This window comes from Lonchura striata, chromosome 3, assembly GCF_050655825.1.
Source record: "Lonchura striata isolate lonStrDom1 chromosome 3, ASM5065582v1, whole genome shotgun sequence".
Taxonomy (NCBI): domain Eukaryota; kingdom Metazoa; phylum Chordata; class Aves; order Passeriformes; family Estrildidae; genus Lonchura; species Lonchura striata.
The window spans coordinates 110205092-110325921 of record NC_140705.1 but is presented as its reverse complement, the minus strand read 5'-3'; the positions used below and the strand labels follow the sequence as shown (position 1 = coordinate 110325921).

The 120830-nt window shown below is 39.6% G+C and overlaps 1 protein-coding gene across 2 annotated transcripts; it reads right to left on the bottom strand.

Moving 5' to 3' along the window:
* Positions 1 to 23922: 23922 nt before the first annotated feature.
* SPTLC3 (serine palmitoyltransferase long chain base subunit 3) lies at positions 23923 to 109530 on the bottom strand. Of its 2 annotated transcripts, none has more exons than XM_085576107.1 (12): positions 109053 to 109530; positions 79175 to 79363; positions 77566 to 77720; positions 76530 to 76678; positions 66142 to 66266; positions 63889 to 63982; positions 55210 to 55315; positions 47729 to 47948; positions 45479 to 45605; positions 34158 to 34293; positions 33059 to 33188; positions 23923 to 30747 (listed from the first exon to the last, which is right to left on the bottom strand). In XM_085576107.1, exons 1-12 carry the CDS (start codon positions 109167 to 109169, stop codon positions 30634 to 30636), a joined length of 1662 nt encoding a protein of 553 aa, XP_085432233.1. In that variant the 5' UTR covers positions 109170 to 109530; the 3' UTR covers positions 23923 to 30633. The 2 variants fall into 2 exon arrangements, with proteins under 2 accessions (XP_085432233.1, XP_021383499.3); XM_021527824.4 differs by having other exon boundaries at positions 79175 to 79366; positions 109053 to 109529.
* Between the last annotated feature and the right edge of the window lie 11300 nt (positions 109531 to 120830).

Below are 120830 nucleotides of genomic sequence, written 5' to 3'. Positions count from 1 at the left end.
ATGGCACTGCTGCCTGTGTGCCTGTGTGGGGCAGCGAGGCAGGAGTGGGCACGCACACGCTCTGGAGATGTCCCTTTAAATTCACAAACACTCTTCAGTCAGCAGATGACTTCATCGATGAGTCCAGATGGCTGAATCAAGACCTGTAGGGGAGATGGATTTAAAAGCAAAGGGGAAAGTTCTGTTTTCCCAGCTGGGTGGACACTTGCTCAAGCAGTGAGCACCATTTAGTCCCTGGAAGATGAAGTCAGGGTTCATCAGGAGGAGGAGATCCAGAGCTATCCTAAGGGGGATACTGCTCCTGGGATGTGGCTGTGGGCGCTCAGCAGGGAGCTGGATCAACAAGTGGGTCTGGTGGTGCTGGGATAAGAGAGCTGTATTCCTGTGATAGCTCCCTGTGCAGGTTCACAGCTCACACTTCACCCCTTCACCTCCAGCTTTTACCTTCCATTTCTCTTCCCTCCAGTGACAATGGCAGACTCAGCTCCTGTGCACTCCCAACTTCTTGCCAGTGCCAGGGGAAATAGCAAGAGCCATTGGGAAAAGAGCCCAGGCTCTATGATGACCACCACAGTGCCCAGTCAGGTGCTGTAGCTCAGCTCATGTGCTGGCAGTCAGTAAGCTATGGGAGTCACACTGCTGCTGTCACACTGCGACACGAAATAACTCACAGAAGCAGGCTAGATGTAAAAGGAAAGAAAAAGGACTTTAAAAAGCAAACTTTATTTTCTGACTCCACTATATATATATATACAATAGCAAATATGACAGTGGATTGGAGGGTGAAACTGCACCTCTCCAACCACAGTGGTCAAACCAACAGTCCATCAATTCCTCCATTGACAAAGAATGCAAAACGATTATTATATACATCAATATGCATGAGAAAACTCAGTTGAAATATGTAAATATCAGAAGGCATAAGAACTTTTAGAAGAACTTTAAAACTCTCAAAGGAACAGGGTGACACCCTGCCTGTTGCACACCTCACAGATCCCATGTTCCTCATTGCACAGCTTCAAGAGCGAGTAGTGGCTGTCCATGTTGCAGCCTCTGCCACGGGGTGAGGACTCTCTCCTGGGAGGTGTTTCAGGAACCTGGTGGCTACAGCTCTGAAACTGCCAGAAGGGCCCAGGGCATTCCTTACACCAGCCTGCCAACAAAAATACCACTGTAGCACCTTCAGTGCTCCAGGCCAACAAACTTTGTCCAGGGCTGAGTTTGTCATGTCCTTGCTGACATGTTCTGATGGTGATGCTCCTGTCTCCTGCCGTAGCCATCACAGCTTATCACCCCACGTACTGCCCACCACACTGCGGGGGCCAGCCCATCTTCATCACTGTGCAGGCACCTGCGGTTGGTGCTGAGTCCTGAAAACCAAAGTATTGCCTGACACGCAGCACATTGCAGAGGTTGGGTGGTCCTAGTGATTGAAATGAACATTTCTGTTCGTTTCATTGATTGTACCTGGTCAAATGTGAAAAATCCTCACTTTGGATGAGTGCCACCAGGTGATAACCTTCAAGGCCAACATGAAAATCCTGGATAAGAGGAAGAGAGAAAAAAAATCAGTATGATATAATATAAACCAACATAACTTGTTTCAAATGCTTTATCTCAGAAGTGAGAAGGACCACTGGGTTTTATGTCACAGTATCAAGACTCACTGGGTCCTATACTGAAGCTGTCCCAGCAATTAAAAATTATTGGTGTTTACCTGATTGTCCACTTTACTGTCCATCTTGGTATAGCTCCAGTACCCTGAAGGCATCCTGTCTGTAAGATCTGACAGCTTTTCAGAGAAGCATTGCTGGTCCTCAGCTTGCACCCACTCCCAGGACGCCGTTGTTTCATGTTTAAGCCTGGTGGTTGCTTTAAATTTATCAGGGATGAAAACCTGGCTCCACTGAAGTCGTTGGCAAAGCTCCCATCGACTTCAGAGGAGCCAGGATTTCATCCTAAGATGCTTTGTAGATTATTGGTGAATGGAAAGCATACGTCTGGCTTCTCCAGGGTTATTATTGTTGGTGGTGACCTCTGCTCTGGCAAGCACTGAGCAAGGCTAGGTTGAGATAGATGGTTAAAGCTTTCCCTACCTCTTCCCCTGCTTCCTCACAGGGGCTTTGCTTTATGGCTCATCATCTTGGATGCTGCTTATAAAGGAATACCTTCCCATCACCCGCCATGCAGTGGAATTTAATGCCTGTTTGCCCACATTCCCCTTCCCCCAACGCCAGCAGATCAGCAGATAGGAGACAGAATGGCTGATTAGCTTTCTAGCTCCAACCTCTTAGCTATAAGCTGCAAATGTACACACAAGGGTCTTCTCTCTCTCTCAAAAAAAAAAAAAAAAAAGAATAACATTCCCTTGCAGGCAACCTAAGTCTTTCTGTGACTCATGGTTCCTTTATCTCAATAAATTACTACTTGAATAGTAACCACCCTCTTTTTAAAAGAACTGATTAGCTTAGAGTTCTTAATTTTCCTGCTTCTTCTAGACTGGTGCTTTTTTTTCCCATCTACATATTTTGCCACCAGCTGGGGTCAAGATTTCTGAATTCTGCAGTGTCTGTGTGACAGGCTGGAAATTCAGCAGCCACTTTATTAAAAACTGAAGCCAAACCGGAAATGTATAACAAGTCTGGATTATGGAATATGGAAATGGAGAAAACAGAAAAACAGTCCACTCCAGTTTCCCTACTGCTAGGTTGGGTTTTTTAATACCAAATTCCCTTTATTTTACAGTCTGCCACATTTTCACTTTTCAATATGCTGCACATTTTTGTACTGATGATGTGCAACTGCACTGGAGCATTTGCCAAGCTGTGGCAGTATGGGACTGTGGGAACCAGCACGTCAGGCAAGGTTTTTCAGAAGTGCCCAAAGACTCTGAATTCTGCTAACTTTCATGAGAGCTTGCCACAAGGCAAATTTGCCTCTTTGGAGTACAGTGAAACCAGCAAACGCCTTTCTTCTGATGAGAGTTTTAGCACTGCAAAAGTGCCTGGGTTGGGTGCAGTGAAGCTGATTGCTTCAAACAGAGTAAAGGCTCTGACTCTAGATTGATTTACCTTTGTTCCTGGTGGTTTTCTGGCAGCAATGACCCCTGTGACAGAGATGGCTTCTGATAGGTCTTATCCTGTGTCCAGCAGTGTGGCAGCCAGTGTTTTTGAGAGTTAAAAAAAATACAGAAATAAACAGAACAATTCATGCCTTCTGCACCTATGGTTTTAAATTCTTCACTTCCACAGGGAAAATATCACATTATTGGCTTGCAATTTGCTTTTTTCAAGGCTGCTTTTTTGACTCTGGAGAAACATAATAATAATAGAAATATAAGGCAAATTCAGGCTGAAGGACAACTCTGCAGCAAGAAAGGGAAAAGAGGATTTCATAATGAATCCTGTGATGGTGGGTGAGATGAAGGCCTGTTTCCTAAAATAAATGTTCACCTCTGTCCATTGCAGTAGAGCCTTCATTCCCAGAGGTGAAGAAAATAGACTTAATTTCTGAATGACCTCAGGTTTTAAGTGTCACCTTGCTTCATCTTTGTGATTGAACACACCTGCAGCACAGCCTGTGCAAAGGGTCTTGAACTCCTGCTAGTGAGCTGCTGCACTGGCACAGGTGAGGATCTGCCTGGCCTAGTTATACCTCCTGCAAAGGGGATCAAGGGGCTTTATTTTATTGATTTTGCTCAATCGTTTCCTCTGCTTGGTAGCCAACACTTGTGTTTCCTAATATCTTTGTGCAGTGCTTTGTCAAGTCAAAATTATGCCACATCAGTGAAACGTTTGGTTTTGAAACCTGCCTATTCTAATACTCCAGTAATTCAATCCTGAAGTGCTGAATTTACACTAAAATTTCTCAGCCCAATTTTGAGCCAGTGCTTTAGGAACCAAACAGTACTAATGATAAACACTCTCTTATAGAAAGCAAAGGTTTCCAGATAAGCACTGCACATCACAAGCTTATGTAGGAGGAAAAATTCCACAGTCCTGTCATTAGAGAAGAACTTTTTTCAGCCAAGGTGGCAGAAACATGTTGAGTGAGGGCAGGTTCTTTCCCTGCCATTTGCCTCTTTCTCTGAGGGCCATTGGTACACCAAATCAGAGTCTGATGACAAATGCTGTATTCCCTGCAGAGACATCTGAATGATCTGTGACTAGTCTTTTAAAACACACATTTTTCTGAAATGCAGGAAAAAACCTTTTCTGGAAAGTCAGTCTTTGTTCTGCAGGAATTGTGACAAGGTGCCCAGTAAAGGTGTTTGGCTTTAAACACCTTTGGCAGTAAAGCCATAGAATAGGCTCAGAGTTACTACAGCAGGTAAAGAGATACTTTAAAATAAAAATATTTAATCCCTTTCATCCAGGAATTGTGCAATTGTCTATTATGGACTACAGCATCTGCTTTAAATGCTTTTAATGCTTTTTATTAAGTTGCTGAGGTGTCAAATGAATTCCTTCTGGACTAAGGATGGGCAGTTGAATTAGATTCTCCTTCCAGCAGGGTTGAAGTACAGGCTGTTTCTGTGTCCTTCCTTGGTGCAGTGTTTCTCACAGCAGTGCCCATGTCTGCGATACCTCAGTACCTAAATTAATAATCACAAAATTAAATAGTGAGGGACTCCCTGGGAAATGTCCCAGCTAGGAGAGGACAGGAATAACTGGGGAATGTGGAGGATGACTTTATGTCAAATAAGGCAACAGAGAAAGAAAACACAATCTGGGACCTCTCATGTAAAGTATTTAATTCTAAGAAAACCATTCTCTGCTATCCGACTTCCAGTGTGCTGTCTGGCAAACAAATGTGCACATTGCTGGTGCTCTCAGACACAGTCTGGATAGCAACAGCTTCACCTGCTGTCCACAGTGGAACGGTGGAAGTCTGAGTGGGTCTGAATGAGATGGTCAGAGCCCAGAGAGAAGCTGCAGAAAGCTCCAGAGAGCCTTTGCAAAAAGCTGATTGCTGCATGCCAGTAACTAGCAGGCAGGGAGCACAGACGCTCACCAGGCGCTGGGGAAATCACACAAACATCTCTCCTGGTCCTGCCAGAGCAGATGTTCTTGGCAAAGGATGCTCTGCTTGGATGGAGACACTGGTCTGGGTTGGCTGGAGCTCTCCTCCACACAGCTGTAAAGGTGGCTTTGCAGCCATGCTCAGAGATGAGAGAGGTGGAGAATGGTTTGAATGTGCAGCACTTTGGTACCTGCAGCTGAGGAAATCACTGCAGATCAAAGAACGTGTTTATTCAAGGCAGCTGGCCTGTCTGTAGAAGATTTTAACCCCTCTGGTACCCTGAAGACAAGAGCAAGTGTGAAACACAAGCATGGAAAAAGCAATACCTGGAGCTCCACCGTGCTGACAGAGCCAGTTACTTGCTGCTAATGAGCAACTGAGATTTTTCTTCTCTGTTCATTGGTAACATCCTTGTGCAGCTGGAATTGGCTTCAGGAGGGGATGCAATGCTGCACAAATCCCCAGGGGAGGGTTTGAAAGACATCACTGTAAACAGCACAGCCCCCTCTGATCAAGCCTTTATAAAGCTGCTCATTTGATGCAGTTGTATCATGTAACAGGTTATACATTCCAAGTGCATTTTCTTATACATAATGCCATTCCTTCAAAATGTGACATGTGTGGGCTTATTGTTGCTGTTGAAGCTGCTGGTGTTTTTTTTTCTGGATAGCCAACCAGTCTGTCCAGCTGGCAGAGCAGTTGGGCCAGCTTCTTGCAGTTTTAGTTCCAGAGTCACCTTTCCACAAGATTAAAAACTCTGAGGCAGTTTCTAGCCCTAGATCCACAAAGCAAGTTGTTGATAAGATTGTTGGCTCAAGAAAATAGGAAAATTGTGGCTGGGCCCACTATAAAAGGAAATTATTTTCCATGATTTACAAATAAATGAACTTCAGTGCAGGCAGGGTCAGACCCTGTTTATGAAGAATCTTTTTACTGTCTATGGAGATATATACAGTATGAGACATATAAGTAGAGAGATCTTTTTTAAACATGAAAAAACTTAAAACATAATGAGAAAGGGAGAGAAGGAGGCCTGGAAAGCAAATGAACCCTTTTTTGACTTCTGGTTCTTAAACTCAAATAGCTTTTTAGTAGATCCCCGGGGGAGTTCTTCTGTAAAATGCTACAATTTACAAGTGGGTTTAACTATAACATGTTGCTTTTCAACCACAGACAGACAGGAAAAGATCCAATTGACACCTGCATCAGAGAACAAATGGGACACAAAAGATGAAACTCATTTCAAAGGGTCTATTTGTTTGTCTCTTGTCATGAATTAAACCAGTGGGGCTACTATTTCAGGATGGATTCTGCTCCCCTTCCAGTCAATGGGGAAGAAAAAAGCCTATTTGAGTGAATAATGCAGAACCAACCCCTTGGCAAAGAAAAGAGTTGGACTTTGCTGAAGTTTTACTGACAATTCTGCAGTAAGGGGGATATAGTACTTCTGAAATGCTCGACTTTGAAGCCAGATGTTTGAAATTTGAATATTCACACTTGCAGAACTTTAAACAGCCCGATGAAAGTTTACTGAAAAACAATTGGGAATACAAGAATTTTTTTTTAAGAATGCAAAGTACCACAGTACTTTTTAAAAATAGGTTTTCATTTATTTGATTCAAGTCTAACTCAATTTAGAAAATTCTTCCTGTCTAAAGCAATTTCTTCCTGTCTAAAACAATTTGTGTGTGTGTAAGAACAGAGAAAAATTGCTGAAATTATGCTTTTTAGAAATTCAAACCAAAGGAAAAAAATTATTACCTCATTGCCAATAGTTTCATTAAAGGACATAAGGAGATGCCAAAGCAAGAACTCCAAATCCTGAATATGCTTAACAGTTTGTGTGCAGGGGTTGTGTTTACAGAGCTCCCATAAACACGTGCCCATTTTTGCATTTTCTGTTTTGGTCCTTGGGTGTGACTGAGGTCCTGAGCTGCTTGGCTGCAACCCAGCCCTGCCTCCCAAAGCAAGAGAAAAAAAAAAAAATATCCCTGACACGAACATTCTGGCAGCTCTTTGTTTCAAAGAGAACAGAATTTTGTCTCCTATTTGCTGTCCTTTGATTTTTGTGGATGTGGTGGTGGCCTGGGTTTCCAAATCCCTGTCCCTGCCAAGCAGCAAGCCAGGGTTCTCATCCTCACCTACCTCTAAACCCCTGGAGCTGTGCAAAAACTTAAGTTTTTGGCTGTGTATTTAATTCCTGGAGCTGTGCCCAGTTTGGTCCCCACTTAAGTTTTTGGCTGTGTATTTAATCGCTGGGGGGGCTGTGGGACATAGAGCCTGGACTGTAATCTGCTCTCATCATGAATCTCACAATTGCTTTATTTTATTTTTTTTCCCCTTAAAACCTTCCAACTTTGAGCTACTTAAGTGCACTGAATTAGTGGGATGTTTTTTAAACTGGCATTGCTAGTGATGACAAGTATAGAGGAAATGGTGAAGTCAAAGGGGCTCCAAAGCAGAAGGAAAACACTGGTAGCTGCAGATTTTAACTCCCAGCTCTTCAGCTCTGGGCACTCCAGCTTCAACAGAGGCCTGAAAACTGCATTTGGGAATGTCACTCCTGGTGGCATATAGAATTTGGACTGTGTAGACAACAAAGAAGCAGCTAAACCCCAAAAGTGTCACAGAGCAGCAGCTCCAGCACACAGAAGATGATGGTGCACAGGTGCTAACTCTGAATTTCCTGCCTTTTGTAGCCAGTATTGTGCCCCTTCCAACCACATTAAAATACCCTGAAGAAATAATTTAATGTTAAATGCTAGGTTTTGGCATGCATTAACTCACGTGCTTGAAATCTGATTTCTGTCTTTTTAACTCCCAATTGCTCCTCGAGGCTAAAGGACTCAGGGGTTTTACATCAGTTTTACTCTTCTAGTTTGAAACTGGGGTGTAGCTGCCCCCTCCCTGCAGGTAGGGATTATGCAAACAAAATGCTCTCCAATTTGCAGGAATAATCAATACAGTATAAAGCACCTTTTGCTGTTAACCTCCCTTTCGTTAGAGATTTCACCAACTTAACAGTTTAAACTAAAAACAACCCCATACCCTCCAAATGAAATAGATAGAGAATGTATGTGTAAACCAGATACAGGATAGAAAAGGACTGGAGAGCATGGTCATTCCTGCTTAAAAATGCGATTAGAGACATTAGGTGTGAAGAGATCAATTGGGTGTGTGTGAAATTCAAGCTGCTGATTGTAGACTCATAAACAAAAATAGCCATGGTTAAAGGTGCTTGAGCCTGCAACCTGCCCCAAGAATCCCAAGCAAATTCACTTATGTTATATGACTCCCTGAAAAACTGATGATAACTGGACACCATCTTGGGGGGAAATGATTTGTAAGTTTTTAAATTGCTCTGCTTTGTCTCCTTCTTGTGGTTATCAAACCTACAGTATCTTTGCAAATTAGTGAAGTACAGCTGCTTTAATTCTGTCTCTAGTAAGCACATGGCAATCCTCTCAGAAGCAGCAGGACTACAAACAGTTCTGGTTTGAGAAGAGCAGTGGTTATATCTGTGATGGCATCTACTTATTGTAGAAACCAGTATCAAATCAAATAGTTGATACAATCCTTAAAAGAAATAGAGGACTTGCAAGAAAAACATAAAAAGATATCTGATACTTCTCCGGCCCACTGACATTCTTTGATTGTTTCAGCAAAATAGCAGATAATGGTTACCTGGGCTTGCACAGAGACTCCTGCTAGAGCTGATGACATGAACTGAACAATCAGGGCTGAAATGGCAAAATTCTGCCACTGACTGAAATTTATTTAAACAGTAAATTTTTAAAAAGTAGACTAATCAGAAAAAATTCACACACACATATGTGTATATATAAGCCTAAGAAGTGATTGCTAAATTTAGCAGGCAACCCAAAACTGATAAAGCTAAACAAAGCTGAAGGAAAGTAGGAACTTTCCCATGTGAGGAGTGACCTAGACGAAAAGGAAGGAAAGGGGCAGACATACCAGTGGATTGAAAAGTAAAACAGCAACTGGTTTGCACAAAGGGAAATTACTTCTTCCATCCTATTGGACAAAGAGAATGCAGCATCATTAATTGACATGAATTCTGGAAGCAAAAAGGACCATACTTTTAAATAAATAATGCCTAACACTGTAGAAATGAGTACTGGGATTCAGACAGAAGTGTTGAAACTAGAAGAACAAAAAATTTCTCAGCAAATCTAAGCACTCCTGTGTGACAAAAATCTCTCCCTTGTATAGCATAATATTAGGAAAATCAGTGGTGTTCCGTCTGTTTTTTAATGTGGAATGCTGCATTTGTTTCACATGGATCTCTGTGCAGTTCCTGAGCCTACTGACATTACTTTTGTTTTCTTCAGCTGCCTGTTGCCGCCCCACAGATTAATAAACTACAGGCAGAAAATCTCTTTCCTAAAGGATCTCAACCCTTGAAGCTCAGGATACAGTCATCTCAAGACCAATTAAAAAAAAAAAATAAACTACTGATGGGAATGGAAGATTCTGCATTGGACTTAATTGTCTAGGGCAAGGAGAAAACATCCCTTTCATCCAGGAATTGTGCAATTGTCTATTATGGGCTACAGCATCTGCTTTAAAGTGAGTGGCAAAACTCATATTGAAATAAACATAAGAAAGATTTGACCCATGAGGGTTCAGATATTTTAAAGCATCTGATTTGCTGATCACTGACAAAAAAAGGACATGGGAGAAACAATTCAGTACTTAGACAATATACTTGCAATGTCTGATAAGCCTCTCTCTCCTTCAAAAAACCCAAACCAAGCAAAAAACCTGAGCTGATGTCTCCACAGTACACATGTGTATTTATGAGAGTAAGTTTGCTTGTTGCCCAGGTGGAAGTCCAGGCCATGGACAGAGAAAATAAATTTTGTATGTAATTTGGGGGTTTCCCCAAATTATTTAATAGAGGAACAGTATAGGAAATAATCAGCACTTGAAACACTGGTCAAGGCTATCATTACAAATAAAGAAACAAAGCTGAAAGACCAGTGTGTTAGGCTGACAAATTGGATTTTGAATTAAGTTTTAGCTGGAATGAATTTCTAATGCTATTTTTAGCCTCAACCATGTGAGAAGCACATGGCTCCATAAATACATTCCCCTCAAGAATAAGTTAATGGGGGTGGGGTGTGTGGAAGGAAACAACCTAAACAATTAATTTAAAGTTAATAACCGAGTCAAGGATTTTATAGCTTTGTTTTTGAAGCGTTTGTCATTAAAGTGTGATTCACTTTTGCAATTACATCTGCTCACAGACCGACAGTGCATGGGACAGTGGTGATGGAAGGTTCGAGTGGGCCCCTCTCATCAAGAGGGGAATTGCTCAGCATTTTGGTGCAGCTGTGGTGAGCTCTGCCTCTGGAACACCCCACAAAGGAACCTGCCTTTTCCTTTACTCTTGCAGAGAGGGCTCTGGGAGAATCAGCCTACACGAAACCCTCCAGGCATCGTGTTGGAAAACCTCATGTAAGCATAACGGCAGAGAAAAGAACAGTCACAAAATAATGCCCAGACATTTTCACCAAATATGCAGGGAGGGACCCACTGCATGCCCTAAACACATTTGGTCTTCCAGCACTCCCAAGAGGAAGGGTTTGTGCAACAGAATTTGTAGCTTTTTTCCCAGTGACATCAGCAGACCTCACATAAAGGCCATAGCTCCCCTACAAACCTCCTCTCCTCTGGGTAGAGATAAAGATGACAAAGGACTCGTGCAATTAAAGAATATCATTATGTCCTCAGTCTTCAAGCATTTCACTCAGGAGATGCTCCTTAGCTTTAGAAAACAAATTAAAGAGGCAAAAAAGAGATAACTGGGACTATAGGGCTTGTTTATTCTGGTTTATCCCCTGACCTGTGAGGTCACAGGCCAGTTGCTTTGGTGCTGCAGCTCCCTGGGTCTGTTGATGAGTAAATCCAGTCCTGGTATGAGAGCAGACATGGAGGACTTGGCTGCTTCTTCATTTTACTTTTTTTTTAAGTCATTATAGGCATCAAATTGCTGTTGTCATGGTGAATTTGGCTCCCAGTCTGGAGGTGACCCTCTGAGGGATCTCCAAGACCATCTGTGGCCAACAGGGTCATGGAGCAAGAGCAGCTGGACCTCTGTGCTGATGAAGGATCTGGAGGAGTTAGCTGTCTGTTCCGGTTTTGCAGATTTATTATTAATTTTTGTCATGTTGGATGGGAGATGTAAAGGTTTCTCCCTCAGTTTTCATGATGGCTTTGTTATGTGGGATTTTCTCTGGTACATGATCCACATAAAGGTTAAAGGAAATGCAGAAATCCAGAAAAGAGACTCCATTAGCTGAAATGGCAATGAACTATAGTTTTTGGCGTGCTGAAGCCTGGGTTTCACCTCCCTGTCGTATATGTTCATGTATGTATCTCTGACTATAGACTTCATTTTCTTAAAATGTACAGAGAAGTTTATCTTTGGTTACTTCTACTGTGGATTAATGGCTTGCCTCCTTTCAACCTACAGATCAAAGACAATATGTAAAAACAGTGAAATTATGACTAAAATGAACACTTTAAACTCTGATACTGTTATTTCATCCAGATTTTTTTTCCTCCCTAGGTTTATATTAACACTCATGTGACTCAATCAGCATTGGTAGCAATCCCCTGCTGATCCATCGTTTGTACCCGGAAGACTTAACTGGTACAACTTGTATTTTATTTCCTTTTTCCAGCCTGTCAAAAGTACATGTCCTTATGAAATGTATGTGATACTTAGGAATCAAAAGAACAGCTAATTAATTACATCCCACCTCCTCATATGGAAAATGGATCTAAACTAGCATCTAAAACACAATGTGTTTGCTTTAAATAGCCAAATACTGAGGGACCAGAGAGATCTGTGGGGAATTTTTGGCACCATATGAAGATTCTTTCAGCCCTCGAATCCCCCACCCTTGAATTCTGTGGTGGGTTAGTAGGGAAAGGATATAAAAATGTGGAATTTTTTTAAAAGGCTTTTCTCTTTGTTTTCTATTCTCTTTGGCTGCACTCTTATATTTTAATACCGTATAATAGTAAGGAACGAGGAGGGTTGTTCAAAAATATTTTTTAATCTTTATTAGAAACAGAACTGCCTTTTGATGCTGCTGGACCACATTTACCTACAAAGCCCTAAAATGGCTGAAAGAACTGCAACCATAGCTTTTACTTAGGGGTTTTGAGGAGTACCCACACAGTCTGAATGACTGCTGGCAGTGGGGAATACCAGGCTCTCACTAAGTTTGTACATGGTGCTGACCACTTCAGTGTTGAGGCATTTCCCTGGGGTCCAAAATTAGATACCAGCATTGCTCTTTTGCTTCAGAAACAAAAAAAGATGCTTTGCTTAGGCCTGACTTTTTTCCACTTAACCCCCCTGTCATTAAGGCATATTTGACTTTAATTTACCATAATGGGACAGTGTGATGAATTTAAGGGTTTTGGTGAATGAGATGGGGATTGCTTATGTATTAATAGTGGAACAACAGCAAGAAATGGAGTGAACTTCAGTCTTGGCTGTGATGGGAGTTAGTTTTCTTTCCTCCAAGAGCACATGTACATTTGGGCTTCTTTATGCCCTTACAGACTTCGTTCTATGGCCTGCAGCAGAAAAGGAAATCTGAAAGTTTGAAAAAAGCTTCTGGAAGGAATAAGAAAGGTACATGGAATATGAGGGTTTATGATAGAAGGTTTCATAATTCAACAGTATGAAGGCTGCCTTATCCTATTCCAGTAGTGGAGGTGGATGCCTGTTTGCTTTTCCTTACTCCCACATGCTGTACAATTCCAGCATCTATTGCCATTTGCACAAATTAACAACAGAGCTTCCTATCACTGGAATTTACAGATTTCTTCCACCTGCAGTAATTTCTATTTCTTTCCCAGTTTGTAAAGCATAATCCAACCTCCAATTTCCACGCCATGGACAAGATCTCACATTTCCATAAAAAAAGAAGTAAAACTTGCTGCTAATGCTTATTCAAACTGATCAGAGGTCCCAGTGCCTCACTTAGGCACACAGGCACAGCTCCTGCAAGCTGAATTGCTGGCATAATCTCATATCCCATATGGAATGTAGCATCAGATTATTAGGAACATTAATGTAAACTAGTAGTCATATTTAAAAACAAGTAACCAAGAATTAAGGGAAACTATAAAAATTAGAAATGTGCAATTTATGCAAGGAGGAGAATGTGAATGTTTGCATGAAAAAAAAAAGAGCAGCATGAGAAGAACGGCAATTTACCTTGTATAATGCATGAAAATGTTTGGGCTTCTCTGTTCTTATTATTGATCTTGAAAAAACATTCTCAGATGACTAGAGAGGAAAAAAAATCCCTAATATAGAGTAAAAATGCCATTTTAAAATCCCATAAACATTGTTATTAGACCATGTGCATGCTACCTCACGCTCTTTGATGAAGTTACAATAGAATTTTTTTTCTCCTATCAAACAGGGAAAACACAATTCCAGTAAATACTATGTTCCTAACAAAATAAATGGATTTACAGCATGTCACCCTGAATTATCTTGAGAAAAATATCCTGCAGAAGTTACAGTATCATTACAGATATGCAGACCAAGTATCTTAAACTGGTCAAAGTATCTATTATTGCTTGTTTTTATCTTTCTCTAAAGGGAAGCTATTTTTGACCTCTAAGGAAGGTCAACAACTTAATTATTGTACTTAAGACAAAGCTGCTCTGTGCACAGGAAATGAAAGCTAAAGAGAAGCACTTTGAGAAGAAAGACGTTTTACTCTCAAATAAATGAGACCTCAAAAATTCAATATTGTTTTCATCCTGATCAAGCCTTCTGGATGGATACTAAGTGATGTTCATTGGGTAAAGACAGGAAATCCAGGAGCCTTCCTGCCTTTGCAAGACAAGAGTTGTAGCAGGGCAAATGTGCTTGGAAGATGGTAAAAGAAAAAAGTCCGTACAGGGAGGGCTCTCACAATCACAATCTTTTGTTAGAGAGGCAAATCCACTTGCTTGAGAAATTAAGACATGTAGGCATTTTGATTAAAAAAAACCCTTCACTTCCAATTCTTAGACACCGCTTAGAAGTGGAGTGTGGCAGCACATTTCTCTCCCTCTCAGGATTTTTCATAGAGGTGCACAGAGAGAAATGAAAGAGAAAACAATTTCTATTTCTGCTCCTTGTTTTTCCTATGTGGAATGTGTTTGGAGAATTGTTTACCTGGGGTGAGTGCTTGACTGGATTCTGGTGAGGATTGTTTGAGCCTGATGGACAATCCAACCCACCTTGGGCTGGACTCTCGAGAGAGGGTCATGAGTTGTGTTAGAGTTAGATAAAGTAGGATGTAGTTTGAGTATCCCCCTTTTATATAGTATATTAATGTATTTTAGCACAGTTATAATAAAGACCTAATTCAGCCTTCTGAATTGAGTCAGACGTTGTCATTCCTTCCCATTGGGTTTGCCTGCATTTACAATAGTGGGGAGCTTGGCTCTCCTGGAAGGTTGCAACTGGAAGAACAAGGAATAGGCAGGAGCAGTCAGGCTCTGTGACTTGCCCCTTTCTGACAGAGCTCCTAACATTAATCTAAACACACCAAACAGAAAGAAATACAAACTAGGCAAAAAGTGATGTGTCACACGATAAGCACTGCGCTCTGGTGCTGAGCTCTCTAACCAGTACTGCTCTGTCAGTCTGTGCCTCTGTCCTCACCTTTGCTGTCACACAGAGGAGCTGTGAGAGGTTTAGTTGATCTTGGAGGTCCCTTCAGTAAAAACACTGTGCTTTTATTCAGGTCTGAGCTGATTTGTGCTCATCAGGCCAGAAGGAAGGACAGAGTGCTGCTCACAGAAAGCGTGGAAAGGTACAGCAGGTATGTGCAGCATTAGGACTACAGAGGGAATCCAGCTTCACCAAAAAGCTCAGAAAAGGGATGCTATTCACCAGTGCTGGAAAGACATGAATCTTTTAACAAGGAAGGGCTGACAAATGCTGTAAATTATCAGCCACAAGCCTTTTGCAGAGAGGAAAATATGGCATTTGATCAATGCCAAGACTGCAGCTCTGCCCTGGGTATGGCGCTGGGTGTCTGCTTTACCACCAATAACATGAACATTCAGATAAAAACCATCTTGGAGTGCGAGGAACATGGGCATGTGTGTAAGTGTGCACTACATCTTTCTAGAGCTTGACAACACATCTTTCCAGTATTTGTACCAACAAGCAAGAACCTCCATATAGAAATGGCTGGATTGTTACCAGTGCAGTGGTGCAGCTTCTCCTGTGGTTGATGTGCTTCTGGAGAAGTCCAAGAGGGTAAGGAAATCCCTCTGACTCTCTCCTGTCATATATCCCCAACTGTGGGGCTGGCTGATGTTCATTTTTGTCAGTTTACCTGCTCAGTGATGACTTGATGGGATGTTTTCCGAAAGCATCCATGTGACTTACAGATTGCATTGCATTTTCAGATGTCACATAGAGTGGCAAATAATTAAGGTAGAGGACCTGTGGAAAAATTGAGCAGTCATGTGATGAGAAGCTATCCTAATCCCCATTCACAAGGGAAATTACTTTAGTTTGCACAGATAATTGAATCCTGGCATTTTTTACCATTTGACTACCTGAGAAAGACTTTCTTACCTAAAAGGAAGAACCATATTAACTGCTCAGTCTTGCAGGGTTTATGAGCTTCAAGAATGCAAGAGTGACCCTTTCCAATCAAACATCACCATCTATCCATTGGATCTTTGGTGATAGTTTGACTTTGATTTCCACAGGGCCTTGTTTCTTCTCCTAAAATTGGCAGAGCTGCCCTAAAACTTAGTCTCTTGTCAGATAATTGGTGTGATAACTAGCAACCTTCACTACAGAGGATAAGGCATTTCAGAGGGTGAAGAAACATTCAAGTTTCAAGTTCAAAATCAGCTACTTCTGCTTTTTTCCAACTTGTGGGGAAATGTGGAAAAATTGTCCTAAGCAGGCAAATTTTCACTCAAGTCTACACAGTGGTTGAGAACAGAGTGATCTGGCTAATGAGAACTGATTACAGGGATTTAACACTAACAGATTTTAGGAGGTCTGAGATTGAATTTAATCTGTTCTTGTGCATGCACTGATGAAGTCCACAGCCTGTTTTTGGCCAAGGCTGTCACAGTCACTTCTTCCAGGATGTAAACTGTCATCTGCACTCTGGTCTCAGATATATGACCTTGCATTTTGCTGGTTTAAAACACATGTTCAGAGGAGTCCACTTTGCCAAGTGTTGCAGTTTGCCTCACAGACTTGACCTGTCTTGTTTATTTATCACTGTGGCATATCTGCAACTTTTCCAGCAGCTGATTTATTTATTGTTTTTCTTCCAAATCCTTGATAAGAATAATGAACAGCTTGGGGGCAAGAACAAATCATTGCAGGATCTTGATAAAAATACCCTCCTGATACCTTTTATATATATATATATATATATATACCTGTTATATCAATTTACTCACTTACTATGTGCTGCATCTTTGGTAGAGACATGTAAAAATTATTTTATACCACTATTTTTATGATCAAAACTATAATGGCTGGTATCATTTATGTCATGGTCTCTTGAACTTAATGCTAGCTCCTTTGTGCACCTGATTTTCTTGCAGTTGTCAGAACTGACATCAGGTTCACTGGCCTGTTTTTCCTTGGGGAGACTGGGAGAATGAGGTCACCTCCTTCATCCTTCTAAAATAGTGAAGCATTTGCTCAGTTCTAGTTCTCTGGAATTGCCCATATACCTTATAAGGTAAGAAGGTCCCCAAGAAATGTTGATAAAAAATAGAGCATGCTATAAACAAGAGACAAAAATCTCATCCTTGAGGCTTGGACACAATGTTGTAACACTTGGCTACAGCCAGATCAGCATGGAAAAGGATAATATTTGTTTTTGTGGATTAATAATCTGTCCTAGTTTTGAATCTGATGTACTCAGCTTCCTTAAAGGTACACTCAATTTCTGCAATTTAAGTCCATTTAAAATCTCAAATGGCAAATTGCTAAGTGGTGCTGACTTCAGCAGAAACACGATGTGGCTGGATTGCCAAGCACTGCCTGGTTACAGTAAATTTCCTGCATTTCCACTAAACTGTGCATCAGCTTGCAAACAGCAGCACAACTGACCTGAATTGCAGGATTTTATGAAACCTCCTGTCTGTTACACCTGGTTTTGAATTTCATTAAGAAAGCTTTGCTCCAGCTTCAACAATTTTTAAGGATACCAGGGCATTGCCTGTTAAAACTAGAGGCAATGATCCATCCTTTAGGAGAACATCACTGCAAGGAGACATCACTAGGAGAAAGTCTTTGACAGCAGGCATGTTTCTTTAACTTTCTGTCAACCAAATTTTAAAGGCTAACCCATAGAATTATTTTACCTAATTTTACCACAGAAAAGGAATTGTATCCTGTTTTGCACTTCTGTATTTTAAGGCTGTGCATACATGGAACCGTTTTAATGGGACAGGAGAGTGGCACTGAAGTCACAGAGTGTCTCTGAAGGCATATAAACAGACAGCAAAAAAGTGAGTTCCTAGGCAGCGAGGAGTAGCAGTCAGTAGATAGAGCTCTGAAAAACAGCACAGAGCATGCCCTGCAGTACATGCAGCTATGTCCAGTTGACATTTCTCCCATAAACACCAGAGAGAAATTTATGCTACTGAAAATTGAGCCTGTCTTTGATGTTAAGATTATCTGAAATAAAATCCTAAATTGTGAAGGAAAAAGGGTACTTAAACATTTGTATTGAATTAGGACAAATCCAGCAAGAGAGAGCTTTTTGGCTAATGATCCGTATTTAAGAAACTCCCCATAGATTTTCAGAAAACACATAGATTCAGTTGCTTTAGCTCATTCTTCTGTTGAGGAGGAAGAAAAGAAAAAAATACTTTGCTAGAAGTTAGAGATCCCACTTGTCTTTTTGTGTTTTCTTTTTGTTAGGGTGCCTCCTATCCATTCGCTCAGAATATTATTTTATTTTCATCAAGAAGCATGGTTTTCACACATACTCTGTTTACATGGGCACGGGGTCAATCTCTGCATTTTCTACCACCACTACTCACAACAGAAAGAAAATAAAATTGCAAAATCAGGGAAGAGCTTTCATCACTACTTTTAGGGTGTCCCAGATTGCAAGGCAAGATGTATTCCATTTGCCATCTGCATGGCAGTTATCTTCTGTTAATTGGGCAGTTTTCCTTATCTCTTCCACAATCAATTCTCCCTCCTGGGAGGCATCTGCTGATAATGGGCTATTGAATGTCACTGCATGGCTGATAAAAGTTACAGCATCCCATTGTGAGATGCTCCACCCAGAGGGAGGAGCCAAGCATCCTAACTGGATATAATCTGAGATTTTGGGACACCAGATTCAGGTTTTTCTGCTGGATTTTCAAGAGGACTGCAGCCATTCCAGTTTGGACTGCTACCAACACCTGACCTAAAGGGTGTCAGGTTGTATTCTGACTTTGTCAGTGATTTTATTTTTTTCTTTTGCATTATCGCATGCATTTAGTTTTCTTTTTCCCCTTTCCTAATAAATTGTATTTCTGACTTGGAATCTCTCACTGGTTTTACTTTCAACCCAGAACATAGGGCTAATCCAATATCATCAATCCTCTTTCAAGTATAACTCCCCGTATCAAGATCACTGATGTAGAACTGGTCATGATTTTTCATTAAACATCCAGAGGGCCAGATATGCTGCAGGAGTGTGTTAGGGTAGAGGAAGCAGAGCTCAGAGAGAAAGAGCTCTATTTGATCCTTAGGTCCTTGCAGTTTTCTTGTGGACTCTGAAGGTTGGTTGCCCCAGATGAATAATCAACTGCACCTACAGAGACAAATTCCTAAGCTGGAGAGGCAGTTCCAGGTCCACATCTTAATTTTCACACCTTTTTCTTTAAAGATTTATTCAGGAGGTCAAGGTCTTTGATGTCTTTATGTAAATAAGGGGTACTCCTCTTCAGTGATTATCTATTGCAATATCAAATTGACCAAAAGGTTTGGTGAACAAGACTTTGTGAGGCATCCCAGTGGTTCAGAGAGGGATGGAGAGCTCCAGCTGTTATGATTTACTATAAATAAATTTATGATTTAAAAGGTTCCTTCTAATCCTTATATGGCATTTCAGGACATACCATATATCCACTTAAACTTTTCCATTTATGTTGCTCAGAACTGGACTGAAGAGTGATGCAGTAATTCAACCAGACTGTCGCTATAGGACACGAGAAAGCACAACACGAGCCACTGCGATGGCAAGGTAAAAAAGAAAGAAGGTTTATTTTCTGACTCCAACTTTTATACTTTTCCAAAGGTGACAGTGGATTGGAGAGTGAATGGGCCACCTCTCCAAAGACATTGGACAAACCACCAGTACATCAACTTCCTCCACCCCCATGAAGGAATGCAAAACAATATGTTGTTTATAGAAAATGTGTGGGAAAGTTTTCTAACAGAATGTAAACTCAGAAGGCTTTAGAAAATCTTAAGAATCAGGGCGACACCAGACCACTCTGATTCTTGGCATTTCATACAACACAAATTTGGGAGCAGAAATGACACACAGCAAATGCCATCCAGCAGTGCCCAGGCAGGGACAGCCAGCTTCTCTCTCAAAAATGACAGCAGTGGTGTCCCGACTGCATTTTCCCTCAGGCATGTTATTAGGTCAGGAGTAGGAACCCCCTGTATCAACTGCCTGGTTCAGCTAATTTTACTGTAATCACACCCCACATCATCTCTGACCTAACTGGGTGCAAGCTGTCAGAAAAAATATGCGGGCTTTCTCCAGCAGTATTAATTCTGTAAGTCATACAGATATTATTTCAAAAAGATGGAAACCAGTAAAAACAACATGTCTTTTGTCTCCATTAATAACAAAGGGTGGATTTTAATGTTATCTTGATGCATTTGCTGCCAGAAGAGCTTCTTCTAAAGTACAAAAAGCCACTGAAAATCAATGTATTTCATTGACATAGGCCAGAGAACTTTGAGAGGCTCTGCCATGTCCGTAGAAACATGGGCAAATGCATAAATTTCTGTCCTTAGCCCATACCTTGGGCTGCAACAAACAAGCACTGCAATTTATACCAGACATTGGAGAATATTTTCTCTACTATTCAACTCTGGGAAAGGATAATTATTATAAGCAAAACCAGATGAAAATCTGAGAATATTTTATGATCCACTTTCATTACCCACCCCCACCCCCCCCAAGAAAAAAAAAAACAAAAACAAAAATAAAACCCAACAAAAAAAAAATCTCTATTAGCCTTAGAACAATGAGACCAAATTCACACTTGGGGTAACATGACTGACATCAGTAGAGCAGTACAATTAATTTGGCCCATGGGATCTACTTGAAAATATAACATACTGTCACAAGGATGACAGCCAAATTCTGTGGAGAAAATCTTTCTATACCGACTAATTTGGCTTTAAAAAGACAGCGCAGCTGTACAAGCAGCAATGGAGTGGGCTGGATCTTCAAGTGCAACTCTGCTCACATCTGTACAATAAAGCTCAGTTATAACCACATGAGAATTTGGCCAAGTGTCTTTTCCACACCAAATGGGAGATCAGAATATAAGTATTATTAGGCACCAAAATTATATTTGCATGACATTCATAAAAACAAAGCAAAAGATGCTGGGAGGTAGAATTCAAGAACGACCAGGTAGCTAAAGATCTAAGTGAAATGCTGATATGACTTGCTAATCCTTTCTTATCCTGTCTCCTCTCTCCCACCAACTAGTCTCCTGAAGCATGTTAAGCTGCAGAGAGGATCAGAAAAAAACGCAGAAGGCTCTTTGGCTGTTTCTGTCGTCATTTATTTATTTTTAAACAAAAAATTCTTGTCCCTTGCAGTGATGACGTTTTAATGAATCCATCAATCACTGCAAACTCCAAACTAGAATCCTACATAAAAGAGACCTATTTGTAATACGTGACCTAAGCCCATACCTAGAGAAATTAGTTCTCAGGGAGACAATGGAGGTCTTTCATTGCTGTCTCCATGGAATCGTAGATGATTAAGCTGGACAGGGCCTTGTGGGTCCTCAAATCCAACCCCATACACCTAGCATCACTTTATCCCTGCCTTGTTCCCCTGAGTGCGTTATCTAATCCTTTGCTGACTGATTGCGACCCACCCTACAACTTCTCTTCCATGGGAAAATTTCCATTGTTTGTTGCCTAAGCAAGCTCTTGATCCTAGAGGATTGATACTTCTCTAGGTCTTCAGTTCCCCTGTATCAATTATTTTTAGTGTATTTGGATCCAGGCTATTCCCCCTTCCCTCAATTATTTTAAATCTTTCCAAAATTGCCTCTTATTTTTCCTGGTTTCTCACCCATATGCTGTGTACATCTCAGTGTTGCAGGCTGTGTTCCATCACACCTCTGCCACCATATTGGGCTCTTCAGGACACATTCATTGGCAAATCTTCAACTTTATTTTGCTGCTGCCATAGGCAGTAAACTTCACTAAGTCATGACTCAATGTTTTGCTTCTCTTTTTACAGCTAGCAGACCCATTACAATTTGCTTTCATTTTATTTGCACTGTTTCTCTCAGGTAGATGTTTCAAAGCTCTCACTTGATGCTTTCTTACCACAGCATTGTTTTTCCTTGCTGCTTGTCCTGTGCCTGCAAGATCTGAGCTTACTTCTTATCACGGATTGAGAGGACTACATAAGTTGTGAGGTGAAGAAGATTCTCCCTGCCCACTCTTCTTCCCTAGGACTGTCCCCAGTGGTATCACTGAGATGCAAATCTATAACATGATCATGAAATTAAAATCTGACTTAGAGAAGACTCTGAATCCACATTCAGAACTTCTGAGCTCTCCACTCTCCAGTGACTTGTTTTGGCTGCTGGTGATTTAACCATAGGTAGATGAGAAACATACTCAGCATGCTGCATCCATGGGCAACTCCATGGACAAATATTCCTGCTGGCTTCAGAAGTATCAAAGAAAGCAGTTGCTGCTCTCTCGTGGTCAGCAGCATCATCTCTGCTTTGAAAGTTACCATCACCTAAACTTTGCAGTAATTTATGATCTTGTATCTCTTATCTGCCTACTGAGGTGCTTTTATCCAAAGCTTGGTTAAGTCAAAGCAAACCAAGGTAATGGAGATTAATTATTGAAATGGCTTAAGCCAAGACATGTCTGCTGCCTCATGGGGTATCTCAACAAGACTCAGACTAGGAGATTGTTACAAACAGTAGTTTCTAAAGCAATTGGGCAATTCTGAACTCAGCGATTCCCCTTCATCCTTTTACGCTTTCTTTTTTACTACTTGGTAAAGTGTTTTCACTGACTACATTTCCTGTCAGTACTGTCTAGCATGACTGTGCAGTCATTTCAAAAATTAGGTGGCCTCTTAATTTTTAAAGAACAGATAGAGACCAGAGCACTTACACAGTATAAAAAGCTTAGATGTCATCACACAGCTGAACTCCTTCTGTGTTCACCATGGATGGCATCACACAGCAAATCTGCAGTTACAAAGTGAATGGCAATTCCAAAACCTTTAGGGAAAAAGAATCCCATCTTCATGTATTGGGACCAGCACAGAATGAATATTTTGTTGCCAGTATTCCTTTCTTCCTTCGGGGTCCATTGCCACTTGCTATATTCACCACCAGAATATTCCTTTACCCATCTGATAAAACCCAGCATAAAAATCAGACAGGTCTCTTGTGCCCTTATCTCACTGTTTTACACTTGAAAGCTGGCTTTACTCACTGCAATTTTCCATTCTGGAAGGCAAGTATCACAAGTAGCCAATGGAGCCTGCCCTCAGAGGAATCAGCTTTAGCTGCTTGCCTCTCAGCAGTTGTCTTCACACAGCTAGTTCTGAGGAAATATAGCTTTTTTATTAGTTTATAATTTTCCATTGGGACTGGAAGAGTTTTGTGGAAGAAAATCCCAGAGCATCTGTAACTTAAAGCACTGTCTTCTCTCTGTTTGGGTTGTTCTTCACCTGTTTCCACAGTATCATTTGTTCTGAATAGAAGACAATCCTTTATTCCACCAGTTTCCTTATTTTCTTTGCCCTTGGTTCACATCTAACATTCCTACTCATGGAAGAACAAGGCATCTTCTCTGCTTTTTGGCTCCACATTGTTCCTCCCATGTTCCAAACCACCAAGGAACCTGTCTGTGTCCATGGACACCAATGGTGTGATGGAATCTTTTCTCCCTCTTGTGTGAAAATGTCTGGCTTTTATTTCCCCCTTCATTCTTCACTGTCTCAGTCCTGGCTGTCTCCACTGCCATGTCATTTGGTCTTTGGGGGGTAGTTTCCCTTTTTTTCTTCTTTGCCTCTGAATTGTCTTCCTTCTCTAGCTGAATAAATTTGTTACTCAGCTTCATCCTCTCTCCTACCCTTGCTAGAGTTGTCCCATGGACAACTTTTTTCTTTTTCCATCTTTTTGTTCTCAAGGCCACCTTCTTACTGAGGAGTTGAGTGCTAGTGTTGCTTTTGCTCTCTTCTCAGGGTATTCCTCAATCACGCCTTTGAATTTCTGCCTGAATTTCAAGTTATGTCCACTTGTCTTTTTTGCACCGGCATAATTTCCATGGGTGTGGTCAAATTATGTTCTATATTTATGTATCTTCCATCTTGTATATATCTTGTATATATCTTCACACCACCCAGATGTGAAACTGGGAGATGCTGCAACCATCTGTCATCCTGTGAACCCTTTCCTCTTTTGTCCCTTTCAAATTATTCTTCAGAAGAGCATAACTGAATTAGGTACCAAAATTCCATGAATTCTTGCTAGGTGCACTGGATTATAATATATGTTAGAGAAACAGAAGACTATCACAAACTGTTAGACAATAAAAATCCCTGCAACATAATCTGTTGCGGTTGGACATTTTATTGAAATCCTGGATAGTCATTTACAAAAAAAGCTGACATGCAGGGTTTGGATTTAATCTTCACATTTCCACTGAAACTGTGGCATTGTTTGAACACAACAGCTTTGGGATCCTGGCAAAAAAAAAGTAAAACTGTCCAAGCTGTTCCACTCTGGTTTGAATTATCCCCCTTTTTATTTATTTGTTTCTAGCTTTGAAGTCTGTGTACTTTAAAAATCAATGAACATTATATTAACAAACAGACACTAATTACATTTTAACAAACTGGAAAGGCTTGGCTACAAATCTTTGAAAAGATAAATTCACATTTTAAAAAGCTTTCTAATCCAACTGGCATCATTGCTGTAAGACACTGACAAAGCCTGCACAGAATGGAAATGTTAAAAGAATCTGTTTACCAGAATTTTTTTTCTATGATTTATAATTAGTCTTCATCATTGTACTGTTTCATACACTAGGTCTCGTAAACAGAGTACTTGTGACTTTCACAAGATTAATGGAGACATTCTGAGATGTAGAAATTAAAAGATCACTCAGATAATAGCAACATTTCACTATTGTAGCTCTTCTCATCAGTTCAACTTATTGTTTTACAAACAAATTAGGGTTGCTATCAGAATTCTATAGAGGAATAGAAATGAGTCAAGGAACACTAACGCTTCTCATCTGCAATGGCTTGGCAGAACAGAGGCAGATCAGAACTGGGTCTCTTGTATGCAGTTTACAGCTCTAATTCTTAGGTTACAATGGTTCATGGAGCAGATTTTAAACTGTGAATATTGGAGTATGCAGTGGGAGTCAGAGAATTTGTACCAGGATGTTCAGCACATCAGGAAATGCCAAAACTGTAACTAGATGGCCCTGGAACAATAAAAAATATCATGTCTCTTCTGGCCACTCTGAGGGTAGCTGTGTCCTTGGTGTGAGGGCTGCTGGAAAAGCAGCTCCCAGATGAAAGTAGGAACCCCAGCACTGCATGGAACAGTTTCTGCACAATGTCCTGAGGTGACTTTGTGATGCTTGTATCCCCAGTTGTCTGTTCTGTTTATGCTGGATAATAAGCTTTGCATCATTAAGACTTGTTCTGAGAGCGAAGGGGGGAGAGAAGAAGTGCACAGTTTGTTATCAGAAGTGGCACTTGCTCCTCCACATTCCTGCTGCTGGACTGTGTTGCCTGCAGAATGGACAGTGGGAGAGAGCTCTCTGCTTTTAGTTAGTTTTAGCTAGCTGAGGCAAAGAAATGACCTGGACTGTGTATTTTTTCCTTTTCTTTGGACCTGTTTAAACCTGCTCTGGACTGAACACCAGAAGAGCAGCAGCAGCTCACACCTGTGGCCACTGATCCCAGCCTGGGCCATGGCATTTCCAGTGCTGGAGGGACTGATCAGAGATGAGTGAGCTGAGCTGCAGCCCAGGGAGGGGACTTTCTGAGTTTGTCACCTTTTGGAGCTGCAATATTGTTTAATATTGTTCATTTTTTTTGTCCTAGTAAATGCTTTGCTTGTTAAATAAACAGGTTTTTCCACTTTTCTCCAAGGAAATCTTTTTCCTGAACCAGTTGGAGGAGGGGCCACTTGACTTTGCTTTTCTAGAGGAAACGCCTTTAGAGGTTTTAATCCCAAAATTGCCCTAAACCAGGACAAATACAATTTTTGGCACCCAACATGTGCCTCGAGAAAGTGGAAAAAACCTGTTTTGATTGCAGTTTAGTTGTGCTTACTCTGTATTGGGATAAAGTAGTCAGTAGCCATGTTGCTTGACTTCATAATGTCTCTCGGGGTGGAGGCTTTCAAGTGCTTCTGGTCTCTAGGCTTTTTTGAGGTTTTAATACCTTTCTGGTCCCTAGGATTATTTTCTTATCCAGAAATAGCTCCGGTATTGTCCCTAACATGTAGTTTTTGCAGTAGAGGAGCACAGATTAGAATTGAGCTGGGCTCAGTGAGAATGATTTATAGGGAGTTCACAAAGGTACTGGAGTCTGTTCAAGATAAGCATGGTTTATGGCTTCTTTGTCCTACCCTGCGTCCTAGTTCCAGTAGCATGTTTTGGGAGTTTATTAGTAATTGCACCCAGTTTGTTAGAGGAGGAGCAGGGGATAAGGCCTTTCCCTTTCCCTTTCCCTTTCCCTTTCCCTTTCCCTTTCCCTTTCCCTTTCCCTTTCCCTTTCCCTTTCCCTTTCCCTTTCCCTTTCCGACACCAGCTAAAATAAAGTCTTCAAATGCTGATCAACTGTCAGGGTCACCTGCTATGGCAGCCTATCTACCCTTCCTTCTCTTCATAAACAAACTGGAGCAACACAGGTGGTGGGATGTCTCTGTTTGCCTCCTTCAAAGTCACTATTTTGATATTAAAGAGCATATTTTCCACTATTCCACCTAGCTGCTTAAAAAGATTTAATAACTCCTGTAATGCTTGCACAGCTGGATCAAAAAGTCTCTGTACACAACAGGATCTAGTCCAAGTCTCCAGGTCTACCAGATGCTGTGCCACTACACTTACACTTTTCATTTGGTTAGCACGTGATATAAGTGGATTTATCTTTGCTTCCCTATGCCACTTATCAATGAAATGCTACATCTGTGGAAACACACTCCACTCTTCAGTAAGTGCTGAGCAACCAGTCTGACTCAGACCCTGTTCCGATGGTGCTGAACTATTATTTTGTGTGGTCAGGTGGATGATGACTTTGGGACCATCTTGACAAGTCTCTGAAATGGATAAAGTGAGTTTTTCATCATCTTGTGACTGATCTGTAGGGAGCACAAACCACCCTGGATGTGGGAGCAAATGAGGGAAACACCTTGATGCTGTTTTTGAAGGCATCTGGAGGCTCAAATGTTCAGCTGCCAATCATGGCATGACATATGCCATTTCTCAGCTGGTGGTTTGGTTTCTTTAAAATTTGGTCCTGATCTATGTTTTAAATGGAAGAGCAGTTAAACTTCATGCACAAATAAAAAGCAGATAATATATTAAAGAATCTCTATTGGATTTCGAAGTAGGCTGGGAAGTACATAAACACCTTTAGTACAGACTGCTTTTCTTACATCACTTCTTTGTTCCTTGTCTCAGCAGGACAGGGAAATATGCAACACACCTTCAACCAAACATTTTGAAAAAAAAACAAAACAAGAAAATAAAACCCAGCTGAAATCCTACCTTAAATAGATCAATTCCATATCTTGGTTCCCTGTGAAGAGCAGCGGCTGTGAAACAGTCCAGAGACACCAGTGTTCAAACCTTCTGAAACAATTGCAGGCAGCTCACCTCACACTGACAGGTTCCTCTCACAATTGTACTATTTTTAAACAGTACTAGTTGTAAATTGTATTAGTAATGAATTGCACTTTTAAACCAACATTATCAACTTCAAAGCAAGACTGAACCTGATCTCTACTTGCATAAATGACAGAACAAGCCCATTCTTGGTTCAACAGCTTGGGCAGTTCAGATTTGGTTCATCATAGGAATTTATCACCATCTGCAGAAAACTTTTTTTTGCTTGAAAAGGAAAGATTAAAGTCTGCAAGAGCTGATGAGAATACCAGGAAAAGCTGGCAGTGAGGCTATGCCCAGAAAGCCAAACTTTGCACTCAGGTCCTCTGCAGCTGCCTGTGTTTCCCTCAACAGAGAACAGCAGAACAGAGAAAATAATAGAAAATACAGAAGTGGAGGGGGGAACCACCTTGACAAGTTTGATAAGCTCAGGAGATGAAGACTTTTAAAAAGATGAGGTGGGATAAAGGTGCAGGAAAGGGCAAAGAATTCTGTTTCTCTGTCAAGCAAAAACTCTAAAGTTTTTCCACATCATAAAGGTCAATCAAGATTTTACATAAGATAACAGGATGCAGCTTGCCCACAAAAAGTTAGTGTAGTTACACTTAATGTATCCACTGGATTAAAATAGGACAACTTGAGCATTTTTTTTATGGAAATCAGCTCTTCAAAACCTTCTAAAGCAATTGGAGAGAACTATGTTTTCCAAGAACATGCAAGCCTGAAGAGGGAGCACATTCTAGCAAGTACATGATCCTGTGCTAGAGGTGCAAATTCCCTAATGAGTACTCTAGCTGATTTTTTCAGACACCAGCTTCAAATGCTGATCAACTCTAAATCTTATAAAAATTGAGGTAAGACAGGAAAAACTCCACACTGTTAGAAAAGCAAGTGTCAGACTATAAACCTCATGGGGAAAATCTAGAAGACTGAAGTTCCTGGGAGTTGTACTATTGCACGAGTGGAGCAGAGATTTCTCCCTAACTGTTCCCTGAGCCCAGGGGTAGTCTGTACTTTCTCTAGTGTGTAAGGGATGGAAGAAATCAGAAGAGAGCACATAATAAATCAACTGACAGTCTCTAAAAATATAGCTGTCCTGTCTCCTTAATATGAGTGAGAGTAATGTTCTGAGGGCAGGAAGAATTTGGCTTTAGACTGAAAACATTCCCCTATTGGGGTAAAGAAAGTGATCACTCTGTAGTTTAATCAATCTCAGGCCTCTCTTTGTGGGGAATAGCGTGTTGCCTGCAACAGTACATGTAATAATGTTTGCTGAAATATAAACTATGGCTGTATACCCCAAAATGGAAGGTCAGAAGTCAACTGAGGATCTGGCCGCAGAAGTTCAACAACAGAGATCAAAAAGCAATATATCAAATCCAGTACTTTTCCTCGAGGAACAGGTTGCAGAAATTTTTCAACCCATCTCCTTTCACAGTAAGTGCACTCACCCTGCATGTAACACAGCTGTGCACCACAAACTGCCAGGTTACTCAGAGATGAAGTTCATGTTTCCTAATTTCTCCTTGTCCTGTGCTCAAGTATTTAAATATTTGTACAGTGAGTTTGCTCTTATCCACAAACGCAGCTCCCCTGAACCTCTGCAGTGCTTTTCAAGTCCATTACCACAGTGAAGAATCACATGAAACACCATGTAGTCCTCCCCCAGCCCTTGAAAAATATTTCCTAAAGCCGACGTTTGGTATTACGGAATGTGTTGTAATCCATTCTTAAAGTTATAGCACCACTGGATTTTTATTAACTTGCACAACAACAACAACAACAAAAATCCAACAAAAAATGGGCCCTCATAATCAGTCAGCCTTGTTATATCCTGAAAGCTGCTTTAACAAGCAGGGAGTAATATAGTGTAATTTAATTGTTCTGTTCTTAAATCTAATATTGCAGCTGTGGGTTAAATTTACACCACAGCTTTCAAGAGAACATGAAAGTGTGGTACATCTGTGCAACAGAAAGCTAAACATCTCTCATCTGATGTGTTTACAATGACATTTGATAGCGTGGAATTGTTTGGAGTTCATTCTTAAAGCTGCAGAACTGCTTTTCGATGCTGGGAAAAAAAAAAAAAAAAGGAAAAAAACCTCCAAACTCCTTCCAGCAACTCAGCCCACACAACCCTGATGCTTGTATCTTCTGGCATTGCAGGCAAACTGCTGGCTGGAACAATTCCTTCAGGTATCCTTGAGCATTTGTCACTCGGGCAGTGGACAAGGGGACAAGGGGACAAGGGGACAAGGGCATCTTCTTCTTCAGAAGATAATTATTTGAAAAACAAATGACTCAAAAAAAAACCCTGGGCAGAACAACCCCTGACATGCATAAAACAGATGAAAATATTTCAAGAAATGTTATTTCATGAATGACTGCATCATGTATAGAAATGGTGAAGTTTTCTGTTTAGCAGGTGGCACAACTGCTTATGGTATCTTGAACTTCACATTCTGCATAAGTAACAGCTTCAGCATTATGTACTTGTTAGTGAATTTATGAGGCCCATAAGTCGTTCAAGAAACTTAGGAATGAGCTCACAAATGTCATCTGCAGTTTGTGAACTGTAAGTATCTGACTGTTTTGATCAAGGTTTTTATGGGAAAGTTAAATGTTTATTAAAATTATTTAATACTGCCCCACAAAAAGGGAGCAAGCCTGCGGAAGAACTTAAGTTGTGATAAGATGTGATAGGTTGTAGGTCAAATGATTTGGCAGAAAAGCATTTCTGTTTATGTTTAAGCCCAAATTTTTGTACAATTCAAAGTTTAGACTGCATTTAGTTGACCGAGAAAAGGTCTGTGCAGAGAAGGAATTCTTCCTTTCCCATAACCTGCTGTCAGAAATATATGATCTCACCAGGCCACTTTTCTTGTTCTCAGCATTAGCCTTTTTCTAACACTTTCTGTCCTTGGAGAAATGCATGATAGTGAAACTTAGTTAAAGAAGTCACTTTCTGCTCATTCCTTTGTAGCAGTCCACACTGGCATCTTGATTTATGCTCTTTAACAGATCAGTCTCACTGATGAAGCTCAGCTATATTACACTGGAATCTCTAAACTTTTTAAACTTTATTATTTCAGTCACAATTAAGACTATCTGAAGCCTCTTCATAAAAAAGGGCCATATCAAAAGCTGTACGTTAGCAACTGGATCAATGGATGCATTCATTCTGCATCAAAAATACCTTAAGAAGGACAGATCTCCTGGGGAGGCAAATCTGTATCAACATTTCAGTCTCTTGAATGCAGAAGTTTGATACAAAGTGATGCAACACCTGAGCTCCCCTCCTTTCAATTAACTGAGAAAAATTGTCCTTAGAAGGGAAGAAATGCATTTGTATTGTTTAGTTTTCAGGTTTTCCGCCCTTTCATAGCATCATAATGTTCTTTTCATGGGTGGAAAACTTAATCTTCAAGTTCAAGTCTAGATTCTTCATACAGTTCAGGATGAGATGACTTGGAATACCGGGAATATTTCAGATGTAGAAAATCACCCAATTCATCCAGAGCATTCAAAACCTGTAAGACCATGATACTTTGTCAATTCTATTGGAAAAGAAATTAACTTCTACTAACTTCTAATTTACTGAAGAACAAGAAGATTATAAAAAACATCAATTAAAATTTAAAGGACAAATGGGCAAATTTTGCATTCAGTCTATAACAGTGACTATCAGTGTTGTTGTAGATGTACAACAGCATCTATGAGAAAGGAATTTACTCCTTCAGTAGGTAATGGTTTATTAGTAAGTACATTAATTGAACACAGATGAAAAAATTATTTTTTCCAAAAGCACAGAGAGGTAATAACCAAGATAAAAAGTTATCTTTGCATGTACAAAAAAAATGTGTGAGACTATACTTCAGTATTCCTCCATAGCTCCCAAAGACTGGAGTTGCCAATGCATTTTCTTAGGTAGTACTGAGCTCACAGTGCTGAGCAGAGTCAGCATGAATAGTCTGAATAGTTTAAGATAATTTTAGTGATTGACCTTATTTTCTATATAATGGGGACAAATTTTTGTTCATTAATACTGTAATGCAATTTGCTGAGCTGTGTCCCCAGCTCTCAGTGGATTCAAAAAGTAGCTGAGGAACTCTGTACCATAGGGAAGCAGCTCGATGTTTTGCAGCATCTGACCCCCATTCAAGAGCAGCCAACTTTTTGGCATCAAAGAAGGAAACAGCAACTTTGATTTTAATCCTGGTTCTGTTAAGCCACTAAAACAAGCTCATAAACAAAAAGTAATTTAGAACAAAGAGAAGTAATTTAGTAATGGTTTACGCAAAAAGATAGCTTCCAGGTCATTAAGGAAGTTATTCTTGGGAGCTTGCCCTTTCATGGATCTTCTCTCTTTCGTTCTAGGCTGAGACATAAAAGGGAAATGTTTTCATTGTGCTGTTACCTGTTGTTACCCTGGGTTTAGGCACAGTCACAAAGTGTTTTGTCCAAAAAGCTTTCTTTCTGCTAGTAATTAAACTCAGGGCATTTCCATTCCCCCATGCTGTAAGAGCACCACAAGTACTGTGGCAAAATCAAGCATGTTCAGTGATGACTGGGGAGTGTCAGACCTTCCATGGAAGCAGCAAGGTGCAGGTAGGAGGAAGTGAATGCAGAATGATGGCCCAAAAATGTCAGGTGGGCTTGACATTTGAGGGTGGGGAGAAAGGAAGAAAATCAAAGCATCAACCTCAAGAAATAAATCTTCAGATCAACTTCATTGCCTGTTACCAGTTACATAAGCCAAAATCCTCACAGTCAAACAGCAAAAGCTGGTAATTACCAACACAAGAAGCTATGCTCTGTTCTACAAAATACTACCTTTATGGTGTTGTACCTTGTTAATAACTACTGAACCTTTAAAAGCAGCAGGAATTTTACAGTGCACACATGCAAAGCAGGTTTTTGATGTTGTTTTAAAGCTACCTACACTGGTATGGAAAGTGCTCAGCAGGGCAGGGCTCCAGCCCCCACATCCACAGATATCTCAGGATGAAAAAGGAGATTCAGGAGCTCTCTGCAGTGCTTGTCTGCATGAACCAGTGGCACATTTAACATTTCCATGTTCAAGAATTTTTCGCTTTGACCATCAACACTCGTGCAAAGAGAGGAAAAGCAAAGCCTGAAATTTATTGTTAAGCCTCTTTGTTTCATGCTTATTCTGAGAATGAAAGAACATATCTCAAGCCAGGCCAAAAACACCTTCGGCAAAAAAAGGAAATGAAAAATTTCAAAGTGTTTATTTTAAACACATTTCCATGTTGGAACGGAGGTTTATGATGGGAGTCTCAACACACTCATAATGGTATTTTTGATACTGGAGAAAGATACAGAACTGAGACTTTCCAGGCAGCACCAATTAAACTTGATTAGGTTCAAACAGTTCCAAAATTTTTTGCAATTTCCACCTGTACCCCCAAGGCTGTCCCATATACTTCTGCAGTTTAAAAAACACATGGAAATATGGAATGGAACTATGGGTATGGAAAACTTGATTTTCAGTTATTTCCATATAGTTTCAGGTTTCCTACTCTGATAGTTTTGACATAGCATTTAACTTTTGTCTTGCTGTGCTCTTCATGTAGGTTTTTATTACTGATGACAGATTTGGTCACTATTAGAAATAGAAGAACATAAGAAGTTAACTGTCTCATCATTTATTTTAGAAAATAAAATGTATAAGGCTCAAATGCCTTTAAAGATCAACTGGCAAGGTCACAAAAACGAATGTAAAAATGAATTATTGAGATTCGAAGTAACAGAGGCACAGCTTCTCCCAGCCTCCTTTGCACCTGAAGTCAATTTGGGCAGGACATCTGCTGCACTTACCGTGTCCAACATCTCCCGTGTATGTGCAGCTGACACGCAAAACCGAGCCCTGGATTCTGTGATAGGAGTAGCTGGAAACCCAACCACGACTACCCCAATATTCTTTTCTAACATGCGTCTTGCAAAAGCCCTAAGGAGAGAAAAGGTAGAAGGAGAAAAATCAGAAATGAAAAAAACATTCACATATAATGCAACAATAGGTAAAATCCTGTTTTCAGTTGATTGAATATTCCCATTGAATTTTACCAGCAGGATGGAGATTCTTTGCTGTTTAGTGGCTCATAAAGTCAAGTGGGTGTCAAATGCTAGAAATGTGATGGCACAGAGGGCTTTGCAGGTAGACATGATGAATTTATGTCAATGAAAGTCTCTGAGTACAAATCAAACCATGTGGGCATTCACAGTCCCTAAGCATGGAAGAGGTTGGGCTTGTGGAAGGTATAAATTGTCAGTTCCTGAACACCAGTAGGAATAAACCAATCTGTGTGATGGTTGTTTGCTCTCACAATTGATCTGCTAGTTATGAAGGTTTTTGTGTGGCATGTATGAGAACTAAGCCACCCTAAGCTACCTGCAAATACTCCTTACAGCTCAACACTTACATTATGCTACTACTGACTTCTGGTCCTGTGTCCAAATCAGTGCACAAATGCTCCTTGAGATGAACTAAATGGTAAAACATGCCAAGACATGATCAGATGGGGGAAAAAAATTCCTTGTAAACCAGTTCATACATTAAAGGCAATGTGTCTCCTTTAAAAATTAATTACCAAAATTAAATTTTGGTAATTCAAAACCAAAATTCATAACCAAAATTCAAAACAAATAAAAAATTAAAATTCAAAATGTCATCAAAAGTGTTATTCCAGACCATGTTAAAAAAGGAAAAGAGAAAAATTTTAAAATTCTGACATCTGGAACAACTCAAAATTAAACCTAGGGGCAAAAAGAAAACAGAACTAAATGATGAATTCAAACTACAGTGTATGTTTCTCCTGGGAAGCACCTACCACAAAGAACATAATTTTCTGCAGTGTGTACCAAATAACCCACAAACTTGAATACTGCTTGTTTTGCCAGCAAGTTTTTCAGTACTTACCCTATCTTACCAGGCATATAAAGCAGCAAGGGAACAACAGGAGAATCATCATTGCCATAAATGATGAAGCCCATTTCATGCAGTTTTCGTCTGAAGTACCTTGTGTTTTTCTCCAGCTGACGCACTCTTTGGAGCCCTGAAACAAGCCAGCCAGGAGAAAAGTCAGTGCAAAGATCATAACTGGAGTCTAGTCACAGGCAAGAATCAGGGCTGGGGGTAGCAGTTTGGATGAAATGTAAATGTTGCTATTTGACTGAGAAGAAAAACATGGAATGAGCTAAATGCAACTACATTGATTGTTATGGCATTGTAGGATGGATGGCTCATACTCCTGTACTTGTAAGGTGCCTTCCCAGAAGGATAGACATGTGGACAATTCCCTGGACTTCACTGTGCTAAATAAAGCCTGCCAGATGACACACACCTACAGAGAAGTAGTGCAGACAGGACATGGAAATCAAGATTGTTCTTTCTCAATGTAACTGACTATTATCTCTGCATTGTTCCTGGCCTCATTTAATGATGGATCCACAGATGGGACCCCAGCAAAACTGACAGGAGAGTTGAAAATTATTTTTAATAAAGGAAAAATACAAAAAACAGCAGAGAAAAATGTGCTTGAAAAAACGTTTCAGCCATTTCTTTTGCAGTGCCACAAAGGAGGTGCTTTCTGACAAGTGCAATTGCTTCCCAACCCATTGCATAAAGAGGCAAGAAACACGCTCTACATTACTGTAGTAGGAGATCTAATATGTCCTCTCACCATTCCACCTGCATTATCTCTAATCAGTGAGCTGATCTACGTGCTGCTTTTGCACTGCTGTGAGGTGCTGACGGGCATGGTGCCACCTCCTCCATAGCCACATGCTTGCCCAGTGCCAGCTCAAGTTCACACAGCCAAACTGAGCCAGGTCGGTCATCTGCTTGACCTTGCCAGAACCAAAACTGCCAAGCCACCACTAAGCAGATCGAGTCTCTAAACTTGGGAACCTCACAAGTTCAGTAGCTTGTGTCTGCCCAGCAGAGGTGGTGAGAATGCGTGGTAATACTGGGATTTAGCAGGACACAGTTTCACTCTTAACTTTCATTTTCCTGCTGTTCATCAGCCCATACTTTCAATATCACTCACATTATGGCACCAGACACGACCATTGAAACCTCCAGTGCAGCTCATTTCCTCTTTTCCCTGTGCCTTTGCACAGATACTGTGTTTTCATTCTCCATTTATGTTTTCATTTTACATTTCGTTATTCTTCATTTACCACTTTCACATTCTTCATTCTTCATTTACCTCTTTCTGCTGTCACCATTCTCTGACTGGATGCACACTTCCTAATTCCCCATCCTGCTCTGTGTAATCACAGTGGCCAGCAAGGCATTTGTAGCAGCTACGTGCTACCTTTGTCCTCAGATTTGTCCTCAGACCACATTCTGCCCCCATCATCTGCTCTGGCTTTTCTTCCTTTTCCCTCTTGGCTTAAGTGGGGATCAGCACACCTACATGAACCTCTTCTACATTAATATTTCTGAACGTGTATAGGTTTGAACAAGATCTACTACTTCATTTGTTCTGTATTTCCCAGAGTCAAGGTTCTGTCAGTGTTCTGGCTGGGAAATTTATAGGGAAACTGGGATTTGCTTCATAGTGTTCGGTGCTTTGCTTGAACAAATTAGAAGATCTCATAAAAACAGTGCATTTGTAACTTCATGCACAAAACTGCCCACGCAGACAACCTGTTACTTAAAGTCTCAGTCATTCAGTTTAAAGCACTCAGTGGAAGAGATCTGCTGGGTTAGAAAAGGCCACAAATAGTTTAACTATCTCTCTAATGCTGCTAAAGCAAAAACAGCTGTGCCAGAGCAAGGAAAACAAATGAAACACAAAAACATCCTACTACAAAGCTTTCCAGTCACTAATAAAAACAATAGCCTGTGGTATTTCCAAAAATATTTTTGGTGTAGTAGATCTCAAAGAAACGGGGAAGTACTGAGGAGGAGAAGGGAAAGGGAGATGATGGTAAGGACAGGGAGTTAGAGAATTACAGAATAATGTGGTTGAGAGAATTTTTCTCTTGTTAGAAATTGTAAAACTGTTATTAGCACCTCCTTAATGTCCAAGTTATGAGGAGGAGGGTGGGGGAGTAACCTGAACTCAGGGCTCAAAGCCACTGCTGTTTCTTGCTATCTTAGCAGCTCCTGAGCTTGTTTCCAAACTCTCAGTTGGAAAGCATTTGAAATTACTAGATTTTCAATTAGGGAAACCTCTCCTAAATGCAGATGTTCTTGACGAGTGCAGTTTAGGACTTGCTGCCTTCTCCTTTCCCACTGTGTTTCCATTTCTGCAGTAAACATTCACGTGTTTACTACAGAGCTGGAAACACAGTGTGAGCCATGCAGGATTCCAGGCTGTGCTGTTTGCTATTTATCAAACCATATGTGCAGGACCCAGCGTTGAACAGTTTTGTCTCCACTTATTTTTGGTGCTGAAAATTTAGACTCCAGCTAAGGAAACTTTGGAGTTGAAAGAGGAGGTTCAGACAAGCCTCCAAAAGTCAAACACCTCTTCCTTTTCTAATCTTCCTTTCCTGATTCTACATCCTCAAACAGTTTGTGATGTGAGATCCCCCCTTTCAAGGCTCCCTATGGAGCTCATTTCAAGCCAGCCAGGGCTGGTGCAAAAGAGCCACTTGGATGTTTTAGCAATATCCCAGAATACTAATTTCATTTGCAGGGATGCATTAAAGAGCCAAATGAAAGATCAGAGCACTCACATATATCTGGAGGGAAAAAAAGCACATTAGGAGATGATTGCTACACACACTGTATCTGTGGGTGGGTGGGTGGCTGGGAGGAACCTATTTCTTTGCAAAATGTCAACACCTTCCTTTCTCATGTTAAGTTTCGTGGTCAAAGACCACAGACACACACCATATACGCAGACTTCTTATATGCTGTCCCAATAATAGCAATAAAACCAATAAAATTTGTAGCTGTATTTCAACACTCTTTTTCATTCTTTTATGGGATCTTCCAACATCAGATAAGGATGCAGATCTGAGCAAAATGTTTATTTTTGTCTCACTGGCCTGATTTTTCCCCCACACTGCAGATTAAGAGTGATGAATTCAGTTTAGAATCAGGTCTTAATCCAAATTCACTGTGAGAGGTTTAACTAAAAGCACCACATTTTAGAAATAATTTTCTTTGATTCCTGAGGCTGGGATCTTTAATATTTATTGAGTGAAAATCTGCTAAGCAGACCCCTGAGCTAAAAGAATATGGCTGCATCTATGTAAGTGTAAGAATTTACCTGTATGGGACTAATTAGAGGATCAGGTCCCTAGATAGTAAATATGTGTTACAAAATTCTTACTTTGAAAAATCCTTGAGGATTTACAGTCTATGTAAAGAGCTTCTAGCACAGCATGCAGTATATCCAGAGAGTTATAGTCCATTAAATATGTGAACCAAAACACAGCATATGTTTGGAAAAAACCAGCCTGGACAGGGAATACCAACACTCCTTTATTTAAAACTAAGCACACGAATGCTCCAGAGTATTTAGCTAAGGCTGAGAACAGTTTTATTAAGTGCTCTATATTTTCTTATTGGCTAATTTAAGAAGGGACAGAAGGAGAGAAAAGTGAACAATAAACAATTCCCAAATTTCAGTTATCTTCACGCTGCTGGGAACACACACAGGTGGTTTGAGGAGATTTTTCTGAAATAAAGGATTAATTGCCTGGATAGTACAAGAAAAGCAGATTTACTGCATCAGCAATCCACCTTCTGCTGGCAAATTTAGAGTTTTCATTTGGTTGCACCACTTTAAAAATATTTGGTTTACTGCAAAGTTCTAAGGTGTCAGCAATTCTGGGGAAAATGCTGATTATATTTTTATGTGACATTCATCATTGCATACTGCTGGCTTTAGCTCATTAATTTATGCAGGCTTTTAGAAAGCTTTATACCTCAAAATTAATATGGTTTAGTTGAAAGAAAAAATGCAAAAAGAAGGAAAGAGAGAGATATAAATAATAAAATGCAGCAGGTTATAATTTCTTTGAAGCAACAAAATTTTTAAGAGAGCCACTTGGAGTAACAGACTTGGCAGAAGCTTTGTCACACATTGTCAGGAAAGCATTCTGACTACATATCTGAGGGCCTGATCTTAGGCTGGCTTTACCTGGCACAGCTCTGTGCACTTCAATAGAACTTTGCTGTTCATGCCAGCTGAGGACCTTATCCTGGCAGCAAAAGAGGCAGTAAAACTATCAGCTCTCTAAAACAAAACTTGGTTTTCCTCTTCCAGAGATGTCTGCTTCTGCCTCCTGCAAAATGCTCCTAAGCAGAGAAGTTGCCTGCATCCAATTCCTGCACAAACATTCCACCTTTGAACTCTTTCTGTCGGCTCCTACCCTTGGAAGTTGTGACTGAATCTATTGAAAAGAGGAATAAGCAACCTACAGCCTTTCATATCAAGATCTCAGGTGTAGGACATGAAGGAGAGATATTTTTCCTGAACCCATGCCAGGAAAGATAACGCCACACCACACTGGTTTTTGGCATGCAGAGGACTCTTCAAGATACAAATTCACCTGCTTTAATCTTCTCCAGCTGTTGTTTCATAGGTCCTTTCTAGACAATTAGTTACACAATTGAGCTTGTACATACTAGTGTCAGTGTTCCTTGGATGGAGCACTCAACTCCCTGCCTTCCTCTAATAACAACTAGATAGGAAAAAGCAATCTTCCAGAGGCTGAAAAAAACCTGGGAAACAATAGCTATTTCCCACTAAACTATTGCAGATGGACAGAGTTCCTTTTTTAATTCTGGTTCCCTTATAAGAGTAACACACATGTACCTCCATGTGCATTAAATCAGAAATAGAATTCTATAGAACCAGAGCGCCTAAAGGAAATATATTCTCAGATCAAACAATCTTTTTAAAAAATAACATTGCTACAAACTGGGGAGAAATGAAGACATTTACTTCTACTATCTAATGCTAACTAGAAATCTAGTAATTGCAACTTAATTCAGCTGCTAAATAATCCCTGGAGGACTTTTTTTTACTGTGAACTGCTGCAGTGCTCTTTTCAGAGAAGATCAAGGGAAGAAAAATAGCAATTTCAATTGAAGCAGAAAGGAGAAAAACTGTAAAGATTTGGTCATTTTTACTTTATTTTTCTAATGAGTCAGATCTGCCTACCCAGCACCTTATCTATATTCAAATATACAGTGCAGGGACAGAGCAGCCAGCCTTGGCTGAGCCCTATTTACTCCCAGAACAGGTGATTAATCATGGAGTGGGTCCATCCCACTGCTGAAAACCAGCCAGTGCACAACTCACTCCATCTGCATCCCACCAGGTGTTTCTGAGGTGCCAGGGATCCAAACTAGGATCGACACCTTCTGGTTTTGTGCTCGGGAGGCTGAGAACAGCACCAGCAGCATCTGCAGCAGAGGGATCCTCACTCCCTTCTGGCAAGAAAGGCACCTGGAAAGGTGGAAAGGGGATTGAGTCCTGGAGCTGCCAGCTGCTGTCCCTGGGGAAAGCACAGCTTTCACAGCTGGGGGACTGGCTGCAGGTGACAGCCAAGCCTGACATTCCTCCTCTGCCTGTTGCTGCTTCTGTCAGGATACAAGGGAACATCTATCCATGGTCAGGGTCTACGAGAGGATTACAGCACTGGTTTAACTTTGAATATTAAATAACTTTGAATATGAAAAAAGTGACTGCAAATGAGATAGAATTTGATTAATCCTCAGAGATGTTGCAAATCACTGCAAACACTCTTAGTCCAAAGCCCCTGCTTGCTCAGATCAATTGACCCTCCATGGATACATCTGATGTCCTGTGGCAGGTGGATCACATGGCAGGTGTCTGCACTAGAACAGCATGTCTCCCTCATTTTGTGCAAAGATATCAGAATTTAGCTCTGTTTCATCATTTGATGCTGGGAGAACATCTGTGATGTTCACCTTAGACAAACAATAATTGTGGCAGCATATTATCATCACTAATATCTTCACTGTTGTCACGACTGGGAGCCCTAGTCATGGAGCCAATGCTGTGCAAACAGGGAATTAATTTGCTTAAGGGCTGGAAAGGTAACCACATACTTATTAGGAATATTAACTTTAAATTAAGCCAGGGTCCCAGCATTCTGCTTGCTAAGGACCTAAGATAAGCAATCCCCTCCGAATGAAGCAGCAAAATGAGAATTTGAAAAAGACAGGCTTTGTTTAGTATGACTGATTCTGCAAGCTGTTTTGAACAGGTCCAAGGGGTCCATCACTAAGTCACTTGAAGATTTAAAGCTTACAGCAATAGTTTCATGATCAGTCCAGTCTGGCACAGATTTATTTTGCTGCAAAATGGATTGTTCCTCTCGGCTCCAGTTGCTCAGGACTCATGGAGCCATATGGCAGATTGGCTCTGGGAACCAGTTTGGGTGCAGGCTAACCATTTTGTGGGAGGGTTGATTATTTTTCAGATACATCAGTGCTCTGATTCAGTTCATTGCATGGCTGCATGAACACGCCTGCTGGCATGGGGAGAAGGAGCATGAGAAAGGGGATAGGCAGTGGGAGGAGAAACTGAAGACAAGGCTGCACTTCCTTGCACCACTGCTGGTTAATGTCAGGTCACAGTGATGCAGAACTAAGGTTTCTGAATTTACAGAGGATCCTGACAGAGCAAAACTAATGTTTTCAAAAGACTGTTGAAGACAGCAGAGGAAGATGGAAACTGATTTTAAGGAGCTGGTCCTACAGTTATACAAAAAAATCTGAGACTGATAGAAATACCTTTAAAAGGAACCTTTCAAAAACAATTTCTTTAATGCCAGAAAGCAGCATTCTGTCATTTCTCACAGTCTGAATGAACTCAAATGCAAGAACACAAGAGTTTGCTAAAAACACAAATGAAAATAAGTAGTTTCAAAAAGATAAACCAATCAGCACAAATGGCAAAGTAAATTAACATTTTAAAGAAACGCAATCTAAACAACTTCAGGAATTATCTTTTAACAAAATGTCTTTTACTAATAGATTCCAGAGGACAAGTTTTAAATGTTTCAGCATCCCATAAAAACATAAAAAAATGCCTACTTCTGTTAGTGAATTATTGTTTGCCATGCATTAGACAGAAAAAAAGTGTTTCCTTTACAAATGATGTAATTTGCTTTTTACACCAGTATAATCTATTATTAGTCATCAAAAAAAAAATGCTTTGGACTTCCAAAACCAGCCGTTTTGACTCCATCTGCCTAGTGGTTCTATTTTATACCTATCAAATATAAGTGTAAAAATATGCTTTCATTATTCTCATGCAGAAAGAGAGGAGGAAGAAAAGGTCTGAGGTCACAGCTGGAGGGGCTGTGTGGCATGCAAGTAAAGTGTACTTGCAAATTTGTGTGGGGTCCAAACACTCTGAGTCAACTCCAGTGTCATCATGGGATAAAACCACTAAGGCAGCTGCTGAGTTTCCTGAGGTATCTCTAGTGGTGTAAGGAGAAAGCCACGAGGAAAACACATAAAGAATGTCTACATTATGAATTATAAAGAGTAAATGCCATGGGAACTTCTGCTTCCCATATTTCCTAATAAATGAGCAGAGACACATTTGAGATGAAAAAGCCACAAAGGCTTAAGAGGGATAAAATGATTTTTTTAAAAATAGACTACATGAGCTGAACTGTGGAACTTGCTGCCTTACAAGAGGAAATACAGCTGCCAGAAGTTCATACACTTTTGAACAACTCTATTATAGGAACTATGAAAGTGTCTATGATGTTATGGTGCTAAGAACAAATGTGTTTTGTTCTACAAGACATCAATTTTCAGAGTTCTGTAAAACATGGCACTGAAAAAAACAGGACTTTTACTCCATTAAAATTTTATGTCACATTTGCATATTTTGTAGTCAGTTTCTGATTCTTTGGATATAGTTGCTCAAAAAATAATAGTAATGACCTCAAGCTTTTCCTCTTTCCTGGGCAGGAACAATGCAGTGTATCAGTTTTGAGGGAGCTATTACCTTCTCCTAATTTAGCATTTCTCACCCTTCATTTTCTCGAGTCACCACAGAAAACATGGCATAATAAATGAAACTGTAATAGCTGGCTGTGGGTTCTGTAATATCCTCCCAGTGACATTTTCATGACATTGATGCCTCACAACTATCCCAAATATTGATGTGGGATATACCCACATGTTTATGCTTTTCAGCATGGAACAGACACTGGCTGTGGGGAATTTCCAGCTGAAGAGTTTAGGTTTCACAGAATTACTCTGAAGGTAATAACTTGTTCCTTCCTTGTGATGAAGCAGTACTCCCTGGGCCCATAAACATCTATTCACATCCTGCAGTCATGCATCCCCTAAACTGATCCTATCCTGGAAATGCCTATCTTGATTCCTTTTCCAAACAACCATATTCTTGCTAATTGAAAATAAAAGAAGAAAATGTGGAATCAATTGCATACACATCAGTATCTGCACTTCTGGGGTCTGCATTACCTACTATATAATTGCATCTGTGCTACTCTTTTCGAAATCAAATTAGACTCTTTTCTTAACAAATTAGTTAGATGTTCCCTGTATGATGACAACAAGAAATTCAAGGGATTTTAATAGTCTTATATCTGGGAAAATAAAGAAGACTAAAAAAAACAATGGATTTTTCTGTGTGGCAACTTAAATGACCAAGTCAGTCTTCCTTCTCTTAGTTGTCTATTAACATGCCAAGGAGTCACAAATTTGAGATTTAAGAACATGCTGGGTTAACACATTTTTTGTCCCCTTATTTCATCCTCTTTCCAACAAGCACCCTCTAATTCACTTGGAACGTTTTAGCAAACTCTAATTTTTCTTTTCTAAAACATTCCCAGTGATTTTTGCCAGGCTCACTCTCCTAGAGAAATGACCTCTGAAAGATAAGCCCTTGGTGGACATCTCCTTATAAAGAATTCCCCAAATTGTCTGGTGGGAAGAGAATGCTATTTTAAATAAATTGCAAAATAAACTCCTTCTATGGATCTGAGAGGCTTCCATGGTCGACACTGCCCTGCAGTAACTTCAGTTTACTTGAAGCTTCTCTGCTCCACAGCTCATGCTCTCACAAGAATGATTCACATGCAGGATTTGCCACCTTCCATAACAGTGGACCAAAAGAACTCTGCCAAGGTCATTGTCCTTGGAATGACAAGTATCTAAGGAGAGACAGTGCTTTCTTCTGTTCCTTGCTCCTTTCTAAGCCACCACTTTCCCCTCTCCAAAGCCAAAGCAATGCATTGTATGTAGTGTGGTCCAGCATAGCATTTTTATTTTCTTCCCGTATTTTGGCTCGTGGGGTTTTTTTGTAGTCCACAAGACTGCCTAAGGAAGGGAGGCCCACATGAAAGAAAACCCAAAGCCTAAAATAATGAGTCTGGCTCAGAAGAACAAGAAACATTTTTACACATCACAGCCAACTTGCTAGCCTTTGTGCAATGGTCTAAGTTGTGATATATGATTTATTAATTTGTTTTTCTACTCATTTACATTTCATATTGCAAGACAATTTTTTTTAAAAATTGACAGAGCACTAATTTACTTCATGACGGATTTGCAGAAGACTTAATAACCTCTTATTTTGTACAGAAATCCAAACACTGCCTCATTAAATGACACTGCTTGTTGAAGAGAAAGTGCTTCAAACTCAGACCCAAGACAGACACGCACATCCTAAAAGACTCCATCTTGAGCCCAGTTTTCCTTTTATCCTGCACTGAACTGCATGCAGAGTCACGCTAGCTGAGGAGCATTTTTTAAGCGGTTTTGAAGGCCTGGAAATGCTCTGCATGTTTGCTGTTTCACACGCAGCATCTGAGACAGTGAGCCGCGGGCAGGCTCAGAGTCAGACCGCCCTCTCACGGCGAGCACCAGGGCAGGAGCCTAGGAGAAAGATGTCAGAGAGGGTCTCTTATCCCTAACATAAGTAGGCATCAGCACATGCAGCCAGGACCTTCCAAATTTCAAGCTGGAAGCAGTTTTTGTGCTCTGGCTTCTCTGCCAAAACGACACAAGTGTCGCTTTCTCGTTGTCGGCGCGTCGCGCTGGAGTTTTGCTGCCTTGTGCTCAGCAGAATTTGGGGCAGGGACTGGATTTGCCATCCCTCCTTCTGTACTCTAGGTCTTGTAAATTCTGGCCTCATCAAAGCACCGTGATGAATGTCTTAATAGCTTTGTATCTATCATGGCTTGAAACAATCATACAGGGCACTGCAACAGAACAGTGCACTTACCTGCTCTCATTCACCCTTTATCTCTTCCATTCCCACCTTATCCCTCATATCTATCAGGGAGGACTAATACAGAATCAATTCTGTTAGTCTCAGACAAAGTAAGAGAAAATAGCACTGCTGGACCAGTATAAATGAGATTGCAATCCAGAGCAGAATCTGTATCTTCAGCTGCACGTTAAAGAATATCACGACTCTCTGGCATTTCTGAAAGAAAACTACACCAATTCAATAATTTTTTCTCCATATTGGGATTTAAGTCCTAGACTATCGAACACATATCAGCATTGCTTTGAAACAATAACAGATAGGTATGTCACAGTTGTTTTGTTACTTGTTGTATAGAAAACATATTACACAGAGGATAAAACATCACACAGAGTATGATAAAGCATGTCACAGAGTGGATTGGACAGTAGCTGCAACTTCAAGAGATGAATAGAAATACACCTAATTTTTCATAAGGACATCAAGTAGTCAATTCTTTTGGGACAAAATGTAGTACAAAACTAGGTTCAGGAAACCATAATTGATGCCTGAGTGAGGTAGGAATTATTATAATCATCTTCTCACACTATTATTTAACATACAATACCTGTTCTGAAATGTTGCACCATGCTTGAGTTGCTTGCCAGTTTGAAGGTTTACACTTACAAAGAAGCTAAACTGACAGCACCTAGCCCATAAATGAAGTTATATCCTTATGAAACCCACTACAGAGTTAGACAATATACTCAAGGGAAATCTATATATTTCAATTTGTTGCTGCAAAGCAGGATGGGCTGGCAACTATACAGCCAGAACTCCAAAATATTTCCATCCCTCCTGCACGTCGGTAAGTATGGAAAAAATCCTCAGGACTGACAGCACTTACAAGTATGATGATGCGGATATTAATTTTACAATAAGAAGGATTTCTTTTGCACTGCTATTGCAATACTTCTTTGCTGCTGGATGATGTTTTGCTTGTACATGTACCCAGAGAGACACTCTGGCAGCAGCTGAAGGAAGTGAAGGAAGGAAAGAGGCTTACCTTGTGTTGTCCCGTCCAGTCCCATGAGACATCTCATTGCCCTGATGATTTGCTCTGCTACGGGGGGACACATAGATGTGGCGTACACAGCACTATGAGAATGAGTTCGTAAAAAGTCCACAAGGTCCTTACACAAGCAAAACAAAGCATGAATGAGCTTTGAGCTGGCCAAACAGCAGATCTCCCTCTTAACTACTGCAAGAGTGGGAATGTGCAAAAGGAAGAGGCTGTTTCACCAGCTACTGGATTGCATTCTTGGCTGCCACTGTTAATACATGGCCTGAAGAAACATCAGGCAGGTCCAAATGCTTTACTATATAAGTGGGACAATTACAGCTGAAACAAAAGTCTGGAATAGAATAATGTTTACTTCTGTGCTCAGACTTATTATAAAGGAGCCAAAATAATTTCAAGACCAATGAACAGCCTCACTTAAAATAATGCTGCTCAGTTCGCCTCTGGTAATGGAACAAAGGCTATGTGACATCAGTATAGGTACTCTGCAATGTGACCTAGCCCAGGAAAAGCAACCTCACTGTGATCTATCTTTGTCTACAAGCACATAAATTTTCAATCAAAACTTTCAATCAGTGTGGCAGGTGCAGTGATGTCAGAGTTGGTATAATTAATTTTAACATTTCCTAAGAACACAATCTGTCCTCATAGAAAACCATTGATATGCTGTAGGCATGTCTAAAACACCAGTAACTGTCCTGAATTCAGGCATGCAGTAGGAATTCAGATCTTACTAAGATCATCATTGTTGTACCAACTTATATCTCCTAGTGCAAGATATCAGAGTTACAGTTACCACACCAAAAGTTGAGTGCATGTTAGTGAGAAAGGGATGAAGCCTGCTTGAAAATTGACTTTGATAAAAAAATATAATCAGAAAAGAAAATAAAGTGAGAGTAACACACATTACTACCAAAATACTTTATGATTCTATGCAGTAACTCCATTGCTGAGGATGAAGATTTATCTAACCTTACACAGGTTGTGCATGGCCATATTGCAATTGTATTCCTAAGGGTTTGGCTAAAAGCTAAGAAAGCTTCTGGGCTCCAGCTGATGCAGAATAAACAGCATCACTGTGAGTTTTTTGCTACAGAAAGGAATGTAAGTGGGAGAATGAGTGACCAGCTTTCCAAGGCTGAGAAGCCTGAGGCAACGCTTAGTGATACACACAGGTGTGAAGAGAGTGACCTGTTTTCACTAAAAATAAAACTACCAAAGATTAGAGGATAAATTACTACTTTTAACACGTCTAATCTTTCTATACTTTCTAGTTACATTACACACGTTATTTTTGGTAAGAAATAAATGTACAGTTACAAATTCAAGAAGCCAAGGAAACAAAGAAAATTGATTCTTGATATATTATGACACTTGGTTTTAAGATCTCCAGAGGCAAACCCAAAGAAGACAGTAATAAATACACAGTTTATACTTTCTTATAGCTCTTTTATTCTACTGTAGGGCTACCCTTATTAATGTTATCCTGAGAACAACCATATGGGCTGAATAAACAGGCTTTCCACTCATTCAGCAGACTGCTTAAAAACTGCATTCAGCTGGGTATGAAGAGAAAATAATCAGCAACCATTTGATCTCTCTGTCTAGCAACAAAACCAATAACATTTCACAATGGTGCTGATTATGCTTTCTTTTCTACACCCCCAGTTAAAGCAAGCCTAGCTCTACTTTTTGTTGACATCTGTTGTTGGCAAGAGATTGTTAATGTATGCAGAGCAAGTGAGGACACAGAATTTACCATTGCAAAAGGCCCCCAGTAACCTTTCTCCATTCTCCTAAAAAATGCAACTATGTCAATTCACAACTCTTCAGGAATTTTATTATCAGTGGATGAAACTGTGGTTTTAATCTCTCAATATTGCTTCAAATACTGTTTACAAATGTGAAACAAAGTAATGAGCAATCCACATGCAAATGAGTGTAGTGAAGTATATTAGCCAACCACAACATGTCCAAACATTTCCAAGACAAACAACAATCATCAGAGTGGCACAGAATAATCCAACTCAAGCAAATTACATAATATGAACATGAGACAAAAATAAGAAAGTCTGACTGCTTGATGTACATTTAGGATCCAAGCAAAAATGATGCTAACTTTAGAACAGTGCTGGTGTTAAGCAGTCTGTTCAAAAAGATACTGAAATATATCATACATCATACAAAAGCAGTTCCCACATCCTTGATGTGAAATTGTTTATGATTTCCTCTTACCTTTTTGCCAGCTATGTATCCTCCAGCTGCACCAAAGCTCTTTGTGAACGTTCCCATTAATACGTCCACGTCATTGGGACTCATTCCGAAGTATTCCACAACTCCTCGGCCCGTTGCTCCCACTGCACCAATGCTGTGAGCCTCGTCCAAGTAGAGGTATGCTTTGTATTTGTTCTTCAAGGAGACGATCTCTGGCAGACGCACGATGGACCCTTCCATGCTGCACATGGAGAGAATCGGGGGTGAACGACAAACCCTGTACCCTTTACTTCCCCATACTGGCAGAAAATACAGTCATTAATTGCCTTAGTCCACCAAAGTTCTCCTGAAATCTTGATTTTTACTTACAAGTCAAAAAAACCCTCTCAACCCATTCCCACTTGCAGGTGAGTACAAAACAGTTAAACAGTTTTAGAATTCAAACATTGAAAACAAGTCAAAAAGTCTTTGAATGTTTGTAAACTGTCAACATGTCAGAGGAGAGAAGGAAAGGTGTAAAGCAAGGCAGAGATGCTTACCCTAAAAAGCACACTACATTTCATTTCTACAAAACAAATATTATAAAGAACAGCTATAATTCAGTCTGGGACTTGCTTACTTAATCGTCAGCTACTGTGGCAAAATTTGGGCATAACAGCTCTAGAGCAAATTCATCTGGTGCATTGGAGTTGGGTCCAACATACACTGGAGATGGGCCATGTGAAACCCACAGCTGGTGCCATAAACTCTAAGCATGCCCAGTCATCACAGAATCAGGGCTTAAAACAGGCAGCTGAAATCCAGCCTTGCCAATTTTTTGCTTTGATATGAACTTTTTAGGAAATGTAGCCTGCTACACAGTAATCAAAAGTAAAAAAAAAAAAAAAAAAAAAGTTTACAATACTTTTTTTTTTTTTACTTTCATACAGCCATGCAGATAAAACTAAATATTCAGAACTGGCACAGGTTGTCCAGAGAAGCTGTGGGTGCCCCATACCTGGCAGTGTTCTAGGCCAGGTTGGCTGCAGCTCTGAGCAACCTGGTTTAGTGGAAGATGTCCCTGTCCATGACAGTGGGGTTGGAACAAGATGAGCTTTCAGGTCCCTTCCAACCCAGACCATTCCATGATTCTGGATTAATGATGTACTGAGATTCATAGAAATGAGAAGAGATGCTCTTTTGCACTGTTGGTGGTCATGTCAGTAAATGGGAAGGCACAGAGGATGTGTCCAGCAAAATGAAAGCGCAGGGAGATAAATAAGAAATGCTCTCTGACACCATAAAGATGACATATGCAGAGTATTGCTGTGAAGACTTGTGTCTTGAAAACCTTTGTGAGATGACTACAGCTATGCTTTCATACGCTCAGATGCACTCAGTATACATTTCATAATGAGCTGATTGTGTTCTCTTCCACTAGCTCCAGTAAGCAGGTCTTTAAAAGCTAAAAACTTCTTATCAAACACAAAATCAGTGTGCCATGGGCCAGGGAAACCAGAGCTCTGTAGCTAAGGCCCACAGCTAAGGTATATCCACTTGCAAATGCAACAAGTTTCAGATGACCAGAAACACAGACTTTGGTCCCAAATAGCAAGTACGAAAGAGAAGTGCAATCAAAAGCATCTTGGAAATTTTTGGACCCGTGACCAATGGCTTTCACAGGCTGCTTTGTTGCCACTTTACTTGTACTGTGCAGCTGGAAGTTTGACACCACAAAATGAGCACAATGTGTTTTTAGCACTGGGGAAATTTCTTACAATTTTAGTCCTTCTTCATCTTTTGGTCTCCTGAGTAAACTTGGAAACTGGTCTCCAGTTTTGAAGGAGATCTGCGCAAAGACAAGTCTCCATTAGTGTAACAGCATGAGGGAGTAGCCATGGACAAGGGTTGCCTGTGCTGTTCACACTAGGAGAGAGTCTGGCTGTGTGTGCCTGGAGGCATATTTTTGGCTGTTGGTGACTGCTGGCAAATCATGTCCTTCTGTCTGCCCAGCCATAAAAGAGGCAGCTGTAGGACTGTGTGTTGGCACCACGGCCCCTTGCAGCAAAGAAGGGTGGGCTTGTACTGCAAGCTCCTGAGGACAGGGCTTTCTCACTCTTCCCAAACAGCACTTGGCAGCTGGGGGAGAAGCAACTTAAACCACCCCAGCTATTTTCCTAGTGAATACAAGGGCAGGGCCCACAGTCCTCACATAGCCCAGAGTCAAAGCATTAGTCAGCTAAAATGACACTGAGCCACTGGATGTGCTTGGACGTGCACCATCGTATGTACTGGGCTTGGCAGCTTTCAGCTGTGTCTGGTTGAGAGCCCAGGAGCATCTCTGAAACTGCAATCCCACCCTCCACCTTCCTGCAATGCTTGGGCACAACAGCCGGGCAGAGAAGGAAAATAATCATTTTTCCACATTTATATGGTCATCATTAGGCTTAGTGGCTAATGGAGATTCGGGCAGGAGAGACTGCATTTAACTTCAAAAAGAGTAAAACCCGGTAAATTAAAAATGCTGGGTATTTGTGTAATGGAAGGAAAGTTGTGCTGAATCCCAGAATACATGAAGCTGGTACATGGCTGATGCAAGATTTAACCATTTAGAAGATTTAATGAAAACCTTTCTCATATGGGTAGATTTCTCTCGGAACTCTAAGCTGCTTAGCAAACCAAGGCACTTGTATTCAGTTTCAGTTTTGATCTACTGCTCTTGAAAGATGCTGGCTGACATAAATGCAAAAGTTGACAGAGGTCCTGATGTGGCCTTGAAGCATCCATGGAGCAGATAAAGTGCTGCTGGGCTCCTGTTTGCATTCTGTGCTGCCATTCCAGCAGGTCTCAGCCATCCTGATGACAGAGATGAGAACTGTTTTGCTGCCAGCTCTGGTCTTGGTCTCTCTTTTGACCCTGGGACATGGTTAGTGATATGCATATCACTCTCTCTAGAATTGCTTCAAGATAAAAGCTCACTTCACATAACGCCTTGAGTAGCCCAAATGGAAAGTTTACTGAATCCCCCAGTAAATGTTTATGTCAAGTGAGCTTGAATTAAAGAAGCAGAAGTGAACTGTACTGGTTCTGTCTCACTCTGGGCCTCTTAGCTTTGTGTACAAAGTGTGCTGATCTGTCTCCAGATCTGCTGAAGCCCACAGGGCATATAAAAACCCCCCAGATGCAGATGAACTAAAGCTGGCTCTGCCCAGGCCAGGTATGCTCATTAAGTGGAATGACGTCCTGTCTGGCAGCACAAATTCCTAGCTTGGTGGCAGGGATGGAAAGCTTCTAGATTGCAGCTGACCCTCATCTCCCTTGTGTGGTGGACAGGCACAAAAACCTGGGCCAGTACACACTCATTCTGAACGTACTTCCAGATGTCAGGAGATAATCCTAAATTGTTAGAACACTCCAGTTTGAAACTTGATTCAATCTCCACCAAGGCACTGATGTTCTCCCTGATGCAGCTGTTGAAGTGTGGATCCAGGTGCTTTGAGAGACAGGAGGTGTGTGCTTGCAATGGTCACTTCACTTGGAATACAGGCTCACCCTTGATACGATATTGGTGGGTTTTTTGCCCAGTTTATCTGGAAATTTCTTGGGAAAAGGGGTTTCTACATTCTATTATGGTACCACATCTTTTTTTATATTCCACCTCTTATCTACTTCATCTCTAAACATGCCCTAGAGTACCACTATCTTTTCAACATTTGAAGAGTTTATCTGTTCCTCTTTCAGGCTAGTTTGTAATTGGGAAAAATCCCTCCTTTCCTGGCCTGCTACTCACAAGACGTATACATTCCACTTTAACAGTTACTTTAGGCACCGTTTTCTTACATAAACTTTGTACATTCATACAACAATCTCTGTTTTGTAGTTTAGGGTAATAATTTTAAGGAAATCTTTCAACTCTGCCCTCAAATACAACTCTGTTTCAACACTGAAATTATAGAAATTTTAGCCTTTAATGCTGGTCCTTGGCCAAAGACATTAAATGTTACCTCATTTTTTTTTTCTGGAAGTCCAGTCACCTAATCCCAGGAAATAAAAAATAACCCTGCTAAATTTCCTACACTATTGGCATTGAATCCCAAGGAACTTCTAATGCACATGAAAAGGCATTGGACAATATCTAACTGATCAGAGCCATTTTCTTAGCTGGAAGGGAAAATACACAAATTAAATTAAAAGTAAGGAAAAAACAAATGAAAACCAATCTGTTTCGATCAATTTCTGGTGCTCCATAACTTCTGCCCTGAGCCTTGGCCTATCTGACTCCTAAGTAAACATGCATGGAAGAGAGCAGAAGCCTACCACAACCCATGTAAGAACATAGTAACTGATTAATCCTAAACTGGAAATGGTAGAAGCCAAGGAAAACATTAGCTGGAATTCAAATAATAAAAATAATATTTAGTAAGCCAGTTTAACTTGTACCCTGGTTACTGCCAAAACTTGTTCATGCTTTTTGGAGTCAAGATTGATGGCTAGATGGTCTCCCTCAGTTTGGAACACAAATGGAATATATTTGCTTCTAGGTTGGTCCAAGTTAAAAACCAGCTTTCACTAGGAGTTATATTTATTTTGATGATTTTTTTTTTCTTTTTAAGATAATAGAGACATTAAAAAGCAAACACAAATATACTTAATGCTATTTATTTGACATGTAGCTTGAGTGCTTCTCAAGTCGAGGGGCCAATTTTGCATTCAGTTGTAACCAAGCAAAATCTGTGGTTTATGGTTCCAAACACAAGTCTGATTTCCAGAAATGCTCATGTTGGCTAACAATGAACCTTTTCAAATTTTGCCAGCTGGTAAGTGTAAACATTTTAAGATACTTCTAAATGGAAACAGAAGTCAAATTTCTTTCCATACCATAAACCTCATCATACTAAGACTATAGTGTCCCATGTAACAGTATTTTTTTAAAGAAGGAAAGCTTAGTGTTTTCTTTTACATCTCTGGAAAAAGCATTTCTGCAAAAATTTGCCAGGGCAAACTTGCAAATCAAGATATTTTAACTTGGAGAATGGCTCTGACCAAGTTATTTAAATTCAATATTTGTTGTCCCTGAAGTATAACTTAAGGAAAATAATAAAAAGCGGTATTAAGTATTGTAAGAAGAATACATTAACTGCACTCTAACTCCTCTTAAACCCTCCTGATGAATGTTAATTTGACATTTGGCAAACCTTCAAGAAAAATATCATTAGCCAATATGGGGCTGGAAAAATTTAGTCTTTCAAAAACCTGGGCCAAGAAAGGAAAGAACATACATACAGAAAGAGTAAGAGTATTTCTACTCTGTACGTCTCAATTTTTTTTTTTTTTTTTTTTTTTTTTTTTTTTTTTTTTTTGGCATATGAAATATTCTTTGCTACCAACTGGCTCAGACTGCCCAGGCTGTAAGCCTGTTCCTGACAGTGCAGCAGCAGGGACACAGCAAGATGGCACATGGTGGCATCTGCCCTCAAGACACAGCAAATTTTCTTTACAACTAAACCACACTCTCCAATTTCTAATCTGCTTAGACTGTGAAAACAACTAAATAACCAGTCTATCTATTGCTAGGGATAGTTTCCAACTAGAGACTATTGGAGTCTTGAGCTTTGCTTTTCAGAACCGTACACCTTTCAGAAGTGAAGACACTCGGGCATGAGTGGTCTTAACATTATTTAACCTTTACACAGCAGAAGGAACTTTATGGTTCTTCTAAGTAGGTACTCTGAGGTTTAAGGTGCTTTTATTTTGCATTCCAACAGAAGGTTTGTGAATTCTGGCAAATTAAATTTCATTTGAGAATCAACTGTAAAACTACAGGAAAAGAAAACTCTACACTGAACATAAATCTGGAAATATAGTTATAACTTAGTACAGTTAAATAGCTGACAATGGGTTTGTTCCACTTCTTGGACTGACCTACACTTTTGTGTTACCAGTCTTCTCGTTCCCTAGTGGTCAATATTCAGGGCAAAAGATTTAAAAGTGAACAAAGCTCAGCAGCTGGAGCCTTTTCTGCCAGCCATGTGACCCCTGGGAACATTTGTCAGTAAAATGTTGGTGGTCCACTTAATTTCTGCATGATCAAAGTCTTTAAATCCAAGCTTTCTTTTAGTAGCGCCAAGCGATGTTTATTTGTAGTTTTGCTGTGTTTATTCTGGTTGAAGGGACATGTTCAGCCTGCTTTGGATCAGCTGATGTGCTGATCCTGTTTCACCTCTGAGTGACAGGTGTTTAGATAAGGACCGATTTTGCAGATGGAAAATGTTAGGCAAAAAGAAAGCACTGACAACTATGAAGTTGTGATGACATGAGCTCCTAGAAGATTTCTTACAAAAAAAAAGCTAACTGGCTAAGCTATGCCAGCATTTTGCAGTAAAATGGCATAAGTGACTGCCCATCAAGACTGGCTGTATTTCAGCAACACGATACAATCCCCACATATAAAGTTTTAATGTCACTTTTATAAACCCTGTCATGTCCAGTGAATGAGTGGTTCTGGTTTCCTTCTCTATGGGGCACCAAACCACCCTTGTCCTGCTCCCCCATCTCCTGTCATCACTGCAGTGGCTTTGCCTACATCTTTGCAAACGCTCTTTCTGTTCACACCCCTGCTTCTCCAGCCCTTCCTGAGTGGCTCCTCCTCCATGAGCTCCCTGGATGCCTTCCCTGCATCCTTCTCCAGCCTGGAGCAGTTGTCAGGATGAAGCCCAGGATGATGAGCCTGGCTGGTGCCACTGCTTTGCTGCTCAACTCCAGTGACTGTTTGCCTTTCTGGCTGGCTGTAAGCTGCACCACAGTGAAGTGTAATACAGTGGGTGTGCACAGTGGGTGTAAGTGTAAGGGTGCACTACACCGTGTAGCTATCTGACTTAGGTGCTCTACAATTACACTGTATTATTGAAGCTGCTATCAGATGGATTCTCAAAGGTGTTTCTCTCATTTGAATTCCTCCAGAGACTAGGACTGTGTTAAATATCACTCTATAATTTTTTGGAAGCCAGTCTTTCAATTTTCCTGTTAAATTGTGAGTTTATTAGATCCAGCACTAGTTACAAAAAAGGTGCTGATATCACATAACCTAAGTTTAGCTTAAGATTTCAAGAACTGAGCATGCAGAACTTAACTCTATGTATTTGTCTTTTGATCTGCCCACGTGTAACAAACAACTCTAGAAAGCTTGGCTTACTCAGCAGAACTCATCACCAACTATAGTTCCACAAACTTTATCACATCTATCACAACATACATCACTTTACCTGTCTTGCTGTCAGTATATCTCCCACTTAACTGTGATGTGCTAAATCAACATTCAATGAACAATGTACAGGATCTAATTGGAGCTACAGGATACAAGGTTCAGGCTGTCATAAGGAAATCAACATATTCATGGGATCACAGAAATTTCCACTCTCATTAAGATTTCCCTCAGATACCCAGAGTCAGAGTTTACCTCATTCAATTAATAATTTTGTCCTCAGAAATAATAGAATACTCATCTTTCTACAGCACAAACATACCTGTAAATGCCCTCCACGAGGATGATAATTTTTCTCCATGCTCTGTGAGTGCGAGGCTGCCCATATATTATTGCATCTCTCAGCAACTTCTCGAGGCTCTGCATATCTTTATTTAAAAATAAGAAAAAGGAGGAAGGAAAAACATTAACAGTTTTTTGTCAAGAACTTTCAATTTTATCTTGGGTGCTATTTTTCCTATTCAGAAAAAGATGACATTAAAAGACAACATTAAAAAAAAAGAGTGTCCTAAAGATAAACTTCTTTTATTAGTAGGCAAGACCCAACATTGGTCTGTGGTGTGAATGCAATTTAGTGACAAGAAGAGTTATAAAAAGGTTCCAGTTATGCACCTGATCTGGACAACTTCAAGAAATACTCAGCATTCATCTGTATTTAAAGGCAAAAGGGAATCACTTTGCTTCAGTTCTGAGGCTCACTGCCATCAGTTCTGTGTAGAGGCTGCTGACACTCGTAATTTATCAAGGCTTCGGTTGTGAGTTTTGGTTGCTTTCCAACCACAAGCTCACAAACAATAACCATTTTTTCAGCAAAGGTTTTGACAAGGTTGCACAAAGCATGTAAGGATGGCAGCAAGAGAAGACTTGTTCTCCTCAAGAAGGAAAGCAAGTGGAAGGTTGCTGATGAGAGAGGAAGAGGCAGGTGGATACGAACACCTGGCATGGATAGACTAATCTGGTGCCTAAATGCTTGGCACTGCTGGGACTTCAATATAAGGAGGTCTGAAACAAGGTTATGATCCTTAGCTGCTTCCTTAAGGGCTGAGTGTGGGTCATCAAAAATATCGTGAAGGAAAACCATTGACATTTTGAAAAATATGGAAGAAGCAAGGAAAAAATACCACAGAAATCAGGATCAGGCCAAATGTGACTCTAAGTGCACCAGCATTCTGGTGTCTCCAATGAACGCACACTCTTCAAAAGGAACTATTCAGGTACTTTTCAGGAATCTGGATTAGCATTTCAAAATGTTTTCCAAGAACATCCAAGAGAGTCTCATAATAGCCAAATAACACTACAGATGAACTCAAACTGTGGGCTGAGAAAATCAATGGCATTTTTCCACAATATAACCCCATTTGCTTCAGCAATACATCTTAACACAATGATACAACCTTCTACAATACCACAAAGTTAATGTGTAAAATGAATTTTCCTGAGGGGAAAAAAAAAAAATACACCTTAGAAATTTTAATATTGATCCATAGTTTGGTTTCTGCCCTAGGGGAATGGAGCCATCTGCACATTAATTGCCCATTGTTAGTAACCTGTGCCCTGAGAGATGGCCAGGTTATGACATGAACCCTTCCCCATCCTGACGCCTCACCCATTCCTAGGAACATTCAGTGATGTTGGTGGAAGGTAAAGTTCTCAGTAAGGAAACTGCCACTCTGCACCTGACTTAGCAAGTCCCTGCTGTACCCTACAAAGCACAAAATAGGCATGGACAATATCAGTTGCCCCTTCTATCCATGGTGCAATGGCCTGCACACCTCAGTGAGCTCTGAGATGGAAAATGCTGCTAGGAATAATGCAATGCACAGCACACTTTCCACTAGATGGCAATCAAGGAAATGAAAGTTCTTTAGTGCTTCATATGGGGAAGTTATAACCAAACTGAGAATTTGCAGCTGCTCACGTTCTCTTTTGTTTCAAATAGATAATATTTAGAATTCTCTTAAAGGGCTCCCTCAGGATGACAGAGAGCTCACAGTAAAATTTGGACACTCCCTTTTCTCCACCAAATTATTCTCTAGTGATGTCACTGTCTTCTAAATTCTTTTGGGACCTTTGAACCCCTTTTCTGAATCACACAGAGTTTTCCAATTCAGTGTTCTATATGTCAGTCCAGATTGGCTCTTAACTTCAGAAAATTCATTTTTCTTCTGAGCTAAAAGCATGGCTTGAAGATTTAGTTGTTTTAGCACATACACATGAAAATAAAAAAAAAAAGGAGAGAGGAAATGAAGTGACATGTGTATAATTCTGTTTTGAAAAACACATGCATGTGAATAGGTCCTCTGTCCAAACTACTGTGGGACATGAGACCTCAGACTGGGGAGAACCTCTCCAAGAGACAAGGTTGCCTGATTTTACACATAATATAGTCCTGCTGGAGTACAGGCTAAGAACATGTCTGTTTGCAGGATCAGGGCTATCTCACTTTCTTTCTGACATCTCATTTGGAAAAACATATATGTTTGACCCTTTCTGAAACCTGTAATAGTCAACACATAATTTGTTCATGTGCAAATGAATTTTACTGATCTATTAACTGCCTCATTTGGAAAGGGGAAATAGGCATAAAGAAAAAAATCTTTAGTATTCCCCACAAAGGCTGTTTCTGTTCTTCAAGGTGAAAACAGTGCTCTATGTGCTTGTGCTTAAGCTTTTCAGACAGTGGGATATACTGAATGCCAGGGAAAACAACAGCACAACCCAGATGACTTTCAGATATCAATTTACTCATTAAATATAGTGAGATTGAGAGATGTTAGGATATTAAGATGATGAGCTGCACGAGTCCATCTTGAATAACCAGTAATAGAGAAAATAACAGTCCTTCCTTGTTTGACTATCACCAGCCCAGGGTCTTCAGCAGCAATGGCCAACAACTGCTCACCAGCTCAGGAAGTGGTGTTAAGAATTTGACTTGATTAATCAGTCAAAGCACAACACAATCTATCCACGTTTCACTTTCCACCTTCTCCTTACAGCATATTCCCCAGATATGGAGGATAAAGTTTCCTAAGAGGGGACAGCGGATCTATCAGTGGGTTGGTGGACTTGCATAATCCTTGTTTGGGATGCCTCATAGTTAAATGCAGAGCAATACCAAGAACACAAACTGCCAGTGGGCTGAAGCAAGTCTGGACCTGGGCAGGCAGCGTGTCATACTGCCTGCAGTGCAGGTGGGACAGAGGCTTCTGGAGGGAGCACGGCATGCTCAGGGAGACACGACGTCTCCACCCCTCATCCTTACACTGCAATGCTGGGAGTGTCATCATCGTGCCTCTATGTGGGCTGGAAACCTCCTGTATGATGGCAGTTGAATCCTGTTTAATTAAAATAAAGAGGCTGCTGCTACTCTTGGCACATTCTCCTTTTTGCTTTGCGCTTGTAACTCTGATTTTCAGCTTCTCCCCTTTTGCGCTCTCATGCACGGTGGCACAGAGCCCGTGGCTACACACGAATATCTGTGTTTGGAACGTGGGAGTGCTGATCACTGCAGCCACAGCAACAGTCTGAGACTCCCCTCCCTGCCTCTCAATAAATACCAATCTCTCTGAAAGTAAAGGGCAATGGCTCAAGAGCGGAAATGGCCAGTCAGATGTCGCTTTCTCAAAGCAGAGAGGGCAGACACGGCGTGCAGGGAGCAGGACAGACCAGTCTCCTTGCCGTGGCAGCGTCTGGATGTGTCACAGGGAATTGGGAATTACACACCCAACTGGATTGGGCTGCAGTCCACCTATCTGGGCAGCAATCTTGTCTCTGATAGTGGCCAGAGGCTTCCAGGAGCCCAAAACTTTAGTGGGTAATGTGCCTTTCATCCTGCTCTGTAATAGTTGTTAACACTGCCCTCCCTTCTGAAATTCAAGGGCTACCTACACAGTTGGAAAAAAATTTAAAAATTAACTGTCTTGTACTAAGCCACCACAAACTCCTGGTGCTTTGCAACCGAAGAGATCTCTTTCTAATTTTACCTGTTTATGTATCGCTTTCAATTTTCTATTTTATTTACTTCCTTAATTAGTTGCACTTAGTTTTCTACTTTCTTCTTTTTTTTTTTTTTCCATTTTATTTCCTTATTTTTAGCTAGAGAATATATTTGCTATGAAAGGTGAAGGCCTTCTGCGACCTAGAAGTTCCTTCATTATTAACCACAGCTCCTCCAGGTAGCTGTGCATTCTCAAGGTGTCCTCATGGCACTTGTATCTAAACTGCAAAGCAGTAATTTGACTGAGTAGACTGAGAAATGCCAGAGTTGGATTAACATAAATTCACAACTGTTGTCCAAGCTGGAAACTGTGTTTTGCATGGCAACCTGGACAGCTCACACCTGCATCACAAACTTGTCATCAACTACTTGATCTGTGAGAAAATAAAGAGTCCCTTACTACTTTCACAACATTGAAAAGGTGCATGAGGAGGAGCTAGGAGTGTATTGCCCTGATTGCCACTTCAGATGCAGATCCAAGCACCAGATTACAGGCTGGATTTTCACCTAACCAATGTGCTTGGTTATGCTTTGCAATTCCCTGCCTTCCTCATAGGATCACTTGTTCTGACTGCTCAGTGAATGCAATGCATTGCAATCCCTGGCAATGAAGAGATCTGCAAATATTTTTTCCCCCATGGCCTGAGTTCTGCACCTTGTCACAACAATCCCACGGACTTTTCATGCAATTGCAAATCTAAACCTGAAAACAGGACTGCAATTGAGTTGCTTGATGCTACATGGGGAAAATGTAGTAGAATTAGAAAGATTGAATTAGAATTAGAAAGAATTAGAAAGATCCTGAACCTTGTATAGTGCCTTCTTTTACAGGCTGGTAAGAATAGAACTCACTTGGATATAATTAGTCCACAACACCCTCATCTGTTCACTGAAGGAACACCTGATACCAGCATAAGACCCAGAACTGCTGTGAGAGAAGCACCTTGATAAAATCACAGGCTGATTAATGGTTAAATATTTGGTTTTGCTTTTCAGGTTTTATTGGAAGGGTCAAGGATTTTGGCTAATACTTAAGGAGATAAAGGTCAGAGGTCCTGAAAAAGGGTTTTTAAATGTATGGTGTTAGTAAAAGATTGCCTTAGAAATTAAAAAAAAAAAAGACCTAAAACCTACAGTCAGTCTCTCCCTGAGCCAGAAAGTAAAAACATCTGAGTTTAGCCCCCATTTAACTGAGGGACCCCCAAGGCTGTCACTTAGGGAAGGTGGGAGTGACTCCCTGGAGACCAAGGCTGGTGAGGGTAACATCAGACACCTTCTGGCAAAAAAACCTAACCAAGGCCAGGCCACTACTGCCCCAGTGGTGGAGAGATGTTTTAGCATCCCACCTTCTCCCACTGCACTCTGGCTGTTGGACTGCTGCTGCCTGAGTTCCAGTGCAGCAATGCAACTCTGTCCTGTCTTCACAAAAAAATCACTGCCCAGGAAATGGCAACCTGAGTGATGTCCCCATCACAGCAAGGGAGATGAAAGGCAGATGCTTTATGGGCAGGTCAGAATGATTTTAGTCCATTAAAACACTACTGCATACACTTAGGACTGCTTAGACCCTAAAATAAAATTGAAAAAAAAAAAAAAATCCCCTAAACCTGTGATTCAGAGCAGGGGCTCTAGGGAGCTGAACTTTGCTGCTTGCATCCACAAAATCTCACAAATGCCTGACACAGAAAAAGTCCCTTAAAGGCCAAAACCTGTGTGCCAATACTGCTGTGCCCTTAGCAGGGTGAAGACTAGAGACAGTGCTGAGAGCACACAGGAAGGGAAGGTCCTGTTCAGTAGAGTTTAGTTGTGGGGCTAAGATGGAATATTCTCTTACATTTCTCTCACACACATCATCTGTAAGTGTGTGTGCCTGTGCATTTCTCTCAGCCCAGGCCTGTAAATTCTTGTCTGTTTACAAGGAAGGGATTGTTCACTGCCAGTCAGGATGCAGAGCACATTCCTATGTCCAAATAAAAACAGACTTATAGGTGCACAGCACATTTTTTTTCCTATTATTCGCTTTAAGGCATGAAAATCTTCTCGTACACCCATGCAATGTTTTTGTCAAAAAGGAAAGATATCCAGATACCTTTTATTTCACCTAGGAAAAGCATAGATGTGTAAGGATTTTGTCTGTTCTAGAAAAGCTATACAGAATTTTATGGAAAGTGTAATGTCTAAGAGAGCTACCCACTTATTGAAATAGAACTTCATTAACTTTTGTAAGAATAAGAATTACATTATACATAATTAAGGTAATAGGTAGAGATTCTTTCCTGTCTTACAAATGAAATAATTCTCTATTAATAATAAAATAATAATTAGTTACTTTTGAAAGATGACAAATCAGTCCTCTATTACAGATTTCATGCTTTGAAATAAAGTAATAGTTTTACAGAATTAGCTACAGTACAGCCTTTGAAAGATGAAGGTACTTCATAGCAAGTTTAAAATGGTAGATTTTATTCTCTTTTCTGTGAAATATTTTTGACATAGAATAAAGTTTTATATCATTTTTCTTTAGACAAAGAGTTTTTCCATAACAGAGCAGGGAAAGTAAAGAGGAGAGAGATTTATGCAGGTGTTAGAACTTGATGGTGAAATCAATGCTTGTTAAAGATCATAAAACGGTATCTTAAAGTGCAGAGTTTTCTATTCATGCACAGGGAACCTTGCATTCACACCAAGCAGTGTGTCATGGAGCATGGCTCAGTTCTGCTATTCCTAGGCATGACAACAACAGCACGAGCACAGGCTGACAATTTGGGCATGCCTGTATATGTCACATACCCACACATTAGCAAAAATTACTCTGGGAACATAAGAACACAGCTCTGGTCTAACTAAATAAACATCTGTCTAACTGAAAAGAACTTTCCCAACCCAAGATGGAATTTTTGGCTACTTAATTAATACAGTTTTGGTCCTTAATTTTTTTGCTGCACTAACTTGTGTTACACTGCTCCCTGACAGACTCAAAGGGCACAAGGTTGTCTGCTCCACTTAAAAAAAAATGCATCCACAAAGGCAGTCCTGCTGGGTTGTGCTTTCCACTGCTATCTACCCCAAACACATCCTATTTCCCCCAAAGCAAGAGGCACTTACATACATCTCTGCATGTGTGGTTTCAGTTGTTAGTGATGTGTAATTCATGGTATGATTAAGGAAATATTAAAACCCACAACTTTCAAACAATAGAAATAACAAGCTGAGGGACTCAGAGTGGGCTGAGTGGAAGCATGGGCACATGAAGCTTCTTCTTGAAGTGCTCCCTAAATGCAGCTTAGGCTCAAGACTACGAAACTGTGACAAGAAAAGCTGTCACTCAACTCCACACAGCACTTGCAGAAGTTTCTGAAGTTTCATTTTGGAAGAAAGCTAAGGTGATATCCCACCAATGGCATATAAGACTGTCTTTGGTAATTAAGATCTTTAATCTTGAAAGCAATGAGTTTTTCCAAAGCAACTTGGATAGACTTCCACTGAGGTTTGCCAAGGTCCTTAAAGGAACTGTCTGCATTTTCCAGTGCTAGATTAGTGCTGTTTGGACAGCTCACTATTATTTTTAGGTTCACCCATTACTCAGAAAAGCATCAGCTTTAATTTACTGTCAGTGCAACAGAAGCTGGTTAGGTATCAGGTTCTGGGGAGGAGAATGAGATATTGAGGAATTGTTAGAGACTGAATTCCTTAAAGCAAGCATGACAGCTCCAGGTGATATCCTCACAGCTGAGAGCAATATACTCCTCAAACTGAAATGTTTTCTGAAATGATGCTGGAAGTGACACAAGCCAGCTGACTGCACACAGCATAGGTGGGTGGAGAGGCTGAGAGTGTTTGGATTTGGGTATTAAAAGGTCAGCCTTCAGGATGTGATGTAACCTGATTGAATGGGATAAGGCTTTGAACAACCAAGGAAAAGTTGAGAAAAAACTGGTGTGGCAACCATACTTGGCATATCCAAATTTGTGGAAGTGGACCAAGTTGGGGTATGCTACAGTTATTCCATGAATAATTAATTCTGTAAAAATATTCATGGTCAGATGGTCTTTAAGCCTTGAATGATCTTCAGAAATTGCTTCTTGCCCAAATTATGAATTGATATTAATGATAACAACATCTTATAGTATAATTATAGTGTGCTTTTCATTCCAACTCATCCTTAGGCCTTTTACAGCATATGTATAATTCATTTTTTGCTTCCCTTAAGCAACACTTAGTAAAGACAAGGGACTGTATTAGCCATTAAGAAAGGTAATCAGACCACTCTTCTGAATTCTCACCAATACACTAGCTTCTAAACCTTTTATACAATCACTGCCTGGTGGCAGCAGTGAGGATGGAAAAGGAAATTGGAAAAAGGAATTGGAAAAGAACATCTCTTGTCATCAAAGGCAGTCCCAATGTCTGACAGTAACCACAGCAGCACTAACTAAATAAAAGTTAGAGAGCATGAGCATTTTAGAAGATAACTATAAAATTGCAAAGCTAATGTGTGATTTCTATACTAAAATTCTATTTCAAAGAATATTTGGGATGATGCTGTTGATATAAGCATCTGCATCTTCACTCTTAGATCCCTGGGAATTCAGAGTAACTGCTTTAAAGAATGCCATGTTAAGGTAATTCTGGTTTCACTGAACCTTCAGGAAACAGGCATGTTTTTGTATGTTTCTACTGTTTGGGCTACAATGACAATAACAATAAAAGTTTTGTGGCATCACACAGTCATTCACCAAGTCAAAAAGACACAACAGCAATTATAGTATTGCCCTATTAATTTTTCCCATCAGAAACCACTCATAATATTAAATAGTTGATCCTCTTTCCTGGACAAAAGTATCATCTGGCAACTGACAGCAAAGTAAGCATTAAAAGGAATCATTCTTGCCTTTTGAGGTGTGAATAACTCTATCTCTAAAGTTTTCCAACTTCAATACTCACTATTATGCTTGAAGATTCTAATAGTGGCACCTGAAAGCCTCGCACCGAGAACAAGAGAAGTGTGGTTCAACTCATCACTTAAAATGAGGCAGCCCTGTGGAGAAGGAGTACAGTGAGCATCTGCATGAGCTGGGAGGCTGCTGCCTCGTGTGCATGTGTGTGCCAGCAAACACACGTGTCTATCACAGAGCATTGCACCAATTAAGCTGTAAGGGTTAAACATTAAATGAATTTTCTGCCACTTTCCTGAAGGTGCACTGGAAAGGCATGGAAATAGTGGGATAAAATTCTCGGGCATCCCCAAGTGATGCATAGGGGTCCAATATTTCCTATAACTGGAAAGCAGCAAATAACCCTATTAAAGAGTGAGTGCTTTATAGTAAAATCAGGTGGTGTAGCTTCCTCTATCACCTGTTCACAGCCCATTTTGAGTTGCAAGGAAAATGCAGCCACCACCCCACATACAAAGACTGCAGGACAGTAGTGTAAGGAGAAGCAATACTGAGGCTGGCCTGACATCAGCTCTTCAGACTGCAGCAATGAGATAAGAAGAGACTGATGCCTTGTAAGTTCCACCTCCATTAAGATGTGAATGAAGTTTAGGAACCAGAGTCTTTCTCTGGTAAATGCATGTACAGTTGACCTGCAGTATCCTTTTTATTAATTAACTTAGTTAAAAACTCATTTTGCTTTTAGAAATAAAAATAGAAATGTCTGAGAAGTAAATTTGTCTATTATATTAACAAGGGGCAGAACTCACAGTTGAAATTCAAGCTTGAACCCTTGTTTGGCTCTGCTTTCCACTGAACATGTTTTGCTGTGTTTCATTATCCAAAGGGTAAAACATAATTAAGCAAAAACTTATTCTGGAATCATAGATTAGGCCTAGGTTTAGAGATACTCACACAATCTCCACAGAGACTGGTTTGCAGAACTAACAGTAAGTGTAGATGCAGCTTGACAAGAAAATGTAGCTGCTAGTCTTAATTGTAGAGGGAAACATAGGAGTAAAACTATCAAACATAGGGTAGTTGAATAATATTTGTAATATATATAATAATAGATACCAAATTTTTACCAAATTTTGTAACACATACCAAATATACATATACACACATATATTTATTTCTTAAAAATACATACAGTAATATATTTATTTGTGCCACTTATATCTATCTCACCTCTGACAGAGGCTTGAATCTCTACATGAAGCCAGGTAAGGGAGGGAAAATTATCATACAGCTAAGAAAAGTGTCACACACTGCATATCTCCAATTTCACAATTTACCTTCATTAATTCTCTGTATCTGTTCCCCTTGAGACTGACTGGACAAGTTCTCCAGCACTGCTGCAGACTGAAGTTCAAGCTCTGGATAACTGAATTAAGTCTCACATGTACAACTGTGTACATGTATTTTAGAGATCTTGCAAAAGCTGCAGTCATCTTCAACAGAGAGTGAAGAAGTAACTGCACCCCTATGCTGGTGTTTCAGAAGTCTTGGTCATACACCACAAGCTGAATTCATTCTACCTTCACCAAGAGGGAGGTGATGTTTTGTGCTTGCATGGCACACTTCAAGCTGCTCCACACCTGGACAAGCCAAGGAGGAGTTGCCCACTTTGCAGCTGGCACAGTGCACCCATTTGTGATGTCTGCAGCTACCAGGGGCAGGGTGATGGATATCCATGCCTGTGAGTTAGGCACTCCAAACTGGAGAGGAGGACCCTTCAGCACCAAGTAAGAATCCAACATTTGTAACATGATCACAGCTTTAGAGTTGCATTTGCTGCCAGATTTCTTTGCAGGGCTGGCTGGAACCTCTGTTCACCAGGAATGCTAAGCACTATGCTTTTCCTTTTCTCATAGTGTTGTAAAAACTATCCTGATCATCATCTTTCATCACAGGCAGCTGGGCAAAATCTCAGCAAGTAGCCTAAATACTTCCTCCCACAACAACTGGACATGGATTCAACATTTGGTTACTTCTTAAGGAGAAGCAACTTCATTAAGAGGAGCTAGAGAGCTGTATCACTGATCCTTAAGCAGATGTTAGGCATGTGTGATAGCAACACAGTGATAAAGGAGCATATTTAAAGTCACAAGGTTATCAGCTTTATGACTCACACATTCCTGATACCAAGCTCTGTTCCTTGATCAAGCCTTTCCATTCACTGAAAGCCCAGAGTACTGCAACAGTAGTTAAAACAATTAATAAACAATTGTTCTAGGTGTTCCTTGAAGGAAGTACTCACCTTTCCAACAAGGGCTGGAATATTCATTGAGTTAGTTGCAAAGCCCATGCCAAACACCATAGCATCTTCCACACCAAGGAACGTGGCCACAAGTTTCTCTAGTTCTACATGTTTGTCTAGGGTGCCTGCAGAAATAAGCACAGGGAATATTAAATCTGATTTAACTGTGAAAGTTATTATGACACAAAACATACAAAAGAACAGGCTAGAAGTGTGTCATTAAGCTATGTGAAATTAAGTTCTAATGAGGGTTTTCCATTTGTATCCTGTGCATGTGGGCTAATGCAAGAGGTGCAAACCAGCTGTGACTAATGCTAACAAATACTGCTGTTAGGGCAGCAAAGCAGTTGCTATGGGAAAAAAGGTTCCTTTTCCCACAATGACTTTTGACACAGTTTATTCTGAAGACTATGTTTTTGTCTTTTTCTCTCCTCTACAATGAGGACAAAAATATATTCTTTCTGTAGGAAATATGGGACTAACATTTTAGGCATTCTTGAGTTCTCACCAGATGTGAAAAAAAAAGAGCGACAACAAAATTCTTCCTTTTCTATTGTCTGTCAATATACGTGTACAAAATTCTTAATTAGGATTTTATATGGATAGAAAAACAAAAGCATTCTCCATATTTTTCTGCTTTGGGAGGTAAAAGCTGTTTCACTCCCCATAACTGATGATAACTTTGCTCTTTCTTTCCTCTCAACAGCAAACATAAATGATAATGCAACAACAGAGATTCTTCTTTATTACATATTAATTGTCTAATACTAGTGCTTGAAGTCTCCAAACAAGTAAGGTTCTCCAACTATCCAACAAAAGCAGTATCCTTCCTGCCCAACTCACAGTGAAGGATGACAAAATACAGAAGGCAAACAAAGCAAAGAGTGGTGTTAAGAGACTGAGATAACAGATAGCTTTGAACAGTAAGGAAGCATCTCAACTTGCCAGCTCTCTAGTCTTTGGTTGCCTGGCTGTGCATTGCAGGACCAAGGCAGAAGGAACTCTTACAGGATGATCTGTGGGGAAGAAAAGAGAGTAACCTGTCGATTCTGAGAGAGCACTTCCCCTATGAATAAGGCTGTAATCAGAGAACAGAAGAAAAAAAATAGGCAAATGAATATGTTACCTCTCTTGCACTGCACAAGCTGATGGCACTTTAATAATATAAAGTGAATTACAATGGATGGAACAAGAAAGCTCTGTTCACTGTGGTGGACAAAAGGCAGATGAGTGGAGGAACCCAGAGGCTTGGCTAGAGTGTCTCAACAAGAATGATGAGTCAGGATCTTATCTTCATCATGGAGCAGAGCTCATTAACAAAAATCAAATATAAATGGCAGGAGAACAGTTTCAGCAATAGCAATAAGTCAGCTGGTTACAGTGAAGGAGTGTTTTCATTATTTTTCCTCATTAAATATCTAAAGTAAGAATGACATCCATTTGGAAATAGAATGTGGAAAATATCTATCAGGCAGGCAGGTAACTCTCCAACTATCAGGGAGATAAGGGACAAGGATCATGTGGCTTCTTGAAAAACCTGGATTATTACATGGACAGTAAAGAACAGCAGTACTGCTGAGATTTTTCCAGAGCTTTCCTGGTAGTTCTAGACCTGAGCCTACTGCAGCAGAGCTTCAAGAGTGTCTCTGCACTCCTTGTATCACATTGCATGTACCTGGAGCTGGGAATTAGGTAATGTGACACAGAAAATGTGGCTCTGCAGAAACTCCTCTACGTGGGAGCTGAGTCTGTGTGAAGCTCTTTGAGGACGGCTATTTTTTGAATTTGCACATCCCAAGACACACGAGGATATGAGCTGGCTCTGCACACAGCCACTGTTTAGGACCCAGGTTCTGTGAAATACAAACCAGTGTTTGAGAGCTGGAAATGTGGGTAAGAATCTGTCTTAAGGTGTAAGCCCAGCAGGACTCAGCATGTATTTCAGTGGTTCTGTATTTTTCGTGAATTGGGCCCAGCTAGTCTTCAACCTACAGCACTCATGAACAACTAAGAGTTCCAGCAGGATCAGCTGCCTGATAACATCTTCCCTGCAGATGTTATTTTGTCACTCAAGGGCTATCAGCACACCAAAAGAAGATGAAGTCTGAAATGGAAGCGTGAAGCCAAGCACACTATGGTCACAGCTTGAATTAGAAGGTTTGTGAAAGCATGAGAAACAAGCAATGTGTGATTTGCAAGACAGGCATTTTAAGGCATGACACAATTGTCCCTGACTCTTCTAGGGATAAGTCTGACACTAGGGTGGAGTTAAATTGCTTTTTGGGGTTGCATCACATGTTTTCTGTTTTTATAAACAGGAAAGGCCTGACTCAATACAGACTGTTCTGTTAAAGCTCCAATTACATGACCAACAAAAAACCAGCACAATTTGCATCTATTTTTATTGATTTTGTCATGGTGAAGAATGACTCATTTTGATAGTGACTAATTCCTACTTATTATTTACTAACCCTAAGTGCTAATGCAGATGATACTGTACATAACTACTGCCTACAAATCCTGGAATACAAATTGAAATTGGTTAGCAAAACAAAATTCTGAATGGCAAAGATTTGCAAAATGAGCCCTGGTTTTGAATCATGTTAATTATCGTGGCAATATTGTTGGTGGTAAGGAAGGTGCTGCAGAAGCAATACAACACCATCAGTGGGAGGTTCATGAAAGCTGAATACATTGAACAGAGTAGAAAAAGCATATAATCATGCAATGATTTAATCATATCAGGAGATATCTCTACACCAGATAACCCTGGACACTGTACATCAATTCTATCACCTCTCTCCACTGGAAGAAACAAGTGGTCAGAAATGCACTGCTGGGATGAGGTTTGTCCACTAGCATTCCCAGTTAGTCACATCCACCACCATGACACACATAAACAGCACTAGCAGACAGATGCAAATTTGATCCAAAGGAACTGGCACAAGCTGAACCATCTCAGCATTTCAAGCTACATAACAAAGGCAGTAATTACACAGCTCTTCATTAAATACAACCTTAGAGATGTCAAGTAAGGTTATCTTGGCCCTTAAAATGTTTTGTATTGTGCTAGATTCAAGACTGGTATAATGATCTGATGAATGAAAAGTGATATATTAGATCTATCTTTTTAATATACTGCACACACAGATACTTTCTAAACTTGCTCTATAAACAGATATTAGAATTTCCCCACTGACTGACTACACCTTGTCTTGACCCAGCAAATGAGGATACAGCTAAATAATGTACACCAAATCACCAGAAAAGACTTAAGACAAAAAAAAAAAAAAAAAGAAAAAGGTACCTGCATCTTTAAGAGACAAAATCCTTTTGAAAGTTACTCTTCCCTGCTGAACAGCTTTATCTAACACAATACAGCAGGAGTTACTGCGATCCAAGACTATATAGGTATTAAGATCACAGATCATATCAAAAGTGCACTTTCACAATGAGAACCACCTCCACAGATTCCCACACTTCTCACAGCAAATCCCCTCCTTTTCAAAATCTGATGACCCAGTTCCCTCCATTAACTTGCCACTGCACTCTGGTGACAGGGGACATGAAGTACACTGTGTTTTTGACAGGATTTTTCATATAGTTACCCATGCTGTTGAGCTGACAGTCGCTGCCAGATTACTAGAGAGATAAAGCTGGGAAATGGACTTCCCATGAGCCATAGAGTCATTAATTAATTTGACACTTTCAGCTTGGACAAGGTGGTTTATGCCACTGGTTGGTCTGCCCAATACAGTCTTTCAGTTTCTTATACACAGGCTAGTTGAGCTGCCAACACTGGCAGCAGTATCCTGTAATAGAATTTTATGTTTGGAATTCTAAGACCCAAAGAAGAGAGGGAAATACCTGCTTGCCTCAGGTTAAACAAAAGCTGGAAGAGTAAACTGATACAAGCAACAAGCCCTTGAAAGAAAACAGAACAGCTGGGAACCCTGTGCATCCCTGACGTGACTCCCCAAGGGGACTGAGAAGCATTACACTATGAAAATGAGGGTTTGTCAGCAGCATCCTTGGGAGGGTGAGGAGCAGAACAAAACATCTGAACTTCCTTGTCACATTTGAAACTTAAGGTCACAAACTCACTCTGGTAAGATGCCTGTCACAGATAAAAAAAATCTGTATTATTGAAAGACATGCACGCTTTTACAAAAAGCAAGATTGGATGAGTTATTAATAGCAACATGAAGAAACAGAAGCTGTGGAAATTATATTATTTCCTTACACGGTGTTACCAGAGCAGGTGATGCAGATGGTATCACTGTCCTACAGACCCACTAGTAAAGGAAAGCCTCAACTTGTAGAATGAGTCTTGTTGGAAAGAGAGGGAGAAAAGCACACATTTAATGCTGTGCAGAAAAGAATCTCCAAATAAAGGGGTTTTGATGAATCATTTGATAGAAAGGAAATGCTCAAGTTTTCTTAACAATGCTACCAACTGACAGGGCTTTCATACCACAGAGATGCCGTGGGTGTCATCAATCTAATAATGTACCTGTGTAATTTAGTGATTCTCAGGAAAGAAGTAGATTAGTTTTAACAGAACTTGCAGCTGAATTTAGATTTTGTGGTTTTGTTTCTCTTTTTTTTTTTTGCCTTTAGGAAAACACAAAGTTAAAATTTCTAGTGTAAATCCAGCATCTTCATGCTAAAATCTGTATGGCAGCATCTTAAATATCTAAATATTTGCATGCAGATAACATCATATATCAGAGATACTTTAGGTATTAAACAAGTCACACAACCCTTAATTCCTATAGATGCCTTCAATTCCACCTGCTAGAAGATGGGCTATCCAGACTATTAATCTTGCATTCCAAAGCATACTTTTGCAATGGTAGAATACAAGGAACAAACCTGACCCAATGATTATAAATTAAATAAATGGATTAGTTATTTATGAGTTATTTATAACCCATATAAATGTCTTAGTTATTTATAATAAGGTAGGCACAAAAAGGAAAAGGATGTTAGTGGACATGACAAAAGAGAATTCTTCACATAAATTGTTTCCTAACTGATACCATACTCTATCAGAAAATAGCTAAGATTATGAAGTATGTGTGTATATACACATATACATACATGCACACAAGTTCTCATTTTTTGTGGCTTTATTTCTTCTTAAAATCTCACTTGGAAAGTGTAAATTATGGGACATTCGGTTCTTTATCTCTTTCTCCAAACTGAAAAATGACACATTTATTCATGTTTGTACAGTATTATGTTTAAAATGAGCCTTGGAGCTAATTAAAGCTTTGAAGTAGTGTAAAGGAAAGAATGGCCAAATAACTATTTTAATCTTCTTGAAATGCTGCTAGAAATTCACATTAATCTTTAAAACCCAGTGGAAGGAGGTAAATGAGTTCGAGCTACTTTTGTATATTAAATGTTGGCACAGAATTTCAGATCTGCTTTTTAGAAATGAGATCACAATCAAGTGTAAAAAAAAATCCTCAAACAAAGAAAAAGCCCCAAAACCGAGTGCAAGTTAGGTGTTAAAGGGTAATCTGCTAATATGCCCTCCAGAGTGAATCACCCTGCAAGTGTTCTGTGCAGGCTCCAACTTGTTTTTTGGTCTAAGGTATAATCACAGGAGAAGTATTACAAAAGGCAGGAATCCTGCCTGGCTGCTTGAGCAGCACTAATCACACGTTTGCTCTGGTTACTCACATATGTCATCTCCATGAGGAATACTGGAGAGTTGGATAAACAGAGCATTGGAAGTGCTGGCTGTCCATGTGACAGTCCTGTCACCATCCCAGCCCTAGGAGCCCTAGGAGTGCTCAGAGCATGATAATCTGCCTTATCTTAAAAAAAAGTGTAACTTTGCTGATTTTGTTATCATCTGCAAGCAGCAAGCAGGAAACTAATTTGCATGTTTCTCCATAATTCTCAGTCACATTGCTTAGAAAAGGCTGGCTATAAACACTGAACAACAGGATGGGCTCAGACAAAAGGCTCTTGAATCTGCCTTTAGCAGTAGCCAACTCCCACTCCAGCCATTAAAATACATTGATTTGCATGGGAAAAAGGAATTTACATTCAAGTTGTCATTCTTTCATATTTTTATTATATGGAGGGAATGCTTGCTATTTCATATTTATTTAGGTTCCTATGTGCTGGCAGTTTTATTAAGCTAAAAAAATAACACTTTTGAGAGAAAAATTAAAATACATATAACAGTAGGGATAGTTTTGTGGGACAGTTTATATGGAATGCCCTAACATTCCCAACACTCCAGTTAATTGAACAGTTGGTGTCCAGTTACTTAGATAATCATAGAATAATCACAGAATATTTTGTGATGGAAGGAACCTTAAAGATAATCTAATTCCAGTACTCCCACCTTGGACAGAGACATGGATACCTTTCACTGGATCAGGTTGCTCCAAGCCCCACCTAGCCTGTCCTTGAACACTTCTAGTAATGGGCATCCACTGGACAACCCCTGCAGGAAGAATCTCTTCCTGATACCTAACCTGACCCTGCCCTCTGTCAGCTTGAAGCCATTCCCTCTTATCCTGTCACTCCACATTCTTGTAAAAAATCCCTCTCAAGCTCTCTTGTAGCCACCTTGAAGTACTGGATGGCTACTTAAATCCTTCAACATTCAAGAATAATTTTCTCAGACCCAATATTTATTCCTAAAAAACAAAACTTTTTGTGTCACAATTGGTTTCTTGATGTATAATGAACAAAGCAAAGAAATTAAAAATTACCTTTTCCTGAACCTACAGGAGAGACTGCTGCTGACAAAAACTGTTTTAATTTGAATAATACCCATGGTCAATTTTCTCAGAGATAATAGGTGCAGATCTCTCTGTAGCCTCTCTTGGCATCTCTCAGAGTTAAAAAGGACATCCTGAATCAGGTACAGTTTGGGTATCTCTGTCAACTATCAGTGAGCACTCCTCTGCACACATGTAAAATAGTCCCTGGAATATGTAAACTAGTTTATGGATATATATAAGCGTCTATGACTATGCAACAGGCTGATGTAAGGGAAAAGGTATTTAAGGGGTATCCCCGAAGGTAACAGGGTGCTCTGGGCTGAGTGCCAAGATACACCCAGCCATAATAACCTTTGCTCTATGGTCCTTGTCTCCTGTTGTCCTTTATTAAACTTCTTAAATTTTCACAGGAGAATGAAGGTGTTTTTCACAGCAGCAATGAGCTCCTCGGGTCTGGCAGCATTTAGATGAAAACCTTCTACCAGCTTCATACATTGCCCCATATATCTGGTAGTGGGAAAGGACAGTGAACCCTGACCACTCTTCCACATCACACATTATGTTGAAAATGTCTATAATTTCTCCCCTTAGGCTCTTTTTTTTGAGACAGACGACAGACATTTGTACCAGCTGGAGACAGCAAGCTCAATAGTTCTTCACCCAGAAGCTTTCTGAGGCCTCTGATGATCCCTGTGGCTCTTCTTGTATACTTCCCAGTTTTGCTAAATATTTTTGATCAGACCTGCACAGAGTACTCAAGACAACAACAAACAGCAGCTTTATGAAGTAGTATACTGAGGCTCTATGGTTGGCTTTCTGTGTACATTCTAGTAATTTCTAGTGTTTGTTTTGCTTTCTGAGCGTGGAACAGCAAGTTAATTCTTTCATGGATGTACCACTTATAACTTCAAAATTTTGCTCCTAAGGGCTAATAACTATCTTGGTGTTAAAAACAAGAAAGTATTTTTACTTCACATTGAAAGTTCCACAAAACCCTCAGAATCGTGTCTGAAATGACACTGTTATAGTAAGAAAGTAATTTATTATTATTAAGAGGAGCATGGAATTCGAAATGGATTGGAAAGCCTTAAATCTTTTTATGGGGGATAAGTCTAGGAAGGTCAGCCACTGTTTTCATCAATTTTAACCCTGTTCTAAGAGGAAACTACCTGCAACATCATTCTGATATGATAGCATTGTATACCCTCTCCACAACCTCCATAGTTTTAAGAAGAGAAGTGTAGGCGGAAGACCATAAAGGACAGTTTTACCATCATGTAATTTTTCAAACATCACTCACATTACTTTTATTTGTGTCCTCTTTGTTTTACTCTCTATCTGAATTCCTCTGAAAGCAGTGGAATGATCCTTCTCAGAAAGAGAGCTACCACTGCTTAGAGAGAGATCTTGCTAAAACTCAGACATGCCAGACACTCAAATGCACACAAGCAGAACAGTACTTTCAAAGTGAATTAGCTTGAAAATACAAATACATTCAAGTGCTCTCTTGGACTAGAACCCTACAGGCAATTTACAGCCTTGGCTCTTGCATCTCACTGCACTTTTACTTCAAAACACTTCATCTCCACACACAATAACAACAGAAGTTTTGAAATGTGATCTGCCCAGAAACAAACTCATCCTGTTCCTTTTATCTAAGATGAAGATGAGAAACGATAATTTTAAAAGGTAAGGTGTTTCATTCAGACCCTTCCCCGTCTCTCTCTTTGATATATATATATGTAACTCAGAATTTTTCTGTTGGACTGTGATGAGAATGGAGCAAACAACATAAAGGAACAAGCAAAGAGGGTATGCACTATGAATAAGAGGCTGTTTTCCTTAGATTGTTTATACAAATCTTATTGACAGACAAGCTCCAAAGAGCCAGCACCAACAAAGAGCCACTGCTCAGCCCTGCCCTGTGGAGCCACTCTCTCCATGGAGCACACAAACACAGGCTCTCTGTACCTGCCCAGGATAAACTGCTGTGACTGCTCATTTACACCAGCTAAGCCTGGCCCTAGCACCCTGCTTTCCTTTCAGCACGTCGATGTCCAAGCTGCTCTCCCATATCCACTTCCAAAAGACTGAGACTCACAAGGCTTTTGGGATGCTCTTCATCCTTGCATTGTGAATAGTCTTGATGCAGTTCATGGGACTGTTTGTTGTGAAGGCAATTAGAATGAATCTAAATCCTTGCTCAGTCAGTCAAGACAATTTTGAGTACAGTACTGGAGTTCAGATGAAGAGAATATCCTAGAAATCACTATACACTTGCTCTCAAATAGGATGAAGTTACTCTGTATGATTTTTAATATTTGAACACAGAATCAATCTTTTAATAAGTTGGGTTGGTGTTTATATTTTCTTTTCTCTTTTTAAAGAATAAATCTTCCAGTAAAAAAATTCGGCAAAAGCTACAGAATGAGGAACACCAGCCATATTCTTAGATGTCCTGAAAACAACTTGAAATGTTCTTAGACAAAATGGAACCTGGGAGAAAAACAGAGAAAGCTTCCTTCAATACCTTAAAGGACTAGCAATGGTGACCACTTTCAAGCATGCAATTCAGGTTAAATAATATATTGCAGTCACCAGATGGGTCACCTACAAAAGGAAAGTAGGGTCAATCTGTAAACCCTCTCTGACTGGTGTCACTGACATAATTATTATTGGCAAGTCAAATCACAATGACAAGATAAGAAGCAGATCACAAAGTTTGAATTACTTTTTCTTCTGAAATGGAGATTTTACATTAAAAAAACTAAATTAAACACAGTATTTTTTCCTGTAAGATTTTTGGAAGTAAATAATTTATATTGAAGACAAAAATGTAATTTTTTTAGGTTGCTGGACTATAAAAAGAAATCTTTTACAGACTTCTCCATTCTGGGAAGCTGCCTTTTTTCTTTTCTTTTTTTTTTTTTTTTTTTTTTTAATTTAATACTCCCAAGAAAGATAAAGCCTGAAGAGAAACCTCCCCTAGCATTTCTCTGGCTTGAAACTGTTGTTTTTTGGTTTTTTTTTTGAAATGTAAGATGACTGTACCATAAGGAATGCAATGCTTTGTGTAATAACAGAAAGTTGAAGGTAACACTGCATGCAGCCTACAAACTAACAAAGCAGACAATCATAACAGATAAAACCAAAAATGTCAGATGGAGCCTTCCTGAATTTATCTGCTAAAAGCAAACTAGAAATTTCTGCTTTGTGCCACTGGCATCTCATTAAACATTCCAATACATTCTTAGGACATGAGATTAAAAAACATTATGTAAAAGATCATTTTACTAATGTGAAACCTCTGTGTGTGGTAACTGATACAAATCTCTGATGCAGTTGAATCTACCCCAGATCAATTGTTGAAATCTCAATGTGTGTGTGTTTCCATCATTAAAAAATCCCAGGCCAGTAGATGACACATTTAGTTTAGCTTTTCCAAAATTCAGTATTAGTTTTCCTTTTTGAAAAAAACCCTCATGTGAGAAAAAATGAAACACAGCATTCCTTTTAACTGTGAAACAAGTAATTGCTGATGTGATCAAAGTTCCCTGTATCTAATTTTTTTAAGACATCTGTGAGAAAAAGCGCATAGTTACAGAATGTTTGGTGGTCGTCTCACTGTTTACTCACCCATTTCTTGCCTGGTACTGCAGATTCCTGTCCCATATTTTTCTAACTCTATGGTCACAGTTTTCAAAGCATTAACATCTGTTTCTGCAAAGCCGAGGTAGTTATAAGAACCCATATTGATTACATTCTTGATAGTCCTTCCTGTAAACCTGTAATTAAAGCAAATTTTGAACAATAGTGCAATATTCATCCCAAATGAAAAAATCTCAAAATTTTCCCACCAAATTTTGTTCCAGTGTCAAATTTATACTTGCGAATTTACAGTCCTCATACTCTAACAGTCCAAAAGTTTCTCTAGCCTTCCTCTTTTCCTAAGTAAGTACTGTTTCTTGGTCAGAATGCTTTCTAGAAGGCACACTACAGATGGCAACATACTGGATCAATGGCTGCTTTTATGGATTTAAATAAACAAACAAACCTATGACTTTATTTAAGGAACAACTTACAGACATTAATTTTTCAAGCAAATTGTCAACTGCTTCCATTAAGTCATGAGTGTTCTCATACACACACAGAACTTAATGAAAGTATGGGAGACACTATGATCCATTCTCAATAAGCTCAAATCTAGCCAACCTACACATTGTCTATGCTGTGAATTCCCATAGCTATGTAATTCAGCTGCAATACACCAAAACCTTCAAGCTGTAATCTGCTTCAAACCCACTGCCAAAGACTCACTATGAAGGGAAGAAGCCACATTCATGCAGTGCAAAAAAACATTATATAAAACCTAACCAACGGATAAACCAAATTTTGTTGCAATATTCAGAGGCAAGATCTGTTGTTATAATTGGTGTGTGAGCAGTCTTGTGCTGACACAGCCAAAACCATTTGCAATTGAGTTGGAAATCTATACTGCATTTCCAAACAAATACTCAGAAGAAAAGGGTCAGATTGTCAGCATGTTACTGAGTGCAGGAAGAAACATGCTGGTGGATATTAGACAAGGATAGGGACACAAGTTTCTGTGTTTTGCAGAGGTGTCAGCAGTATGTTTATAAGGCTGAGAGTGGCAGAGGGTAAGATGACTCACCTAAATGTCCAGTTGTAATCATCTGTAACACGCTCCATGAGGTCAAACTGTGGCCCAGGGACACTACAAATGGGACGATTCCAGTTATCCCGTATTCTCAAATAGAGGTTCCTGGTGTAAAAGTTCTCAAAATCTTGATAAAGTGGCACAAAATCCTGGTTTGAAAACATGCACAGGGTTATGTTGCAATGAAATTATCTCCTTCTGTACCCAAGCCTTTCCTATTAACAAGGAAAAACTGATTCATCAATAAACAGAGAGTCATAGCAGCCACATTGTCCTATGTCACAACTCCAAACAGCAATACAGTATGCTTACTATAATTATTTTAAAACACAATGTTGTATTTCTTAGAGGGTATTTTGTTTCTGTTTAAAGATTGGGGGACTTTTGGTTTCTTTTTTGGTTGGTCAGATAGTTTTTTTATCAAATGGTAAACAAGTTGATTCAACTCTCCCTATATATCCTGAAAGTTGGAAATGGAAAAAAAAATCAAGATTCTTTCACTTGAAGAAACCAATTGCTTCAAATTGAGCATTTTTCTATGTGTGGATCAGATTGCAGAAAAGTTGGATAAACGACTCACTACATTTCATTAAATGATGGATGCATTAGACAAAAGCTAGTGTAATATATGTGATTTTGGCATTACTGCAATCATCCAGTTAAGACAATTTTTTTGGTTGAGAATTAATGAATATCCATGGATTTTACTTGGAAATTAAATTTAAACAAAGCTTTATATGAAACAGCAATATATCTATGTTGGGCACTGCATACAACAAACTGATAAAATAACATGGTATGCAGTTAACATATATGGGAAAATTAAATAAACATGTAATCCATAGTGAAGAATAAAAAAAAAAATTAACTGGCACAAGTGGAATTAACAAATGGCCAGATCATGGAGTGAATTGAAAGTGATATTCATTAAGTCATGCATGCATCTTTGAAAATCTAAAACAGGAAACAATTTCAGGAGTTTTATTTGCAAGAGAAACAGTAAAACTTCTCTTGTTTTTCCTTCATTATGCCAGGTGTTACCACAAATGATGACTCAAACTTCACAGAGGAGGAGGAACCAAAAATTTTAAACAAAGTTGGAAGGCAGCTGATCTTGCTCAGGTGCAAGGTTCACTTGGAATTATATAGGATAAAAAAATTTGGGAGTTACAATAATTCAATTAGAACAAAATTAGAACTTCCTGACTGTGAAATTCAGCATAAGATAGCCAGATGGGACAAAGGAAAATCAGGGTTGAAGAGATTTGGAAAGATGGCATATTTAACAATAAGGCATTTATGAATTTTCTTTTTCTATGCATTGACCTAATATACTAAGATTCTGGTTTGCTGAGAGTATTATGGCACTCCTAGAATGAGGTGAATATGTCCCTGGGTAAAAATGAAGATTTTACATAAATGTAGATACATAATTATACACATGCATACAGCTCCACTGGCATGATGTGTCACTCCTCTCACCCCTGTGCAACGTTCTGTAAAATGAAAGTTGTCTGCCTTGTTACTTCCACAAGTTGCTGTAAGTCACTTGCAATCAGAGGAAAACTCAGCTGTGGATATATAATGACATTTTCATACATACTTTTTGTTGTTCTCTCTCCGTAGCAATGTTACGTTTTTCTAGTCCCCAGGCTCTCATAAAATCTCGCAGGTAGCCAAATATTGTTCCCACTGCAAACCCCACGAAAGTAAAAACTGCAACATACATTGGTGCCTGTTCAAAGTGCTCAATAAATGTTTTTTTGTAGAGGGTTCCGTTTGATACTCCATTCTTCTGAAAAAACAGAACAGAAACTTTTGATTAATACATTTAATCTCATCAAAGCTTAGGCCCTTTGGCCACGGGGCAAATCTTTTTCTCTAATTAGGAGAGACATTTAGACCTCACGCTGTATATCAGCTGAAGAAGAGGACCTTTAACACTGCAGTTGCTACTGACCACTACAAGTATCTTCCATTTTCCCTCCTCTCATGTCCTCAGTTGTAGATGTCTTCAACACCACTCCCTTGTCTATTTTGAAACATATGAAACTTATGAAAGATTGGCTGTGTATTATTGTGCAATTGGACAATTATTTCAAAGGTGATTAAATGGAAACCACAATACTCTGTCTCGCAAGACAGAGCTATAAAAAGGGAAGGGCAGCATTAAAAGCTCACCTACACTATCCCTGACTCTTTCTGGAAGCCTTGTGCAACCAACCCATTGCAGCAACTAACCTATATAAAACAAATCCTGCCTAAGACAGGGCAGCTTTACTGCAATGCTCTCCACACCTGAGGAAGTACCCAAAGCAGTTATGATCCCTGCCTTCTATTCCTGCTCTGATTTCACAAATGCTTTTAATCCTATTTTCAGTAACATCTCCCCTAATTCTAAGGCTACCTAAGACACAAAATAGAGAAGAGGAAAAGTAAAGAAAAAAACCCGAAGAAGGCACACAGACAGCCTTGCTTGTTGGAATTAGAGATCCCATTGTGAGCAAATTCCAGAAATTTACAACAGTGTGTGGACAAAATATTTTGTCATTAAAATATATTAATATTTCCATTTTCAAATTAAAGAAGATAAGTTTTTTGGTTGCCATATTCAATAGGCTCATCAGACTATTCTTTGGGAGAGTGGCAACTCCCTTATTTCTGCAAAACGTGATGGCTTTTACAGCTACTGTCTAGTAACACCCAATCTGCTAATTCAAAATTAACAAAACACAATCCAGAAAAAAATAGTGCCCTGTTAAAAAAGCCAAAACCAAACAAACAAATACCCAAGACATATATTTTGACATATTATAAAGCAAAACTGCCAGTATATGAAGAAATACCAATAATACATTTCTGCCTGTGGGAAAGATGAACTAAAAATATAGATTACCTAGTTATGTAATATAGCAAGCTGAAATAGAATATTCATATTAAGAACAATTGCCAATTCACTATACTTTATTATAGATCTTCATATTGCATCAAAATTTCTTTATCCTCTCAGGATTTAGATTTCTGTTGTAAATTGCTGGTCCAATCACTGGGCTCCCCAATGGTTTTAGGAGAGAAAAAGAAATTAAAAAAAAAAAAAAAAAGAAAGGAATTTTTGGGCAGAAAATAAAATAGAAAGGCAGTTAAGGAAACCCAAAAAATTAAAAAAAAAAACTGGTTGGGCTGAACAGAAATATATTTAGACTTTGGAAACTCTTACTGCCCTGCAAGGGAGAAGGAATGCAGGACTGGCTTTCACCATGTGAGGGAACACCTCTGAAGAAATGATGCACTCCTACCTCAAGCTAATTGGTCTTTCAGAGCAACCTATTTACCATGAAAAACATTTTATGAGTATGAGTTAAATACATGGTGAAGTCAAATTTCACATGAGTCACAACAGCTGTGTGCACATAGTTATGAGATAAAGCAAATATTTCAGAAAGGATTAAGCTCAGTCTTATTACTTTACATTTGCCATGGGCTAAGAGCATGTTTATGGTCATCTGTGGAAATTCAAGTGGCATTGTAGTTTGATGGTCTTGAATCAATTGGCATCAAGCTGTGATGATGTGATAATGTACATCATCACAGAGGAGAGAGTTATGATGTTTCTGTTCATTGACTTAATATTAAGAAACACTTTATTGCTGTAAACCTTATTGGTGAAGGAACAGGAGAGCTCCAACCAGACTTCTTCACTGTAACATCCTTCTTCCACAGTAAAACTCTGCTGTTGTGGAACTCTCATTTCAGCAGGTGCCATTTGCTGCAGTCAGTATGACACATGTATTTAACCAGGTAACCACTGCCACTGTCTTTAATACAAATGGCTGGGAGGAACGAGCATAGATGGTAGTGAAGTATGAAAAATGTGGAGCCAGGTGTGACCCACATTCTCCAGGCTATGAAGGACAAAACCCAAGAGTCTTTGAACAGTTGGTACAAGGCTGGGAGAACAAATTCAAAAAACACGGTGACACCTTGTCTAAAAATAAAGTGAGAAAAACAAAACCGTCCCTAGAATCCCACAAATAAATAAAGAGAGATTCTCAAGAAAGAATAATCAAAACAAGTGGATTTGCTGCTTCTGGAGAGTGGGAGAGTGGAAGCGGGGATGTTTTCGTGCTGATCCAAGCGTGGGGGGTATGAGTGACTGGCTGAACATCATGTGGAAATTTAATTTCAGCCAGTCTAAATTGGCTGAATTGGTCAGCGAAGCAATGGCTGTCATTTTGCACTGTGCTACTGTTGACTTTTTCTATGTTATCATGAAGTTTTATCTCAAAATAAGGAGGTGGATTTGGAGACTGTGTATTTAGAACAGCACCTATACAGTGAAGGGAGATGTAATTCAGCTGTTGCTGGCACTGAAATCAAATACAGCAGATTTCCTACAAATGCCTGAAACGATTCAGAGATCATTAGTTACACCATTACACAGCAGATACTCTGGTGAATTATGTCTTATTACCTGTAATAACACCTGCAGTAGACAGTACATTTTCTACTCCATACCTTAAACTGTAACAATTGGTTGGGTAAAGATTCTAAAAAACATATATATCCTTCCAACTTTAGCAATTGGCGGCTTTGAGATTTTATGACTCTAAGACTGTCTTATCACCTTGTAACAGTCATCAGGGGATAAATAGGAATGTGGTCATCATTTTTGAACCTAAAAATGTTGGGGAAATAAACTCTGACTTTTGATAATTAATTTCACCTGTAAAAATGTGTTTCCTTTTTCATAATGAAATTACCTGACAATGTCATGACAGTTTACTTTGACTGCTGTGCTTTTCTACTCAATTACACAACTCATAATTTTCTATACCTAAATAAATTCTGCCTCTCCATTTGTCTCTTCCCAACCTAGAAGAATCTTAGTCTATATAATTCCAATCCAGTCTCCATGTCCTTACATGGATTTAAAATCCAAAAAATAAATTTAAAAATTCTATATTTTCATGCTCAACTTTCTCTTCACTCTGCAAAAATCAGTAAAACCTTTTTGAGATGTAGAGGATGCAAATTAAAATTGCATACCCCACTTGAGGCCACAGTAGGGATTTATACATCTGCAAATGATGCTTTCTCTTCTTTTCTGTTGCTTTTTGAAGACTGTTGACATCCTATTTGCCTTCTTGCCACAGTTTACAGTTTCACCTCTTATGATTACATATATCCTTCCTCAGTTGCAAACAGACCAAATTTATGGAACACTGTTGTTTGTGCATTCTTAGGACCATTTCCCCTTCCAATTAATTATTTGGTTTTTATTTAGAGACCTGAATTTTTTTTTGATTTTTTGTCAACTATATACACACTACCAACAAGAAACTTCTGCAGTGTTTCTTGTTCAAACCTAATTTTTCAGCAACCTGAAGAATTCTGTACTGTCAACACATATTGTCATCTATTTCTCTTCAGCCCTTTTTTCACATCACTGATGAAAATATGAGAGCACATGTCCAAAAAGTGATCCCTAGGGGACTCCATTCCCTGCATTTCCCTCGTTAGCTTTTCAAAAATTGTTTATTTGGAACCCCTAATTTCTCTGGCAAAAAGGGAAACATAAACAGCAGCCCAGAGTTACTCAGCAGCTTCATCTTTGGTTTCCTATAAAAATCTTGAGTAAATGCCTCTTCTGATCTGTTAATCCACAATTTACTAGCTTGTTTTAAAAATTATGCTGGCATCTCAAATCAAAATAGTTTCTCAGTGGCCTGCCACAAAGTACATTTACCTTCCAGGCACAAATGCAGGAAATCTACCGGTGCAACGTAAAGACACTCAACAAAGAAAGGCAATAGGTGAAATTCAAAGAGAATGGATATTTTTACCAAAGAGTTTTACAAGTCTAGGATTTCATCAACTTCTTGGAAACCAAAAGCACAGTCAGGATATGCAACTTTTGTGTGTTGATCCTCTGCTTAGCTGGTTTCCAGTAAGATACTGCAGCAAGAGAATTCCTTGAAGCAAGATTTTGATGCCAAAGAAGTCCACAGGAGTGACAGCAAAGCAGCAAAGTCAGCTTTAAGTACAATACCTCTTGGATTCCATTTTCCCATTATCCATAGTATTTCAAAACTCTCCCCTAATGAAGAACCCCTTCCAAAATGCCTTCAGATTTTCAAATGGAGAAATCAACTCTGACAATAAATCTGAGAGTGCTATTAGAAAGGACATAAGTATAAAATACTGAATATAAGGGACACACAATTTTAATTGAAATAGCTTGCTCTAAGAATAACATAAACTCATCTTTAAGTCTATTAAAGACACTTCTGGCAACACCTTTACAAGCAATAGTTACAAAATATATTTTCATTAGCAAATAAAAAATGATAGCTATGCAATAGCATGAATAATTCTTAAATATTTGCTCATACTATTGTTAAAATTAGGAGATAATTTTTCATTGTATTTAGGTCCTGCAGACCTTGGAATTGTGCTAATTGGCATGAGCCAAATGTGCATCAAGAGGAGAGTGAAGAATTGAACAGCGTAGAGTGCCACAGTACCAAACCTGTGTGCTGATTGTAACTCCCCAGAAAAGAGGTAACCAGGTATTCTGGGTGAGTGAAGCTGTATCAAGCTCCAAAAAATCATGTTTGCATGAAAATCTTTTCTACAGAGACAACAAGCTCTAGTTAAATATTCTCCTGCTATTACAACCACTTCCAATATAGCTGCAGTAGGTACAGATAGGTATATCCTTGAAATAAAACTACTGGGAGAACAATAAAGTCTTTATCTTTAAATATAAGTTCCCTCCCAGTAATAACATCTGATCCAGAGGTGGATGTAGCTTTATGTATGTTTCTGGATCATATTTTATCAAGTTGTTTTATACAACCTGTTAAAAAACAATGCAAGCTGACTGATCTCCATAATGCTTCCCATACAGATATACATATGAAGTGAGAGTTGCTGAAAACTTTGAACCAAGTGACAGCCATGTTTGCTCAATGTCTGACAGACCTACAAGATGACAGTGAAATCTTAAGCAAATTAGGACAGTGTGCTCCTACAGCAAAAAAGCAATGGGAGAATAGACATATTTGCTAATGCAACATCTAATTGCTTGCAGACAGTTTGGTTCTAAATAGATGTTTTCTCCCCAGCACTTGAAGAGCATCTGGGACAGGACCCTAAATGTAGATGATTTTAGACGTCCTAGGATGTGTGAGACAGCCACATGGGGGAGAATATAGATATCTACATAAATAATGACATAAATGAGTATCAGGATCTACAGAGGCCTGTAATCTGGAGCAGAAGCTGAAGATGGGGTACTACAGGATTCCATTTCAGCCAAGGGAAGGGCATGGTCCAGTTGAGTCCCACTTAGCATGTGCCACTGGATAGTCACAACTTTAAGCATCTGGTGTGCAATTCTGTCTCCTATAGATCATTGTCACCAGAGGACTGGGTCCAAACGAATAAAACTGTCAGGTTCTCACCATGTTGACTGTCACAATTACTACATTTTCCCAAAATCACTTAGGAATCCATTATTCACTGGAGGAATATGGGTGATTGTATACAGTTCCCAGGAGAGAAAAAAAGGGAATTGAAATTATGAAAGCAGAAATTCTCTGTAATAAATGTACTATTGACACAAATTTAGATTACTTCATAAGTCTGTCCGCTTACTGGCAATGATATCCCTCACTTTAAATGAGTGGTTTCTTTTCTGTAAAAACACATTTCAGATCTTATAGGACCAAGTTTCTAAACCACAAGCCAAAAATAGCTACATGGGGAATTAACAGATTACTGAACTATAAAGACAAGACTTAAATTAAAAATAGTTGTGAAACTTATAAGTCTAAGGTGCTAAAACCAAAGTCACTGCCTCTTGCAATGTGACAAAGCCACAAGAAAGTGGCTACAACACAAACTACAAGTTAGCAACCAAGCCAAAAAGTTATTAGTGTGCCTGCAGAATCTTTGTTTAGACTGATGATTGATTTCTACTGAAGTTTCAAGAAAAAATATACACCTGGTAGTACTACAATCAATAAAGGCTAAGAGTAAAATCTCCAAGACAGTCCAGAAGGTTTAGGAAATATAGGATACCCTTAAAATAACTTAGGAAACCATGTACTCTTGAACTTGCAGAGATTTAGGAATTAACAATTCAGAAACTATAAAAGCTAAATCCCTGTAAACTGTGTTAAATGCTGCTTGTTCTGCTGTTTGAGGTTTGTTTGAAGGCTGGCTCTTCACCACACTTTTCACAAGCATTAGGAAATGGTTTTTCATTTATTAATGATCTGTCATCCAATTGCTGACAAAAACTTGCAGCCTCTCTTCAAGTCAGCACACCACAGGTAAACACCACCAAGGTATGAAAAGACAGGATCTTCACCTTCCAGACTTGCCTAATCTTTTCAGTTGAGCACAAGTTAAACTACAACATATTAATCTTGCAGCAGTTCTTTCAGCATCAAATACACAAGCCTTGCAATGCTGACTATGATATTAATACTATGAAAATACAGATGTGAACAACAAACACATTAGACTATACTGTGAAATGCTGTTACGTAATGAGGAAAAAAATACCCATACTGTATAATTTTCAAGCTAACACTTTAGTCTCATGCTAAAGTGAAACTTTTGATTGCAATATAGGAGATTGGGAGGATACAGAAGACTTTCTCATAAATAGCATTCAGGTAGAACATTCAGCAGTGGCAAGGGTACCAAACATAAAGAGATATGAACTCAGAAAGTACACATTTTATCTTGGTTTTGTAAGATTTTATTAAGATATCTATATTAATTTAGTGTCTCATCTGATATATCAGAAATTCTACCACTGCACACATTACAAGCAACATGCACTCCAGCACCAATGAATGTTTAATTTCAACTATTAAGAAACAGCCTTCTGTGTGCAGTTTTTGCAAAACCTACAGAAAACAACAGCTCATGTTTTCATCTTGCATGAATTTAGTCCAGCAGGCAGAACTGCACATTGCAGAATGGTCACGCCACAGTGCTTGCCAAAAGAAAAGCCACCTGTAACTCTTTGTAGCATAGAAATTTAGACTACTGCACACAGTCTTGTGGCAAAACCCAGTTGCAACCCATGATAATGCAATCTGATGAAGGGGAGAAAAATTGTAGAAAACACTATTCTGAACTTCAAGGTTCATAAATTGCAGTGTAAATCATAACAGCTACTACCCAATACCAAATAACTAACTTACATCAAGCAGTACATGGGGGATAAAAAAAACTGAATATAAAACTCTTTTCCCAATGACTTTAGATTTGTACATTTCAAGCAAAAGTAAGAAACACTAGAAAGAACAAGTAACACGATTTTCTTACACAGCTGTTATTCTCCTATTACTCCCAGAAACTTCAAAGTGGCTCAACATAAATAGGAAGGCAAGAGGGCGAAGATTGAGCTTAATAATTTTAAATTATTAGAGACAAAACAATGAAGTTCACTATCCAGGGAGATACTATCAACCACTAAAAGTTATTTCCTAACCTTACAGCAATTACAGAGCAGAAAGCCATGCATGTGGAATCAGAAAGGAATGGATGAAACACCTGGGTTACAGCAATCCCCACATAGTTTGTCGTGTCAAGTTGTAGCATTTGCTACAATTCAAAACTTAGGGGAAATTACAGGATTCACACTGCTTAGCCACATCAGAATATTTCCTGATCATCCAAATTCTATGGCTTTGGCTTTAAAAATGTGATGATGAAGTGGTATCACTTCAAAGGCTGTCAGTTTCTGCACATGAATGGTGATGATCTGCTGATATGGGAAGCTACTTTCAGAAGTGATCTAGCATGTACAAATTAATCCTATGGCTATCACATATATTTTTGATATGAAACTATTTATTGGGATGAAGACCATAACAATGTAAAGATTCTCAAGATGTGCTAACTAGATTGCTAATGGTGTTGCCCAGTGTGGATTCTGAGTTAATATCCACATGATACAATCCACCAACTCCTACATATTTCCTACAGAGTAACTTTACATCAGAAAATATTTTAGTTAGCTATCAGATTCCTCTTCATGCAAAATTCTTTTGTGGAGAAAATGCTTCACCTTCTGCTATAACTAGCATAATGAATCCTCTTTGGATCCCTGACCTTTCCCCATTATATGGCACAACAGCTTCAAACAGGGCCAGGATTTTGCACAGATTTAATAATGAGTTTAATAATGAGACACACATTCCCTATCAGAATGGACGTGGCCATGGATGCTGGATCATGTCAAATAAACATTCAGAAGCATCCTCAGAGCATTCTTCATTCCTAAGATTATGGCACCAGTTTGGATAAAGTCTTCTGGAAGTCACAATTCATCCCTTGTTAAAGGAGGACAAATGTATTCACACTTCTTACCTGAAAGCTGTGTATCATTAGGATAATTTGTACATTATTTTCCTGATTCTGAGAGTTATGCACAAGTTAAGCTGAAACTGTGTGCCTTCCAAGACATTCCTATGATTGCAAGGAGTACCTTATCATATTTTAAAAATGTGATGAAAGAGAAAGTCATTGCCAATTTTGTTAATGCAATCAGTTTAGCTGGATTTATGCTACCTCCTCCAAGGTAATTAACTACTTTAAAATTATATTTAAATACAAATACCTTGACATAGCACAGATGGAGAAGAGAGACATAAGAAATTCCATAACAAAAATCCCCAACAGGGAAGGCAGAATTTCTCATGAACAGCTGAGAAAGAGGCAATCAAATTTGTGCTGCTAGCTTTACAGACAGGGGATTAAAAACTCAGTAGGAAGATGATCTGGGTAGACAATGACCTCTGAGTTAGGATAAGAATTCAGCATCAAAAGAGAGTCCTAGGGTGAAACAAGAATCAGAATAAATTCAGTTAAGGTGTAGCATATAGGTTTGTAGGACAGAAGATTTCGAGGAAGGTGCAGACAATACCCATCCTTATGAACATGTCGAGAAAATTAATAGCTTGACATCTTCAAACACAATAAAAGATGTTTTAAGCAAGAAGACAAAAACTCATTTAGCCAATCATTAGGCAACTTGGTAGTAGTGGCCATGGCTAATTAAAGTCAGTTGTCCTACACCAAAGCCAGCATCACAACTGTACGTGTGATCAAATCACTACACCATTTAATTTAACAACATGATGAAGGCTGTCAACCCACCTATCATCAAAGTGTCCTCAGAGAACCCCAGTCTAGAGTAACCCAGCTTCACCAGCTTGTTCCCTAATGTAGAAAAGCCACATAGTTTAACCAGTGACAACCAATTACCTTCTACTTTTTCACCTAAAAATCTACAGAAGCAGTAGCTATTTTTTGTTTGAAAATTATCAGGAAAAGACAGTTTCAAACTATTATGGTTAAGTAGTGTCCACACCTACACTGATGAGAAACTCACAACTGGATGCCTCAGGTGCAACAGTTCTGCAAGATGCTCTCTCCTCTTCCCACCAATTTCAATTTCTGCCTTGTACTACTAGAAAAGATGATCTTGGCCTATATTCTTAATTGCTGTTTAATTTTTATATTAATTAACTATTATTAAATTGACTAATTCAATCAGAGCTCAAAAAATTTCACTTTACTTCAATTGCTTGAAGATCAATAAAAGAAAATCTCAAAATAAATTGATGCCTTTTTTTTTTTTTTTAAGTGCATCATACACGGAAATGCTCTTTATAAGTTGTCCCAGTAATTATCTAAGTCATAACACTGAACATGAGACCTGATGGCTTTCACTCATCTGAACCTTCTGTACCTACCCAGGTTTGCAGAAACACCCTTAAATAAATGCTCTCTTAAGGTTTAACAGCAGCCTAGATACAGACAAAAAGGGAAGTCCTCACCTCACTGATTTTCACCAGTGGATCAATGTCTACCTAGAGGTAAACACCTAGATCCTGTAGTTCTTGGCTGAAAAGACAAGAGTTAGGAAAAAGAAGCACATGAGAAGTTCAAGAGACAAAAGTCAGGTGCAAGATTGCTGAGGTAAAGGGGTGACTGAAGCGTTTTGTTGTTTCAGCAAAGGAAGACACTTTTTCAAATGCATAGCAAAAAAGAGAGTTGAAAATCAGCCTTTGCATTTGAACAATCTTAATCTTTTTTTTTTTTTTTTAAGAAAGCAATGGCCTATTCCCTCCTGTTACCCCTCTGCAAGTACCCATCTACTAAAGCTTTTGAGCTCACAGAGCAATTTCAATCAAATCTGATTAGGCCTTGATGATATCAACTCTTCTAAAAACTTCAGGAAAATGTGACCTTGATAGCACAAAGGGATCCAAATCCCTGAACTGAAGGACAGACAGCAAAAGCTTGGCTCTTTAGCCATTCTTGAGTGAATTACACAAGCACAATTGAAATAACACATAAACCAGCATCTCTTTAGGTATGAACAAGGTTCAGCACATTTTGCCTCTTGGCCCTCTGGAAAGAAAGGACGTGGTGGGATGTTCCAGGGTGGTTGGAAGATGCTGGATATAATATGAAATCACTACTTGTGGAAAAAAATGCTTATGGGCATTTCACAAGTCTTCCCCTTACCTCCATTATTATTTCTTCCCATATTGCTATGGGGCAAATCAGAAGACAATACTTAAAACATTGCTGCACTTTGGAAGTAATTTCAGGAGACATTAACAGTGTAGTAACTCAAGGTTTTCATTTATACTGATCATAAAATGGTAGAAATCAAGGGACTTAGGAAAAGCAGGAAATGGAACATCAGAAGCACAGGTTTCAGGAGAGCATAACTGTACCCAGAATTAGCAGGTATTGCTATAGGAAGCAACATTGCAAGTAAAAGGAGTTAGAGAAAAAACAGCCATCTCTTAAGAAACTCATGTTAAGGGCAAAAGGACAAACCATTCTAGAGCTACTAAGCAGTTCTAATGCAGGCCTCAGCTGAAGTGTCCATCCAGCTTCAGACACTGCTTTTTGAGAAAGAAGTGAACCAGATGGAGAGAACTGGGAAAATAAAATTACTTACTGGTCAAGTAAGTTATGAGAAAAGAAAAAAGAGAAAATCCTAATGGCTGTCAGCCTAAGGGTCTTCAAATGTAAAAGATAACTGCAAAAGAAAGACAGTAATCTGTGCTCTGTTAAGCATCAATATATTTAAATTACACCCAAAGTGATCTAAATCGGATATTAGAAAGAACTTTGTACTGATAAAATCAGTTAAATGTGAATCTAGAGCAATGGAGGTGTTTAAGATTGATATAAACCTCTAGTAGGGACAAAAGCTGATATTGTCTATCAGAAGACAGAAGAAAGCAGTGCTGTCAGTCTTAACAAAACCCCAAAATACAGTGACACATCTTACAAATGAAGAGGCACCAGAATAGCCTTCAAGATATTCCAGCAGAAAATTAGCCGTCAATAAAACTGATCTTCAGAAATGGACTAGATAACATCTCAAAATACTTTTAAGCTTCATCTCCTATTTTTCTTACTTACCTCATGATCCTAAAGCTCATTATGACATGAAATGTGGAACAGAAATGACTGAGAACTGCAAAAACAGCTGGTACATATTTTCAGAGGGTGAAATGTAAGTAGATAGAAAGAACCTTTAATTCATAGATAATGGATGAAGGAAATAGGTACAGACTTTCTATGTAAAATTAAATTTATCAATGAAATTCGGGAAGTACAGCAACAATAGTTGGCAAAGCAAAGACTGGCAGGGTCATTTAGAAGGATCTAGAAGCTCTGATCAAGAACACACTCTCCTGAGCTACCAGATATGTTTCAAGTGCAACAGAGATGCCTAGACACCAATCTGATTTCTTGTCAACACAATTCAAAAGGAAGGCTCATGTAAATGGAATGTGGTTTTAAAGCCCAACAAAATGTAAAGATTTTTAAATACTGGTAAAGTAGTGTCTTCTGAAAGAAAGAAGTTACTGATAAAACTTATACATGATAAGCAAATAACAGTAAAAATTCACACAGAAGATAAAGAAGACCTCATGTTTTGCCTCTACCCTTCCACATCTGCAAAAAAAAAAAAAACAAACCACACCCTAAAATACAAACCTGAGCACAAGAGAAATGTTGTGCCCTTCTATAATGACTGCTACAAATGTATTTCTGCAAAGAGGCAAATAATGAACAATGACAAAAGGTCCCAGTTTTCTCTCTCAACTGCAGTGGAGAGAGGTCTCAAATTTGTTCCAACAACTTTAGTTTGTCCAGGAACTCCCCTGAGAGGATGAATTACATACTTACAGCCTACCGTCCAGCAGAGAAAAATATAATTTACTTGTGAAAAATGTCCACATATGCAAAATTATCCCAGTAGCGTGTTCCATGATAGAAATCAGTTAATAAAGAATTATAAAGTTCAGCTACAATAGGGAAAAAAACCGCAACAAACTACTTGAGTTCCCATGACAGAAACTTCTAGCAAAATCTGTCCAAGGAGACACTGCTGTAGGTTACTATTTAGAGATTTCAGACATAATGCTTTACAGTGAATTCTGAAACAATATTAGTATAATCTGACAACTCCTGATTTTACATTCTTTCCCAGTCCATGGGGACAGCTGGGAACTCCCCTCATACTCAATATGAAATTAATAATAATTAAGAAATTTTATGTACCCATCCTGACAGCTCCCTTATGCACAAATGGAATAACATCAGCCTGTGCAAAAAAAATCAGTTGATATAAAATCAAGAATGGCAAGCAGGACATGCAGAACAACCATCATAATTCAAGAATATCCCCCTCTGAAGACCAAATTCATACAAGATAATTTTGTCTCTTTTTCCACTCCTCTTTTTTCTTTATCTTCATGGACCAAAGCTAATCTCTGAAGCTGCTGGAAGATAGTATAGTAAAATACTATTTGCACTTCCTGTGCCATAATTTTTTGGCTGTATTCTGCTTAGGAGGCAAATCCCCAGTCTCAGTGGGGACTGCAGCTAAGGCAGTATGAGCTCTGAAGAAAGTGTGACTTGGTGCTCGGGAAGCACAGCTGTGAGCACCAGAACAAAGCCCTAGAGAAACTTTGAAAAACTATGAATTTTGCTTCCAGAAATACTGCCTAATCCCTGAAGTGCTCTGTGAGCTCTAGCTTTAAATCAAGAGAGAAGTGAATGGAAGTTTTCCCATTTTGGATGAAGGCAGTTCAGACTAAGCCCAGTGCTCAGTACAGCCATGTTCACTGGAGCTGTTGTGTGAAAATGATACAGAAATGTCCAGTGAAATGCAATGGCTTCCCCAAGAGACCTTGAAAGATACCAGCAAAAAGTCATGCCAAATTTGGAAGAGCCAGAAAAAAGCATGCCAAGAGATGATATCACTTCACATCAAATTTTCTAAAACATAGATTCTCTACGAGTACTTTACTTAAAGGTCTGCCTTGACCAATGCATTTCTGCTTTATTCTGACAGAATCCCAGTAAATGAAAACGTGGGGTAAAATCCAGTAACCTCCATTATTCGTTTATGAACAAAACAGATCAGAATTTTATTTAAAAAAAAATTGACCAATAGGAAGAGTATCCAAATTGGGATTCTATCAGCTAAGGAGGTAAGGTTGGCTCCTACACCAAGAGAACTGAAATTGCAACAGACATTGCAGTGGAGATGTACAAGAAGAAAAGATAATTATGCTTAAAATTCAGACTATCACATAGGTCTTGACTAGAACGGAATGTAAAATCTTTAAAGTATCTTCTCTCAGGTGCATCACACCATATAAATTATTTACATTAAAACAGAGCACAACCTCTGGGAGAATAAATGCACACCAGGAATGGAAAATATTTAACACAGGCATTCCTGCACCATCAGGACAGAAGATCATAAACCACAGAATTTTGAAATATTTTTATTTTCTGTGGGAGCCATTCCAAAAATCTGACCACTTAGTTTGCAAAGCTGAGTGGAATTACTTTGAAATTCCATATATGTTCCTTTGTCTCTGTAGCGAACTTGAGTTAAGTGCTAACAACTATTTCCTGTGTTACAAATCTCAGTAGAATAATGTGGAAGTCTTGCATTCCTACACAAATGCTTACAATTCTATCCTCATTTCCTAAGATCCAGCTCAGTCCCACACAACCTTCAAATCTGCTTTTAGTATCTCATGAGGTACGCTGCAGAGGACACCACATTTCCCCAGAAACATTACAATTTTGGAGCTAGAAAGAAAATGTTTAAAAATTTAAGTATACCTTTGAAGAATGTATGACAAAATGGATTAAAACACTCTTACACACTTGGACAAAGTGAAGAAAAGTATTGCACCAGTTACAAAAGAGCTAGAATTTTCCTAATGGGAGTATAGAATGGAGCTGGCAGTAGCAGCTGTTCTGTTTTAACTAAACGTTCAGTCAACACTCAAGTATTTTATTTCCAAGTGCTACACGCTAGTCAATACACATGCTAGCTGTGAAATTATTTGTGATTCTGCAGCTACGCACTTTACAGCCTTATTTCTTTGCTATTTATGAAGAAAGAAAACCAAAAAGAAAACCAACTCCCTTCAAGACTGCAGTTGCTTACAGATCTCCATCTTCCCCTCCTTGAGTCACTCCTCCCCGTGGTTCCTGGCCATCATCCTGGCTGAGATCACCTGCCACAGACTCAACTCGTCCACCCTTTCACCTCCTCTTGGCTTTCCCTCCGTAGCCAGGGGCTACGCCAGCAACCCCAGCGCACCCGGCACGCCCCTGCCCCAGTTCTCACAGCGCATTTTGCTCCCTCGGGCAGCTCCACCTGCCTCCACCCGAGCCCCACCACACTGCTGAGCCCTGCTGACTGCAGCGCGGCACAGCCCAGCGAGCCGGACTCTCCGGTCCAGCCACTGCTTTATCTGACTCCCTCATTTCCACCCGGCCCATGGCACTTGGAGAGAGCTCTCTGTGATGACACTGAGCTGGGAGCTTGTGTTGATCTGTTGGAAGGTAGGAGGGCTCTGCAGAGAGACTTAGAGCGGTTGGATGGATGGGCAGAGTCCAACAGCATGATGTTTAATAAGTCCATGTGTCAAGTTCTACATTTTGGCCACAAAAATCCCCTACAACGTTACAAGCTGGGGACAGAGTGGCTGGACAGTTTCAAGTGGAAAGGGACCTGGGGTGCTGGTCCACAGCTGGTTGGATATGAGCCAGCAATGTGCCTCAGTGGCCAAGAAGGCAAATGGCATCCTGGCCTGGATCAGGAATGGTGTGGCCAGCAGGAGCAGGGAGCTCATTCTCCCCCTGTACTCAGAACTGGTGAGGGCACAGCTGGAGTGCTGTGCCCAGTTCTGGCCCCTCAGTTTGGGAAGGACATTGAGACCCTTGAGCACATCCAGAGGAGGCAACAAGGCTGGAGAGGGGCTGGGAACACAAACCCTGTGAAGAACGTTTGAGGGAGTTGGGGTTGTTTAGCCTGGAGAAGAGGAAGCTCAGAGGTGACCTCATTGCTCTCTACAGCTCCTGAAGGGAGGTTGCACAGGTGGGGTCGGTCTCTTCCATTGGGCAGCACTGACAGAACAAGAGGACACAGTCTCAAGCTACGTCAGGGAAGGTTTAGGTTGGATATTAGGAAAAAATTTTCACTGAAATAATAAAATACTGGAATTGTCTTCCTAGGGAGGTGGTGGAATCACCATCTCTGGATGTGTTTAAAAAAAGACTGGACTTGGCACTTGGTGCTATAGTCTAGTTGTGGTGTCAGGGCACAGGCTGGACTTGATGATCTCAGAGGTCTCTTCCAACCTCATTATTCTGGGATTCTGTGATTCACTAACAGAGATTGCACTGACCTGGGCTTGAAAATGAGGAGGAGTTAAATTTCAACTCTGATTCCTTGTCCCCAATATTGACACCTGAATAATTACAAATTGCTGCAGACATGAGTGTCTCATTTCCAAGTATGTCTTTCTCAGGTGTGAAAGTGGGACCTAAACCAAAGTTTATAGTTGTTTATAGTTGTAAAATTCTTATGACATAATCAGCTTTGTATCCAGCTGATGATCACCCTTAATATGAAACTAACCAGTATTAAGTAAATTAGATATCAGGTAGCTTGAGAATTCATTTTTCCAATGCAAAAGTGACCAGTATCCATACATAAAGACCTGTTTCTGTCAGTGTTTGAGACATCCTTCCCTTTCAAAGCCTTTCATGTGTATGCACTTTTTTATTCCTTCCATCTTCCCCACTCAATTGAATTCTCTTTTCAAAACTCAGAGTGTTTCAATGCACTGCTAATGTTTTTACCTACTCAACTGTTAAAACACTGTTGTTTATGAGCTCTGATAAACCTTACATGTTGAACACTAGGACTGAAAAACCCTCCAAAATCACAAACTCCTATTCAGTTTTGCAATGATCTGTGAGAAGATGTGAATAGATAAAGCACAGGTGTGTCAGCTTGTTTTAACCATGGCTAAATGAAGCTAATTAAGAAACAAGACACCAGCATCTCCTTCAAGTTAAGAAAAATATTCCTTTTATCCAACAGCACAGAAAGTAACATTGATTTCTTTGCTTCTACCACAAGTTTCAAGAAATTGTGTCAGAAGATTTATCATCAGATTTGGTAAATATTTTTGTCACCATATTTTCGTATTCTCATAAAGCTGTCTCCTATTCCAAGAAAGTACAGTTGGCAAATATAATTTGTTACAGATGACGGATGCCCACCTCTGCTGAAATACTGCATTGCAAACCGTGCAATTTCTTTCCACATTTTCCTGTGGAAAATGTATCTTTTTTTTTTTTTGGCCATGCATCTAAGTGGGGATGTAGCACACCCAAGAATGCCACACACTGTGCAGAATGATTAAATGTAGCCTTGAAATGTAGCCATAAACCAGGAAGATATCCAGGGCTAGAAAAAAGAAATACGGGAATAAGCAGCAAACAGTGAAGTCTGTGAACAAACTATTAAATTATTGTCAGTTAATCATGGTGATTTATTTATTGAGAAGTAACAAAGTGCAGAGATTATTAGCTCCTCCCACAAAAAAAAACATTGAATAAAAAAAGAAAACTAAAGAACCCTCAAACTATCCTCTGTCAGTCTCTTTAGGCTATATTTTAAAGGCACAAGCCTTCTTGGATATCTGGTTAAAAGCTTAAAGTCTTTACACACTATTAAACTAATTCTGTGTGTAGCCCTGAAAAATAAAATATTCTCATCATGTTCATGTTAATTGCATAAATTAGAAGTACTCAAAGCCCTCTAAAATGCCTGTCCATCAACCTCCAGCCTGAGCTCACACAAATTACCTGTCACGGAGTGAGAGGTTTGCATTTCTGTCTCTTTAAACTGGTGTCCTGAGACACAGCTCCAATGAGAATGCTGTTGCTGAGCAGGTGAGAAACTTGATGAACAGGAGGTGAACTGAAATCACACGGCCCTTGTGAACAGGAGAAACACCAGCCAGATGACAAAGACGGGTTTGGAACTGCAAAGTTCCAAGTCTGATCCTCTTTGGCTCAGACTGCTCTAAAGATGAACTGATGCCTGACTGGGTTAGAAGAGAATTATGGAAAAATAGTAACATTTAACAGGAATTCAAGTTTCATCTGTTGGATAGACTAGTAGAACAGAAATGTCCCATGAGAAATGACATCAAAACACACTTTATTCTCACTTAGTAGTATCAACTAGAACATGAGACAGGGCAACTGCTTTACACAATACTGATGAAAAATCACTGATATTTGAAAAAGTGGCACACTTGGTACCCTGAATAGACACTGATCCCTTGTGTACCAAGTATTTCACAAGTAGAGAACAAAATGAAGTGTCATTATCTCAGAAAGTTTATGGACTAAACACATTTCTGAGAAATGCAATGGTAAGATACACACCATGCAGAAATGAGTGGGAGCAGAAGTAAACAGGGCACTGTGAGCTCCGGGAATAATAACTTCTGGGGTGTTTATGTGTGTCTCATGTTGGCTTTCATGTAATATAAAGGAACACTCTGATGGAAACTTCTCTTTTTTGGAGCATAGGTTAAATCTCCTTCCTGCTGCAGATTGCCCAGGTCACTGCAATGAGTTCACACTGCAGCTTCTATTTCAGCAGAGAAGGTGCTGGGCCTTTCTCATGTGTCCAAAAGCCCACTTAAAGCAAAGAGTGGATGATAAAAAAATGGCTCATGAGTTCACAAGCTGTTAAGGAGTTGACAGACAGATAGCATCACTATATAAATTTTGTTTCTTTAGGAAAGCAGCCAAGATTTTATAATGCTACTATGCTGAAAGCTCAAAATATGTAGGTGGGGTTTTCCCCTCATGTAACACTCCTCTCCCCAGTCACATACATTTCAGACAGCTACAAAATGTTCAGTGGGGAATAAAATCAAATAAGCCTACCTGATGTTTTAAAAATCTGCATAACTTGCCACCGATTGAAATTTTGTTTCCTATAGATGTTAACATCTTTACAACAAAATCACAAGCTTATAACACTGGTTCTCAGCAGGTACACATTGAAAGAGTAAAAAAAGCCCAAGTCTCTGATAATGATCCCCAAAAAACAGATTGAAATGATGCTTCAATTTACTTAAATAAACCCATGTGATTCTCAGCCCACATACAAGAATTCTAAAGGTCTTTGGTAATATTGAATCACAGATATAAAAACCTCCTAATGTTACCTTATCTCTGCAAATTTTAAAATGTTTTCTACCTGTTGATAAAGCTATTTTTTGCCTTCTGACTTGCTTGATTTAATTATGCTGTGGTGGAAGCATAAGGAAGTTAATACAAGATTTTCAAAAGTGTAAATGAATGGATACTTTGGGTTGGGGATAAGATGGAAGCTAAAAGAGCTCCATTTTTGATCTGTCATGCTTGGTCATACTATACTGTCATACTATCACTAGTAGAGTGTCTGTTGACTTTAATTCTTGCATAAACTCCAGAGATGCATCTCTGGTGCAAAACCTACTGTGATTTCTTTACCAAATCATAGAGGTGAAGAGGAACACAATTAAAAGGAAAAGATTTCTCACATCTCAACAGAGATGAGATTAAGAGTCAAGACACTAATGAAGTGCAGAGAACATTTTTGTTGGAAAGGGACAGGCGACCTTTGTGTGCTTTGGAAGACATTACACATGCAGGGAAGTGGAATGATCTTGCAGACATTACTTTATGCTGAAAACTGCTGCTGTAACAACAAATCCTCTGCTCAAGGACCAAGGGGCCAGTCTGTTCAGCTCCCCATCCTTACAATAGGCATGTGGACAAAAGACAGCCTCCCTGAAGCTCTTCTTGATCCTGAATATCTTTGGCTCAACACAGTCATCATGTGCACAGTTTTATTTCTTTACCTTTCAGTGGTGAGTAAGAGATGCAAGGAGTTCAATTAATTCCTCTTCAGGGAGGTAATAAATTACACCTCTTCTTGGACAATAGGTTCAACCCAAGGTGAAATTAGATTTTATTAAAGCTGCACCTCCATTCCCAAAGCACAAGTCTCCTGTCTCTGGACACAACCTCATAATTATTTTGCTAACTTGCTAGTGCTCATAGCATATCCCACATTTCACACTATGCACACCATTAATATACATCTGAAAATAGACACAAATTATGGAATTGTTACATTTTCTAACACTTGAAAACAGATTTTAAGAAAAAAGCAATTAGATGTGGTATATATCAACATCATACTCGTCTCAGAATGAAAAACAGAAAAACTCACTTTTTTCTTTAAAAGTTGTAGATTTTGGCAAACACATATTTTTGTTTTGGAATCTGTACTTTCTGCTTGGTTATGGGTAAGAAATAGATTTAAGAAGCAAAAGTTCTGACTTCAACCTGAAAAGACACTGTTAAAATATGTATTGAGAGCCAAAAAGTAACAATAGACAAGTTTTGGCCACATGGGATTCTTCCCAGATCATTTGATAAAATAATTTCTTATTTGGGATAAAACTGGGTTTTACACTGAGAAAAATGAGAATCTGCTTTGTAACACCCCTTACTACTTATTTACCCACAGATGCACCAATCCAGTACTTAAAGGCTTATTTCCTCAAGGGTTTTTTGTAACCTAAAGCAAGTGGAAAGAAACCAAGGCTAAGGCCCACAGGGGTGGATTATTGTGATTACAATAGAGGAAAAGGGGTGGAGATTGCATTAAAACAGTTTGATGAAGAGTTTTGTTTCATTTCTGTTCAAAATAGATCAAAAGCCAAGAAATTTCCCTCTTCAGGATTAACACATCCTTATATCTGCTAGAAACTCCCAGACACTTTTACCACCCACATAAGCAAACAAGCTGTTTCTGTAACAGTGATGCAAGGAAAAGATTGCACAGGGGAGCAATTTATAAAGACCCTTTTATAAAAAGGAGATGACTTCAAGAGACTTGAGGATGCACATTGTGTGCCAGAGACAAAGTAAAACATTCCCTCTGAGCATGACTGATGTCAAGAGATTGTTGGAAGTTCAAAAGCTCAAACTCAGAATCTTGTATGAATATGATCTCAAAAAGCAGAGGAAACATGATTTTTCAAATGCATTCTTTCACCAAGAAATGCCTTCAAAAAATCTGGTTCACTTTGAATTGTTTTATAGTTTGGTGTTGGGATCTGAGTAGCACCCAAAGTTTTGAGGTTGGTCACCAGGAGATGCATTCCATCGGATCATGGGGCTGGGATTCTTTCAGGGAATAGCTGACAATGTGACCATAGGTGGTGTAGCCATAGGTGGTCTTAAATTTGTTTCTCAGGTGGTATTTCCTGACCTCCAAGGTCTCATGTAAATGCTGATGCATGGCTATTGGGACTGGGTGGAAATCTCTGTGTCCTGCCCTCTCCAGGCAGCAGTGTGGCTGATCTTCACAGATCTCCCCCACAACAGTGTGCATAAGAACCTGACTGCAGCTCACCTTTACCTGCAGGAAGTGCAGCCTGCTGATGACAGGGGAAGCAGATTGTCTTCCTTTCAGAAGACAATCAAAGTTTTGTGGAAAGATGACAAATGGGCAGGAAATAGAAATTCTAAGCTAGATTGAGGCATTCTCCTGCAGAACAGGCCAGGGAAGCTCAAGAATGTACAAAGTGGCTGCTGTGATACCAGGTGAAAGCTGACAGCTTTGGGCTGTGAGATCAGCCAGGCTGAAGTCTCAGATAGGTACATGTGAGCCACATGGAGAGATGTACGGCAGCTTTTCAGACCCTATGAATCAGCAACAGGGAAGCAAAAACTCAAGTGGAAATTCCTGGAGGAAGCAGAGTGCAGCAGTATGTCAGCTGAAATGGCTACAAGTCTCAGCTCTGTATCTCAAATTTGTTTTTCCATATTTTCTTTTTAAGTGAATAAATCCTCATGTCTTGGTAGGCTGATGGAGAAGACCAATATTTTTGGAAGCGGGGGAAATGACAGAGCACATGCCTATGCTTGATCAAAAGAATGAAGGCAAGGATACAGCTGAATGACTTCCAAAAAAACCCTGAGATGATCAGTCAAACAGATAAGGCATTACTGTATTACATCTACACTGGATGTTCAGGAAATTCAAAATACTTCAGGTGGGAGAAAGACACCCGGTCAGAATAGGTTAAATATTACTTTGTTCTGAAGACATGGGTGAATATAGATGGCATCTACCCTGGAAATTCAATTCTTCACCTCACAGATTTATACTAAAGGTCATATGTCTAAATTCATGTATCTTTAAGTGCAAAATACTTCAGTTCCTTTTCAGTCTGGCACAAAACACTGCTGGTCCTGCTGCCTGCTCTTCTCCTTAACTGGCATCTTTCTTCCATATTCCATCGCACAATTCCATTCCACATCTATTCCACAATGACAGCTCTCAGACAATAGCCTCACAAAATTCCTGGCTGGGTTGCTTTCTCACAACATTTTCTGTGGACAAATTAGCTGCCAGGAATGGCAGAAATTATCTGGCTGTGCCACTGGTCATTGTAGGGAAATTTAATTTTCTGCTTTGCTGGTTAATGCCACAGTCCTAGCCACAACAAAAATTACTTTTCTTTAAAAGGAAGGTAAAATACAAAAATCCATGAGAAAGTTTGTATGTCTATTGGCAGAAGATACAGACCTGCATATCATGATGAATTAGGATCTTTACAGTTGTCTTATATCCTATTAAACTAGGATTCAAAACACCACTGCACACATGCAAAGAGCAAGCTGTGAGAGAGGCAGCATGATGCTAAACATTTTTCTGGTGAAAAGTCTGATTTTATAGAAACTGTGGGAACATAACAGAAGATTGTTGAGAAGAATTATAAACATGCTGAAGTGATCTGCAGCTGAGGTGTGGAAAAACACATATACCAATAGTTGTTTAGCTTTGTGTGTTGGCTAAGTTCAATGTCTGTGTTTCAATAAGAGACCTGAGATAGACTTAGAGGCATTCAATTGAACATGCTTGAGATTCCATCCCTGCTGTGGGAAAGATCACAGCAGGGAGGCAATCTACACCTGTGACAGCCCCTGAAATACAGGTGAAAACAGCATGTTCAGAGATCCTTCAGCAAGGACCGAGCAAGAACTGTCCCTGCTCAAATGGGTCTGCCTAGGTGCTGCTTTGGGGATCCCTAGTTTGACAAGGTAATAGAAATAAATTTACTGTTTTGATTTTGTTCAGTGCTCTGTGGTCATCCCTGGGTCATGTATATGCCAGCTCACACAGAGACCCAAACAGGCCCTAAGCAACCATTATCTTATCATTCAGCTCATTATTAATCATGAACTTGCTTCTGCAATGGAACACATCCAGCCACATCCCTCGCTGACATCACAGGTAGAAGATGCATTTCACCTTTCTCATTTCTGAAAGCCAGACTGCCACTTAAAGCTTGCAGAGGTAATTAATTCTCATGCTGAAGGGATGTAAATAGACAGGCAATAGCAGTAGCCACGCCATGGCTTTCTATTACCCATTACCTCTATTGAAGACAAATAAGCTGCTTGTCAGACAAATATTCATAGAAGCCTAACTGAGGTTCTGCATTAATTCCATCCATTTTTGGATCACTGTTGCTGACTCACCATAGAAATGCTGCCTCCTTGCATTGAAAGGTCACAGACTCACTTTGACTGGATGGTCTCTGTTTCATCTTCATATTTTAAAGACAGGTCAAGGCCAAATTCCCAGCAGGGCACTCAGGGTTTTGCCCTGAAAGGCTCCATATATCCCATTGCTGTAGCCCATATTTTGGTTCCCACTCCCTCTCCACACAAGTGAAACCCCTCCAGCCTGCAGCAATGTATGAACCATTAACCATCACTCTTTGAGCCTGATGACCCAGCCAGTTATTACCCATAGAGTAGTCTGCCGTCGAGACTGTAATGTCCCAAGTAGCACATGACTGTGGTATGACCAGTGTCAAGGTAGGTGACATCTATCACTTACCTCTCACAGAAAAATCTAGTCATCTCAGCATAGAAGAAAGTCAGTCAAACATTATTTATCTCTGGTACATCTATGCTTGCTGTTCCAAATCACCTTCCTCTCTATGGTCCCAAAAGTGACCTCTGTCAGAAATTATCTGCCTTTTGAAGACAGGTGGGACATTTCTCTTCAGTTTTCAGGGATCTTTGATGCTTGGGAGCTTCCAAAGCTGATAGTATGTGATATCACTGACCACTCATGAGTGCTTCCTTCCTGATCCCATGTATGGGTTGCTATTTCTCAAGACATCCATGACTCAACCTTCTTTCACTGCTGGTAGTTTGACAACACTGAGGCTTGGATGACTTTGATCATAAAAAGTGAGTCAAAGAAAGCACAGAGTACATCTTACCTGTGGTCACTAAGTCATGGGATGTTGGGACATGTTTTCCTTGTTCATTCCCCACTACTACTGTAGCAGTAAGATCTGTTCTTGCTTCCCTTGATATTCCTTGCAAATGTTAATTCCAGGAGATCTTTGGCTTACCTAATGCCACTGCTACATGCCCTCAGAATGCTTCAAAATTCCTCTTTCAAAGGCCATTCTTTTTTCTATCTCTTGTATACTATTTATTTTTGCACTGGAGCTCAGCCATGGGTTATGTGTGTGTAGCTAACCCAGTCCCCCAATACATTTATTTGCTGTCATGAGTAGTAGGATGGGCTGTTGCTGTGCTAAGCGGAGGCTGACCTTAAAGATCTGACATGCTGAATCTTTCAAGCCAAAGTAAATTACTGTCTGCTCTTTATGTAAAGGCTTTACTGTCCAAAATTTAATTACCCAAATATTTAGAGATTTCCAGGTGTTTAGAGGGCAATGACTTTAGATCAACCTTATATATTGAGCTATGTGAAAAATCTCAGCCTTGCATGTAAAGTCTCATGCAACACGCTCAAAGCACTTCCACAAGAGTCAGAGACTCTTGCATGTGCCCACACAGTGGTGACACCTCAGCTGCAGAAAGATGTCCTCAGTGTTTCCTGCTTCCAATGCATTGAGCTCATCACATAGCAGGGCAGATGACAGAAACAAGGGCGTGGATCCGAGACCTGTGATTATCATCTGAGAGAGCAGGTGCAAAGCAACACATTTCTCAGGCTTGAAACCAAGGAGAAAAGAAGCCAGGAACTGAGGATGAGGAGGTCTTATCTGTGGTGCACCTGAAGCAACAGGTAGAGCAATTGGCAGAGAATTTGACTGAAAACCAAATCTCAACTTTTTCCTGAGTGAAAATTGCAATTGCACTTTCCATGAACACATGCACAATGAAAAATGCCCAAAATCCTGTGCTGCTACAAGTGAAACAGGCTGGAGTCAATGAAGTTTCCTTTTAATTAGTTTTTATCCAAACCAATATCAAAATATGAAGATATTTCAGAAAAAATATCCTATTATGTTGTTAGATCATTATGGCTGCACAGCTGAAGCTGCAAGCAGCTGGAAAGGTCTGATCAGCCTTAATCCTCTCCTATTGCTCTTCCCTTATTAATAATAATCCTTATTGCTTGACTCTGATTGTGGGAATTAGTTTCTTTCTTTTCCTACCAGACTCTTTAACATTTATATTGAGTATGCATCTAAAATGACCCATTTACACCTGGTTTGCAAAAACACTTGAAGTGCTGTCCGCATTTGTGAAAAGAGTGCAAAGAAATTACAGGAGGCCTTTACAACATACAAGAAAGCTACTGCCATGAGAACAGTTGCATGGCATATTCCTTTCGTGACTTTCTAAACAATTAATGTTTTCTTTAAGATTGTCATTAGGCAATAAATGACATTGGAAAGCAAAAAAGAGAGGAAAGAAACTAGGATGCCAAGAGCATGGAAGGGACTGAGACTGGATGCTGGAATATTGAACCAAAAGCTAAGTAGAAGAGCTAGAGGGAGATTCAGATGTAACAGGACAGAATTTAAACATAAACAGCTTCTGAATTTTGGAGCCTCCAAGTGTTGGAGACTATCAAATTTTTGGGCCATCAGATATGTGGGGCAGATGTTACTGTGCTGAGTCTCATCCCAGGTTCCTTTTTGGTTTCACACAGGAGCTTGAAATCCTTGGGAAAGCCTACAGTCTTGTTGACTACACGTTTCTTCCAAGCCCTGTCATTCTTAGTGCAGAACATAAAAATAATGAGTTTACAAATAGCTTTATAATGTCTTGGAGGCTAAGGAAGTAATCTATAGAAGAAATGGAACTGGTGCATGTGTTTTATAGGGAAAAAAATTTCCACTAGACAAACATATTTATTGTTTTAAAAATCAAATGCTCCCTATTATTGATATCAACAGCAATATAACAGCAAAGAAACCATCACTAGGAAAATACCTTCTCCTGGCTAATACAGTTACACGAACAAATAGGTTAGCTGCTGAATTGTTCTTTGGACAAAGGGAAGTCCAGACTACGGATTCTGGAAGAACACAAAGCATCTGTCTCTGTTAAAAGCACTAACAAAGTGGAGGATGTGATCCACAACCCACCTCCCAAAGTTCAGGTCTTACTATGGCCCAGCTTCCAAAGAATACCGGGATGCAGCGTGGCTGTGGGGACATGGTTAAACCTGATGTCCATTAGTACATGGAGAGGCTGTGCTATCAGGGAGAATTGAGCGAATCTGACTTAAAATAATCACAGAAGCTATCTGAACAAGCAGCTCCACCCCAAAGCACTCTAGCACTTCCCCAAAAGCAACAGCTTATCTTCTGGTAGGATGCTTAACTGATTCTTTATCACTCAAGCTACCTCCTTTCTGTCCCCAGTATGCCACAGAATGCTAGAAGCAAAGAGAGCCTCCCTGCTCCCCCACATTTGATCATCCCTAATTACCTTTCCCAACCCATTAAACAAAATTCTTTCGTTAGAAACCCAAGGGATTTTGTGGTATCAGAATTTCTTCTCTATTTCTGTTAAGCATGCACAGACACATAAAATGTTCTTACATCTCTTAAGATGCAAAACACACCATTCTTGAGCAAGTGTTTTTCAAAAACAATGCTTTCAAAGCCAGAATTTCCTGAAGCCAGTGGTTTCTGGGTGCTCCCTTGGGGAAAAAAAAGGGTTTATAGAGCTGATTTCTGCAAAGCCTGATGTTCTAGTCAGACAATTGTGAAAACTATTGCTATAGGCCTGGAAGCCTTCACTGTGCCCTTCACTCATTGCAGTCACTGCACTACCTGCCTCTGTCAAACCACAGCATCTCTCCCTCCCCACTCCTTGCAAAGTAGCACAGCTGTAACTAAGCCCAAAAGTTTTGGAACTATCACAAGTCTAAAAACACCACCACCAGTCACATCCCTTGAATATACTAGCACTGTATTTTTGTTATATAAGGTGTTTAATGGTCAATTAATTTATTGCATGGGCAGTAAAGTACATAAATGTGTGTGCCAGAGTGTTAGGGAAAATAGGGGTGTTAAGTGTAATGAATATAATTCATGCTGATATAATATGATGCATGTAATATTTGATATTGTTAGAAGCACACACATCGGCATTGGGAGTTGCCCCCACGTACTCGAAAACCAGTCCCTGCCAAAACCTCATTTGCAAACGAACACATGTGGCTGGCCCGGAGACGGGTCATTTCTCGAGGTGATACAGGAACGCCCAGGTGTTGATCCAGGCTGATACATCTGAATGCTGCGTTCCAGTAACTCCATCAGGGAGATTCATCAGCACCCGGCACCGAATTGTTCCACCCCAATACAGAGAAAAGAGACTTAATGAATATGTGGGGCTTTGAATGGGAAGAAAAGACTGGATTGCCGAAATCCCGGCCTTGGGCGGAATATTCCCTATAAAAACCGCTTGTAGGGGAGGGTGGTGTGTGGCACAGGGGGAACCTCTGCTGAGGCTGTCCCCTCTGTGACACACCCAGCGCCGATCCCGGGCTCGGCGCTGTCCTTTTCCATATGGCTGGCTCAAAGAGAACTCAATCGCTGTAATAAAATTTCTATTTTTCATTTTTAATTTGGCCAGATCAACTCTTGTCTATAACAGGGGCAAGGTGGCTGAAGAGCAAAAGAGGAAGAATGAGTGGAATGAAGAGACACTTGGAAACCTTGTACAGCCTTCCCTTGTGCACCAAGCTGCCATATTCCCTGCTTCTCACATCCCAGCTTGTAAAATGGGAAGCACACCCATGAGAAGTGGCCAGTACAAGCGCACACCTCCAGCAGTGAGGCTCCTGAGCAGCGCAGGGAGGAAGGAGCAGTATCTGTTCCTGTAAAATAGCATCAAGCATAAGCGCTGAACAGGGTGAGGCTGCTGGGGCGGGGAAACAGACCAGACAGGAATGGGGAGATTCCTGCCAGGAATGAGATTCCTGGTTCATTCAGGACTCTTGTGTTATTGTTTCCTTCTTTCTGTGTTTGGAGCTTGAAGAAAGGGGAAATGGTATGTAATTTGGAGCACGGGGCTCGATCCAGACTTACCAAATCCACCTTTGATAAGCCTCCTGAACTTTCGAAGTCTTCACTTCCCTCAGCCATGGATGGCATTTACAAGTGGCTCAGTGCTGCTCTCAGATCTCACACAGCAGGGTAAAACACTTTCTCCCCCGACCATGTGGTGCTTGTGAGACCACTCATCTTCAAGGTACATGTAATAATATTTCCTTCATTTATTTGCCACCGCTTTCAGGCCAATATTTATTTCCTTTTATTTTGCTCATGCTCAGTAATATTAGTCATTACTTCTCTAGCTGTTTACTTCTCTTTTTTATTAAGGAGGAAATCCTAATTCATGCCTTCCTGGGATTTCAAAATCACTCATTTGCAGCAGCTTAACAGTAACTGAGTGGCAAAGCCTAGTCCTTGAAATCTGTCACGAGTGGAAAGCAAAGACTTAGAAGACCATTGTGGCAAACAGCTAATGTACAAAATGACAAGGAGGTGTACGTGATATATAAGAGGATATTGACTTAGGTTTTTGGAAGCAAATCCAAGAAAGGCTTTTTTCAATCATTGTGCAAGATTTTTTGCTTTCCTCAGCCAACACAAGTCAGTGATTGGGAAATACTCATATCAGGAGAGACACCTAAAGCCAGACAACCATTAAGCATGACACTGGGCGTGCCCTCATTACAGTGCTAAGGTGTGTGAGCGCCCCATTTAGAGAAAGATAAAAGATAGCAGTTTATTTGTAAAACAGCAGAGCCCTCACCCCCGTCCTTATCTAAAGCTCCAACAGGGATGCTTAGGTGAGAGCACAGGCTCCACCAACAACCTTCTCCATCCCCCCTGCCACTACCACAGCGTGCTGTAAAGCCAGCCTTCTTACAGTCACAACAGGACTTTCTCCTAGTGATCACATCAAGATCCAGAATTAGCACGTTCCAAGACAGACAGTAAGCTCCCAGTCAGAACAGGTATCACAGCGAGACAACCTTTAAATTTGGGCTCTTTTGGTAAAAATACACTTTTAGATTTGTTCATTCTTCAGGATGTTACCTGCCAACAGCTCTACAAAATATTCATGTATGTGAGAAGTGCTACTTCAAAGAGAACAGCCTAAGAAAATAGAAAGTAAACTGGCTTGGATTTTAAGCAGTACAAGGCTGGATAGCAGGCATCAGTGTGGGGATCAGCTATGCCGTCCCTGCATAAATGTAAACATCATGAAAAGGCAGCTTTGCCTGCCTACATATTTTTGTTGTTATACTTGAACAGCAACAAATCACACTTTAGAAATTACTCTACACACTTGAAGCTGACAAAACAGCTTTCCACTAGTGATTACTACATTGCAAAGTCAAGTCCACCACCGGTTAAGCTTTAGAAGGAAGTTACTACTTGTGTTTGTTGTGTTTGATATGAACTAGGTGCTAAGTCAGTCCATGGGATCAACAGCATTTGCATGAGCATTCCCAACTCTCTCTGCAGTTTAGGAGAGCCAAAAGCAGCATTAGATCTCACGATTACAAATTAACACACAAGCCTAATCCATACAAGGTGTTCAATGGACATTAAGAAGACCATAAAAACAGCTTAATAAGTAATGTTGCAACTACCTATTTGTTTTCAATATTGAGGCAATTAGGATAAACAATGAAACCTTACCTTTGCTCCTTTAGTGATTCCATTTTTCTTAGATATTCCACTTTTTAAGAGGTTATTCTGTTTCTGATGATGATGATGATGTAGATGTCCATTGCACACAGCACTGGGATTAGCCATCTGTTTAAATTAGTAAGATTCTCAGTTCTTAAGGGTGTCTCGGGTCTTTCTACTGTAAAAAAGACAGTGGGATGAGAAGATAAAGTTCTTGGTTAAGGCCTGAAAGGTATCCAACTGGTCTGTCAGGATTTTCCAGGATGAGAGGAGGAACTATCTTTTGCAATCTCTTCAAAACATAAAACTTTCTTTCATATAGCTTCAGCCCCAGCAAGCTAGAATGTGAAATACATAGCAGGAGGTGTGCTGTTAAAATCTCTGAAAATTACTGCTCATCGCTGGCTCTTGCATGAACACGGCTCCTGTGAGTCAACAAGACTGCTGCAGCTATCAAGAAGTGGGTGGATTCAGAGGCGGAGACACTTAAAGATACATTACCTCTTAAATACCTCGGAGAGAGAAACTTTTGTTTCTTTTTTCCGAATTACGCTCAGCGCCATAGAAACTGCCAAAAACCTTTTGAAAATTTTAGCAGTGTAATCTGTAAAATTACATGGTTCAGCTCGCGAAGAGTATATTAGCTGAAAACAGGTAGTATTGCCCTGAGTAAAGCAGACACTTCAAAAAATTTCTTTTAACCTCTAGTTATATAAGTAGCATGAAAGACACAACATTATACCTGCAAAGAAATGGAAAGCATTTTAGTTATAAAATGATAATTTATCTAGAGCTCCATACTACAGACACGTGCACAACTATTCACTAGAGTGATTTGTCCCTTCAAACTCAGTTTGGCCAGTAGTAGGATAAATGGCATGCTATAACAATGAATGAGAAATGGATTTTTATAAAGCTGATTAATTTCGTTTTAAAACAAGTCAGGGTTTCATTACTTGCGAAACTACTAAGGCCGACTAACATATATCCTTTCTTTTATGAAAAAAGGTTTTTAATTATGAAAATGCATATATGGTCTTTGCTGAATCAAATTCTCGTGCTTCAGATTTTAGTGGCAAAAAGTAAAAGTAGCAACATCTCTGGTAGCATTTAATAGAATCTCTTCCTCCCAAAATAATTCAAATTAGTGTGGAGACAGATTAAAGAAAAGCTGTATTATAATTTTTGAAAAAACAGGAGGAAAGGGTGAGAGAATAAAAATACTTGAAGTTCTTTAGTTAGAGAAAATTGCTATGCCATCCTGGCAATGAAATGTAAGTTATATACAGAAAGAGCAGCCTAGAACTTGAGTACATGGAATGCAGGAGATGAAGTGTTAAATAAACCACTGTGAAAATACACAGGAAAGCACACTTGGTGCTTGTTGGTTTGGAAAATTTACCTTAGACACATATTAAATTGCTAAAATATATTTTCTTCTTTGAAGTAATTTACAAAGTGAAATATCATCAATGTACTAGACAATTTTTGGTCCTGCTTAAGAGTGATCCAAACTTTAATTAATAAGACTGTAGTATTTTGGGGGAAGAAAATAACCCCTTAACTCATTAAAATGAAACAGGAGCAGTAAAACACCAAAATGTTTTGCCTCACAGTTTTACAAGATTCACCATAAGAAAGCAGATTTTAAAAATTTTATCTTTTTGGTGCTTTTTCTAGGCAAGAATACGTCATTTCTGTATGAATAAGTTTTGTTTAGGTTTCACTAAGGCATCTGTAAGTATAGGTCACTGAAAAATTAATTGTGAATTTAATAATGTCAATTATAGTGGCAATATAAATTGTTGGTCTTAACTAGCTAAGAGTTCATATTTGCAAAGAAAAAAGGAGACTGAGATGAGGATAAGCCTGCAGGAAGAATGGTTGGCAATATCTCCTGCATACCCATCCCCTATGGGCTGATGATAAATGGAACAAGGTAATGCAAGACATTCTCTCTGCACCTGGCAACCCTCTCCCATCAAGGAGCTTTCTTAGTCTGGGAATTGTGTCCTTGATTGTCACAGCAAATCAAACACCTGTAAAACATGCCATCTGCTCAGTGAGTTACTGATCATCTTCCCCCTGTTGTGATAAAGGCAAGGACACCACAGTAGTGCTGCTCCCCTTAGCTGCTCCCATGTCCCAGCTAGCACCTCTGTCAGCTGCTTTTCCCAACAGGCTCAGCACATTTCAAGGCACAAAGCAATAAAATTAACATATTGTATGTGTCTTTTTCCCCTCTCCAGTTAAGTTCATGAGGGAAGTGGAATCTCCAGTTGAATCAACAGTTCAGATAATGCAAATTCAGTTGCTAGTTCCAGGCTCTAGGTCTTGCTATCTGTTTCAAGACCCCTGAAATATCAATGTCCTTACATGAATAAAATAGCAAATTAACTGTGTTATGGTAATTTTAGTTTTCAATAGCTATATTATTTAAGATAACAAACAAATAGAACTTTAAAAACTAACACATTTAAATATGAGTTTAAATGAGCAATTAAAAAAATAAACTCAGAGAAGGGCTGCCCATTTGGATATCTGTTAACCATGATCTAAAAGCCAGGTTCACAAAACAAATACCACTAGAAGCTGACTAAAATTCCTGCCCTGATCCTATTCAGAGCAAAAGACTTATAGAAGGGATGAGTCTGGACAAATACACAAAAATTATCTGTAAACAGAATGTGGTATTTTTCCTGGAGGAAAAAAACTAAAGAAATAAACAAACAAGAAAACCCCCAACAGCAACAACACCCCCCCAGAAAACCTCCCCAAGCTCCCCCAAAACCTAAACAAACAAACAAAAAACTCCACAAAAACCCAACCCAAACGAAAAAATAATCAGAAAAAAGCCAAAAAACCCAAATCAAATGAGGAAAAAAAAAAAAAATCCCCAAAATCATTGTGCCCTTCAGAACTCTATCTTACTCAAAGCCATCTCATTTATTACTCAGGCTTCTGCATACATATCTATCATGTTACCTATTACCTGCACCTAAATCTCTCACTCAAATGCATGAGGATCTGTGCTGCCTGGACACTGGAGAAAGGAATCAATAATTGTCTGCTTTGCAACACCAAAACCACCACTAGCAATACCCTATTTTTGTCATTCTGGGAAGTGGGAGGAAATAATCTGCTGTGCTGATGGTACAAGAACTGTGTGTATTTAACTGCAGGGAACACCAATCCTACTAAGATTGTGTTTGCACTTCTCTTTAGTGGCTTGGGTACTGATCACTCTTCATTCTTTGACAAGAAGATGGTGAATTTCTAAGAATCCCAGCAGACCACACACAATGTTCTACAAAAATGCTAGCAAAATTTCCAAGATGTGACTACAGTTACTATAAATCTGCAGGAAAACCATCAATGAATTCCCAGGTTCTAGGTTGTGAATTCCCAGGTTCTAGGTTTTATTCCTTGCTTTGTCATCATCATTTTTACACCATTGCATTCTTGTTAAGTCACACTGAAATCAGGAGAAAAGTGTTTAAGTATTTTTTAAATGCTCTGAGACAAACTGCTGGGGAGTATGATGCAAAAGTGAAGTAAAATATATGCAGTATAATTAGCCAAGGTTTAACAACAGGGCAGAGAGAACCGAGAGGGATAGGGCTCTAAGTAGTCCTCAGTGTTGGAAGAAAATCACTTTTCTGGTAAAAATTCCATTGTTACATAGGACAGATTAAAAGGCTGAATGCTTCTGATGCACTCAAGAAGCAGGGACGAAATATTCTATTAGACTTTTGGTCCAGTCAGACATGTAGTGTCATTGTAGTGGTCACAATGTCCCCATTTAAAATGACAATACTGGATTCACAGTGTTCCCATTTATAATAGCAGTACTGCATTACCTACCAATAAATAAATTAAAAAAAAAAACGTTGCAAGAAAGCATGAGAGCTCATCCCAGAAAACTGTCATGTCATAAACCAGAAGGATTTAATAGGATTCCTGCTCATCCCAGAGTACAGTTATTTACAGCAGTGTTGCGAAATGGTCTTGCAATCTAATGGCAAGACCTTGATAATTTCTGTTTATTACAGATTCCCATTTACATACTACATGAAACAATAAGGGTCTAAACAAAGACACCAGGTAGCTTTATGTTTGTTTTGAGTGGACAAACACCGCTGTCAAACAAGAGCTGAAGAAACTAGGAACCAAAATCTATTCCTCCGTTAAAATTGAAGATTCTAGTAGTGTTTAAATTGGCAGCAGAGCATGATGGTAATGGAGTACACAGTAAAAAGACCTTTTTTGTTCTTACAATCATTTCCCTTAAAATAGAAATCCATCTCATAAATTCTGTGCACCATTGATGACTTATATTTGATGTATGTGGACACATGGATGTTGGAGGCAATTCCTGCTTTGGATATGTAGAAGAAAAAATAGGGAGACACCACAACAACAAAGCAAGAGCAAGTACCAGCCATCAGCTGGTCAGTCACACCCAGGGTGTCTTTTGAGTCATCCACACTTCACTAGCACCAGCTAGAGACTAAATTTCCCTAAATCCTTACATGGAAGAACCCCCCATCTGTGTTTGCTTCTTTACTTCTTTACACCTTATCTAGCAGTGCATATGTGGAATGTCACGTAGGGATATGCCACTACACCTGGAAATAAAACTGCACACCAATACTGCAAGATCCCCTCAACTGCCCTTGCACAACTTGAAGGATACACAAAATGGTTTGATATTGGTCAGAGAATAATCTAGAGCAACTCAGACCCATGGCACAGGTGGACTCACACAGGCAGTGTTGCGACAGGGCAGGGCATGGCACAACACGCAGGGCTGCCCTGTGCCTGGCAGCTCCATGCAGCCCCTGCAGGGCCCTGGGGCTGGCACAGCTCTGCACCTCCTTTTCTTCATGGGGCACAGCAAGATGACAAGACAATGCTTGAAAACCTTAAGCATTTAAAGATGCTGTCAGCCTGGCTTCTTAGGCAATGTTATCAGAACCAGTTTTCTGACTGCGTCTGGGTGTCAGCAAGCTTTGAGTATTCATAGCATCAGGAAATTGTTGGGATTTTCTGTCTGATACAAATATCTGATTGATACATGATACATAAATCCAGTTAGGAATCTGTTCCTAACCTGAGGACACTTGAAGCACTTGTGACCTTTATCTCCTTTCAAGGATTAAGGCTTCTCAAGTTGCACAATTGATACAGTTCTGTCCTTATCTTTTGATACAAAAATAAAATAAATCTGACTAAAATGTCATAATCAAACAAAACCAACAAAAATTTAAAAAAATCACACCAAGACAGAAAGAATATAGGAACTAAGAGCCTGCTGCAAAAACCCAGCATCGAGTGCAAGAGAGCCCAGTGTGCCTGCTGCTCTATCTTCTTGCAATTACAAGGCTGATGCCATTACTACACTCTTATCTTTAAATTTCTCATAAAGTTGAACCTGCAATTCTTACTCCTTAAATAAAAAAAATAGATATCTAGACCCAGTGATGCCAATAGAATCAGCCAAGCCAAAGGATAAGAAAACCACTTTACAAGCACTAGGTAGAGGCAAAATCTCTTTTGTGGGACATTTCTCTACTGACTTCTTTCAGCAGCAATGTGATCCGTAGCCACGTAACCTCTAGAGCTGTGCAAGGCAGATTTCAGCTTCCTTTTCCAAGACCTCTGCCAGTCAGGCTGATTTATTTGCTGGGCTCTGTAATTTGCCAAGAACCAGTGTTGTATTTTCATTGTTTCCACTGGACACGATGAATGGAGCAGGGCCAGCTCTGTGCCATCTGTTCCTCCTCTGTGTCATCACCACGTTGATTCAGACACGTCATTCTTCACCACAAACATCTGGAACATTAAGATAACTGATACTTAACCAGGTAGAAAAATCTCATTATTATTATTATTACTAATAAAACTGAACAAAACAGACATAGCTTTAACCTATGTTTAATGATTAAATATCAGTCTCTGAACAGGAAATTATGAAGCGATTTCACACAAAAGTTAAAAGTTATTGCTTATTGTTCTTATAATTTAATTTTTCAGTGCTTCCAGAAGCATGAGATTTATGCAGGCTGAGATGAAAACTCGTAATGCTACTCAGTTGGAAAAAAAAAAAAAAAAAAAGTAGCATTGCAAAATACCCCATTTTTTAATCTAACAAGTGGCTCTGTTTTGCAATTCTTACTCACTCAATGAAGCACTTCATTGAATTAGACCCACTGAGGTCAATAGCCCTACCTATGCAAGTAGTATTCTTCAAAATCTTTTTATTAGCATTGCTAAATTTAGATTAGTAAATTATTTGCCTTCCCCATTGCTAATAAACAAATTATTTCAAGACATGCCACAGAATTGGATTTTTGTGTTAACAGTGATTCCATGCATGGGGTCTCTGGAGACTTATTTCCTCTTGTCACTGCCTACAGTTTTGTTATTCACCATTTCAGTTTTGTTTGTCCTATCTCTTAGGGAAGTACAGGTTGAGAGAGAAAAAACCCAAACAAAACTTCAAAACCTGTGTGTTCCAGTTATGGTAAAGGGGTGGTAGCTCTGTTGCCTTATAATAATTTTGTAGTTTTAATTCAGTTGCCTCATGATACTTCACTATGTTTGACATTAGATATTTTTACCCTACAGTGTCAAACAGATGGAAGAAAACAGAATATTGTTCACTTTACCTACTTAACTATAAATATTCAAACTTTCAAAAGCTTTGTCAGGTCAAGTTTTTTTCTATTTTCACTAGTAGAGAATTTCTTTTGACTACTGAGAGTTTGGTCTCCCTATGGCTTGGCACAAACGGTTGCAATTCTGTTTTAAGCATACTTCACTGCAATTCTTTCTCAATTTTATGCCTCACTGAAGTCAGTGGAGCTCTGAAGAGGCACCAAGTGTCAGATGTGAGAATGAAAAGGGGAATGAGAATTGAGAAATTCATTCTAGAAATTGTTGCCAAATGTAGGAAGGGCAACTGTTTATCTTGAGAACTTTTAAAATCCATGAGTTCTGAGAAAGGTGCTTTTTAAAGCTGGTTTAAGAATTATATTTATATTTATCATTTTGACAACAGGATTAAATGTTTTTCCTTACTTGAAGTTATTTTTTTTAAAGGTTCAGTGCAGAAGCCTGAAACACCCTGCATTTGTTACAGAAGCTTTAGGAGCACAGTCTGGTGTTCCAGAATCATTGCCATGTTTCAGGAGCTACAACTCCAAGAGTTCAGTTCAAAGCTGGTACATATACCAGAAAATAAAATCAATTGAAGGTTTCCCAGATCAGCAGGTCCTATTCAACACAGCTTCAGTCACAAAAGATTTTTATTAAACCCCTTCAAGTTTATTGGAGTCTTTTAATTCTCCTGCCAAGACACTAGAAAACTAAAGTTTCTTTCCTGAGATATGTTTGTTTTTATATTCCATGTAATCTCTGACTTTAATATTATGCACACTAAGCTTGTCAGACCTCAGTAAATAATTTTAATCAAATGTTACTATTTTCTAGTCTCTACAGTTCTCTTTTGAAACAAACTCCTACTCAAAGAAAGCATATTTCATATCATTGGAGAAGAGTTGGGCAAGTTGGGCCTTAGACTACTTTTAGGCAGGTATCATTCCACAATCCAGCCATCCATACCTTAGCTGGGGAGGCAAATGTTGCAACTATTGCAGCTCCATTTAGCAGACTATTGCTTGCAGTGGATTTCAAAGCAATCTTTCCTACACAGGATAGAGATCCTGTGCTGCTTTTTCAATGCTGCTAAAATGTCAAGCCATCGTGATCAGCTACAGCTTGCTCTGAGAGCAGTGCATGTCCTTCAGCTCCTGCACTCTCACTGTAGCTAAAACACATCTGAAACTGCCTCTTCCCTGGAGTAGCTCCTCTCCTCACCTGCTATGCACTGTGCTAGCAAACAGCAGCTGATGTCATGGAGTTACACACATCATTACAGTTTCTTTGCATAAGGTTTCCTTCTCTTCTTTTTATCTGCTAAAAACGGAACAGAGGTGACTCATGACTCACGACTGAGACAGGCAAAAATTAAATACTCAGCAGGAAAGGCTCTGCTAGGGTTTCCACTGCCTGAACTGGTTCATCCATGGGATAGATGTATTCCTGGTACCACCTCAGCCTCTTGGACCGTGCCACAGCCATGGGGACCTGGCTGGATCCCCCACCCCAGCCTCTCCACAGTGCCATGCATTCACCGTGGCAAAAGCAGTGCTGGTGCAAGGTCTTCACCTGGCTGATGGTCCAGAGCTTCTGCTCATCCCCTTTACCATGGAGCCTGGCTGTGGTACTCCTGCCAGTCTATGCAGGACAGATCAGCATCACCCCCAGCAGGGTGGGGGAAGGTTTAATAGACGGTTGTCATTGAAAACAGGTGTATAGAGGAAAGGAGCAGAGCAGGGTTTGAGAACTGTCAGGAGGGATCCTCAAGATGAAGGTTTACTATTGTACTTCTGTGAAAGAAATGCCAGGAAAAAGCCCTTACTCCTCCCTTCCTTCCCACAGCAGCTGCCATGCTGCAACCTTGGCCTGTCCTAGCAGCCTGTTTAGCTCATTAAGATTTCTGGTCCTGGTAATGAAGACAGCAGAGCCATGGTCCTCTCTTCTCCCTGAGGTGTAAGGCAGTGGTGGAACAGATGTGGCAGAAGCATTTGTTCATGGGGACCAGTTTCTACTGCCCTGGGAGCCGGCTGACATCAACACGTGCCTACAGGATGTGCTACTCGATGTCATGGAAGAATTTCAGAATTACCATACTGTTTTTAGCCTTTTAAAACAGTGTGACAATTACATCTTTATCACTGGATTTCTGAGACTGGGAGACACCACCAGTCATTAGATTCAAGACTAGAATAATTAAATTCAAGATTAGTAGTTTTACTCAGACAGTGTAGCACTCTCCTGGACCAGAGCCTGGGGCTCTATTAGTGATCTGAGTTTGACTAAAAGATCTCCCAGGAAAATCCTCTGATGCAACTAGAATTGCTCAACAGTGGGAAATGTAACACCTTTGAACATGTTCAAAATTACCCAGGATCAGATTTTGATGTTTAAGACAAATGAACGCACACACACACACACACACAAAATCATCAGTTCCGTATTAAAAAAAATCTAGAGAGGAAACCAAAAAATCCTGTAATCACTCTTGCAGTGAGTCATGGCCTTCTCCTTAAGAAGACACATGTGCCTCTACAGGCTTCTGGCACCCTGTCCAGATTAAGATTTATACCTGGGTCTTCCTAGGCCTAGTTTATACTTGCTTTTATTCTTGCTATTTAATTCACTATCTTACTGGATTTGACAAGAAACTTCGATATCAACTCTGACACTAAGCACAAGAAGTCTCAGACCAAACCCACCTTACACATGATGCTTAGGGAAATATTTTAATTATCTTCAGGAAGTAATTAAATATAAATCCCAGATTTCATATACAATAGAACAGGACATCTACACATTTGCTCCTTCCCACAGAAGCTTAATTAGAACTGTCAGTGGGCTTCACAAGAATTCAAACCACTGCTTGCTATCATGACCTTTTGGTAACACAGACCACCTTTAACTTAAGTCTTTTTAACAAACTAGTCACTCCCAGAATACCAAGGCTTTTCCTGCAGACATCCTTGCCTTCCTACAGTTCCATACATGTTTTGACACTTCCAATCAAATCAATGGAGCTGTTCACAATGTAACGTTAAGGTTTAAAGTAATTGTTTATAAATTACACCAAAATTCCTGACCCTTCTCATAGCATTCCTCAGAGGATGATAATTAAACGTGGTTACAGTCTGGATTCTAAGGAATTTTCTCTCCAGGGTTGCCATGGCCTTCCTAAGACCTCATGTGGTACCTCTGTTGCTCAGCATCACTGTCAGCAAAATACAAGTTATTTTGCAATCTCTTAAAGGTATGAGACAGCTAATTATTACTGAATGAACAAGTAAAAAGCAAAGACTTTTGGGTGAACAGTAGCTAATGTGCCAACAAAAATCAGGATACTGCCGTGTTAAGTCTCTCTTCTGACCTCATAGCATATATGATAATGTTTGATCTGTATTTTATTAGATGTCCCACATAATTCAGCAGAGCTGTGAAGGCTTTCTAGTCAGTTCAAAGGTGGTTCTCTTAACTTGTATTTACTGGACTCACATTTGAGCTAGATATTGGGAGAAAATTCTCTTCCTATACTCAGCATTCCAACTGGCACAGTTTTAGCAATAGTCTAACAAGATCTAATGTTTTTTCCTGTAGATCCAGCTCCTGAAGCAATGGAACTCTGTGAGAGTAGTGCCTTTTTTGTTGTTGTTATTTTTTTCCTTTTAAAATAACTTTTAGTCATTTTAGTAGCGCTTTTTCCCCTTTAAACTGACTTCAGTTCAGTGCTTTTTTTACTTTCATATGGCCTTCTACAGGCACAAAGATAAAATCATGGTATCTTAATGAAAGCCGAGATGATGAATAGCTGTGGGAACTAGGCTTCAAAATGAACAACCAATATAGTGAGACCCATGTTGAACCTGAATCCTTGGTAATTCTGTCTGTGCAGCATTTTGCAATTTTTATTATCCTCTGAGACCGAGCCCTAGCGTTCTAATAAAATCAAGTTTATAAACTGCTTTTCTAATTTTCAACTGACCTTCTACACTTGAATTTTATTTTCACACCTTAGCTACAGATAAGAAGCAGCTCACATTATTATTTCTGCTGCCTTGGGAATGAATAATCATATTTAATAATTTTTTTCCTATGATTTAATATTTCTTTTGGGTCAAACCCAAGATCATTTAGCAAGTTTTTCCTATACACTTAAACCCACTCTAGTTGCTTTTTTTTTCTTTTTTAGCTTTTTGATTTGTCTCTAGAGGGCAAAGATCCCATAACTGATAGACAATTTTCTGAGTGAGAGACAGAAGTTCAAATTCATTCTCTGCCAGATTCGTAACAGAGATTCTCAACTCCTTTCTGCACCAGGGACTTAAATCACCAAATTCACTGCTTACTTTCTCTCTCTGCCCCTGTAGCCAAATAAAATTTTATTCACATTTCCTTAGGGAAAATCTTTCAGTGAAACAGATGCAGAAGGGTACAGAAATAAGCACTAGTTTGGGAAAAAAAATTCATACTTAGTGAATCTTTTTTTTACCTCAGAACTTTCTAATTTTTAGCAGTTCATAGCAGGGGCTTTCTTTCTTTTTTTGTTTTTTTTTTTTTATTTTTAAGCAAATATATTTTAAAGTCACTTATAAATCCACAGAATGTGACCTTTGAACCTTTATTTTTTTTTTAATCTGAAGACTATTTAGATATTTTTTCCTGAAGTGCACTTCACTGTGATCCATTAGTACTGGACTCCAATGAGCCAGTAATAATAATATACATTGCAAGGTGTAGGCTCTTTGCTGTAGCTGTCCTGGGGCCACTCTTAGCACCTTAAGCTTCATAACCAGCAGGATTAATGTCAAACACAGCTCAGTGAGGCACAAGAATTCACCAAAACCTGGAAGAGCACTGGGTGGGTGTAGCTATTCCACCCATTCCAGTCCTTTGTCAACTGTGCTAGACATCCAAAACTAGAACAAACATTTTCCTGGGACACTGCATGGAGTCAAGATATTTGCCTAAGCATATATTTTGTGTTCATTACCTTGTGTTCCCAAGAACTCTCCCACCTAGTTAGAGATGTGAAGGGTCATTTGCATGATTAGCAAAAACCTGCTATGCAAAACTGGAGGAATAAAGGACCTTAAAGCAGCTTGGATGAACGAACTTGTACTGACCTCTGAT

Bases quoted from the DNA above. Each gene is read 5' to 3' on its own strand.
- SPTLC3 (XM_021527824.4), bottom strand. From the start codon at position 109,169: ATGGCTAATCCCAGTGCTGTGTGCAATGGACATCTACATCATCATCAT. The intron at 79,367-109,052 runs GTAAGGTTTCAT...CTGTTTTTTCAG, and splicing joins GAATCACTAAAGGAGCAAAG to AAGAATGGAGTATCAAACGG. The intron at 63,983-66,141 runs GTGAGTACTTCC...CCTTCTCCACAG, and splicing joins TTCCAGCCCTTGTTGGAAAG to GGCTGCCTCATTTTAAGTGA.